The 144,179-nt window shown below is 44.6% G+C and overlaps 1 protein-coding gene across 2 annotated transcripts; it reads left to right on the top strand.

Moving 5' to 3' along the window:
- The first annotated feature begins 50,872 nt into the window (after positions 1 to 50,872).
- Positions 50,873 to 128,560, top strand: KAZALD1 (Kazal type serine peptidase inhibitor domain 1). Of its 2 annotated transcripts, none has more exons than XM_088475200.1 (5): positions 50,873 to 50,959; positions 77,821 to 78,427; positions 93,947 to 94,107; positions 125,343 to 125,490; positions 128,265 to 128,560. In XM_088475200.1, exons 2-5 carry the CDS (start codon positions 77,923 to 77,925, stop codon positions 128,354 to 128,356), a joined length of 906 nt encoding a protein of 301 aa, XP_088331326.1. In that variant the 5' UTR covers positions 50,873 to 50,959; positions 77,821 to 77,922; the 3' UTR covers positions 128,357 to 128,560. The 2 variants fall into 2 exon arrangements, with proteins under 2 accessions (XP_088331326.1, XP_088331327.1); XM_088475201.1 differs by lacking the exon at positions 50,873 to 50,959 and adding an exon at positions 56,120 to 56,190.
- The last annotated feature ends 15,619 nt before the right edge of the window (positions 128,561 to 144,179 follow it).

Genomic DNA, 144,179 nt, shown 5'->3' with positions numbered 1-144,179 from the left:
CTTTGAAGAGCCTGAGGCATTGGAGTCTCTGATAAAGTGTGAGAATAATGTGCTGCTAGCAAAGAATAACGTCTTAGAGCAAGACATTGTCGAATTGCATCAAAAGTGTGTAGTCCTTCAGCAGGAAGTGAAGGAATTAAAAGGACATATAAAAGGACACCAGAGTGATGCAGCATGCGCACCAAGCAAAATAGCAGCTTTAACTCTGGTGGTAAAAGAAAAAGTCTCCTTAATTGTGTCCACACAAGTAAAGCTGGAAGACTGAATTGGAGAAACATTTTCTTGCTGAAAAGTTTTGTGGAGTAAAAGAGAAATATCTGCAGATGCTGCAAGACCATGAGGAAAAAGCCATAGAGACTGTCCATCTTGAAACCAGCTGTAAAGAGCAAGTACAAACTCTCCAGTCCAATTTGGCTGCAGCTAGAGCAGTTTCAGTGGGTCTGATGGAAATAAATGTATTTCTGGAGGAAAGGTTGCATGACACCTTAGAGCACAGTGAAGATTTGGAGAGAGAGTTTAACCTTGCCAATGGCAGGGCTGTGAAATTGCACAAACAGAATGATAACCTTGAGAGATGTCTGTTGAATGCACAGCACCAGTTGCAAAATTTCCAAATAGAAATGAATGCCAAAGAACTAGAGCTGCCGTCTAAATTAAATGTGGCAGAGTATGTAATAGCTACACAAAAGTTGAGACTTGCTGAATTTGAAGATATGAAGAGCAAACTTTTACAGTTTGAGCACAAATTGGTAAGCGCCGTGAGGAAAATTACCCAGCTGGAAGAGTAACTGTCTGTGGCTCAGAAAAAGTTCCACATGGTAGTGGGAAAAGCAGAAAAGCAGGGGAAGCAGAATAATATTCTGAATTTGGATTCTGGACCCAAAATGGTGTCTGATGTATTCCTTGAACCCAGTGTGACAGAAGTCCACATAAAGAGTTAGAGGTCCAGATAACTAAACTGTGCCTACATTTGATGCCAAAGAACTGACAAACACAGATGGTGACCGTAAGACATGTGAGGCAAAGGTACAGAATGTACAGAAGTCTACAGAGATAGTGATGGCTTCAAAGGATGAGACTCTGTTGTTGTCATGTGTTCAGAGTGATATGAATGTGACTCAATCACACAGTTTTGCAGTGCAAACAGAACCTTAAATAAGGTTAATATTGACAGTCTTGTGAAGAGTAGTACTCCTGTAAGTGAAACAGCCTTCATGCAACCAAGATGGAACTTGCAATGCAACGGAATTTACCTGTGAGGAAGTGATGTTGTCTCACAGTACAAAGCTTAGAGCAAGTAAACCTGCTAAATAGTATTTGAAAATAAAGACCTCTGTGGAGAGTGAACTTCAACCGGTGCTGGTGGAACATGTGGAAGTTCACTATATTTTCAAGGCTCAGAAAGCGGATGCTCAAGAAAATGCAAGTGATAAATATATGCCTAATACTCCTTTGAGATATACAACCCGGGAAATTTCTTGCTCAGACCCGGGAATTTCTCCTGTGGAAAATCCCGGGTATTTGGTCGAGACCCACCTTTCACACTACAACATCTACCCGGGAAATTCCCTGGTAGATCCCTTTCAGACAAGAGCATTGTTTTTCAAAGTTTTACACAGAAAATCAGTTTTGTCATTTTAAGTGGACGTTATGCTGGCACACATTAATGAGGTCATGCAAAGGTGGGAGCTTGGTATAAGGGGACTGGAAGGGGCACCCATAAGGCACTGCTGTATTTTCAAGCATCTGTGTAGCATGGAGACCTTGTTTTTTCTGGTGGATTTGGTTTGCTACACAGCAACTAAGGCAAGGCTGAAGCTGCTCACACTGTTCTTAATCGTACAGTGTGAGATCCTGAGGAGAAGGGAGCATTTTGTGGTGGAGAGGGCGTCCAAGTGCCGACATTACCTATGCCGGAGGAGAGCCTTGGTAATGTCCAGCGTCTTGTCCATATTGAGAGTGCCCAGAGGGTCATCTCGCACAATATGGTCTCGAAATCAACAACATGGAGAGGCTTTCTGGGCTACGGTACAGGGGTTTACAGAGAACCAATGGATTGCAAATTTTAGGATGTCACAAGGCACCTTTAATTACATCCTGGAACTCCTGACCCCGTCACTTACCAGGCACATTACTCGATGGAGGCAGCCCATTGCTCCGAGCAGGAGACTTGCGATCGTCTTGTGGTGGTATGCTACCCCTGGTGAGTACCGCACAATATCCTGCTTGTTTGGTGTAGGCATCTCCATGGTTTGTGTTTTTGTGCGTGAAGTGACCCAGGCCATCCTGGATACCTTGTACCACCGGTTTATTGCCCTACTCCATGGGCAGCGACTGGATGAGACAGTGTCCGGGTTTCTGCGCCGTGGTTACCCACAGTGTGCTGGGGTAATTGATGGCATCCACATCCCCATAATTGCTCCCACAGACAGCCCAGCTGACTACTATAACAGAAAGGGATGGCATTCCATCATTCTGCAAGCCGTCGTTGACCATCGGTATTGATAAGCTACATTTATTACTTTTAATTAAATATATATTTTGACCTGCATGCAAAGTAAAGGATCTAAAATGTTGTGTATTTAAAAAGTTTATATGTATAGTTGTAACCGGATCTTATATATGCTTTCTATCAGAAATAAATTAATGAATATATTGTAGTGTATTTAAAAGTTAGGGGTATATTTAATAAAGTGAGGGTTATTTGAAGTGGAGATGTTGGGCCTAGCAACCAATCGGATTCTACTTGGTCTATATGTATAGTTTTAACTGGATATTATCTTGCTCTCACAGCTTCACTGATGTTTTCATTGGCTGGCCTGGTCGTGCTCATGACGCTCGTGTTCTGGCCAATTCTGATCTGTACAAGATTGTGGAGGAGAAGCAGAATGGTTGGCTGTTTCCTCATGAGATAACTATACACACATTTATGTCATTCTTTTTATTGCAAAACCGATATGTATTATCTTCCATACTGAACCACAACATGATTTTTGGGATGTCACCTGCAATTTGCTCTGATATACCATATCTGCATACAATACTGTTACCTGTAAAGCCTTTAATAATAACTGTAATATTTGTTTCCATTTGCAGAAGTCCAAGCTTGTGGATGGAGTGGAGATACCAGTCCACATCATTGGGGATGCTGCGTATCCATTACAGAGGTGGTTGATGAAAAGGTACAGCCAACAGGTTGTGATTTCGAACAAGCAGATTGCCTACACCCGTACCCTCAGTTCAGCTAGAATGGTTGTGGAAAATGCATTCGGTAGACTGAAGGAACGTTGGCACTTGAAGGAACGTTGGCACTGCTTGTTAAAAAGAAATTATGTGGACATTGAGCTGATTACTGATGTTGTAGCGGCATGCTGTATCTTGCATAACATCTGTGAGATACAGCGAGAAAAATACCTGCCACAGTGGGACATCGTGGAGGAGCCTGTTGGGAGTGATCCTTCTACCCTTTCATCAACCTCACTTGCTTATCGAACCAATGACATAGAATTGATTAGAACCACCATTTCAAAAAACATTAATTCTATGGTGTTATTGTAATAAATACAAAAACTTAATTTTTGAATTGTTCAAAAAATCTTTTATTTTAATAAAGGCCTTTTGTTTAAGTTGCATACGAAGTTTGAAAGCATTTCCATATTTCTTACATAGGAAATAATGTTGCACAAAATACAACACAATTCAAAACCAAACAATAGTATAAAAATAAATAAAAGTGCACATTTACTTCAGAACACAAAGTACTCTATATGTATGCCTTGATTGATATTGTCGAAGTGTAGACAATGAGAACAATGTTAAGTGCGCATATAGCTGTGAGGCATTAAACAAGCCTTTAAAATGAAACAAATACCAGATTTTTTGGTAGATCCTTGTTTACACCAACTCAATATCCTTAAAAAAATAAAATGACAAGCAGTAACCATAACATTTTCAACATCTTGATATGGATATGTCTAGTTAACATCACTAGATATATTTGATTACCACATTTAAATATTTTGGTAAACTGTAAACTCTGGGTTGTTGTCAGGAGTAAGTTCCTGTGACAGAGTATTAGCTGGCAAAGTATCTTTAAATTGACCTTCGAAAACATTATCTAATGTATTATCTGTAAATGTTGAGGAGCAGGGGCAGGACTATGGGAGACAATGGAGGCGCTTGCCACCGGGCTCCAGCTCAAAAGGGGCACCTACAGAATTCTCCACAACATATTCACCAACCACCCAATACATGGCACCCCTTCCCGGCACCTGAGAAACCACCATACACTAGTGGAGAGCTCCATGTCAGACCATCAGCTGCCACTTTCTTCTATCTATATCCTGTCTGCATGCAAATTGCTACATTACAGTGTCAGCGGCTGTGACAGGGGGGGCAACAAATTATCACTTGCCTCCGGGCATCTGGGATGAACTTACGCCACTGCTGAGGTGTTTGCGGATGTTTGGATATATGGGATGTAGTTTGCCCAAATGCTGTGGGTGACTTTACTTGTTGCGCATACTGGTATGTTTGGCCAAATTCTGGGGGGGGACTTTACTTGTTGCGCATACTGGGATGTCTGCCCAAATGCTGAGGGGGGGGGGCTTTGCTTGTTGTTGAGCATACTTGTATGTAATTTGCCCAAATGCTGTGGGGAAATTAGCGTGCTGGCCATACTGTGATGTATGCTCAAATGAGGTGGGAGACTGAGGTTGTTGCACATATTGGGATGGTTCCCCAAATGAGTTTGGATAAGTAGCTTGGTGCCCAAAATGGGTGGGTGGTGGAACATGTGTTGTTTTGTAGTGGATTGTGCTCAAGATTCGAGTAAAAAATTTGCGGTTATCGCGACTAAGCCTTTCCTGCATAGCCATCATTTCCTTTAGCAAATTACTCTGCATTTCTCTCTCATTGGCCATGAACCGCTGCAGTCTGGCATCCTCTTGTGTCTGCCATTCCGAATCTAGGTCGCATACTTGTTCACAAAGAATATTTGTCATGGCTTTGGTAGCAACATCAATTTTGCGCTTCTTCTTTTTACGTGTTGGCACTGTGAAAACTGAAAGTAAAAGAGAGAAAACATTGAGCAACAGATGTAAAAAATATTTGAAACACAAAACAATAAATGGTCCAAATTCAAAAAGCAGCACGTCTCTTTGCATGCGCTGCCGATCCTCCATTACAAGATAAACGCAGAAACAATACGGTTTCTACTATATACTACAAATTTAACTACAACATTACATAGATTAATGCAGCAGAACATAAGTTATTTGATTTAAACTTACTGTTACCGCGTAGGGTGGGCTTGTCTCCCTTGGTCTGTGGCTCAGGCTCAGAATCTTGCCTTTGCGTTGGAGAGATCACATCTGTGCCAGTGCTTGGTTCAATGATGATGGTTTTAGATGAGTCCTCATCTGCGTCATCAAATAGGACCTGCGATAATGCCGGGCTCTGCTGGCTGCACTCAGGAGTTGTTGAAGGCGCGCATGTCGTTGTTGCAGACAGTGTGCCAGCATCACTTGAAGAAGATAGAGCAATGGGGTTGCATAGTGCTGTATGCCCAAAAGCCGAAGTGCATAAATCATATAAGGGCCACTCCATCCTTCCCACACCACTGCGATTATCATTGTGGTCATGGACCTTTGTGTATTGCTTCTTTAGGTTCTTTAGCTTATTAAGGACTTGCTGCTGTGTCTGCTGTGTCTTCACAATACCCCGGCTGGCCAGGATTTTGGCAATGTTGCAATAGATCATGGCATCCTTACCAGTGCCTATGATTTGAGCTTTTATTTCCTCCTCTCCCCTCACATGTAAGAGCTCACGGACCTCCTCGTCCTTCCAATGTGACATGATCTGCAACCACCTGTACACACCTGGCACCACTCTCCAAACACCTGGTACTGCACTCTCTGCTCTGTCAGCACCAAGTTCAGTAGTGTTGCGGGCCTCTCTGCAGCTGTTGCAGCACCTAAATCCGCCTTGTTGCAATGCACTGCCTTTTTTGTGCTATGTGTGCGTCTGTGGCGTCTGCCCTCCACTGTCCGGCTGCTGCTGCTGCTGATCTCCTCAACAGGCAGCCGCGTCCAGGTCAATCAGGAGCTTTTTGGTGAAGCCTGGGAGTAAATTCCCGGGTAGCACCATTCACACACGAGCAGGGTAATTTCCCAGGACGCCAAATTCCCTGGATTCTCGAGAAGTCTGAAAGGGGTATTATTGAAGTGGCAGATAGTCATCAAAGCCGTGAGATAAAGTTTGTGAATCAATGGAGCAAAGATTCAAGTATGTTACGTGGACATGAGAGTCCAGAATCTGAGGGTGGCAGCGCCAGTACATGCTCTGGTGACATACAGCATGGAAACTGTGACGCTAGTAACTCTCAGATGAGGGTGGCACTTTGAAAGAAAATTATTAGCCAGTGAAGTATGCCAATAGCCAATATCGTGCTTCAGGAATGAAGATTAAAGGTGTGACAAACAGAAGTTGGCCAAAGGTGTGCCTTTTTAAGAGGTTTAAGCAAGAGAAACCTATATCTGGTGGAAAATAAACAATGATAAAGTTGTCCTGACTGCAATCTTGCAGACAGACTTTCTCTCAATACAGCCCATAGTTGTGGAAAAACCTAGTATCTCTACCCTGTGTGGGCGGATCTCTCCTGCCCCACACAGACTCTGCTGCTCACCAATGCCATCTCTGGTGATACTGCCACTAAATATATATATATATATATATATATATATATATACACACACACGCACATTATATATATATATATATATTAGTGATGGACACTGGGGAAGTAATTGATGGGAGGTAGATATGTCCAAAGTTCTTAACATCTGTGTTGTGATCACCGAGAAATGAGCAACCTTGATTGCCAGAACACCTGTGGGAGGCTAATAAAAGGTGTCAGTTTCTCTGGTCAGTCGCTCACAGCTTGGAGTCAACAGGATGTTGGCCTACTGAGAGACTACCTGAAGAAAGTGATGTTAGTTAGAACCAGGCTAAGATTTAATTATATGTTTTGTTTATTTTATGTGATGAAATAAAACTAGCTGTTGCTACTTGGACCAAGGCACTGGACTGGTGTACTATTAATTGGCTGCTGCTTGAGAAGTGGTGCCATTTACCCACAGGAGACGGCACTCCTTAACCTGGTCTTGTGATAATATAAATCAATCAATAAATGTATATATTCTTGTTGACAATATCTTTATAGATTGTGAGTTCTGATGTCACTGCTTATATAGGCGAGTTCTGGTGTCATTACTTCAGTGTTCTCTAGGATAACTTGTCTATAAAGGTTAATAACGCACTGTGACCTCACCAATGACCCGTATAAAAGCACTCAAACTGCAGCACCTTGTTTCTGTCTCAGCCTGGCATCCAATCATTCGTGCTAATTTCAGATAGAATCTTGGCTCCACAGCAGACAATCCGCATGATTTTATAGCCTTTGCCTGCACACTTCCAGACTGAGATTGTGAGTCGGCCGCAGATATGATAGTGGCTGCACCTTTTGCTGCATTTGTATCTATGCTAATGCAGTTACAAAGTCCTTCCCTATTGAAGATCTGTGTGTCCCAATGTACAGGGACTGAGACGCTCACTGTCAGCATCCGTATATGTAGAAATACGGCTTGGAGTGTCTTTAGACGCGCCATCGGTTGCACCATCGAAACTTGTACCAGCTCTATGGCAGGTGCAGTTTCTCTGTGTATGGCCTCCTATATGAGTGGTTCAGCATCTTTGTATGCAACCACTTTCCACGACATTCCTGCAACATGGCCCCAACACTCCCATTAGACACAATATCTCTGTGCGTCTGTCTAAACCCCCTCTCCCTGTTTACTCCCTGTCACTGTCCTGGAATGCCCCTCACATTTGTACTACCGTGCTCCTGAATCTGTACTGCCACTCTGTACGGTACATACAAAGTCAGGATGCATGCACAGTGTGAATCAGACGCGTGCGCAGATGAAAAACATCGCTCCACTGTGTCCAATATCGCTGGGTCCGACTCAGAATCAGCATCTTCATGTGCAACAACCTGGTCTGAGGTACACACATGTACTGTACTTACATGTTTTCTGCATATTTCATGAATTGGGGTCACTGCTGTGTAACATATTTTGAATTGAATACAACAATACTATACTGTAACAAATTATATACACGTATTAAATACAACGTGCTGCAAGTTGTGGTTCTATAAAAGCTGAAGAGATATTGGCTGTGAATGTTTTATTTATTTAATATGATAGTTTACCCTGATCATATACTGTACAAAGACATTTCTGTCTCTCATTTCTTGCCCATCTGTCTGAATAGAAAAACAAACGTAGGTAAATCCTTGAATGTTTCCCGCTGTTTGATTTATGGTCTGACCTATGACAAGGAAAATAGAACAGGTTTTGTAGGAAAACACTGGTAGGATATATTCTAGACTTATTACACCAGAATAAGTACATTTCCACACTAAACATCCACACTTCAACACTGCACATTCCAGAGGGTCTGTTTTATGTGCGTTTACCAATAGCCAGAACACATACTGCATTCATTCTTCTACTCAGACAAGCAGGATATGAATTAGATGGGGATATATACTTATATAGTCACCTGTAGCCAATCTGAGCATTTTAATGTTAATAGCAGCACATGTCACCTAGGCAACTAAAGGTCCCCATACATCTGTGATGTACATATTAGGCCAGTTCCCCGCTCCTCACATGCCAGGGACGGGGCAATATGTCGGATTTCACTGATCTTTAACATGATGAATTTCACAGATTCCCCGATGGATCATCAATCATAGTTAGCTGCCGATCAGCATTTCCGACCGGCAGATCAGCTGTTCCAGTCTGACAGCAGGTAGAGGGGTTGTCTGGTGGGATGCATCAAAGGCAAAAATGAGGTCAAACCTCCAAAAATGCAGTTTTGGTCGCATTTCACATGTGCACCAAACTCCAGAAAGCAAAACTTTTCGGAGCTTGGTCCTGGTAGGCAACTCCAACTACCAATGGTATTGCCCAATAGAAGCCTATGGGATTCTTTTCTGAATTTTCCTAGAGAGGTATCCAATGCGCAGAAGGACACCAGAGGGACTTCTGGGTAATAAACTCAGAATACCCAAACCGCAAAGGACAGCTCTTAGCAGAAGAGCTGTCCTTTGCTTAAATGTTCATGCATATGGCGTTACTAAATGCCGATATGCATGCAATCATTGGCGGAATGCATCTCATCCAAAATGCAATGCTTGATGCATTTCACCCAGGGTGTTGAAACCATTTTTATAAATGTTCCTTGAGTCCAGTATGTTGGTGCTATGCAAATAAAGGATATTAATAACCAGGGTAACAATCAAAAGAAATTTGGGCATGTTACATTTTTATTCTAACAGTATAGTGTTATAAGAATCACTAAATGGATTAATTAGAACCTGCGCAACACCTGCAACTTTATTATCAACAGATCGTGCATGACTTTTATTCTTTCTCCAGGTTTGGAGCAAGTGGATAATATTTGACTAATTTTTCCCTTACACATAGGGGACAGTACCCACACCCAGGCCTGTCTCACAACACCGCCAATCAGGAAACTGAAATGCTAATATCCTCCGATTCATCTCCCCCAACCTACCCCTGCACCCCACATTTGTTTGTTGTTTTTTACCCATTTGCAGTTTCTAATGGGATAAGGAATACATGTGACTGTCTTGAGAACCTAATCTTTCTGCTGCAAACATAAAATTTGCTACATTAAACTAGGGGTGAGCGGGTTCGGATTTCTGAAATCCGAACCCCCCCGAGCCCCCCCGATCCGAGTCCGATCCGAGTCAGGCTCGACTTTTCCCGCCTGACTCGGATCTGAAATCGAGGCAAAACGTCATCATCCCGCCTTCCGAGTCTCGCGGGTTTTGGATCCTATATAAGGTACCCGCGTCGGCGCCATTTTCTCACTCGGCTGTGGACAGTGAAGAGGGAGGGTGGGAGTTAGGGCTGTGTAGTGTAGTGTAGTGTAGTGCTGCTGTTGTCCACTACTTCAAAGTCCATAGGGGCTGGCTGTGTTGTGCTGTGCTGCTGTTGTTAATAGGGGCTGTGTCCACTACTTCAAAGTCCATAGGGGCTGGCTGGACTGTGTTGTGCAGTCAGTTCTCCATAGGGGCTGTGTCCACTCCAAAGTCCTGTGCAGTGTCCCAGTCCTAAAGGGGTGCTGTAGTGTTGTCCAGGGGGTGCACTGTCCATCAGGGGTGCTCCCCCCAAGTGCTAAAAAAATAATATATTTTCTGTGTTTGTGAATTGTGTGCGCAGTAGCCGCACGTGCATCAACAAAGTAGTGCCAAGCGTGCGCCTGTGTCATAAGTAAAGGGCCGGCTGGCTTGACCATTAAAGGGTGCTGTAACCCCCAAAGTACACTCCAGTCCAAACCAAAAAAAAAATTATTTTCTGTGTTTGTGAATTGTGTGCGCAGTAGCCGCACGTGCATCAACAAAGTAGTGCCAAGCGTGCGCCTGTGTCATAAGTAAAGGGCCGGCTGGCTTGACCGTTAAGGGTGCTGTAACCCCCGAAAGTACACTCCAGTCCAAACCAAAAAAAAAAATATTTTCTGTGTTTGTGAATTGTGTGCGCAGTAGCCGCACGTGCATCAACAAAGTAGTGCCAAGCGTGCGCCTGTGTCATAAGTAAAGGGCCGGCTGGCTTGACCGTTAAGGGTGCTGTAACCCCCGAAAGTACACTCCAGTCCAAACCAAAAAAAAAAATTATTTTCTGTGTTTGTGAATTGTGTGCGCAGTAGCCGCACGTGCATCAACAAAGTAGTGCCAAGCGTGCGCCTGTGTCATAAGTAAAGGGCCGGCTGGCTTGACCGTTAAAGGGTGCTGTAACCCCCAAAGTACACTCCAGTCCAAACCCCAAAAAAAATTATTTTCTGTGTTTGTGAATTGTGTGCGCAGTAGCCGCACGTGCATCAACAAAGTAGTGCCAAGCGTGCGCCTGTGTCATAAGTAAAGGGCTGGCTGGCTTGACCGTTAAAGGGTGCTGTAACCCCCAAAGTACACTCCAGTCCAAACCAAAAAAAAAATTATTTTCTGTGTTTGTGAATTGTGTGCGCAGTAGCCGCACGTGCATCAACAAAGTAGTGCCAAGCGTGCGCCTGTGTCATAAGTAAAGGGCCGGCTGGCTTGACCGTTAAGGGTGCTGTAACCCCCGAAAGTACACTCCAGTCCAAACCAAAAAAAAAATTATTTTCTGTGTTTGTGAATTGTGTGCGCAGTAGCCGCACGTGCATCAACAAAGTAGTGCCAAGCGTGCGCCTGTGTCATAAGTAAAGGGCCGGCTGGCTTGACCGTTAAGGGTGCTGTAACCCCCGAAAGTACACTCCAGTCCAAACAAAAAAAAAATTATTTTCTGTGTTTGTGAATTGTGTGCGCAGTAGCCGCACGTGCATCAACAAAGTAGTGCCAAGCGTGCGCCTGTGTCATAAGTAAAGGGCCGGCTGGCTTGACCGTTAAAGGGTGCTGTAACCCCCAAAGTACACTCCAGTCCAAACCAAAAAAAAAATTATTTTCTGTGTTTGTGAATTGTGTGCGCAGTAGCCGCATGTGCATCAACAAAGTAGTGCCAAGCGTGCGCCTGTGTCATAAGTAAAGGGCCGGCTGGCTTGACCGTTAAAGGGTGCTGTAACCCCCGAAAGTACACTCCAGTCCAAACCAAAAAAAAAATTATTTTCTGTGTTTGTGAATTGTGTGCGCTGTAGCCGCACGTGCATCAACAAAGTAGTGCCAAGCGTGCGCCTGTGTCATAAGTAAAGGGCCGGCTGGCTTGACCGTTAAAGGGTGCTGTAACCCCCAAAGTACACTCCAGTCCAAACCAAAAAAAAAAATATTTTCTGTGTTTGTGAATTGTGTGCGCAGTAGCCGCACGTGCATCAACAAAGTAGTGCCAAGCGTGCGCCTGTGTCATAAGTAAAGGGCCGGCTGGCTTGACCGTTAAGGGTGCTGTAACCCCCGAAAGTACACTCCAGTCCAAACCAAAAAAAAAAATATTTTCTGTGTTTGTGAATTGTGTGCGCAGTAGCCGCACGTGCATCAACAAAGTAGTGCCAAGCGTGCGCCTGTGTCATAAGTAAAGGGCCGGCTGGCTTGACCGTTAAGGGTGCTGTAACCCCCGAAAGTACACTCCAGTCCAAACCAAAAAAAAAAATTATTTTCTGTGTTTGTGAATTGTGTGCGCAGTAGCCGCACGTGCATCAACAAAGTAGTGCCAAGCGTGCGCCTGTGTCATAAGTAAAGGGCCGGCTGGCTTGACCGTTAAAGGGTGCTGTAACCCCCAAAGTACACTCCAGTCCAAACCCCAAAAAAAATTATTTTCTGTGTTTGTGAATTGTGTGCGCAGTAGCCGCACGTGCATCAACAAAGTAGTGCCAAGCGTGCGCCTGTGTCATAAGTAAAGGGCTGGCTGGCTTGACCGTTAAAGGGTGCTGTAACCCCCAAAGTACACTCCAGTCCAAACCAAAAAAAAAATTATTTTCTGTGTTTGTGAATTGTGTGCGCAGTAGCCGCACGTGCATCAACAAAGTAGTGCCAAGCGTGCGCCTGTGTCATAAGTAAAGGGCCGGCTGGCTTGACCGTTAAGGGTGCTGTAACCCCCGAAAGTACACTCCAGTCCAAACCAAAAAAAAAATTATTTTCTGTGTTTGTGAATTGTGTGCGCAGTAGCCGCACGTGCATCAACAAAGTAGTGCCAAGCGTGCGCCTGTGTCATAAGTAAAGGGCCGGCTGGCTTGACCGTTAAGGGTGCTGTAACCCCCGAAAGTACACTCCAGTCCAAACAAAAAAAAAATTATTTTCTGTGTTTGTGAATTGTGTGCGCAGTAGCCGCACGTGCATCAACAAAGTAGTGCCAAGCGTGCGCCTGTGTCATAAGTAAAGGGCCGGCTGGCTTGACCGTTAAAGGGTGCTGTAACCCCCAAAGTACACTCCAGTCCAAACCAAAAAAAAAATTATTTTCTGTGTTTGTGAATTGTGTGCGCAGTAGCCGCATGTGCATCAACAAAGTAGTGCCAAGCGTGCGCCTGTGTCATAAGTAAAGGGCCGGCTGGCTTGACCGTTAAAGGGTGCTGTAACCCCCGAAAGTACACTCCAGTCCAAACCAAAAAAAAAATTATTTTCTGTGTTTGTGAATTGTGTGCGCTGTAGCCGCACGTGCATCAACAAAGTAGTGCCAAGCGTGCGCCTGTGTCATAAGTAAAGGGCCGGCTGGCTTGACCGTTAAAGGGTGCTGTAACCCCCAAAGTACACTCCAGTCCAAACCAAAAAAAAAAATATTTTCTGTGTTTGTGAATTGTGTGCGCAGTAGCCGCACGTGCATCAACAAAGTAGTGCCAAGCGTGCGCCTGTGTCATAAGTAAAGGGCCGGCTGGCTTGACCGTTAAAGGGTGCTGTAACCCCCGAAAGTACACTCCAGTCCAAACCAAAAAAAAAATTATTTTCTGTGTTTGTGAATTGTGTGCGCAGTAGCCGCACGTGCATCAACAAAGTAGTGCCAAGCGTGCGCCTGTGTCATAAGTAAAGGGCCGGCTGGCTTGACCGTTAAGGGTGCTGTAACCCCCGAAAGTACACTCCTGTCCAAACCAAAAAAAAAATTATTTTCTGTGTTTAGCCGCACGTATATATCAAATTGATATAACATAAATGGAGGACCAAACTTTCTCCGATAAAAATAAAATAGAGAAAGATCAAGAACCACTTCCTCCTAGTGCTGAAGCTGCTGCCACTAGTCATGACATAGACAATAACATGCCATCAACGTCGTCTGCCAAGGCCGATGCCCAATGTCATAGTAGAGGGCACATACAATCCCAAATGGCAAAGTTCAGGAAAATGACCTTGAAAAAGACATTTAAATCAGCTGAAGAGAAACGTAAACTTGCCAATATGCCATTTACGACACGGAGTGGCAAGGAACGGCTAAGGTCAATCCCTAGTATGTTCATGACTAGTGGTTCAGCTTCACATGACGATGGAAGCCCTCCTCCCACTAAAAAAATCAAAAGAGTTAAGCTGGCAAAAGCACAGCGAAGAACTGTGCTTTCTAAGAAGATATCACAAATCCCCAAGGAGAGTCCAAGTGTGGTGGTGGTTGCGATGCCTGACCTTCCCAGCACTGGACGGGAAGAGGTGGCTCTTTCCACCATTTGCACGCCCCCTGCAAGTGCTGAAAGGAGCACCCACAGTCCACTTGCTGATATGCAAATTGAAGATGTCACTGTTGAAGTACAACAGGATGAGGATACTGGTGTAGCTGGCGCTGAGGAGGAAGTTGGCGAGGAGGATTCTGATGGTGATGTGGTTTGTTTAAATCAGGCTCCGGGGGAGACAGTTGTTGTCCGTGGGATGAAAAAGCCCATCACGGTCATGCCTGGGCAGAAGACCAAACATTCCACCTCTTTGGTCTGGCAATATTTCTATCCAAATCCGGACAACAACTGTCTTGCCATATGTACCATATGTAAAGGTGAAATAAGTAGGGGTAGGGACGTCAACCACCTAGGAACATCCTCCCTTATACGGCACCTGCAGCGCGTTCATAAAAAGTTACTGTCAAGTTCAGAAACTTTGGCTAAGACCGTAAGCAGTCCAGGGACACCTAAATCCCGTTGTCCTGTTGTATCCAAGCGCCTGCAAACCACACCGTCAACTCCCTCCTCGTCAATTTCCTCCTTAGTCTGGATCGGAAGTAGTCCTGCAGGCCATGTCACTGGCATGACTGACTCTCCTATCCCGGATTCCTCCGGAGGATCCTGCATTGCTACGCCTACTGCTGCCGCTGCTGCTGTTGCTGCTGCTGGGAGTCGTTCATCATCCCAGAGAGGAAGTAGGAACACCACTACTTTTACTAAACAATTGACCCTCCAACAGTCCTTAGCGAGGAGGATGAAGTACGACAGCAGTCATCCTGAAGCAAAACATATAACTGAGGCCTTGACTGCTATGTTGGTGTTAGACGTGCGTCCGGTATCCGCCATTAGTGCAGTGGGATTTAGACAATTGATGGAGGTAGTGTGTCCCTGGTTCCAAATCCCGTCTAGATTCCACTTCACTAGGCAGGCGATACCGAGACTGTACAGAAACGTCAGAAAAAGTGTCCTCAGTGTCCTGAAAAATGCCGTTGTACACAATGTCCACTTAACCACGGACATGTGGACAAGTGGAACAGGGCAGACTAAGGACTATATGACTGTGACAGCCCACAGGGTAGATGTATCACCTTACGCAGCAACAGCAGCAGCGTCACCAGTAGCAGCATCTCAGAAATGCCAGCTCGTTACAAGGCAGGCTACGCTGTGTATCACCGGTTTCAGTAAGAGGCACACCACCGACAACCTCTTAGAGAAACTGAGGGAAATCATCGCCCAGTGGCTTACCCCACTTAGACTCTCCTGGGGATTTGTGATATCTGACAACGCCACCAATATTGTGCGGGCATTACATCTGGGCAAATTCCAGCACGTCCCATGTTTTGCTCACACAATAAACTTGGTGGTGCAGAATTTTCTGAAAAGCGACAGGGGCGTGCAGGAGACGCTTTGGGTGGCCCGAAAAATTTCTGGCCACTTTCGCCATTCAGCGACTGCGTGCCGAAGACTGGAGCGCCAGCAAACACTCTTGAACCTGCCCCGCCATCACCTGAAGCAAGAGGTTGTGACGCGGTGGAACTCAACCCTCTATATGCTTCAGAGGATGGAGGAGCAGCAAAAGGCCATACAAGCCTTTACATCCACCTATGACATAGGCAAAGGAGGGGGTATGCACCTGACTCAAGCGCAGTGGAGAATGATTTCCGTGTTGTGCAAGGTTCTCCAGCCCTTCGAACTTGCCACACGTGAAGTCAGTTCAGACACTGCCAGCTTGAGTCAGGTCATTCCCCTCATCAGGCTTTTGCAGAAGCAGCTGGAGAAAGTGAAGGAGGAGCTAAGACGTAGCGATTCCGCTCGGCATGTGGGACTTGTGGATGAAGCCCTTCATTCGCTTTGCCAGGATTCCAGGGTGGTCAATCTGTTGAAATCAGACCACTACATTTTGGCCACCGTGCTCGATCCTAGGTTTAAAGCCTATGTGGTGTCTCTCTTTCCGGCTGACACAAGCCTGCAGAGGTGCAAAGACCTGCTGGTGAACACACTGTCAGCTGAAGCGGAACGTGACACGTCAATGGCTCCTTCTTCATTTTCTCCCGCAACTGGGGCTGCCAGGAAAAAACTTAGGTATCCTAAGCAACCCGCTGGCGGTGATGCAGGGCAGGCAGGACCAAGTTTGGACATCTGGTCCGGACTGAAGGACCTGGCAACAATTTCTGACATGTCTACTGTCACTGCATATGATACTGTCACCATTGACAGAATGGTGGAGGATTACATCAGTGACAGCATCCAAGTAGGCATGTCAGACAGTCCATACCTGTACTGGCAGGAAAAAGAGGCAATTTGGAGGCCCTTGTACAAACTGGCTCTATTTTACCTGAGTTGCCCCCCCTCCAGTGTGTACTCCGAAAGAGTGTTTAGTGCAGCCGGGAACCTTGTCAGCAAAAGGCGTAGGAGGTTGCTTCCACAGAATGTGGAGAAGATGATGTTCATCAAAATGAATTATCAGCTCTTCCAGGGAGACCAGCCTCCAGAAGGTACAGAGGGACCTGTGGTGGTGGATTCAAGTGGGGACGAGTTAATACTTTGTGAGGATGAGGATGTACACACTGAAGAGGGTGAGGAATCGGTGGATGAGGAGGATGAGGATGACATCTTGCCTCCGTAGAGCCAGTTTGTGCAGGGACACATTAATTGCCAGCTTGTTTTGTGGGGGCCCAAACGAACCAATCATTTCAGCCACAGTTGTGTGGCAGACCCTGGCGCTGAAATGATTGATTTGTTAAAGTGTGCATGTCCTGTTTATACAACATAAGGGTGGGTGGGAGGGCCCAAGGACAATTCCATCTTGCACCTCTTTTTTTTCTTTGCATTATGTACAGTTTGGGGCCTAGTTTTTCTAACTGCCATCCTGTCTGCCACTGCAGTGTCACTCCTAGATGGGTCACGTGTTTGTGCCGCCCACTCGTGTCGCTTAGCATAGTAATCCAGCTACCTCGGTGCAACCTTTTGGCCATAAAAACACTATTGTGAGGTGTGAGGTGTTCAGAATAGACTGGACATGAGTGGAAATTAAGGTTATTGAGGTTAATAATAGCATAGGAGCAGAAAAACCTACAAATTCTGTGATTTTAGCTGTTTTTATGCTTTTTTTCAAAAAAATACAGATCCAAAACACAAAACCCAGAACCCAAAACACGGAAGGGTGGTTTTGGCAAAACCAATCCAGATCCAAAACACGAAGAAAGATCCAGATCCAAAACCAAAACACAAAACACGAAAAGTGGCCGGTGCACACCCCTACATTAAACATATATTTTTTGGAACAATTACTACTAGCTTTATTCTCATAGGAATTAGGGGTATATATACTTATTAATCACCATGCACGAACAGGTCAAGCACAGGTACTCATTAATCAAATTCACTCCTTATAAGAATCACTGTTTGTTCATTGATCCATAACTTGCATTGTTGAGATCTACAAAAATTTATACATTATAGCTGATTGTAGGATTTTTTTATGGTTCTGCTTCTATGCATATACATGTTTGTTAATGTATGGCTAGTTTACAAGGATAAGTAAAAAGTAATGTACAGTCTGTGCCCATATTTTTTAGGGTTAGGTTTTAATCCATATTTTTTGTGGTTCTGTGGGATAATACTGATTGGTGTAAATAATATGTGGTCATGTGACTACTTTTTACCAGAAAGTTATAGATGAGGTATTATGTTGACTTTTAACTAGGGGTGTGCACCGGCCACTTTTCGTGTTTTGTGTTTTGGTTTTGGATCTGGATCTTTCTTCGTGTTTTGGATCTGGATTGGTTTTGCCAAAACCACCCTTCCGTGTTTTGGGTTCTGGGTTTTGTGTTTTGGATCTGTATTTTTTTTAAAAAAAGCATAAAAACAGCTAAAATCACAGAATTTGTGGGTTTTTCTGCTCCTATGCTATTATTAACCTCAATAACCTTCATTTCCACTAATTTCCAGTCTATTCTGAACACCTCACACCTCACAATATTGTTTTTATGGCCAAAAGGTTGCACCGAGGTAGCTGGATGACTATGCTAAGCGACACGAGTGGGCGGCACAAACACGTGACCCATCTAGGAGTGGCACTGCAGTGGCAGACAGGATGGCAGTTTGAAAAACTAGGCCCCAAACAGTACATAATGCAAAGAAAAAAAAGAGGTGCAAGATGGAATTGTCCTTGGGCCCTCCCACCCACCCTTATGTTGTATAAATAGGACATGCACACTTAACAAACCAATCATTTCAGCGCCAGGGTCTGCCACATGACTGTGGCTGAAATGATTGGTTCGTTTGGGCCCCCACAAAACAAGCTGGCAATTAATGTGTCCCTGCACAAACTGGTTCTGCGGAGGTAAGATGTCGTCCTCATCCTCCTCATCCACCGATTCCTTGGATAAAACAGGAAAAAGGGATTTAGGTGTCCCTGGACTGCTTACGGTCTTAGCCAAAGTTTCTGAACTTGACAATAAATTTTTATGAACGTGCTGCAGGTGCCGTATAAGGGAGGATGTTCCTAGGTGGTTAATGTACCTACCCCTACTTATATCACCTTTACATATGGTACATATGGCAAGACAGCTGTTGTCCGGATTTGGATAGAAATATTGCCAGACCAAAGAGGTGGAATGTTTGGTCTTCTGCCCAGGCATGACCGTGATGGGCTTTCTCATCCCACGGACAACAACTGTCTCCCCCGGAGCCTGATTTAAACAAACCACATCACCATCAGAATCCTCCTCGCCAACTTCCTCCTCAGCGTCAGCTACACCAGTATCCTCATCATGTTGTACTTCAACAGTGACATCTTCAATTTGCATATCAGAAAGTGGACTGTGGGTGCTCCTTTAAGCACTTGCAAGGGGCGTGCAAATGGTGGAAAGAGCCACCTCTTCCCGTCCAGTGCTGGGAAGGTCAGGCATCGTTACCGCCACCACACTTGGACTCTCCTTGGGGATTTGTGATATCTTCTTAGAACGCACAGTTCTTTGCTGTGCTTTTGCCAGCTTAACTCGTTTGATTTTTTTAGAGGGAGGAGGGCTTCCATCGTCATGTGAAGCTGAACCACTAGTCATGAACATAGGGAAAGACCTTAGACGTTCCTTGCCACTCCGTGTCGTAAATGGCATATTGGCAAGTTTACGTTTCTCTTCAGATGATTTAAATGTTTTTTTCAAGGTAATTTTCCTGAACTTTGTCATTTGGCATTGTATGTGCCCTCTACTATGACATTGGGCATCGGCCTTGGCAGACGACGTTGATGGCATGTTATCGTCTATGTCATGACTAGTGGCAGCAGCTTCAGCACTAGGAGGAAGTGGTTCTTGATCTTTCCCTATTTTATTTTTATCGGAGAAAGTTTGGTCCTCCATTTATGTTATATTGATATATACGTGCGGCTAAGGCGCACACAAACACAAAAAATAATTTTTTATTTTTGTTGGAGACTAGTGCACTTTGTGGGTTACACCACCCTTTAAGAAATGAGCCAGCCGGCCCTTTACTTATGGGACACAGGCGCACGCTTGGCGCTGCTTCTTTGTTGATGCACGTGCAGCTACAGCCCACACAATTCACAAATACAGAAAATATTTTTTTATTTTGTTTGGAGTGCCCTTTGGGGGTTACAGCACCCTTTAACGGACAAGCCAGCCGGCCTTTTACTGATGAGACACAGGCGCACGCTTGGCGCTGCTCCTTTGTTGATGCATGTGCAGCCACAGTGCACACAATTCACAAACACAGAAAAAAATGTTTTATTTTGTTTGGAGTGCCCTTTGGGGGTTACAGCACCCTTTAGCGGTCAATCCAGCCGGTCCTTTATTTATGGGACACAGGAGCACGCTTGGCACTACTTTGTTGATGCACGTGCGGCTACTGCGCACACAATTCACAAACACAAAAAATATATTTTTTTATTTTGTTTGGAGTGCCCTTTGGGGGTTACAGCACCCTTTAGCAGGCAATCCAGCCGGCCCTTTATTTATGGGACACAGGCGCACGCTTGGCACTACTTTGTTGATGCACGTGCGGCTACTGCGCACACAATTCACAAACACAAAAAAAAAAAATTTTTTATTTTGTTTGGAGTGCCCTTTGGGGGTTACAGCACCCTTTAGCGGTCAATCCAGCCGGCCCTTTATTTATGGGACACAGGCGCACACTTGGCACTACTTTGTTGATGCACGTGCGGCTACTGCGCACACAATTCACAAACACAAAAAAAAATATTTTTTTATTTTGTTTGGAGTGCCCTTTGGGGGTTACAGCACCCTTTAATGGACAAGCCAGCTGGCCTTTTACTTATGGGACACAGGTGCACGCTTGGCGCTGCTCCTTTGTTGATGCACGTGCAGCCACAGTGCACACAATTCACAAACACAGAATTTTTTTTTTATTTTGTTTGGAGTGCCCTTTGGGGGTTACAGCACCCTTTAGCGGTCAATCCAGCCGGCCCTTTATTTATGGGACACAGGCACACGCTTGGCACTACTTTGTTAATGCACGTGCGGCTACTGCGCACACAATTCACAAACACAAAAAAATATATTTTTTTATTTTGTTTGGAGTGCCCTTTGCGGGTTACAGCACCCTTTAACGGACAAGCCAGCCGGCCTTTTACTTATGGGACACAGGCGCACGCTTGGCGCTGCTCCTTTGTTGATGCACGTGCAGCCACATTGCACACAATTCACAAACACAGAAAAAATATATATTTTTTTGCACTTGGGGGGAGCACCCCTGATGTACAGAGCACCCCCTGGACAACACTACAGCACCCCTTTAGGACTGGGACACTGCACAGGACTTTGGAGTGGACACAGCCCCTATGGACAACTGACTGCACAACACAGTCCAGCCAGCCCCTATGGACTTTGAAGTAGTGGACACAGACCCTATGGACAACAGCAGCACAGCGCAGCACAGCGCAGCACAGCGCAGCACAGCACAGCACTACACTGCACTACACTACACAGCCCAGCCAGCCCTAACTCCCACCCTCCCTCTTCACTGTCCACAGCCGAGTGAGAAAATGGCGCCGACGCGGGTACCTTATATAGGATACAAAACCCGCGAGACCCGGAAGGCGGGATGATGACGTTTTGCCTCGATTTCAGATCCGAGTCAGGCGGGAAAAGTCGAGCCTGACTCGGATCGGCCTCGGATCGGGGGAGCTCGGGGGGATTCGGATTTTAGAAATCCAAACCCACTCACCTCTACTTTTAACAAATTTTCTCTATGGCCTTGTACTTCCATTTTGATTTCAGCATATATTCTATATACTGTCTATAATAGTGTCAATGTTAAATTTTACTTTTGGAACCCTGCTTGTACTTGTTTGTTGTAAATATTCAGTATAATGCCTTGTTCATGTGCAGTCAGACATTATAGAAGGACTTTTACACATTCACTTACAACCAAAATCTATCTACTGTACATCAGAGATGTCAGTATTTTTACATATTCTGTATCATCCCCCTTCCTAATAGTCTATAGGTTCTCAGAAGGCAGACACTATTTTCCCTCTTTCAACATACCTATAGTCTCTCTTCTACCTCACATAACGCCATGTTGAGCTGTATGCTTGTACTGTCTACTGACCACCGGGTAGTGTTGGCAACGTTGGTGTAAAGTATAATATGCTGTAGGGACTGGTTTATATAAAGGGCTCATATACAGTATATATAGTAGGGATTAGTGTGTCCCCCTCAAACATAGAGTAACATAAAATGGGCAAAATGCATTATATTAGTAATCCCCTAACTTGATCTTGCCAAGTCTGATCTGTATTACTAGCACCAATTTTTTGATGAACGTGCTGTTTACCTTTCACAAATCCGTATACAGTAATACTGCAGGTCTTGCCCCTAAGCTCCGCCCTATGAAATGCAGAGTCGCAGGAGGTGTGAGAAATACTGATTACCTTTATTGCAAATGATTTAATTTGCAAAGTAATTTAAAACAACACAGAGAAGTACTTGGGAACAGAAGGTGAGAGTTTCCTTCTCTCCAAATACATGTTTAACAATTCATACAAATGATAACATCCAAACCTGCAAGTGGGGCACATATAAAATGTGCAGAGAGATGCATGCAAAAACAAATAATATATCTGCACCCCTTGCAGTATAACATGGTTTGATCCTAGTCCATACATCAGCAATCACAAAAAAACAATTAACCGATTCTGTTATTTTTTTCCCCCAATTTAAAGATTCTCCAATTCACCAATCTGCACCCATACATTGCAGATATTGTTGATTTGCAGATCATTGTCAGGAAAGACAGGTCTGCCAATGTAGAAAGGCTAATTTTACTAGTAATGGTCTGAGAATCGGCTGATTGTTACCATACACTAGCAATCTACAGCCCAGATTGGTCTGTACAATCCAACATGTTGGACAACCTGATCACCAATTCAATCACCTTTTTGCCAGAATCTGCATACAATGCATCAATGCATCATCTGCAAAATACAGAATTCCCCAAATTGATTGCTGATGTATGGGGGCCTTTACTTTCTTTTTTTGCTTTGCTCCCAACTCAGAATCAGTTCCAATGTGTGTGGATAGGGGTTGGGTACGGGATTCACGAGATCCCGACTGTCGGGATGCCTGCAGTCAGAATACCAACAGCGGCATCATGACCGTCAGAATCCCGACGCATGCTGGTAATAATTACCCTTACTAACCTTTCCCGCAGCCTAACCTTAACTACCCCCCCGCGCAGCCTAACCCTCCCCCTAGTGCCAAACCCTAACCCTCCCCCTAGTGCCAAACCCTAGCCCACCCCCTAGTGCCTAGCCCTAACCCCTATCCTAACTCTAATACCATTGCAATGTCAGCGGTCTGGATCCTGGAGCTAGGATTCTGATTGCTATTGGGATACCGGCGACGGGATTCTGACCGCCACCATCCCGACTGCCGATTACATCCCGTGGATAGAGCACATTAATTATTGGGTCTTACCAAAATAGTTGTTTCATTTTATTTCATCAATTGTAACACTATATTATTAGTGAAGATGTCACAGTTGCTGTTGACACTTACAGAGAAGTTCCACTTGATGTCCAAACCCTCATGCATAGCTATAATATTATGCTGGCTAGGGAGATGTTTTGAATTTCATCAATCTTACATATCAGTTGTAAATAATCAGAAATGCATTCCGACATTACTGCTTTAACAAGCAGGGAAAGTTCAACACCAGGACTTTTAGTTTTATTATATAACTGGTATGTCCCCTTTAAAGCCCACATAGCTTTAATTCTGAGTTTATTTTGTCAGGTTTTATGTGAGCTGCTTCTTTACCGTACAACCGATTTATGGTGCACAGCTCCGGCACATCTGTGTTTGATATACCAAGAGTATTACAGCAAATAGTGCGGATTTATGAGCTACTCAGTAGTGAGACTTTATAGAGCAGAAAGTAAGATGTCAGCACTGTGTGAGGGGGCAGCGCTACGCAACCGTTGTTGTGTATTATCAAATATAATTTATACGTTTATTTTCTTATTAACTACACATAACTTTTTAACATTATTTTGTGCATATAAGTTTATAGACTAATAGGGGTCAACTGAATTAGTAGCGAGTTTGCGAAAGCGAGTTTGTTTCATAACACTCACAGACATCACGTGAATGTGTGCCCCCCAAAAATGCGAGATTCGATTACAAATTACAATTTACGGTACTCGCGTTGAGTAACCTTTCCTTCAAAAAGCGACCTGGGAAAAGTGTGTGAAAAAAGGTTTAGGTTTAGGCTAGGGGGAGGGAGGGTTAGAGTTAGGCACCCACAGAAGGGACTTAGGGTTAGGCACCCCCCTGGGGGACTTAGGCAGCGGGGAAGGGGACGGTTAGGGTTAGGCACTTAGAGAGGGGATTAGGGTAAGGCACTTGGGGGGGAGGTTAGGGTTAGGCACCCCTAAGGAGGGTTAGGGTTAGTCAATACTTACCTATCCACGATCGGTATTTCCAGCGCTTTCGGGCTTCCGCTGCCGGGAACTCTGCTGTTGTCGGCCAAGTGCTGCTGGGAATCGAATCGCTGGCCATGCGGCTGTCGGTATTTAATACCGATTCCATATATATATATATATATATATATATATATATATGCACACACGTACACATACATGTCACACATACCTTACACATACACACCTTGCAGCAGCCTGACAGACTGGCACCATGTCATTAGGCCCCTCCCCCAGCATCAAAATGCCGTGATTCGCGGGTAAATCGCGAGGTGGTGGAGCCAAATGATGCAATTCTAATTGAATCACGTCATATTGGCTCCATCTCATCCCGATTGACCTGCGAATTACGTAAATTTGCTGCAGGGGGGGGGGGCAGAGCTTAAGAAGATGGTGCCTGCTCTCCAGTCTGTCAGGGGGGTTTCTGGGCACTCAGAAGCCCCCCTACATGCGCTACCCCCCCTACATGCGCTAGTGAATTGGGAGGGCCTGATTTAGAGAATCATGTAAATTTATAGTTTATGTAAATCTCCAATGTTTTTAGATTTACGCATACGCAGGAGCCACATTGTGCATGTTCAGATCTGTTTCTGCTATGTCACTTATATTGCCCTGAAAGCTGGCGACAGGCAGCATTCCAAAAAATGAGGGGTTGTCAGACACTTTTTCTGGGCATGCCAAAGAGATTGGTTGCGGCCTTGGACGCAGCTTCACTGGCCTGGGCAGTGTGATTTACCCGGACATCCTGAGTAGCCTGTGAGTTACTCAGATGTCCAATTTTCATGCAGTTCATCAGATTCTGCGTCTTCCGACGCAGCAGCAGATCACAGAAGTCTGCAGTGGGCATCTTTTTACTAAAGACACCTCCTGCGACTTTTGCATAATTTTGCACAGCTGCTGTGTACAAAGACACAGCGGGTGTTCGTTTAGCATCCATCTCTGAATTAGCCCCTGGGATAGCAGGACCATATAGAAGTTTGTAAAAAGTTGGAATCAGCAAGTTCAAAAACCCCTCTCCACATACCTGTCCCACATCATTTACACCTCCACATACCCGTCCCACATCATTTACACCTTCACATACCTGTCCCACATCATTTACACCTCCACATACCTGTCCCACATCATTTACACCACCACATACCTGTCCCTCATCAGTTACACCTCCACATACCTGTCCCACACCATTTACACCTCCACATACCTGTCCCTTATCATTTACACCTTCACATACCTGTCCCACATCATTTACACCTCCACATACCTGTCCCTCATCAGTTACACCTCCACATACCTGTCCCACACCATTTACACCTCCACATACCTGTCCCACATCATTTACGCCTCCACATACCTGTCCCACATCATTTACACCTCCACATACCTGTCCCACATCATTTACACCTCCACATACCTGTCCCACATCATTTACATCTCCACATACCTGTCCCACATCATTTACATCTCCACATACCTGTCCCACATCATTTACATCTCCACATACCTCTCCCACATAATTTACACCTCCACGTACCTGTCCTACATCATTTAACCAATTATTTATCTTTTTAGAGAAACTCACCTGAAAACTGACTATGAATACCTTATAATCTTTATACCCAAATGTCGCTATTTAATGTTGCAAGTCGCACAAGAAATAATGCTTTCCAGACTTTGAGTGTGGTTCCAAAGCACAAAAAGATATTATTCACATAAAAGCATATAGTTACACGCCTTGATCTATAATACAATTAGCGCAAAAGGTTATACTATCACAAGGTACAGTCGATACATACGCAGGCGCTCTGGATCCAGATTTACCGGCATCAAAGGTGAAGCCTCCGTCAAAAGAAAGAATAAGATGACTGACTACTGGAAACAGAGCGTCTGAATATATACCCTTACAGAGAGTAGGCAATACAATAGGAACGAGTTGGCATAATCCCATTGGTTCTTCCTCTTGGTTCTTCTGTTATGATGTAGTTCATAGGTCAGTTTGTACAGTGGTAGTTCAGCCCTCCAATGGCTAATGAAATTGTGGACACTCTCAAATGCGCACGTACTGCAGCCTAAATCACACTCTCAGCAAGCACCAACTAAAAGCTTGAAAAATACAAGATAAAACACAAAATAGACATTGGATTATGGCGCTACGAAATAAAGATACTTAAATTTCCATGTATCTCTGTATTCAGAAGTTTTCTTTTCCTTCTGTTTCTTCTTTCAATATTTCTCCGTGTATATAAAAAATAAACATAGAAAAATAATGATAGTGTAGTATGTTTAGAATGATGCTTGATATACACTTTCAAAATATGGACGCAGTAATGTGGATAATGTTCTCCACCCCTCACATGCAGAAGGACATACTTCACACAATAGCAAGTAGTTGCTCGTCCATATAGTGTTTACCACCGACACATAGGCATGCACTGTAGAAATATATCGTACCCAACTCACACTAAAGGCACAGGGTGTCCATATATAAAGGTATCTTTTATATATAAATAAGCATACATGCTATCTTCATCAGGTAAATGTAGGTAAAGCGTGCCCTTACTCACAAGGGATGAAGTGTAGACAATCTCATAAAGGTTTCTTTGTGGGACAGCTTGTCACTATTCCCTAAGGATGCTCCCACAGCAGATAGATGTGGACACGGAAAATATCCAGTATAAAACAAATTTATTCAAACACAAGACATGAATAGACAGATAAGATCCCAGGAAGCGTCTATGAGAAAAAACAATCACAGCCTGGTGCCAGAATAGAATATCCGGACAATGGCACTTACAGGTAAGTGAGTCTGTTCAAAGTCCCAACAGCGTTCCTGTATTAACAACCAGCCTCCACTCCACCAACGCGTTTCGATCCCGGCCCGGGATCATTTTCAAGGTGTGCTGTGGTTATGCCGGTATTACGTATAAATACCGCGCTGGGCCAATCACCATCTGGGGGTGTCTAGGAGCGTCCTCATCTACATCACTTCCTGTTTACTCCAGTCGTCATGGAAATTCAGGCTAGATGTCACTCTACACCTTCCTGTTTGGTAACCTAACCAGGAAGTTGATTCTGTTTCTATAGTAGTTGCCATAGCAATGTAAACAACGACTCCCAACCGGAAGAGTCTTTTTAAATACGATAACAATATCTCAAAAACTAGGAATAAATAACAATAAATGCTCCAGTTAAAAAAGACATGCTTAAGAACATATATAAAATACAGAAAACTATTACATAAACCACTTTAATTCAAAATCGCTGTTCAATCCCTTTGGTAACAGCGTTTGACATGAATGTATAAATTTCATCTCAGTCTTAGCTAACTGACATGCCGTATCCCTCGATCTTATATTGTTTTTAACTTGTTTAAGGCCAAAAAATTTTATTATATGATCTGTAGAACAATTATGTATTTTCTTAAAATGTGAGGAGAGCGCATGCGTCTCCAAGCCATTTCTTATGTTCCGTAAATGCTCTGTAATACTGACTTTTAACATTCTAGAAGTGCGGCCAATATAATATTTATTACATGAGCATTGTATCGCATACACAACGTTTTTTGATCCACATGTAATAAAATCTTAAATCTTATGTTTAAAATCATTGATTGACACTTCTTCAATTTTACCATTTTTAAAACCGCTACTCGGAATCGCCTTGCAACCAGAACACATCCCACATTGATAAAAACCAACTGAGGTAATGTTAGAAATCTTTTTTGGGGGTTCAATATATGCACTTCTAACCAGGTGGTTCAGTAAGTTTTGTGCCCTTCTGTATATATTCACTGGTTTAGCAGGTAACAGATGGCCTATAATAGGGTCTTTCTGAAGGATAGACCAATGTTTACGGAAAATATGTTCAATTTGTTTATGTTCCTGATTGAAATCGGTAATGAATGCCCACTGAAAGTTATCATTCTCATTATCCTTTTTCTTTCTAACTTCTAAAAGTTCAGTTTGCTCTTTCTTTAGGGCTTCTTGATACCCTTTCTCCACGTATCTATCATTATAACCACATCCCTTAAATCTCTCTTTCATCTCCAGGGCCTGTGTTTTATACACTTCTATATCTGTACAATTTCTGCGAAGCCTCTTAAATTGACCACAAGGAATGCTATTTAGCCAGTTGGCATGATGACAACTGGTAGCATTAATATATGAAAGAGAATCTGTGGGTTTTGTAAACATTTTTGTTAAAAGTTTCTCATCCTCGACATAAATAGATACATCTAAAAAGTTTATCTGCTGATCTTCAATATTAAAAGTCAAACATAAATTTCTATCATTATTATTTAAAAACTGACAAAATTCATCTAAAATGGCATGGCTCCCTTTCCAGATAAACAGAATATCATCTAGATATCTGGTCCAGGTCACCAGGTTCGCCCCAAATAGATTATTTTTCCATATTGTCTCGTCTTCCCAGTCGCCCTTAAAAATATTAGCATAACTGGGGGCGAACCTGGTGCCCATTGCCGTGCCAATTTTCTGTAAATAAAATCCATCCTTAAAAATAAAATAATTAATCATCAGAATAAAAGAGATCCCCTTGATAATAAATTCCTGAAGTGATGGATTCAAGTCAGATTGGCAGAGTCTCTTTTTATCAGCATTAATACCATAATCATGTTTGATAACAGTATATAATGAACTGACATCTGCACGTACTAACAGAAAGCCTGTCTTCCATTTTATATCCTTAATATGTCTGATAAAATCTCCCATATCTTTTAAATGTGACCGGTTTTTAATAACCATAGGTTGAAGAAAATAGTCGATAAAAGCAGATAGATTGGCAGTAACCGAATCCACCCCAGAGAATATCGGCCTTCCTGGGGGATTTAAGGCATCCTTATGTACTTTCGGGAGTATATATAAAACTGGAACTACAGGATCTTCATTTATAATAAATTTTGATTCTGTAGTTTTCAAAGTACCATTTTTAACATATATATCTAATAACGATTTCAGCTCTAGTAAGATTTTAGAAGTAGGGTCATTTCTCAATTTCCTATAAGTAAATCTATCATCAAGTTGCCTGAATACCTTTGTTTCATACTTAATTTTGTCCATTAGGACAACCCCACCGCCTTTATCGGCTGGTTTGATGATGAGGTCTTCATTGGACTTTAGATCTTTTAATGCTAATCTTTCTTTGTATGTTAGGTTATTATGCCTTTTATTAGTTGGTAATTTCTTAAGATCTCCAAGGACCTGCGCATTAAATGCCTCCAAATAATTCCCCTTCATATGTGTAGGAAAGAAAATTATTTAGGTCTAAATGGAGTGGTAGACACCTCTTCCATATTATCCCCAAAATCTTCTTTAGTAAGGAAGAATTTCTTTATAGATAATTTTCTAATAAACTTTTGTAGATCAATAAAAGTATTGAACTCATCATGATTAGCACTTGGGGCAAATTTAAGTCCCTTATGTAACAAGGATATCTCATTTTCATTCAGTATATGTGAACTTAGATTAAAAATCTTAATCTTATTTTGCTCTTTAGGCTTATCCAATTCCTTCATTTTTTTTGGTACTTTCTTTCTAGATCTATATTTTGTTTGTTTCCCCCCTCTCTTACCCCTATATTTATGGGGTCTTTATATGGGAGATTTTAATATCAACTTAGATGCCTCCAACGGCTGTTTGTGTATCTTTTCCCGCCGAAGAACAAGTCTAAACTGGCTAATAAACATTACATTACAGAGTTCATTTCAATACCTAACTCTCTATAATTCATAACTTGCAGACGCATGTTGCAATCTCCTTGCTGATGGAACCGGAGATCTGCACATAAACATTGGTTTAGAATAGCACCAAACACGGTCTGCTTATCATGTACTATACCCTAGATATCAAATACCTGTATTTCACAACATAACTGATAACAAGTAAAACCTCTAATATTTACATTAATGCTAAGGAACCTTTCAGTGTAAGTGAGCACTGTGTAAGTGTAGGGATATAGAGTAAAGACGCTAGTATGTGTTGTGCGTCTACGTGTTTGTGGAGTACATTATGGTTCGTGCTTTGCGGAGTTGTTCATATTATATGTATTAATAAATGTATGTATTTGTATAATGAGGACTTTTAACCTGGGGCAGTGGCAGACGCATGACGCTAATAATCATAATATAGCGCCGTACACAGAGGTATTGCGTAGGCGCCGCAAAATGGCATCAAGCGGACAACGCAAAATGGCATTGTGAAGATATTATTGTTACAATTTAGGTCTCAGCCAACCATCCGGCTTCGACAGTCATATCTGTAATGGCCAAATTATGCTATTTAAAACCCTCCAAGTGCATTTTTTGGGAGGGGTGTACCAGAGGTTTTGCACTGTGTTCTGCCATTTTTGCTGTCAAATAAAGATTTCCCTATCTCTTCACCTGCTCAGGGGGGTGCACACAAAAAATGCTAATTTACCAGTTTGCAATTGTGTTGCGAATGTAATTCACAGTGCAAGTTTGCTATTAGAACGGCTCCCAGGATCCAATTTGCACCTAATTGATTTAACTTCATAAAGTTGGTATCAGCCAAAACAATAATAATACCTGAGGAGTATAACAAAGTGCTAACCTAAACCTTTGGTAGGAGCAGAATAAATTCCATTAGTTTTAAAACTTTTTGTTCTTTAATGAAATAAAGAATTTGTTTTTTTTTAATAATTTTCATTTTAGTGACTCTAATTGTCTGCCATGCAAAGGTCATGAATAAGCCATACTTACCTAATCTCTCGGAATCTCTGGGAGACTTCTGAACTTTCGGGAGGTCCACCAAGCTCCCGGAAGAGTGGGTGGTCCTCCCTCATCCTGCCCACTTCTTAGTGAAGTAGTCAGGAATGGGAGAATAATGCCGGGAATTGAACATCTGTGGGGAGGGGTCAATATGACGTTTAATAATAATAATAATGTTGCAAATCCTGTCTCGCCCCAATTAGCTGCCACCTCCATCTCCTCTTAGGGCTTATTTCATACTTATCGACTTCTATAATCTCCTCTCTGGGAGTAGCCCAATTGTATTTCATGTAATAAAACAAAAGGATAAGTTCAGTGATTTTATAATAAGTATTATAATGGACTTAATTTGCCTTTCCCTGTAGCCATTGTGTCCGCACATGCAGGATCTAGAAGATTATGCCTCATTATTTACATGAAGATTTAGTCCTCTGTGGGGAAAGTGTAAAACTGTCCTTGATAGTCAGTACAAAGTCTATGCATGCCTGAGCAGTGTTGTATAACCACAGTGGGAATTCAATGTGCATAGCTCCACTGTATTGCTGGGCTTTTTCTGTATGTGACGTAGATATACATTAGAAACAGATTGAGAAGTGTCACTCTAGTACATCTGTAGCTTAGAAGATGAACAGCATGACACCAGTAATAATTACCAATAACCTGTAGTGAATGTTTTATCTCACAGGATTACCGTTACAATTACGGACAATTTAAAACCACATCAAGCCTTGGATAGTTGCTTAATAAATACTTCTGTTCTATAATATTGAAACAGTTTAAAGATGTTATCGACCATTAGCAACTATAGTAACTTTTGGACATTATTGCAGACAATAGTATAGTCACGGGTGCAACCATCAATTGCCAGGTCACATGTTCTCCATCCCATCAGTCCAGAGCTGTCCATTGCTCCTAATTCAATGTATCTACAGTAAATGGGTCTATGAGACAATAGTGCATAAGGAGAGGAGAAACTGGAGTTCGGGTTTGGCTGACCAGGACTTATCTGGGCCAGCCCTGTCACTGTAAATGTACTCCTGCTTACAGCTGGGATTAGCCCCTGTTTCTGACCAGCTCTACTACTAGATCAAGATCCTGAGGGGTCTATTTACTAAGCAGTGTTAGGAGACAGAGTGAAAAGTGATAAGAAAGTTATAAGGTGCCAGCCAATCAGCTCCCAACTTTCATTTTTCAAACACCTGTGAGATGGCAGTTGGGAGCTGATTGGCTGGCAGCTTATCACAGAATTATCACTTTTCACTCTGTCTCCTAACACTGCTTAGTAAATAGACCCCTAAGACTGAAAAGACAGGAGGGCATCTGATCAGAATGTCGCCATATTCTGAATGTTGGTATGTAAAATGTTGACATAATGAACATGAAAACATTTTGGTGTCGACATTCTGAGTGTTTATATTCAGAATGTCGACAAATCCTACTACATCTGAATGGAGGATAGTTAGTCAAGACAAGGGACTGGTCCACTCCTCCCAATTATCCGACTGGATACCCTGCTACACTTCCCACCACCCCTTTTCTCCCCTCCTGTTTTTTCAGTGTCACCTCTCCTGATGGCACCATCCCCACAACCCCTAACTTTCCCACCTCTCCCCTCTGCTGCTTTTCCCACCTCCCTCTCTGCTCCACCTCCTTTTTTCCTCTCCTGCTTCTCTCCCTACCCTTCCTGTGGCCCAGCACCCCTCCAGTTTTCAGCCTTTTAGTACATGTGAGGAGGGCAGACTAGTCTTCCTGAGCAATTATCTGCGTTCATGTAAGAGTGGTGGGATCAGATACGTAACTAGACTTTTTGGTGCCCTGTGCCAGAAAGAGCATTGGCGCCCCCCTAATTTTTCAAAGAGACATAATGCACCCAAAAAAGGGCCATGGCTTCATGGGGAAGGGCCAGGGAAGAGATAGGGGAGGCCAGGAGATGCTGAGGATAAAAGAAGAGGAAGCTACAAGCAAGAATGATAATAAACAGAAATTTGACAGGTTCAAACAGCGCCCCCTGACCTGTGGTGCCCTGTGCCATGGCACCGGCCGCACTACCCTAGCTACTGCCCTGGGTGGGGTATTTAGGTAATCTGTGTGTTTGATTAGATTTTATGTAATGCATGTATTGGGGGATGGAATTAATGTAATGCATGTGTTGGGGGATGGAATTAATGTAATGCGTGTGTTGGGGGATGGAATTAATGTAATGCGTGTGTTGGGGGATGGAATTAATGTAATACGTGTGTTGGGGGATGGAATTAATGTAATGCGTGTGTTGGGGGATGGAATTAATGTAATGCGTGTGTTGGGGGATGGAATTAATGTAATGCATGTGTTGGGGGATGGAATGAATAATGTGCATGTTGGAGGATGGAATTAATGTAATGTGTGTGTTGGGGGATGGAATTAATGTAATGCGTGTGTTGGGGGATGAAATGAATGTAATGTGTGTGTTGGGGGATGGAATGAATGTAATGCGCGTGTTGGGGGATGGAATTAATGTAATGCGTGTGTTGGGGGATGGAATGAATGTAATGTGTGTGTTGGGGGATGGAATTAATGTAATGCATGTGTTGGGGGATGGAATTAATGTAATGCGTCTGTTGGGGGATGGAATGAATGTAATGCGCGTGTTGGGGGATGGAATTAATGTAATGCGTGTGTTGGGGGATGAAATGAATGTAATGCATGTGTTGGGGGATGGAATGAATGTAATGTGTGTGTTGGGGGATGGAATGAATAATGTGCGTGTTGGGGGATGGAATTAATGTAATGCATGTGTTGGGGGATGGAATGAATGTAATGCATGTGTTGGAGGATGGAAATAATGTAATGCGTGTGTTGGGGGATGGAATTAATGTAATGCGTGTGTTGGGGGATGGAATGAATAATGTGCGTGTTGGGGGATGGAATGAATGTAATGCATGTGTTGGGGGATGGAATGAATGTAATGCATGTGTTGGGGTATGGAATTAATGTAATGCATGTGTTGGGGGATGGAATTAATGTAATGCGTGTGTTGGGGGATGGAATTAATGTAATGCGTGTGTTGGGGGATGGAATTAATGTAATGCGTGTGTTGGGGGATGGAATGAATAATGTGCATGTTGGAGGATGGAATTAATGTAATGCGTGTGTTGGGGGATGGAATGAATAATGTGCGTGTTGGAGGATGGAATTAATGTAATGCATGTGTTGGGGGATGGAATTAATGTAATGCGTGTGTTGGGGGTTGAAATGAATGTAATGTGTGTGTTGGGGGATGGAATTAATGTAATGCATGTGTTGGTGGATGGAATGAATGTAATGCGTGTGTTGGGGGATGGAATGAATGTAATGCGCGTGTTGGGGGATGGAATTAATGTAATGCGTGTGTTGGGGGATGAAATGAATGTAATGCATGTGTTGGGGGATGGAATGAATGTAATGTGTGTGTTGGGGGATGGAATGAATAATGTGCGTGTTGGGGGATGGAATTAATGTAATGCATGTGTTGGGGGATGGAATGAATGTAATGCATGTGTTGGAGGATGGAATTAATGTAATGCGTGTGTTGGGGGTTGAAATGAATGTAATGTGTGTGTTGGGGGATGGAATCAATGTAATGCATGTGTTGGTGGATGGAATGAATGTAATGCGTGTGTTGGGGGATGGAATGAATGTAATGCGCGTGTTGGGGGATGGAATTAATGTAATGCATGTGTTGGGGGATGGAATGAATGTAATGCATGTGTTGGGGGATGGAATTAATGTAATGCATGTGTTGGGGGATGGAATTAATGTAATGCGTGTGTTGGGGGATGGAATTAATGTAATGCGTGTGTTGGGGGATGGAATTAATGTAATGCGTGTGTTGGGGGATGGAATGAATAATGTGCATGTTGGAGGATGGAATTAATGTAATGCGTGTGTTGGGGGATGGAATGAATAATGTGCGTGTTGGAGGATGGAATTAATGTAATGCGTGTGTTGGGGGATGGAATTAATGTAATGCATGTGTTGGGGGATGGAATTAATGTAATGCGTGTGTTGGGGGTTGAAATGAATGTAATGTGTGTGTTGGGGGATGGAATTAATGTAATGCATGTGTTGGTGGATGGAATGAATGTAATGCGTGTGTTGGGGGATGGAATGAATGTAATGCGCATGTTGGGGGATGGAATTAATGTAATGCGTGTGTTGGGGGATGAAATGAATGTAATGCATGTGTTGGGGGATGGAATGAATGTAATGTGTGTGTTGGGGGATGGAATGAATAATGTGCGTGTTGGGGGATGGAATTAATGTAATGCATGTGTTGGGGGATGGAATGAATGTAATGCATGTGTTGGAGGATGGAATTAATGTAATGCGTGTGTTGGGGGTTGAAATGCATGTAATGTGTGTGTTGGGGGATGGAATTAATGTAATGCATGTGTTGGGGGATGGAATGAATAATGTGCGTGTTGGGGGATGGAATTAATGTAATGCATGTGTTGGGGGATGGAATTAATGTAATGCATGTGTTGGGGGATGGAATTAATGTAATGCGTGTGTTGGGGGTTGAAATGAATGTAATGTGTGTGTTGGGGGATGGAATTAATGTAATGCATGTGTTGGTGGATGGAATGAATGTAATGCGTGTGTTGGGGGATGGAATGAATGTAATGCGCGTGTTGGGGGATGGAATTAATGTAATGCGTGTGTTGGGGGATGAAATGAATGTAATGCATGTGTTGGGGGATGGAATGAATGTAATGTGTGTGTTGGGGGATGGAATGAATAATGTGCGTGTTGGGGGATGGAATTAATGTAATGCATGTGTTGGGGGATGGAATGAATGTAATGCATGTGTTGGAGGATGGAATTAATGTAATGCGTGTGTTGGGGGTTGAAATGCATGTAATGTGTGTGTTGGGGGATGGAATTAATGTAATGCATGTGTTGGGGGATGGAATGAATAATGTGCGTGTTGGGGGATGGAATTAATGTAATGCATGTGTTGGGGGATGGAATGAATGTAATGCATGTGTTGGAGGATGGAATTAATGTAATGCGTGTGTTGGGGGATGGAATTAATGTAATGCGTGTGTTGGGGGTTGAAATGAATGTAATGTGTGTGTTGGGGGATGGAATTAATGTAATGCGCGTGTTGGGGGATGGAATTAATGTAATGCATGTGTTGGGGGATGGAATGAATGTAATGTGTGTGTTGGGGGATGGAATAATGTAATATGTGTGTTGGGGGATAGAATGAATATTATGTGTGTGTTGGAGGATGGTATTAATGTAATGTGTGTGTTGGGGATGGAATTAATGTAGTGTGTGTGTTGGGGGATGGAATTAATGTAATGTGTGTGTTGGAGGATGGTATTAATGTAATGTGTGTGTTGGAGGATGGTATTAATGTAATGTGTGTGTTGGGGGATGGTATTAATGTAATATGTGTGTTGGGGGATGGAATGAATGTAATGTGTGTGTTGGGGATTGGAATGAATGTAATGTGTGTGTTGCTGATGGAATGAATGTAATGTGTGTGTTGGGGGATGGAATAATGTAATGTGTGAGTTGGGGGATGGAATTAATGTAATGTGTGTGTTGGGGGATGGAATTAATGTAATGTGTGTGTTGGAGGATGGTATTAATGTAATGTGTGTGTTGGGGGATGGTATTAATGTAATATGTGTGTTGGGGGATGGAATTAATGTAATGTGTGTGTTGGGAATTGGAATGAATGTAATGTGTGTGTTGGGGGATGGAATAAATGTAATGTGTGTGTTGGGGATGGTATTAATGTAATGTGTGTGTTGGGGGATGGAATAATGTAATATGTGTGTTGGGGGATGGAATGAATGTAATGTGTGTGTTGGGAGGTGGAATCATGTAATGTGTGTGTTGGGGGATGGAATGAATGTAATGTGTGTGTTGGGGGATGGAATCATATAATGTGTGTGTTGGGGGATGGAATAATGTAATGTGTGTGTTGGGGGATGGAATAATGTAATGTGTGTGTGTTGGGGGATGGTATTAATGTAATGTGTGTTTGGAGGATGATATTAATGTAATGTGTGTGTTTGGTGATGGAATAATGTAATGTGTGTGTTGGGGATGGAATTAATGTAATGTGTGAGTTAGTGTAACATTTAATGTAATATAGTAGGGGGGCACCAATGTCATGTTGCAGCCGGTGGAGCTATACATTTACCATTGAATCTCTTGTTATTAAATATAAGACTATAACAGTAATGTGGGTTTAATGGGGGCTATTAGAATATTGTAGAGGATAATAATGCAATGTGAGTCTCTGTTGAATGTGGGGCTAATAATTTAATGATGGGCTAGTTAGAGGAAACAAAGCCTATTTATTTAATGTGGTGTTATTATTGAATGGCTGGTTTGGGGAAGGGAGGACTAGAGTGTTTCCCATCCCCTAACCAAACAGAGCCCCAATGTCAGAGCCGTAACTAGACTTTTTGGTGCCCTGTGCCAGAAAGAGCATTGGTGCCCCCCTCATTTTTCAAAGGGACATAATGCACCCAAAAAAGGGACATGGCTTCATGGGGAAGGGCCAGGGAAGAGATAGGAGAGGCCAGGAGATGCTGGGGATGAAATAAGAGGACACTACAAGCAAGAATGATAATAAACAGAAATTTGACATGCCCAAACAGCGCCCCCTGACCTGTGGTGCCTTGTGCGATGGCACCAGCCACACTACCCTAGCTACGGCCCTGCCCAATGTTACGGTAATCCAGCACACCAACAACAGAGTTTAAGATAACAGTGGCAGCAGGTAGTGAAAACTATAGGAGCGAGTAGGTGACCGCAGCTTAATTTGCCACCTGACCTGATTCTGGTAAAGCAGTCCCACATTTTTTATATGGTTCACATGTGACAAGGGGAGACAGGGGGAGGAGCATCTCGGTTAAAGGGAAAGTGGGAGGCATATGTCACATATGCCCTCCCCACTTACCTCTTGTCACACATGTTCCTTCTCCTGGTGTGAGAGGGGGGCACTCTTGCACACAGGCCCACTCAATTCCTAAAACACATTGATGGCAACTATGCAAAAGACACACTGGGAATTTGCCCTTAGGGACTTTGGAGAAGAACTAAGTAAAGCCACAATTACTCTGTTGGAACTTGGAAGACAAAGCTGCTGCTTTATTGGATGTTTCTGTGTCTGTATTCCTTCTTATAATCACATTATTAATTATAAACATGTGCTGTACCAGAAGTCACTTACTTGTGCAAAAGGCCAAAAGTTGGCAGCTGTCTCCATCTCTTAATATAAGTCACACCAAGGGCCTAGTTAAAGGACCCCGACCCTGATATAGTCCCCCTCTGAACACTAGCACAGTGCGTTTAGTACATACAGGACTCTTTCTAGTTCTATATACTCTCAGAAGAGCAGCGATTGTTCTCGATTTGGAAAACCTCATATAAGGCCATGGTGGTGCTTTCAGGGCCACAAAAGAGAGAGCACAATAAAACGAGCTGCCTTGAAACCTCATCATACACTGGGGTCATAGCTGGCCTCCCAGTCTCAGAGTCTCCAGTGTGGTTTCTACAGCTGCCACCCTACTGAAATTTATTACATACACTAGTGCCAAGATGTTTATAAAAGCACTTGGGGTCATTGTGTAACCTTCTTGATTGAATTAGTAGCTTTGGACTTTATGGGCTTCTAACAAATGAAACGTTTAGAATATCCCTCTTGAGATTAGTTGGGTGAATTTGTACTTCATCGGCTCTGTATCACTAGCAGAATCACTTTGTGTTATTTATGTCTAAAAACATTAAAGGAGCAGTAATCCTGTAAAATCTTTTATAGTTGTCATAGTTTTTAAGGCATGTTTAACAAGGTCTGACCACTTTTCTGTTGTCATTCTCCACCTCCTCTTTGTCTGTGTAGAACTCTTTTGATGTGAAAGGAGAAAATAAAAGCTTGTGGCCAATCATATCATTGCAATGTTCACAGCAGCACAAAGTATTTCAAGAGATAAGTGTGCTGATCATGTGAGACAGTGACTTGACCACTTGTGTGACTATATAAGTGAGGACAGGCCTGCATATGACAGCGGCAGTGTCATGATGTCAAGAGAGGGATGGAGGGCATTGGAAGGTGATCGACTGGGAGCCAGATAGTTAAAGCAACAGGGTTCTTCAACCATACAGAGTAGTGATGTGAGGCTCCTGCCAAACTTATGCCAAAAGGTGAATCACTACAGGAGAGAAGAGAGGGGGGATGAGTGCAAAGTATCCGGGATCTCTATGGGCCCCGGGAGTGTAAAGGCCGGTACACGCCAGACGATGTTTAGTGTGCCCGACCTCGTCAGCGATGGGACCCTGCGGGGGTGCCGGCATTGGCACGTGCATACGCACTTGCCATTGCTGCCAGCAACGGCATGACAGCGGGGGCCATGTTGCATTGGCATGCAGGGCTGACGGAGGATGTCGCTGATGACACGCGGGAGCGCGCATAGTCACCGACTTAACGGGTACACGCTAGACGATGTGCCGATATTTCGTTTCGATCTGCCGGATCGGATGACATATTGTCTAGTCACTGGTGTACACGGCATAAGGGAGTTACCATAAACCCCTCCCCCTCCTCTGCACACCTGTCATGGACTATTAACCAGTGAAAAGACTGGAGAAGTGGATAAGTTGCCGTTAGCAACCAATCAGCTACTACATATAATTTTATAGGATCCTACCTCAAAACGGATTAGTTGCTATGGGAAACTTATCCACTGGTCCACTTCTCCACTCTTTAAACTGCTTGATACATCAACCCCATAGTCTGAGATGGGGACTAGCTGTGCCACCTCTGGTGCCCATGCACACCCAGCATCAGGACCCGCCCGATGTCTCAGTGGCCCTTCACCTCTATGTGAAAGGAATTGGATGGATTCTGTATGTTTAGCTTAGCATTTTGTATGCTTGATGTTCAGCATCTGCGAAGAAGCCAAATAATATGTTTCTAAATGGCTTTCTTTTATACAGTTATGGAATAAAAACTGTATTTTACTGCTAAAATTATTTACAATTTTTCTGTACCTCAGTTGCCTACACAGGCATAAGCTTTAATACTGATATAAGATACATGAGATGATGCTCTTTCCTTCTAGCAATTCATTCTTTATTAAACACAGTAATACAAATAGACATGAACAAATATTATTTATTTATGAAATGCTCCAGTTTATTTTTCTGTTTTACTAAGAAGCTCCACTGCGTTACTGAGTGATATCATGAATACCTCCCAGAGTGAAGTAATGTACAGTATAGTGATATGCTTTTAAGATGTCTAAGCAGGACCATAAATACAGTACATACACTGCCTCCTAAAGTGAGCTATTGCTTAAAGATACTATTTTTCTGTGGAAAACTGTAGGGGTCCTATCAACATACAGTATACCATAGACTTATTCATAAGGTAACATACATTTGTAATGCACCCAAGAGGGTTGTGGCATGTATGGAGAACTTCGACTGCCCCCTGAATTACTGGGGCAGCACAGACGGTGTAATGGTTAGCATTACTGGCTCACATCACTGAGGTCATGGGTTCGATTCCCTCTACGGCCCTAACTGTAGAGTTTGTATATTCTCCCTGTGCTTGCATGGCTTTCCTCCTGGTACTTCTGTTTCCTCCCACACTCCAAAAATATACTGGTAGGTTCATTGGCTCCCAACAAAAATTAACCCTAGTGTGTGTAAGTATGTGCGTGTACATGTGGTAGGGAATATAGGGCCTGATTCAGCTTCAGATGTAACTGCAACGCTGCACCCTAGCAACTTTGCAATTCAGTCTGAAGCAATTATGATCATGCAGGCATCACACCTCCTGCTGCACTACTTATCCGAGCTGTGGGCCTGATTCAGAGCCAGACGCTCTGACAGAGCGCTCGCTCTGAATCAGGGCGTCTTTTTTTTTTTTATGGAGCGACCTCCTGGCCGCTCGCATTGCTGTGGGTTACCACCCACAGCTAATGCGAGCAGCCAGGATGATGGTCTTGACCATCGCGACCATCGGGCTTGCGACGAGACCCTTGTGGTAGGGTCTCGTGGCCGCAAGCCCCAGAGAGCTTTCGGCTCAAACAGAGCCGAAAGCTCTCCCACTGACATCACTTGTGATGTCAGTGGGGCCGCCCCCAAACGGTAGGCGTTCTCATGGGAACACCTCCGTCTGGGCAGCCACCCCCCGGCCCGCCCACCAAAGGGGTGTGCTGACACTCAACATTGACAGCTTGCCCCCTTTGGTGCGAGACCCGGAGTGACGGATTGCCCGTCGCTATCCAGGTCTCACGCATGCGCACGACAGAGCCGGCTCCATTGTGGGCATGCGCTCTGGGCCACCATCGACCCGTTTGCAAGCGCTCAGTGCTTGCGACCGGGTCTGAATCAGGCCCTGTGTCCAATCTGTGGAAACATCGGCTGGCTAAGTGGCACACAGGGTCAGGTAAGCCGGTTACTGCAGATGAGAGAAAGAGGCCAGGAAATCTCCGTCAGCTGCCAGTCTGTGTGCGGGAGCGCAGACCCGTTCTGCACATGTGTGCATGCGCCAGTCCCGGCTCCTACCAGATGCATTGTGCAAACACTGGAACCCGGCTGGACTGACCATCAACAGTGGCATGGTTGAACCGTCCGCACCTTGCAGCCTAACCCTAACCGGGTCATATGGTTGTGACATCGTCAGAGGTTCTTTAGTCTACTTGGGCCTAGCATCTACCGCAGCGGCAGCCACCCACATGCAAGATGGTAGGAACTGCTACTGGTGGTAAGAGGATCTCCAAAGGTAGGTGATAGGGCATGCACCCGTAATACCATACAAGAGGTAGCTACACACCTATAATGACAATACCTACCTAATTATATAGTAGTTCTGTAAACACTGTTACACTGCTAATATATATAATAAAATTGACAGCTGATGAAACCAATGTCATCACGTTGGAATGTAATGACAGTTTGTATGACCTCTGCCCCTCACAGGAGGTTTATAGACAGAGACTGTGGGAGAGGGAGGAGAGATGGTGGTAAAGCGTTGGGGTGAGAAGTAGGGAGAGAGTGGTGGGTAGGAGAGAGATGAAAAGAAAGTGAGAGGGAGGGGCGTTGGTGAAGAGAATACATAAATAAATAAAAGCCAGGCAACGCTGGGCATTATAACTAGTTGGTTTAGGGTGGCGCTCACTACCAGCAAACAGGAACCACCTCTAGGGACTTGTACTGAGCCCGCGCCTCTGTTCTCTTCAGTGACTGCCCTCCGGTATTCTCATCATTGAGGACAGTGCTGCAGCCTCCCCAGATGACAGGAGCTCCACCAATCACAGCATTTAACAGGTCCCTGAACAGCAGGTACACCATCTTCCTTCCTCCCCGCCTACCCCATCTGTGTCACTCCTGTTTGTCTGCCCCTTCATGTAAGCTCTTTAGAGCAGGGCCCTCTACCCTCTTGTGCTTCTCCCTACTGTATTTTCATTTATCTCTTACTCCCCACTAGGGCAACTAACACTTGGATGCTTATGGGGGTGTAATGGTCGCTAATATAGCAATGTTTATTATCGTTGTCCGTGTATTGTATTGTAAGTCACTCGTTACTTATTTGTTTATGTACTTTATAAGGCGCTGCGGAACACTTGTGGCGCCATATAAATAAATGCTAATAATAATAATAACACCGGAGCCATTTTTACTGTGTATGGGATCACAGTCTCAGAAACGGTCACAACACTCCTGTTTGAGTTTGAGTCGCCACCCCAACCCCTGTTGCCATCCACAAATGGTCCCTGACTGCCAATAACTTTGCGAATATATCCTTATGGCCAGCGACAACGGCAGTGAAACTTAATGCATGTATAATGTGACACAGAAGCATGCACAGATCACGATAATCGCACAACTCTGTAAACATCGGTATTCTGTTCATCTCTGAATAAGGCCCTTAGCAAGAGTTTTTGCATCATCTGCAGTAATGCTAATAAACTACATATCTGCTCTCCCAATAAGGACCTGTATTATACTAAGCTACCACCCTTGCCCAATTGCAGAGGGAAACAGGACGACTGAAAACTTAAGACGACTGAATAAAGGAAGTTCATATAACAATCAAAGTTCTGTTAGTGGATGAGCAAATCTCCTAACATTCACTTTGCTGAATACTGTATGTGACTTACCCAACTAAATATAACACTTGGAATTCATTCAAGTGTTTGGCTGTTTCAATGTCTTTTGGTCCATGTTATCGCGTTTGAAATCACACTTTTCAGAATCAAAGTAGCGGGATTGTTATATTTGTTCAGCTTGCCGAATGAGAGAGAGAGAGCAGAGAGAGAGACGGCTTTTTATAAGCGGATTATTTTAGAATATAATTTATTTAGTACAAACTTGAACAATCAGACAAAAAGATTTAAGCACCCAAGAAAAGCAAAAAAACATAATGTAATTTTGTTAGAAATGAGCTATCCAAGGATTGTTTGCAGGGAATTATTATACTGTTATTTTTTATTTAAATAAAACATTCTGAAATACACCATTTTAAGCAACTGTTAGGTACATCAGTAAGTTATAAATGCCATTTTTACTCCCCCATTAATATATGTGTTTAAGTGAGTGGGACTGGGATAAAATACACCTGTAGGGGTAAATTTACTAAAGTGAGAGTTTTTAGAAGTGAGTTTTAGAAGTGATGTTGCCCATAGCAACCAGATTCTACTTAACATTGAACTAGCACCTTCTAGAAGATAATAGCTAGAATCTGATTGGTTGCTATGGGCAACATCACTTTTAAAACTCTCTTATAAAAACTCTCACTTTAGTAAATTTACCCCGTAGAGTTAGTGTGCTTGAAATTTCATGTCATGAACTTATCTTGTGCCCCTGATATTTAGCAATTTATGATGTCAGTGTGTTTATGAATGTGTGTGGTTCATGCTTGCTACAGAAGGTCCCTTCTTGAGTTCAGGACTGCATATATTTCATATTACTAGGTGTTTTTGTGCTTTGTAGTAGTGTCATTTAGCTGCATCATTTGAGTGTACTGTGTTGGCCATTTGCTTATTTTTGACAGTTGCTGTTTGATGCCTGTCCTGACCTTTTGTCTGATTGTGATCACCTAATAGTTTCAGAATTTGGTACTTCACTACGGGTCTGGTATAGTGATGTTTACATTCCTTGTTTATCGCTAGTATATTTCCCCTGCTGTTTTCAACCCAGGATGATGACAGAATCACTTTGTACTGTACCTTGGAATAAGAAATAATGTGGAGCTCTAATTTGATTAGTGATGAGACTCTTTAATATCCATGTTGTTGCCTAGTGTTGGACGTTCATTATTATCTGGACATTTACAAGAGATGGACCTATTAGAGTCACTCTGACGTTATCCCTATTACATTGGAGCATTACCATCCATTATACATCCATATGAGTATTTCATTATGAAAATGATTGTATATATTTTTCACAGGTATGTGGTATTTAGCTGACCACATATGGTCATATTTTATGTGTTTTATATTTCTTTGTTTGTGTTTTATTGCAATAACATTACAATTGCATTTACTATAGAGTCTCGTCACTAGTCAAATAAGCGCTCCACATTTTTTCTTATTCTTTGACAGTTGACATAGTACGGAGCAGAAGCTACTGTTAGAGCTGCCAATTTGAATTAGCCATTTACGTCGGTGATAGAGAAGTGTATCTTTACTACCCTTTTTACTGTAAATGGAAGCCTGGAAGTGGGTGGCTGCATAAGGCAGGAGATAGCTCTCCAGGGACTATATATTCATTATAATTCAGAAGACTTGCCCAACCTTTATCACCGCATTAAAATGTTTACAATACAAAGATAAGGAAGGAAAATATGTGAAACACCCATCCAAATGACTAGTGCCGATGTACTGCTACATTATCAAATTGTTCTTAAATCTGGTATAAAAAACAAAAAAACAATTACTCAATTACACGGACATTGCTTGCCACCCATACAATAGGGTACACGATCATTGAGAGCTGTTGCGCCTTCCTTCTGCAACTCACTACTTGATGCTCCTACAAGTTACAGCTGTCACACGCCGGCCTGGAGACCCCAGAATCAGACCCCGTCGCTTACCTGTGCGGGCGCGGACCCGCGCTGTCTTCCGGCTCCCGCGCTGTACGCTGTTGTCCTCTGGAAGGTCCCGCTGCTGTGCTGCTCCCACGCCGGCTCCTGCTCACCGCTGGTCCCCGCTGACTACCTCCAGGAAGCGCTGTCCTCCGGTACATGGGCGCGGCCATCTTGGATTGCCCATGTGACCCCACTTCCACCAATGAGGAGCCTTCTCCTTCTCTCTCAGCCTGTCAGCTCCCAGTGTCCACTATAAAAGGATCCCCAATGCTCACACAAGTTGCCAGTGCAACTAGTTTCTTAGTTTAGCTAAGTAGCCTTCCCACTGTGCTCCAGCCGCTCCACGTAGCCGCTCAGCTACCAACGTCTACACACGGCTATCCAGCCGCTCCACGTAGCCACTCAGCTACCAACATCTACCCACGGCTATCCAGCCGCTCCACGTAGCCTCTCAGCTACCAACGTCTACACACGGCTATCCAGCCGCTCCACGTAGCCACTCAGCTACCAACGTCTACCCACGGCTATCCAGCCGCTCCACGTAGCCTCTCAGCTACCAACGTCTACCCACGGCTATCCAGCCGCTCCACGTAGCCACTCAGCTACCAACGTCTACCCACGGCTATCCAGCCGCTCCACGTAGCCACTCAGCTACCAACGTCTACCCTAGGCTATCCAGCCGCTCCACGTAGCTTCCTAGCTATCTCGTTACTGCCGCATTCCTCAAACTCCTGTCAGTTCGCTGCACCCTCTCATGCGGAGAAACTTCATTAAGCCAAGCCTCCTCCAGCGAGCGTCTGCGCCAAATAATACAGATCCAAGGCCCAGTCCGGGAATACAGCTCCCAAATTCCACGTTTGTGACAACAGCGAGTTTCCCTTCCTTTTCCCATGTAACTGTTACTACCTGTCCAAGTATTTAAGGTAATATTTGTATTTAGGTGTGTAATCATGTGCTGGGTCACTGCTGTGCATTGTATTTGTGCTGTTTTTACTATTTGTTTTTATGGCTAAAAAATAATAATATTGTAACCCCTAATGCCTGGCGTGTATTCCCCCCCCCCTGCCCCTAGCGTAGGGATGTGAGTACAGAGTGTATAGAAAGATAAGGTTGTCAGTTGGAGCCAATACTGCGGTGAGGATGTCTGTATCGGATGATCAGTGCCAGAGAGGAGTTGTTAGCAATAAGCTAAGAGAGAGCCAGCGATGCCAACTGCAGTGATTTGCCACCAGTTCACATCCAAGGTAGGTCAGGGAGCTAATAGCACTGCTGGTATCATAGGCAAACGCAGGGGGGGTTTCCGTCTGCCTGGAAACCCCCCTCCCCAGCACACACCATGACCACAATAGAAATAGTAATATAATAGAATGTTACTAGCGCTGCATGTTCTTCTCAGTATCACAAATTAAATGATTAGCACCACCTGTGGATCTTTTAAAATGTGTCAGCTAGTAATAAATATACCTGTGCACCAACTAGGACATGTGGAAAACATGCACTATTAGGGGTGCACTGCTATAGACCATCAATAGGGTTAATTATTAATACTGTATAATAATACACTATCCAGTACATAAGGAGACCAATATGTACATATATATGTCCAGGGCAGTGCTAGGTTCTACTGGCGCTCCCCCAGACTTGCTCCAATGCTCAGGAATGATGCCCACATCTGAAGAAAAACATTCAGCTCAGACAGGATGGACCTACTGCTGCATCTAATGGCTTACTGTGATCGCTGGTCCTGTATATGCTGGAATTATGCAACACAATACACTTTCTATGTAACATATTAAAGCTGGATAAGTACTAATTCTGCTCTCTTCATGGACTGTACACACTCACTCTGAAATCAATCATTTGTTAACCCCTCTCTAGATATCCTGCATTTGCCACTGGGTATCCTTCAGAGGAGCAGGACGATAACAGATCTGACACTGTGAATCCCCAATATTGTCGAGAAATAAAGTAATTGTGCTCTACATACACCCTATCAGCAAGTTGTCCATAACCACAGAGGTGACACTGCCATATACAGTAGTTTTAAAGACATCAGAGATAAATGGCAAATATTGCAGCGTTGGAAGCCCGCAGACATTAGCAGTAGTAAATACATTGTAGTAAAGATGCATTAAGGAAAGTGAAACATTGGATCCACTATTCAGGTATAGTAGTGAGATATTCTGTGGTAGCCCAGAGACATTATCAGTAGTAGTGTACTTTACATAAATAACCTGAAAGTAAAGAGACTGTATTAAGGAAAAGTAAGAGGAATAGAGAGACTTCTGGTTCAGAGGAAATACTTATTGGCCCAAACAATATTTTAACATTTTTTGTAATGGACCCATTTGTTGTAAGGTTACATCTGCTGCTTACTTTTCACTCCTGATCTGGGTCTGCAGTACCAATCCCAGAGTTTGCTGGAACATACAGTATACCATTTTCAGATGGCATTGGTTCCCATGCTCCTTCCCATGAGGTGGAGGATTGGATTGGGTCCTCCTCCCCATGCATGAATCCCTCCACCCATGCTGCCTTGCACTGTGCACATGCAGTCAAATCATGCAGCAGCACTAAAGGTGGGTACACACCTGACAGATATATCTGCAGATCGAGTGATCTACAGATGATGGTCATTCATACACACTGAACGGCCATCATCCGCTTATGCCCTCTGGTCCCGGTGGGTGGGACCAGGGCCGGTGGGTGGGTTGAGGGCGTGTTCCGCGCCCCTCCTCGCGGCTGCCACTGCAGACCGCACGTACACACAGCCCTGATTCAGAGTGAACGCTCTGTCAGAGGGTCCGGCTCTGAATCAGGGCCTGATGTCTCAGCTCGTGACCAGTCAGATACCAAAGTAACTAGGTTTTTAGGGGCATATTGATGATGTATGTCTCATAGTGAATCAACTACAGGACAGCTTTCATAATTCAAGTTTTAAAGACCTAAGTCCAACAGATTCTGAAAGTGCACCAACGAAAAAGTGGTTACATTTATTCTTTGGAAGAGTTAATGATATACAATTGCCAGAGGTATAGTTATTAAACAGTTAACTGTTATCATTAGCATATGAGTGATTGAGTGAAGTGATGGTGTGGGGTAGGAAGTAACAGAAATAAATTTGCATCACATCTAAATTTTGTCACGCATGCAGTATTCACATGTCATGTGCATTCACATGCAAGCACAGCACAAAAAGGCGTGCAACCAGTTCAGAACCTCTCTTTGACGTGTATCATATTATGGGCTACATACAGTATATCCCACACAAGATGGGTGCAGTTTCATGTAGATGGTGATTGCATATTCACTCCAAATGCATCTACAGTATACACTTGATTTAATGTTGCCCATATCTTTCAGACATATTAATGTTTATGTGCAGATACATTTTCGGCAAATATGCAAATGAGAAACTTTTACCTTCAACTCTAATTTGTCCCTTAGATGGCTTATTTTCATTAATTAATTTTTATTTTTATATTTACTACCACTTGTTTTCAATACCTGCTATCACATTGTGCTAATGATTTATCTTTTTATACCATTCGTGAGTTCTAGATTAAATAAAGTAATGAAACATGTTACAAATATAATATACATGGATATAATAAATATTATAAGATATCTGGCACTGCAGAATCTGTGGCACCCCATAAATAAGTAAATTATGATGATAATTATACTACAGTATGTAAAACTCTTTCAAATGTACTTCTTATGCTGGGCATACACTATACAATTATCTGTCAGATATCTGTCCAATCTGGCTGGTTGGAATGAAAATCTGGTAATGTTGGGAGCAAATGACAGTCGTCCATTTGCTCACTAACACTGGAAAACAGACAAAAATGGTTGTTCAGACAAATTGGTTAAAACACACAAATTTAACCAATTTGAACAATTGTTTTTTGTCCATTTTCCAGTGTTTAAAACCATATGATCAACTGTCATTTTCTCCCATACATTACCAGGTTTTCATTCCAACCAGCCAAATTGGACAGATATCCGGCAGATAATTGTATAGTGGATGCCCAAAATCAATCAGGACTCTTAGAATACCTCTGATGATTGTTAGTAATACTGTTGATTATCTGAAAGGTGCCACAAGGGTTCTGTAGCACCGTACAAGGGAAAAACAAAGAACAAGATATATAAGTACAGATAAATACAGCACAGTATATCAATTCCCATAATTACAATGGGCAGTTAGCATAATTATGTATAGAAGATTAAGGTGAGAGGGTGATTTGAGGACCTATGGATTTGAATACTATCAGTGCCAATAACAGCAAAGACCTGTAACAATGCCCTGTATTTGGACTGTGCAGGGCAGAGCCGGCCCTAGCCAAATTAGTGCCATAGGCAAGATTTTGGGTGGTGCCCCCCTCCCTGTGGGATCCTGAAAAGGGGCATGGCCAGCACAGCATGGTATCAGCACCCACCCTTACCCACCACCACTATTCCAGCAGAGCATCCCTCTCCCAGCAGTGAGCACCACAGCACCCCAGCCCTCTCCGAGTTCCAAACTTTACTTGAGCGCAGCCTGCAGAGCTGTCCGACTCAAGGAACAGCAAGCCGCGGGCAGCGGACCTGCTTTTCCGATCTCTGGCTGGCAGCCGCAGCTGTGTGTGATGATTGCTGGAGGCGGAATCCAGAACCTTGAGGTGTGACTCTCTACTCCGAGCTCCGCAAAAGCCCATGGTGCAGCAGCCCTCCCTCGACCATTTACTAATAGTCCTGAATGAGACTCTGCCCATGCGCAGAAGCTCATTCTGATTATGGGCCTGATTCAGAGCCGAACGCTCTGACCAGAGTGCTCGCTCTGAATCAGGGCCCTCCTCCATGAAAATGGAGCGGCCTCCTGGCCGCTCGCATAGCTGTGGGTGACCACCCACAGCATATGCAAGCGTCCATGATGATGGTCACGATGGTCTTGACCATCGCGACCATTGGGCTAGCGACGGAGACCCTGCGGTAGGGTCTTGCTGCCGCAAGCCCTGGAGTGATTTTGGCTCTATCAGAGCCAAAATCACTCCCACTGACATCACTAGTGATGTCAGTGGGGCCGGCTTCAGACGGTAGGCGTTCCCATGGGTACGCCTCCGTCTGGCAGGCACGCCCCCCAAAGGGGGCGTGCTGTCAATCAACATTGACAGCACGCCCCCTTTGGTGCGAGACCCGGAGCGATGGAGAGCCCGTCGCTCGCCGGGTCTTGCGCATGCGCACGACGGAGCTCCCTCCGTCGTGCGCATGCGCAGTGAGGGAACATCGACCCACTTGCGAGCGTCCTGCGCTTACGATCGGGTCTGAATGACCCCCTATGTGTGATGCCTCAGAGCTGGCCCGAAGCTAACTACTAGCCGCTGTCCAGGTGCCCAGTCCCCGCAAACTGCTGATGGCTGTTCCGCTTCTGCCCGCTCACTGCTTGCTGCTGCCAGGCGCAATCGGATCTGTCAGCCGAGCTCCGATCGTGGACGCTACACAGCTGCAGTAGCAGCTGCCAGAGTCTCTACCCAGCCGGCAGCAGGTGCCCGGCCGTGCCTGCACCAAACCACCACTGGCCCTAGGCAGGCTTGGATGCCCCTAGGCATTTGCTTAGTTTGTCTATGCCTAGGGCCAGCTCTGGTGCAGGGACATATAGATGCACGATTTCTCCTCCATTCCTTTGTACTAGAAGCAGAGGAGAGAAACACTTGCAGAGAGAGATCAGAACAGTGGTTTGTGGATAGGGGGATGGGTCTTCGAGGAATCACATTTCAGTTTGACATCACTACTTCTCATTCAAACAGGGGACAGTATAAAGGGTATTGCGAAGGCAGCCTCAGACTGCAGAGGTTGTAACCCTTCAGCACATCAGTAGTAGAGAAAGCTACTGGCTGTTTCATGCACACAGCTTCCAACAGGCTACTCAGTTCTAGTAGTGGACATAAACTGACAGAAGACTGCCAGCTGTGCCATCCTGGGAGAGACAGCGCAGCAGGTAAGGACAATATCTGCCAAAGAAACAAGCTGCTTCCTTGGGTTACATATAATATTATCACTGACCTTCTATATGAGCCTTCCAATAAAGAAGGCATTTCTTATGAATTAAATTGTATCCCTATAATTCATTTGTCTTCAATCTTTTGTGGCGTGAAATACTGAATGTACCAGGTTTAGCAGCAAGACTGGTAAATTACTAAAACAATTAATCCCTTTAGTAGTATTGGTTATTATCCAGTACTTACGATTCTTTGCAGCAATATTTATTTGTATCTGAAACCTAAACATAATTAAAACTTTATTTTGCTTTTTGTCCACTTAATCATTAATAACATTGATAAAGAAATATTTTCACTTAGTTATGCAAATCTGTCAATGTCCAATGTTTTATGTTACAGAAAAAAGTTACATTGTAAGAATGAATTTGTTATTAGATGTCCTTTGCGAATTACAGCACAAGCTGTGACTTTTTTATATATTTAGTTTTGTTTTATACTTTATACAATTTTTGTTTGTGTTGTATTTGATAATACATTTCTATTGTTTGTATTATTAAGATATTTTATTTTTATGGTTCCACAAGGTGTCCGCAGAGCTCTACAGAGATTAAACAATACATGTTTTGGGGATCAGAAGAAACTATTATTGATATCTTTAGTAAAAGAATGACTATAGTGTAATAGTCTGTGAACTCTGTCATCTACAAGAAAGCAAAAGAATTTAAACCAACTTCCCAGACTACATGATAAAATGTTATTGGAAAATCTAGAAGAAAACACAATAATTTAAACCAACTCTCTAAGGGGTATATTTACTAAAGTGTGGGTTTTTAGAAGTGGAGATGTTGTCCATAGCAACCAATCAGATTCTAGCTATTATTTTCTAGAAGGTGCTATATAAATGGTAAATAGAATCTGATTGGTTGCTATGGGCAACATCTCAATTTCTCAAAGCTAGCACTTTAGGAAATATACCCCTAGACCACATGATAAAATGTTATTAGAGAAACTTCGCTGTAGACATACAACTGCATTGTACATTGAGATCCCATATGATATGATCCTAAAGCAAAGATAACCAAAGCCCTATACAGCATATATATATATATATATATATATATATATATATATATCGTAGATAAAGGGCAATGTAACACGAGTGCACTACTTTCCAAGCAGTTTGACATGTTCCTCTATGTCATATACAGTACCTGCAGATTTCAATGAAAGCCAGACTTGCAGAGTTTCCTGAGCAGACGGCCAATCGTGTCACATTTTGAAAGTTTTATGTTGTGAATAAATCATGTGTACATTTCATTTTTGGTCTTGGAATAGTAGTTTTCCATCCCAAAGGTTAAGAAAAAAATTTCTAATATTAATAATTTAAACTCCAAATTTGTATTTTTTTCATCACTGAATTTTTACTTCTTTTATTTTGCTGAGTGAAAGACTTGCAATATGCTACATGTTACAGCTCCCACGTTGTATAGGCAGAAGTGTAAGGGCTGGAAACAGAGGCTACCGTCAATAGTCTTATACTCCAGTTCCCTCATTAATTCCTGCCAAATTCAGCACACTACCTGGCATAGTTAACTGAAAATTGGGTCTATAGGATGCCAATGAATACTTGAGCGAGCCAGCCAGCCAGTCAGCCATCCAGCTGATCTTTACTCAGCTTGTGAATACTGTTGTAGCTTCTTTTTGTGCTGTGTGGTTGAGCATAAAAAAGTTTTGTGACTCTTTTGTGAAGAGATTTTGCCTCCAGCTGCAATGGTTCCTCGTTTTGTACCACAGTGCTTGGCTTTGTTTAGCAAGATAGTGGTTTTATGGCGTCAAACATTTCATATGCAAATTTACCTTTTATGCAAGGAAATTAGATTGCTTTACTTTCTGGGTGTACCTTATGAACATATCAGGATGAATATCTGTAGAATGTAATTTCTCACGGACAGGACCCTCTTTTAGCACTTTCCACGCTACCTATGTTCCCTGTCAAGTTTCCTTCCTGTGACTTACCACCGCTTGCCGTACAATATAAAGAGATGTACTAAGGTTTGGAGAGAGATAGAGTGAAGAGAGAAAGTACCAACCAATTAGCTACTAACTGTCACTTTACAGGCTGTATTTGAAAAATGACAGTTAGGAGCTGATTGGTTGGCACTTTATCTATCTCCAAGTCTTAGAGTATAATCTATCCCACTGTGAGTTGCCCTACTATTGTCCCAAGTTCTCATCCTACTTATTTATCATTGAGTTTTATCATTCACGAGTGACAAAACTATGATAAATGGTGCTCAAGCCAATCCGCTCCTAACTGTAATTTTTTCAAACAGACGACAGTTAGGAGCTGATTGGCTGAAGCACCATTATCATATGCAACAAGTTTTATCACTCATTGTGAATGATAAAACTTGTTTATAAATGAGGCCCTTTGTTGTTTTATCGCTGCCTGTGAGTTGTTCCTAACGGTGCGTACACACTACACGATGTGCTAACGATGCGATATCGTGAGCTATTTCCCTTGAACTCTCCCCGGCACTCCAGGACATGATATGGTGTCCAATCTGACTTAAGATCTATTGTGCAACAAAATCTATCTATTGCACAAAATCGTGTATGAGACTGGCAAATCTTACCTGCAGTAGGCAAGATATGAAGATGCGATGTACGACCAGCGGGTATGCGCATCGACAACGTGATCGTGAGTGGACACGCACGATTTGGACATACTCGTAATTTACACGATTTGTCATTCCAATGCTTCAAAATTGGGCGAATCGTCGACTTGTCAATTTACATTGTATTGTACTTATAATATGTCAAGTAACACTGTTACTATGTATATTCCTTGTGTGGCGCTGCAGACACTATGTGGTGCCTCAAAAATAAAATATAATAATATTGGTTACTGTGGTGTGAGGCATGATCTATGGATTTTTGTTTGCAATAATTGCAGTTTGTTTTGTGCTCTCCCTGTTGAATAAAAACACACAGGGCCAAATGTAATAGGGTGAGAGTTTAGAAAATGTGAGAGTTTAGCAGTAACCTCTCACATTGGTTGAGTTTTATCTTCAAAATGGGAAAACATCTGAATGAGATTTTAAATCGTGAGAGTTTTTTAAGTATAAAAAAACATGCACGTTCGCTCTGTTACTTTGTATTTGTACTCTATTACATTGGCAAAGTTTAAAAAGTGTCAGAAACTCTCACTTTTCTAAACTCTCACCCTATTACATTTGGCCCACAGTTCCTGTAGCTTATGCCCTGCTTAGTCTAATTTGGTAAGAGAGTCTGTATTGGGGTTAAAAATGGCTTCCTCCACAGTACCGCATAGGAGGGTATAGCCCGGGTTTACATCACACATAAATTTATGAAGAAGTCAGAGGCCATTTATTTCCAGATGTAGAATCTTCTTGTGTCCCTCTTTTCAGACCAAGATTCCCATTGACAATAGTTTTAACTAGATCTAGCTAAAGAACTGTCACGGCTGCCGACACTTGAGACTCCTGGGAGGAGTCAGGCCTACTAGGCACAATAAACTGGGGTGGCTTTAGGAATGACCTTTTCTTGTAATCTCGATAGCACGAAATAAAAGTAAATAGAATTTATTCACAGGAGAAATATAATAGCAGCGTCTCACATAAGCAATAACGAGTGTAGGAGAAACCCCCCATATAGTCTTTAACACAGAAAAGTTAATATGGTAGGGAACCTCAAGTCCAGTATGAGGCTTACACCTCAGTATAGTATAGAGGAGCTTCACCTGGGTGGAACCCTGTAGTGATGGTGATCCGGAGCAGAGTGAGCCCTGTGATGCTGTGAGGTTGAAGCAGGGTTGAGCCCTGTGATGCGGTGAGGTCGGTGCAGGGTTGAGGCCTGTGATGCGATGAGGTCGGAGCAGGGTTGAGCCCTGTGATGTGGTGAGGTCGGAGCAGGGTTGAGCCCTGTGATGCGATGAGGTCGGAGCAGGGTTGAGCCCTGTGATGTAACTAGAATCTGGAGCGAGGTTGAGCCCCGCAATGCAATGAAGGTTGAAGCAGGTTGAGCCCTGTGAAGTGGTGTAGTTTCGGAACAGGGTTGAGCCCTGCGGTGTGACTAGAATCCGAAACGGGGTTGAGCCCCACAATGCGGTGATGATAACTGTAACAGTGCAGTTGACAACTGTAACAAAGATGGGTTCGATGTCCACAGGAGTGAGAGGCAACAGGCAAAGAACATAGTGCAGCAAAAGGAGAAACCACAGCAGTGGAGCAGAAAGCAATACTTAGGCAATGGCTATGCTGAGCTCTGTAGTGCGGCTGGTAACTGGCATCAGAAGTTAAGCTGAAACATGAGCGGAGATATAGCAAAGTCCACAGCAACCCACAGGCACAACAGGGATCTGTCTGGCAGGAGTCCAAGAAAGACCTGAAAGTAACGTTGCACAGACACTGAGACACAGTTAGTAACAGGCTTTATACTAGAGGTCCGTGATCCATAGGAAGTTCAGAACATGTGACCCAAATGGAATCAGGTTTGAAATAATGAGTAGTCTAGGAATCCCACAACCTGACAACACCTTGGAAACAGATGATCACTTTAACTCTCTATTTCCTGTATGTGAAGAACGCCAGCAAGCAGGATTGCTCCTCCAACGACCACAAAGGAACTTTGGAAAAAGTAAGCTATCTTTATGTACTGAAATAGTCGCAGTCCTGACAAGAACAGGCTGCTCTAACTAGGACAGATTGCTCCATTTTCTACTAGAAGTTAGATAAAACTGTTATATACTGCTGCAACGGAGTAATGCATTAAGGACTTTTATTATATACCTCCACTGCTGCTCGGAGCTATGGCCAGGACCGTAACTAGGGTAGTGCAGGGCAAGGGGTGCTGTTTGGGCCTATCAATCTTCCTGTTTATTATCATTCTCACTTGTAACTTCCTCTTCTTTTATCCCCAGCATCTCCTGACCTGCCCTATCTCTTCCCTGGCCCTTCCCCATGAAGCCATGGCCCTATTACAGGTGCGCTCTTATGTCCCTATTTAAGAAATGAGGGGGGGGGCACCAATGCTCGCTCTGGCACAAGGCACCAAAAAGTCTAGTTACGGCTCCAGCTACGGCATTTTGGCTGGGATACTTGTGACCGGTTTTTATCTACTATGAATTTCAGCGTGAGCCACATTCTCCCTCACCTCATTGACAAAGACACCTGCTTCTCCCACGGTCGCCGCATCAAGCCTGTATCAGGTAGACGATCCTTGCATTTTGGTGGTGAGTTTGCTGAGCACCTGTTTCTCCCACTGTCGCCACTCTGGGATTGCATTCTGTGGGCGACTTCTGCTAAAGTGGTGATCTGTCTATATGGTGGTGAGGTCGAGTGGTGATCTGTCTATATGGTGGTGAGGTCGAGTGGTGATCTGTCTATATGGTGGTGAGGTCGAATACAACACATGCTGCTAGCTCTTAATGCTGTCTAATTACAAATTGTCTATTGGAACATATGTCATTCTTTAAATAAATGTGGATTCCTACTAAAGCTATACATTACCAGACCTCCTAATCTAAAGTGGACACTTTTTTGTTCTCAGGACTATTGTTATATTGGTCATTATTAGGTGGTTTATATCATTACGTTTATATTACATTGTTTATTTGTGAACAAGTATTTTATTAAAATGATATAATGTATCTTTAATTGCGCTCCCTATGTGCTTTTGTTTCCTATTTAACCTTAGTATTCCAGAATACTTATTGGGAGCCGCAGGGTAAGAACGATCAGCATCTGTGTTTTCTACACAGTTTTTATATTTATTATTGCGTCTGATTTTTGATTTTGTATTCATTTATTAGTGTTTTTCTACTAGAAGTTGCTATTTGGCCTGATGATGTATTCTCACATTTACTAAGTGACGTATTGAGCTTTGGGCCGATTCAGACCCGCTCGCTAGGATGCTTTCGCACCCAGCCTGCCGATGTTTGTATTCTGCGCATGCGTACGCATCGCAGTGCGCGTGCGTGAACCAGTCCATGCGATCACCAATCGATCACTTCTTGTGTATAGAAGCCTCGCTAGCTTGAGTGACAGGACGAGCCGTTTGTGGGTGGGTACCGGGGTTGGTCGTTGGAAACAGGGGAATGGTGGTGTGAATGCAGGCGTGCCTGAGCGTCTTAACGCCGTTTCAGAGGCATGCATAATTGAGACACAGCATCATAGTACACGTCAATTGGCTAAATTTTACACTGAAGCGCTCGCAGTGCTTGCCGTAGGGTATGGTCTACCACAAGTGCTGCGTATGCATCCGATGGTTCTCAATGTTACCGATGGTTGCATACACTTCCTGGAGATGTCGTGTATTGCGAAGGGAAAGTGGGCGTCTTAAGACAAGCTGGTGGGCGGCTGCATACACATGGCGATCGCACGCCAAGACATAGTGAGCATGCTATTGCCTTGCTGGGCGATCGCAGGATTTGCATACCTTGGCAGCGTGCGAACGCATTTAACAAGCGGATCTGAATTGTGCCCTTTAAGCAATCTTTGGTCTGTCTGAATAGTAAGCTGTATAATATGATCATTTGTGTCATATAGGTGTCTATTCTGAGTCATACACATAATGGCTGCGTTTGCAAGAAGCCTGATTTACTACCCAATGTTAAGAATTGGGGGGGGGGGCTGCTCATGAGAAAGATTGCTGAGTAATGATATCTCTGTATATCATACTTGCCAACTTCTAAGTTTTCCTCCCTAGGAGAAACAGGTGAACGATGTTGGGGGCGGGGCCTGATGGGTCACATCATTAAGCCCCACCCCTGCAGAAATTGCCACAAATGCTGCATATTTAAATAGGGGGCGGGGCCAAATGACATGATTCTCATAGAAACGCTTCATTAGGTCCCGCCCCCAACTGATGGACTCGCCAATCCCTGGGAATATTCTCCCCATTCTGCCCACTTCACTAGAAAGTGGGTGGGATGTGGGAAAAGTGTCTACTCTTCCGGGGGTGCAGGGGGTTACCCCAACAATCGGGAGCCTCCTGCAGGCCCTGGGAGGGTTGGCATGTACAGTATGTTGTATATATGAAAAATGAAATAAACACAGCCATTACATACTTACAGAAAGCTAGGTTGCAGTGGAGGGGGGTGGGGGCTCGATCTGTGAGTGTGAGTGTGCTCCCGCTATACAAAGCCGCAATATGCATACATAGTGTAAATTAGGGGTGAGCGGGTTCGGATTTCTGAAATCCAAACCTCCCCGAGGCCGATCCGAGTCAGGCTCGACTTTTCCCGCCTGACTCGGATCTGAAATCGAGGCAAAACGTCATCATCCCACCTTCCAGGTCTCGCGGGTTTTGGATACTATATAAGGTACCCACGTCGGCGCCATTTTCTCACTCGGCTGTGGACAGTGAAGAGGGAGGGTGGGAGTTAGGGCTGGCTGGGCTGTGTAGTGTAGTGTAGTGCAGTGTAGTGTTGTGCTGTGCTGCTGTTGTCCATAGGGGCTGTGTCCACTCCTCCAAAGACCATAGGGGCTGGCTGTGTTGTGCTGTGCTGCTGTTGTCCATAGGGGCTGTGTCCACTCCTCCAAAGTCCATAGGGGCTGGCTGGACTGTGTTGTGCAGTCAGTGGGCCATAGGGGCTGTGTCCACTCCAAAGTCCCAGTCCTAAAGGGGTGCTGTAGAGTTGTCCAGGGGGTGCTCTGTCCATCAGGGGTGCTCCCCCCAAGTGCAAAAAAAATTAATATTTTTTCTGTGTTTGTGAATTGTGTGCGCAGTAGCCGCACGTGCATCAACAAAGTAGCGCCAAGCGTGCGCCTGTGTCATAAGTAAAGGACCGGCTGGCTCGTCCGTTAAAGGGTGCTGTAACCTCCAAAGTGCACTCCAAATAATATTTTTTTTTTTCTGTGTTTGGGAATTGTGCACTGTGGCCGCATGGTTATCAACAAAGAAGCGCCAGGCGTGCGCCTGTGTCATAAGTAAAGGGCCGGCTGGCTTGACCGTTAAAGGGTGCTGTAACCCCCAAAGTGCACTCCAAACAAAATAAAAAATTATTTTCTGTGTTTGTGAATTGTGTACACTGTGGCCACACGGTTATCAACAAAGTAGCGCCAAGCGTGCGCCTGTGTCATACGTAAAGGGCCGGCTGGCTTGACCATTAAAGGGTGCTGTAATCCCCAAAGTGCACTCCAAACAAAATAAAAAATAATTTTCTGTTTGTGAATTGTGTGCACTGTGGCTGCACGTGCATCAACAAAGGAGCAGCGCCAAACGTGCGCCTGTGTCCAATAAGTAAAGGGCCGGCTGGCTTGTCCGTTAAAGGGTGCTGTAACCCCCAAAGTGCACTCCAAAAAAAATAAAAAATTCTTCTTTTTTTTTCTGTCTTTGTGAATTGTGTGGGCTGTAGCCGCACCTGCATCCTCAAAGCAGCAGCGACAAGCATGCGTCTGTCTGTTAAAGGGTGGTGTAACCCCCAAAGTGCGCTCCACAAAAATAAAATAATCTTCTTTTTTTCTGTGTTTGTGTGTGAAATGTATGCACAGTAGCCGCACCGGCATCCTCAAAGCAGCAGTGAAAAGCATGCGTCTGTCTGTTAAAGGGTGGTGTAACCCCCAAAGTGCGCTCCACAAAAATAAAATAATCTTCTTTTTTTCTGTGTTTGTGTGTGAAATGTATACGCAGTAGCTGCAAAGCCTCAAAGCAGCAGCGACAAGCGTGCGTCTGTCTGTTAAAGGGTGGTGTAACCCCCAAAGTGCACTCCATCAAAAATAAAACATTTTCTTCTGTGTTTGTGAATTTTGTACACTGTACGTGCATCAACAAAGGAGCAGCGCCAAGCATGCGCCTGTGTCCCATAAGTCTGTTAAAGGGTGGTGTAACATCCCAAAGTGCACTCCACAAAAAATAAACAATTCTTTTTTTTCTGTGTTTGTGTGCGAAATGTATGCACAGTAGCCGCACGTGCATCAACACTGCAGCAGCACCAAGCGTGCGCCTGTCTCATAAGTCAAGGGCCGGTTTGGACATCTGGTCCGGACTGAAGAACGTGCCAACAATTTCTGACAAGTCTACTGTCACTGCATATGATACTGTCACCATTGACAGAATGGTGGAGGATTACATCGGTGACAGCATCCAAGTAGGCATGTCAGACAGTCCGTACCTGTACTGGCCGGAAAAAGAGGCAATTTGGAGGCCACTGTACAAACTGGCTCTATTTTACCTGAGTTGCCCCCCCCTCCAAAGAGTGTTTAGTGCAGCCGGGAACCTTTTCAGCGAAAGGCGTAGGAGGTTGCTTCCACAAAATGTGGAGAAGATGATGTTCATAAAAATGAACTATCAACTCTTCCAGGGAGACCAGCCTCCAGAACGTACAGAGGGACCTGTGGTGGTGGATTCCAGCGGGGACGAATTAATACTCTGTGAGGATGAGGATGTACACAACACTGAAAAGGGTGAGGAATCGGTGGATGAGGAGGATTAGGACGACATCTTGCCTCCGTAGAGTCAGTTTGTGCAGGGACAGATTAATTGCCAGCTTGTTTTGTGGGGGCCCAAACGAACCAATCATTTCAGCCACAGTCATGTGGCAGACCCTGGCGCTGAAATGATTGGTTTGTTAAAGTGTGCATGTCCTATTTATACAATATAAGGGTGGGTGGGAGGGCCCAAGGACAATTCCATCTTGCACCTCTTTTTTTTCTTTGCATTATGTACTGTTTGGGGCCTAGTTTTTCAAACTGCCATCCTGGCTGCCACTGCAGTGCCACTCCTAGATGGGCCATGTGTTTGTGCCGCCCACTCGTGTCGCTTAGGATAGTCATCCAGCTACCTCGGTGCAACCTTTTGGACATAAAAACACTATTGTGAGGTGTGAGGTGTTCAGAATATACTGGAAATTAGTGGAAATGAAGGTTATTGAGGTTAATAATAGCATAGGAGCAGAAAAACCCACAAATTCTGTGATTTTAGCTATTTTTATGCTTTTTAAAAAAAAAATACAGATCGAAAACACAAAACCCAGAATCCAAAACACGGAAGGGTGGTTTTGGCAAAACCAATCCAGATCCAAAACACGAAGAAAGATCCAGATCCAAAACCAAAACATAAAACACAAAAAGTGGCCGGTGCACACCCCTAGTGTAAATCAAATATAACTGTGAAGTGCTAATTGGCTATGAACAGTCATAAAATGAACTCCACTGTTTTATAAAAACAGCACAGCCTTGCCTACAATAAAATCTTTCATAAGGGTGACTCTCAATCATAGTAGTATCATAGTTTACCGTTTAATGTACACCATACTAAATAATATTTTGCTTACATTAAGCTGTTAGTAACGAGCGGTAACTGATAGGGTACATAGAATTGGGGCAGCGGGCATATGGTGAGACTGGTGCATTACACCTCTTCCTGCCATCAGTGTGCACTAAGAGGAATTAGCAACATAGGGAAGTGAGGGTGTAGGTCAGTATGGCCAGAGCCATAGCTAAGCACTTATGCGCCATGATCTAGTCCATCCCTCCATTAGGGATGGACATCGGAAGCACACCATCAAATGATGGTTGGGCTTCCACCATCAAAACTTTCAATGCTATGGTAAATAACCATCACATCAAAAGAATTTAAGGAAAATAAGTATTCATTTGATATGCGTATGCACAAAAAAACGTGCTTGTGCATGCGCAATAGCCCTATAGCTCGGCTGGCAGGGGGTGAGATGGGGTGGAACTGGGGGTTCGAGACGTCTTGGGATCAGGGGCGGGGCCTGGAGTAGTTCCTGTGACAAGATGCCCAATGCTGAGAGCTGTAGTCAGGGACAGCCCCGCTCTCAGGATTAAATAAAAAGTTAAAGTTAACCATCACAACACCATCGAATCAATACCATTCAATGGCGGCAAACATTGTAATGCCACCATCGAATGGTAAAAACACTACCACAAGAAAAACATTGCTGGTCAGCAAACATCAACCATCGATGTCCATCCCTATCCTCCACAACCACTGCAAATGTGACATCATGACATCACAGAAGAGAGGGCAGGGACCAGGAAGCTGAGTGCCCAGTGGCTCTGAGGAAGTTCTCTGGGCTGCAGGTTACTGTGCAAGCAAAATACAGGGGCCACATAGGCCGCGACTGTATCGCCCCCTCCATCTTGCTACCTGAATGGTGGCACCACTCGCACACTGTTACAGCCCTGCATATGGTTGCAAGCACCACCTTGGGGAAGAAGAAGATTGAGGCACACTCCAGCGTTTTTGTCCCATATGAACTAGGAATAATTGCACAGATCTGTATTGCATGTCTCTACAACTACTGTAGACAAGAAATTTCAAATGACTGCTAAAATGCACACTAGGCTTCTTTTAGTGCCGATATTTAATAGCTTCAATGCGGAAATATGTCTAGATATGCCAAAAGCAATATATGGATATTTATACAACAGCAAGCTAATTTGTTTCTAGTGCTGATCTGTTTGTCTAACTCACAGCCCCCACAGATGTTACTTCAATGTTTATATGCATTCCTGTACTCTCAGACTGTGGTTATAGTTATAGAAGACAATGTAATAGTATAGGAGGCTGTGTATGTAAGACCTTCAAGTATGAAGTAGTATGGACTATGGAGTGGCTGAATTCCTTTGAAGGTCATCAAGGTTATGTCTTAAAGTGGCACCAATTGTAGGAGGTCATATGAGGGCTTTTCTTCTGTGCTCCTTCCTCTGTCTATGCGTATCGCTCTATATAGCAAACGCAGTGTCACAGAACCCAAGATTTTAGTTTTTGTTCTCTATGCAAAATAACATGAAAGTATAACAAGCTCATTGAATAGATTTCAGAGTAGACATTTTTGATCATAGCTTATTTGATCATAGCTTATCCACAAACCCTGCTTCAGTTTATGACATAATATGGTACCAATAAGGGGTTAATCGAATGGTTCCCAAACTTTTTGAAACATGGTGCTCTAGAGTATCAGCATTTTTTTCACGGTACCCCTAAGCCAAGACTTTCGTATTGAGAAATTCTGCAAAAATTGTTACATTAAGTAAATTATGCTATATGTGATACTTAGGGGCCTATTCATTATTACTTATTTTTTTCAAAAGATGGTGAAAATGCACATTTTCATCTGCAATTGTAAAAATTAAGTGTCCGGGCCATTCATCAAGAAGGTAATGCAGGAGATATCAAAGATATCTTCTACTAACCCTCCTTTTGCGGAATGGCCCGCTGTCCCCATACACTGGTATGGGGACAGAATTCATCAAGCTCCAAAAACATAACATTTTTGGAGCTTGACTGCGGGAGCATTTGCCATCTTCAGATGGCGAATGCTCCTGCTCCGGGCTCGCAACCCATTATTTCCCTATGTCCGGGTTGCGAAGAGGAATCCTTTCAGATCCCTCTGTCCCTGTGCGGTTCCTTCCGCCGGACGTCGGGGCTCTTGTGCAGATATCTTATGATTGGCAACCCCCAGCACTGGGTTTGCCTATCACATCGTACATAAATAATTTGATTTGGTCCTAGACCATCAACCTATTGCACCCTTAATAGTGTTTATCAAGATCCAAACATTTACAATTACTCAGACTTCTGGGATAAGTCAGTGGGGAATTCTGTTACCATAATTGGCTACTGCCACCATTCATTGTACAATGATCAGAATGAGAGGACAGCCATGGAAACAGAAAACAGCCTGGCTTTTGTGGCTTACACGCTTCCTCTTCCAAACAAAATAGCATGTCAAGCTTGTTTGGGTAGGGAAAATGATGAGTGGGCATCCTGGAAAGGAAAACGGTTTTAACTTTATTTGTTCCTATTACCATGAACTTGTTAGTCAGCTGGTCTATTCCTTACTCCTGCAAAATAGGATCTTTTGCATTTGACTGCCTCCTCCTGATGCCGGCCTAATACGTGTTATGCCTCCTCCTGATGCCTGCCTAATACGTGTTATGCCTCCTCCTGATGCCAGCCTAATACGTGCTATGCCTCCTCCTGATGCCGGCCTAATACGTGTTATGCCTCCTCCTGATGCCTGCCTAATACGTGTTATGCCTCCTCCTGATGCCAGCCTAATACGTGCTACGCCTCCTCCTGATACCGGCCTAATACGTGCTATGCCTCCTCCTGAAGCCGGCCTAATACGTGCTATGCCTCCTCCTGATGCCGGCCTAATACATGCTATGCCTCCTCCTGATGCCGGCCTAATACGTGCTATGCCTCCTCCTGATGCCTGCCTAATACGTGCCATGTCTCCTCCTGATGCCTGCGTAATACGTGCTATGCCTCCTCCTGATGCCTGCCTAATACGTGCTATGCCTCCTCCTGATGCCGGCCTAATACGTGCTATTCCTCCTCCTGATGCCGGCCTAATACGTGCTATGCCTCCTCCTGATGCCTGCGTAATATGTGCTATTCCTCCTCCTGATGCCTGCGTAATATGTGCTATTCCTCCTCCTGATGCCTGCCTAATACGTGCTATGCCTCCTCCTGATGCCTGCCTAATACGTGCTATGCCTCCTCCTGATGCCTGCCTAATACGTGTTATGCCTCCTCCTGATGCCAGCCTAATACGTGCTATGCCTCCTCCTGATGCCGGCCTAATACGTGCTATGCCTCCTCCTGATGCCGGCCTAATACGTGCTATGCCTCCTCCTGATGCCGGCCTAATACGTGCTATGCCTCCTCCTGATGCCGGCCTAATACGTGCTATGCCTCCTCCTGATGCCTGCCTAATACGTGCAATGTCTCCTCCTGATGCCTGCGTAATACGTGCTATGCCTCCTCCTGATGCCTGCCTAATACGTGCTATGCCTCCTCCTGATGCCGGCCTAATACGTGCTATTCCTCCTCCTGATGCCGGCCTAATACGTGCTATGCCTCCTCCTGATGCCTGCGTAATATGTGCTATTCCTCCTCCTGATGCCTGCCTAATACATGCTATGCCTCCTCCTGATGCCAGCCTAATACGTGCTATGCCTCCTCCTGATGCCTGCCTAATACGTGCTATGCCTCCTCCTGATGCCAGTCTAATACCTGCTATGCCTCCTCCTGATGCCAGTCTAATACCTGCTATGCCTCCTCCTGATGCCAGCCTAATACGTGCTATGCCTCCTCCTGATTCCTGCCTAATACGTGTTATGCCTCCTCCTGATGCCAGTCTAATACCTGCTATGCCTCCTCCTGATGCCTGCCTAGTTATAAATTATCTAGGTTTATTATAAATTGCCTTAGAAAGCTGAACATTGGGATCCAGATCATTTCATTTTGTTTGCAGCAAGTTATTTCTCACTCGGCCTTCATTATACTCTGGTATTGGTATTCGTACCAAAACATCCACCAGCTGTGGTCCTAGTCTCTCGCTGTACGTATTAAGACACACCAGCGGTCGCACCATCAGAGATTGCACCAATCCTATGGAGGAGAAGCTGAATCTCCATCTAACCATGGTCAACTGCGTCTGGCTAGCCACCTGTTACCTCTCAGTAATGCCCGCTAAATCCCCAGCTCCTGCCTCCAAATTTGTTTTGCGGCTTAGAGCATACTTGCCTACCCTCCCGATTTGGTCGGGAGCCTCCCGAAAATCGGGTGCTGCCCCCGACCTCCCGGGAAGGCAGGCAATTCTCCCGGCTGCCGCCCAACCCTCCTATCTCCCCCGCAATGACCCCTGCAACCCCCGCAGCGGGGGGGGCGGTGATGCGATTCGCGTCATTTTGACCCCGCCCCCTGCTACACAATGCCTATTTTATCGGCATTGCATAGCAAGGGCGGGGCCAAACTGACGCGATCGCGTGACCCCGCCCCCATCACGCCTTCAAGTGATGTCACCCACCCGGCAACTCCCCCTTGTACCGGCCACGCCCCCCCCTGTCCTGCCGATCTGGCAGCTCCCTCCCGGAAGGAGCAGCCAGAAAGTCGGCAGGTATGGCTTAGAGTGGTAACCAGCGGGACTCATGCGCAGTGTGACTCGGATGCTTGCGCAGACTGAGAACACTGCATTGACCTCTGAATAAGGCCATCTTTGTTCTGTTTAGGAGGCGCTTATGGTATACTTGAAAATTTCTAAAGGAGGCCATGGATGGAGAAATTGTACCTGCCGCAGGGCTCGTGCTATTTTCGATGGTGCGACCGATTGTGGCATATAATGGATGCACCAATCAGCCCTTGCACATTTTGCCGCACGAATGTACACGAGGGAAGGAGTTTGTATTGGCATTTGCATAAGGCCACAGATGGGCGATTGCCAATAAATGCTGCTGTGTGTGCGTCTGTGTGTGACCTAGTATCAGCCTATCAGGCCCAATATATTGAATCATAGAGGTGATCCAATACTGTATATGTAAATGAACTAGGGGTGAGCGGGTTCGGATTTCTGAAATCCGAACCCCCCCGAGCCCCCCCGATCCGAGTCCGATCCGAATCAGGCTCGACTTTTCCCGCCTGACTCGGATCTGAAATCGAGGCAAAACGTCATCATCCCGCCTTCCGAGTCTCGCGGGTTTTGGATCCTATATAAGGTACCCGCGTCGGCGCCATTTTCTCACTCGGCTGTGGACAGTGAAGAGGGAGGGTGGGAGTTAGGGCTGTGTAGTGTAGTGTAGTGTAGTGCTGCTGTTGTCCACTACTTCAAAGTCCATAGGGGCTGGCTGTGTTGTGCTGTGCTGCTGTTGTTAATAGGGGCTGTGTCCACTACTTCAAAGTCCATAGGGGCTGGCTGGACTGTGTTGTGCAGTCAGTTCTCCATAGGGGCTGTGTCCACTCCAAAGTCCTGTGCAGTGTCCCAGTCCTAAAGGGGTGCTGTAGTGTTGTCTAGGGGGTGCTCTGTCCATCAGGGGTGCTCCCCCCAAGTGCTAAAAAAATAATATATTTTCTGTGTTTGTGAATTGTGTGCGCAGTAGCCGCACGTGCATCAACAAAGTAGTGCCAAGCGTGCGCCTGTGTCATAAGTAAAGGGCCGGCTGGCTTGACCGTTAAAGGGTGCTGTAACCCCCGAAAGTACACTCCAGTCCAAACCAAAAAAAAAATTATTTTCTGTGTTTCTGAATTGTGTGCGCAGTAGCCGCACGTGCATCAACAAAGTAGTGCCAAGCGTGCGCCTGTGTCATAAGTAAAGGGCCGGCTGGCTTGACCGTTAAGGGTGCTGTAACCCCCGAAAGTACACTCCAGTCCAAACCCCAAAAAAAATTATTTTCTGTGTTTGTGAATTGTGTGCGCAGTAGCCGCACGTGCATCAACAAAGTAGTGCCAAGCGTGCGCCTGTGTCATAAGTAAAAGGCCGGCTGGCTTGACCGTTAAGGGTGCTGTAACCCCCGAAAGTACACTCCAGTCCAAACCAAAAAAAAAATTATTTTCTGTGTTTGTGAATTGTGTGCGCAGTAGCCGCACGTGCATCAACAAAGGAGCAGCGCCAAGCGTGCGCCTGTGTCATAAGTAAAGGGCCGGCTGGCTTGACCGTTAAAGGGTGCTGTAACCCCCAAAGTACAGTCCAGTCCAAACCAAAAAAAAAATTATTTTCTGTGTTTGTGAATTGTGTGCGCAGTAGCCGCACGTGCATCAACAAAGTAGTGCCAAGCGTGTGCCTGTGTCATCATAAGTAAAGGGCCGGCTGGCTTGACCGTTAAAGGGTGCTGTAACCCCCGAAAGTACAATCCAGTCCAAACCAAAAAAAAAATTATTTTCTGTGTTTGTGAATTGTGTGCGCAGTAGCCGCACGTGCATCAACAAAGTAGTGCCAAGCGTGCGCCTGTGTCATAAGTAAAGGGCCGGCTGGCTTGACCGTTAAAGGGTGCTGTAACCCCCGAAAGTACAGTCCAGTCCAAACCAAAAAAAAAATTATTTTCTGTGTTTGTGAATTGTGTGCGCAGTAGCCGCACGTGCATCAACAAAGTAGTGCCAAGCGTGTGCCTGTGTCATAAGTAAAGGGCCGGCTGGCTTGACCGTTAAAGGGTGCTGTAACCCCCAAAGTACACTCCAGTCCAAACCAAAAAAAAAATTATTTTGTGTGTTTGTGAATTGTGTGCGCAGTAGCCGCACGTGCATCAACAAAGTAGTGCCAAGCGTGCGCCTGTGTCATAAGTAAAGGGCCGGCTGGCTTGACCGTTAAAGGGTGCTGTAACCCCCGAAAGTACAGTCCAGTCCAAACCAAAAAAAAAATTATTTTCTGTGTTTGTGAATTGTGTGCGCAGTAGCCGCACGTGCATCAACAAAGTAGTGCCAAGCGTGCGCCTGTGTCATAAGTAAAGGGCCGGCTGGCTTGACCGTTAAAGGGTGCTGTAACCCCCGAAAGTACAGTCCAGTCCAAACCAAAAAAAAAATTATTTTCTGTGTTTGTGAATTGTGTGCGCAGTAGCTGCACGTGCATCAACAAAGTAGTGCCAAGCGTGCGCCTGTGTCATAAGTAAAGGGCCGGCTGGCTTGACCGTTAAAGGGTGCTGCAACCCCCGAAAGTACACTCCAGTCCAAACCAAAAATAAATTTATTTTCTGTGTTTGTGAATTGTGTGCGCAGTAGCCGCACGTGCATCAACAAAGTAGTGCCAAGCGTGCGCCTGTGTCATAAGTAAAGGGCCGGCTGGCTTGACCGTTAAAAGGGTTCTGTAACCCCCAAAGTACACTCCAAACCAAAAAAATATATATTTTCTGTGTTTGTGACTTGTGTGCACTGTGGCTGCACGTGCATCAACAAAGGAGCAGCGCCAAGCGTGCGCCTGTGTCCCATAAGTAAAGAGCCGGCTGGCTCATTTCTTAAAGGGTGGTGTAACCCACAAAGTGCACTACTCTCCAGCAAAAATAAAAAAATATTTTTTGTGTTTGTGTGCGCTTTAGCCGCACGTATATTATATATCAATATAACATAAATGGAGGACCAAACTTTCTCCGATAAAAATAAAATAGGGAAAGATCAAGAACCACTTCCTCCTAGTGCTGTTGCTGCTGCTGGGAGTTGTTCATCATCCCAGAGAGGAAGTAGGAACATCACTACTTTTACTAAACAATTGACCCTCCAACAGTCCCTAGCGATGAGGATGAAGTACGACAGCAGTCATCCTGAAGCAAAACGTATAACTGAGGCCTTGACTGCTATGTTGGTGTTAGACATGCGTCCGGTATCCGACATTAGTGCAGTGGGATTTAGACAATTGATGGAGGTAGTGTGTCCTCGGTTCCAAATCCCGTCTAGATTCCACCTGCATCCTCAAAGCAGCAGCGACAAGCGTGCGTCTGTCTGTTAAAGGGTGTTGTAATTCTCAAAGTGCTCCAAAAAATCAAAAATTTTTTTTTAATGTGTTTGTGACTTGTGTGCGATGTAGCCACACTTGCATCCTCAAAGCAGCAGCGACAAGCGTGCGTCTGTCTGTTAAAGGGTGGTGACACCATCAAAGTGTGCTACACAAACAATTAAAATATTGTTCTTTTTTTTTCTGTCTTTGTGAATTGTGTGGGCTGTAGCCGCACTTGCATCCTCAAAGCAGCAGCGACAAGCATGCGTCTGTCTGTTAAAGGGTGTTGTAACTCTCAAAGTGCTCCAAAAAATCAAAAAATTTTTTTTTAATGTGTTTGTGACTTGTGTGCGATGTAGCCACACTTGCATCCTCAAAGCAGCAGTGACAAGCGTGCGTCTGTCTGTTAAAGGGTGGTGACACCCTCAAAGTGTGCTACACAAACAATAAAAATATTCTTCTTCTTTTTTCTGTCTTTGTGAATTGTGTGGGCTGTAGCCGCACCTGCATCCTTAAAGCAGCAGCGACAAGCGTGCGTCTGTCTGTTAAAGGGTGGTGACACCCTCAAAGTGTTCTACACAAACAATTAAAATATTGTTCTTTTTTTTTCGGTCTTTGTGAAATGTGTGGGCTGTAGCCGCACCTGCATCCTTAAAGCAGCAGCGACAAGCGTGCGTCTGTCTGTTAAAGGGTGGTGTAACTCTCAAAGTGCTCCAAAAAATAAAAAACTATTTTTTTTATGTGTTTGTGACTTGTGTGCGATGTAGCCACACTTGCATCCTCAAAGCAGCAGCGACAAGCGTGCGTCTGTCTGTTAAAGGGTGGTGACACCCTCAAAGTGTGCTACACAAACAATAAAAATATTCTTCTTTTTTCTGTCTTTGTGAATTGTGTGGGCTGTAGCCGCACCTGCATCCTTAAAGCAGCAGCGACAAGCGTGCGTCTGTCTGTTAAAGGGTGGTGACACCCTCAAAGTGTTCTACACAAACAATTAAAATATTGTTCTTTTTTTTTCTGTCTTTGTGAATTGTGTGGGCTGTAGCCGCACTTGCATCCTCAAAGCAGCAGCGACAAGCATGCGTCTGTCTGTTAAAGGGTGGTGTAACTCTCAATGTGCTCCAAAAAATAAAAAACTATTTTTTTAATGTGTTTGTGACTTGTGTGCGATGTAGCCGCACTTGCATCCTCAAAGCAGCAGCGACAAGCGTGCGTCTGTCTGTTAAAGGGTGGTGACACCCTCAAAGTGTGCTACACAAACAATAAAAATATTCTTCTTTTTTCTGTCTTTGTGAATTGTGTGGGCTGTAGCCGCACCTGCATCCTTAAAGCAGCAGCGACAAGCGTGCGTCTGTCTGTTAAAGGGTGGTGACACCCTCAAAGTGTGCTACACAAACAATTAAAATATTGTTCTTTTTTTTTCGGTCTTTGTGAAATGTGTGGGCTGTAGCCGCACCTGCATCCTTAAAGCAGCAGCGACAAGCGTGCGTCTGTCTGTTAAAGGGTGGTGTAACTCTCAAAGTGCTCCAAAAAATAAAAAACTATTTTTTTAATGTGTTTGTGACTTGTGTGCGATGTAGCCGCACTTGCATCCTCAAAGCAGCAGCGACAAGCGTGCGTCTGTCTGTTAAAGGGTGGTGACACCCTCAAAGTGTGCTACACAAACAATAAAAATATTCTTCTTTTTTCTGTCTTTGTGAATTGTGTGGGCTGTAGCCGCACCTGCATCCTTAAAGCAGCAGCGACAAGCGTGCGTCTGTCTGTTAAAGGGTGGTGACACCCTCAAAGTGTGCTACACAAACAATTAAAATATTGTTCTTTTTTTTTCGGTCTTTGTGAAATGTGTGGGCTGTAGCCGCACCTGCATCCTTAAAGCAGCAGCGACAAGCGTGCGTCTGTCTGTTAAAGGGTGGTGACACCCTCAAAGTGTGCTACACAAACAATAAAAATATTCTTCTTCTTTTTTCTGTCTTTGTGAATTGTGTGGGCTGTAGCCACACTTGCATCCTCAAAGCAGCAGTGACAAGCGTGCGTCTGTCTGTTAAAGGATTACATCGGTGACAGCATCCAAGTAGGCATGTCAGACAGTCCGTACCTGTACTGGCAGGAAAAAGAAGCAATTTGGAGGTCCCTGTACAAACTGGCTCTATTTTACCTGAGTTGCCCCCCCTCCAGTGTGTACTCCGAAAGAGTGTTTAGTGCAGCCGGGAACCTTGTCAGCGAAAGGCGTAGGAGGTTGCTTCCACAAAATGTGGAGAAGATGATGTTCATAAAATGAATTATCAACTCTTCCAGGGAGACCAGCCTCCAGAACGTACAGAGGGACCTGTGGTTCCAGCAGGGACGAATTAATACTCTGTGAGGATGAGGATGTACACACTGAAGAGGGTGAGGAATCGGTGGATGAGGAGGATGAGGATGACATCTTGCCTCCGTAGAGCCAGTTTGTGCAGGGACAGATTAATTGCCAGCTTGTTTTGTGGGGGCCCAAACGAACCAATCATTTCAGCCACAGTTGTGTGGCAGACCCTGGCGCTGAAATGATTGGTTTGTTAAAGTGTGCATGTCCTGTTTATACAACATAAGGGTGGGTGGGAGGGCCCAAGGACAATTCCATCTTGCAACTCTTTTTTTTCTTTGCATTATGTACAGTTTGGGGCCTAGTTTTTCAATGCCATCCTGTCTGCCACTGCAGTTTCACGCCTAGATGGGTCACGTGTTTGTGCCGCCCACTCGTGTCGCTTAGGATAGTCATCCAGCTACCTCGGTGCAACCTTTTGGACATAAAAACACTATTGTGAGGTGTGAGGTATTCAGAATAGACTGGAAATGAGTGGAAATTAAGGTTATTGAGGTTAATAATAGCATAGGAGCAGAAAAACCTACAAATTCTGTGATTTTAGCTGTTTTTATGCTTTTTTTCAAAAAAATACAGATCCAAAACACAAAACCCAGAACCCAAAACACGGAAGGGTGGTTTTGGCAAAACCAATCCAGATCCAAAACACGAAGAAAGATCCAGATCCAAAACCAAAACACAAAACACGAAAAGTGGCCGGTGCACACCCCTAAAATGAACTGAGGTTTTTGCTACTCTGTGGATCCTATATACAGCAGAGACTACTCACGAGGATCTTTAGTGTAACCTCCAAAGCCACTGGCAAAAAATAATTGAAAAAGACAGATGTCACATGGTAACTGTATTCCTGTACTTGGATTCCTTCATTTCTTAATGGAGAACAAATGTCAGTTAAAGCAACAGGAAGGAATTCAGATCTGAGACTCGGCATGTTCAGTAAGAAGCACAGATTATACAGCTATGATATATCTGACTGTGGCATCGGTCAAACACTAAATATAGAAGAGGCATCTCTCTGTTATGTCACATTTTGTATAGACTGGGGGCCTGATTCAGTCATTCAGCACAGGACGGATTTGCAAAGCCGCACGCAAGCCGCTTTCCAGTTCCATCCTTGCAATTCTGGTAATGCAGAAGGAGGTGTCATGCTTTCTGCATGCATTACTTATACAAGCTGCGTCCAAGGATGCAGCATCGCATAATCTGCGATAACATCGGCCGGCTGAGTGACATATGGGGTCACACAAATCGGCTGCCACAGGTACAACAAAGAGGCCAGGAAATCTCTGTCAGCCAATGAACATATAAACTCCACACAGAAAGGGCCTTGACCGAGAATTTAACTCATGACCTCAGTAATGTGAGTCAGCAACACTAGCCACTATGCCACCATGGTGCTCAGGTATTTGCTTGATATTAAATAAGATGTATCTCACATTTACGCAACACAGAGCTGGTCTACTCAATATGATGACATATTTCACTCTGTGAAGTCTGGTGCATCTATATGCAGCCCTGCCATATACATTATAAGGATTACTTACTTTACCGACTTTTTTTATCTCCTCTCCGGGAGAAGCCAGGAGAGGAGATGCCCCTTGCTAACGGGGCAGGGCTTTGATGTCATTCTGTAAAATGCTGCGATTCGTATGTCCGTGGATTGGGATGGGCTAAATGACGTGTTTGCGTGTTATTTTAGCTCTGCCCCTTCCATATGGACTGGTGATTGCTGTTATTTTGTCCCCTATTCTGCCCACTTCGATAGGAAGTGGGCAGGATGCGGTCCATCTGGCCACTGTTCCGTAAGTGCGGGGGGGGGGTTCCTGAAAAATCGGGAGCCTCCCACAACTCCTGGGAGAGTAGATAAGTATGGATTACTTACTCGGGGGTGTTGTATTCGACATTCATCATGTCAACACTGATGATGGCAAAATGGCCCTGGCGGTTTAGTGGTGACTTACTTGGACTGGCGGCTCCAGCGATGTCTTCCGGGTTCATCGATTATGTCAGGATCAGGCGTGGCTTCCGGCGGTAAGTATGACCTTCCTAACCTCTAATCCTCTTCCTAGTGCCTAACCCTAACCCTTCACTGCCGGTCCATGCAGAATGTCAACATTTCAACATCACAACTGTTGCAGGCTTGCCTACCCTCCCGATTTGGCCGGGAGCCTCCCGATTTTCGGGTGCCGCTCCCGGCCCCCCGGGAAGGCAGGCAAGCCTCCCGCAAGCCGCCATCCCTCTCTACCCCCCTGCAGAGTTACTAGGGAAACCCCCGCAGCGGGGAGGCCCGGTGATGCGATTCGCGCTGAATCGCGTCATCGTGGCCCCGCCCCCCGCTTTACAATGCCGTTTACTCCGGCATTGTGATGAGGGGGCGGAGCCGCGATGATGCGATCTCGTGGCCACACCCCCGGCCCGCACTGGCCACGCCCCGCAACGGCGTTATAGTGCGGCCACGCCCCCCGCTGTAAGCTGACATTCAGCCCCCTCCCGGAAGGAGGGAGCTGAATGTCGGCAAGTATGAACTGTTGACAGTTAAAAAGCACTGCCCAACTGCGTGCGGCATCTCCACTGCGTCCATCTCTGAATCAGGCCCTCTGTATCTCCTGAGGTAGGCAACCTAACATTACTGACAACAGCCTCCATTACACATAATGGCCTAACGGCTACAATTGTGCTGGAGATGGATTTCCGGATTATTACCCGCAGCCTAGATTGTGTGCATGCACAGTCTTATGGCCGCGAAAATACAGCAGATAAGCCTGGTCAGAGCCCAGAAGGAAAGTGATAAGTGCAATTTATCACTTTATACACTTCACGGTAGGGGGCCTTATCAGAGTTGCTGCCCCAGCAAGTGAATTTTGATATATGGCTCCAAAAAATTATTTCTTATCGCTGTAATATACATGGTGACAAGAAATTATTTTTTTTTGTGCCTGCACTGCTATCAGTGATTAATAGGGCCTTTTATTAGCAGCAATGCTCTGTAACCCATAGCAACTGTTGTTATGTGCCTAAGCTGCTCCAATTCTTGTACGTTACTATGAGTTACAGCAACTGCACACAATGGACCATGACATTAAATTAGCCCCTTAGTTCCACACTTGCAGAACATTTCCTGTACCCTTTGCTGTGATAATTTACAGGTTGTAGAACCTATTTATCAAACGATAAATGGCCATGCTGAAACACTAGTTTACGCATATTTAAGTTACCGTGCCATGCATCATGAGGGGTCCGATAGGACCCCCCCGGTATTCAGCAAACTCCGAAAACTGAAAGTTTTCGGAATTTGCTGCCAAGAACAAGCGTCATCTTCAGACAGCGCTTGTTCTTGGATCTCAGTTCCGGGGATGCGAAGAGGGATCCGAGCGGATCCCTCCGCCATCTCCTCACTACCTCCCCGGCGGCTTTGCACATGCGTGACCCGAGGTCACGGATGCGTAGCCGGGATGACGGGGAGAGCTACAGAAGTAGCTGCCATACCTAGCACAGGGACAACTGCTTTTCGGAGCAGTTGTCCCCTCATCGGAGCAATGATGAATTGCTCCGGTGTCACTTTTCCCCCGCTGCGAGTTGGATACTTAAGTATTTCTTGCAGCACATTCAAAACTTCATCATTGGAGGCCATATGGCCTTCAATGATGAATAGGCCCTTGTGAGACCAATCTCTTTGGAAGTTAAACATATTATAATATTTCCGTTGAAAACTTAGATATCACCTCACATTTCAAGTCAGATTGAAAATATTGCAGTCTGGGCATTCCCATTTCCCTCGCTTTCTAGTTCCTTTTCCTTACCATAGAACTTAGCAGACAGCCCATACTACTGTTATCACAGACTTTTAAGCCGCTTAGATATGAGGGATACCCATGTGCCTACTTCCTGGTAGCATCTTTTATGCACTCTATATGACCATCTCTGAAAACCCATTGAATAAAGACACAACACACTATAGCTGGTGGAAGAAGATCCAATTTATTTAACACTTTCATAAAGTTGGTGGCCCAGGAAAAGCAACTGCAAACATACTATTCAATTTGGTAATTGAGGTGGGTACTCCTTCCCACCCCATCCGCAGGTGGGCCCATCTGAGCCCACCAAATTCAAATGGACTGGGTTCTCCAGTCACTTCTCCCTCACTAGTGGGGTGACGGTCCGAGTTTGTGCCTAGTGCCCCCGCGATGGTCAGCTAGGGAGGAGCCTTCAGGTTCCATCATCTAAAGAAGGGGGCCGTGACACTACTAGCAGCACTGTTGCCCACATCGGCACAGGAAAAAACTCCATAGAAAGAGAAAGCATCTTTCTACGCGTTGCCTTTTGTTAATTCCGATTCCTCCCTCTTCTACTCCTCCTGGACTTGACCTCCCCTCTCTTGTGAGTCACTTTAAGCCTGTATGGTCTGGGCCATGCCCCAGCCCCCTCTGCTTCTGCAGCAACACACATTTTACCTGCAACAAAGGCTATTCATCCAACTAGCCCCAATTTATATCCCCAATACCCCATCGCTTATCTACATTGTGTCCAGAATGCGGACGCTGCTTCCATATTCTTTGTTGAACCAATATTGTTGTACTCTTCAGATAGCACTAGGGTGATTTATGTTGCTAATATATTTCTCGGATGAATGCATTTTAGTAGGATCTTAATTTCACCAAATACTTACAATAATAATACACACGTTGCATTACAAACATTACTTCCGGAACAGTGGCCAGATCAACCGCATTCAGTGACAGACGTAATGCCGATATTTACGCAAAATGAGAACATTTTTGCTAAAGTGCATGCACAAACTCCGCACAGCACATGCAGCGATTGTTTTGTGGTTACGTTCGTACAGAGAAACCATTTGCAAAGTGAGTGCTTGGTAGTCAGCATTTAAGGGTGGAAACGGGGGTATTAGAAAGCAGTAATGTCTGACCGTTTAAGCGCTGTTTCATGGGCGTGCATAAATTAGTCATTGCCATCTCCTTCACAGCATGAGAGCCCTCATTGTGTCAGGAAAGCTGCAGTGTTAGCAGCTGGTCAGACCTGCCACGTATGCAGCAAGGCTGTCCGATGTGTGTCGATGTTATCATACTTATGTTGTAGCATGTCGTCGTATGGATCTGAGAAGGCAGCAGTGTGGGCGTCCCTATGCTTGGTTATGCTTTGGAAGTCATTAGCATATTTTAGAGACTGTGATCCGTGAGAAAATGCAGTTGCAATTGCATTACCGTCCATCTCTGAATCAGGCCCAGAATGTGATATGAGTATGCCACCGATTAAATATCATAAAGCTGGGCTTGGGAGAGGACCAGAGAATGGGAAAGCACAAGAGTAGGGATGGACATCCGAAGCCCAGCATCCACTGGTTGATGGGCTTCCGACATCAAATCCTGCAATGTGACGGGTACTAGCAGGGGGGAGAGCGGGGATGGACAGGTGAGAGAATGGGGGAGTTGAATAGCTGGGAGGAGAAGGGGGAGATGGATAATAGGGAGAAGAAGTAGTAGGCAGCACTAGCAAAACAGAATAGGACAAGCATCTAACTAAAATATTCATTACTGTTTCGAACATATGTTATTTTTTAAAATGTGTTTTTTTTACCCTTTACTCACAATTTGGGGATTAATCCCAGGATCCCGTTATTGGATAACTGTAATCCAGAAATACCAGGATTTCAAAATGATTCCGGGATTGGAATTCCTAGTTGCTATGGATTCATTTAGATTGGCAACTTTCATCAATGTTAGGACTTTACCATCAAAGAATCTCCTTCATCTCTGCTGTATGACTCCCCATACATTAAGGAGTTACAATAAGTAAAACAGTTATCAGTTATATAACAGTGTATGTCATTATCTTTTTTGCTGTAGCTATCGCTGACTTCTGTCTAACCAAAGATGTCTCTTATGCTGGGTACACATGTAAACATTTTCTGTCCAACCATCCAACTAGTTGATTGGTTGGAATGAAAATCTGGTAACGTATGGGAGTAAATGATGATCAGCAATTTGCTACTAAATACCAGAAAACAGATGAAAATGGTCGTCAGACAAGTTTGGTAAATGTTTGATCTAAACAATTTGTTCAAACAACAGTTTTTGTCCATTTTCCGGCGTTTGGGAGCAAATTGCTGATTGTCATTTGCTTTCATACCTTACCAGATTTTCATTCCAACCAATCAACTAGTTGGATGGTTGGACAGAAAATCTTTACATGTGTGGCCAGCTTTATTTTCCGCAGAGCTGAATTTACATGAAATGCTATATAGAGAATGTTCTTGTAAAAGGAAATAAAAGAAACCTTTCTCTTCTTTCCAGATTCCGTTTGCCCGAAGTAGTAATTGCTGATTGCAGAAATGCAGAAATTCAAGCAATGAACCTGCAAGTGATGGAGATTGGCTGTACAGTCCAGGACAGCTCATGAAAATGTTTAAATGTGCCACAAGGATCTGTTCTGAACTATTCCTCTTGCTATATCTCACTTACCTCCAACTAATACCGAGTTTAGCATTACCGAGTGCCCCTGACTACCTACAGCGTGGCTGGCAGAGATTGTTGGAGGAAGGAGAGAGCTGTATAGACTGTAGGCCAGAAGAATGTCCTCCGCCACGTGGGTGCCTTGCTGGGCTCGTACGGGACACCTGTGATTGCTGCTTGGAATGTGCCAATTTGGAAGGACAAATATGTGATTTGGACAATACCAACCATTTCTATGGGAAATGTGGAAATAACCTGGAATGTCAGTTGGACATGGGGGACCTAAGACACGGGGAGGTGCCGGAACCTCAATGTGCCTGCTTATCTAAGACAGCTGTGTGCGGATCTGATGGCAAGACCTATCCCCAGCTGTGCAAATTTCAGGAGGTGTCTAATGCACAGCCCGAGAGAAATCTTACAGTTATCCATGAGGGGCCGTGTGAATCAGGTACAGTAAACATTATCATTATCCCGTCCAGCTTGTTGTGGGTTTCAGTGTTTCAACGAATCAACAAATTGTTTACTAAGGTAACAGTTAAGGTAAACTTAATTTCCTGTTCTACTGCAAGTATCATGGGTCTGGTGTTCCTATATTGAATACAAAAAACAGCATGAAATAATTAACTCAATCTACAGCATATACCCAGAAAAGCAAACCCTATTATTTATTGTTTTAATCATTAGTGACTGGTAGTATTTTGTGCTTTGTTGTAATTGTTTGATCATAGTAAGAATAGCTGTTTTGTGTATGCATGTATATAGATATGGGCTGCTTGCTTATGTTTGCCTCTAGGCCAAAAGCTGTCAGTCCTCCACAGGGCAAAGAATTCATTATCTACAGTAGCCTGTGTGTATATGTCTTTCGATTGTACAGTAGGTAGTAAGTGCTCTATTTCTATTAGGGCTCATACAGGGATGCGGTCAATATCCCGACCATGGGGTTTGCGCCGGAATCCTGAAACCTGTCAGAATCCCGGCGCCGGCATTCCAACTGAGAAGGGGGAGGTTAGATTTAGGCACTGGGGGAGAGGTTAGGTTTAAAAAAGTTTAGGGAAAAGGTAGGGAGAGTGGGAGGGTTAGAAAAGACAGATGTCGGCAGTGGCGTAACTAGGGCAGGGTGAGCGGGGTTCGTGCCCTGGGCGCCGTTGGACCGGCGGCGGGGGGGGGGGGGGCGCCGCCGGCCACGGTACCGGCCCGCCCGCCCGCCCTAGATAGCCAGTGTAGCAAGGAGTGCGGTCAGCGCTACACATTTGCACAGGACCGGCGCTAGGCTTCCAGCGCCGGTCCTGTGCTACACGCCTGAGCCCGTTCCCTCCCCCTGAGCGCTTGCCCAATAGCGCCAGGAGGCGGGCTCAGGCTGTGCATAACACACGCATCGCCGCCAGCGCTGGCTCCTGCAGTGGGTAATGGGACTGACGTCAGTCCCATAATGCTGAGCGCGCCAGCCCGGGCGGACTGGAGGGCGGGAGCGGCATCGGCATCGGCAGGAGCAGCGTGGAATCAGGTAAGTATATTTTTATATATATTTATTTTTAAACCTTACCTATCTGCACAACGGGGGAGGGGTTGGCTACTACTGGGGGGGACATCTACTGGGGGGGGACATCTACTGTGGGTGCCATTGGGAGGACCTACTGGGGGGGGGCTACTCTACTGGGGACTACTACTTGGGGGGGGGACTACCACTGGGGGCATTCTAAAAGGGGCCTAGTATTACTAGAGGCACTGCACTTGGGGGACCACTAATGGGGGCAATAATAGGAAGGGCCACTACAGGGACCACTGGATAGGGTCCCTGTAGTAGGGGTCACTACTGGGAGCCTGCATCAGGGGGACCACTACTGGGGGCACTGCATGGGAGGGGGGACACTACTGCTGGGGGCACTATATAAGGGGCTTACTGCTAGGGGCACTGCGGGGACCACTACAGGGGGCACTAGATAGGGGGGATCACTACAGGGTGCCTGCATAAGGGGACCACTACTGGGAAAACTGCATGGGGGGGACTACTGCTGGGGGCACTATATAAAAGGGCACTGCATAAGGGGATACCGCTACTGGGCGCACTGCATTGTGGGGACTGCTACTGGGGGCACTGCATAAGGGAGTACACTACGTGGGGCACTGCATTTGGTGGGGCCACTACTGGGGGTACTGAGTAAGGGGAACTAATTGGGGGCTGTATAAGAGGGACCACTACTGGGGATACTGTATAAGGGGCACTACTATGGGCCTGCATGAGAGGGACCACAACTGCATACTGGGGGTACTACTGGGGTTAAGGTGCATATGGATAGGAATGTTCAGTTTGAAAATAAAGGGGTGTGTCATGTTGACACGCCCCATTTTTAAGTGACCACGCCCATTTTTTTGACGCGCACGCCTTTGGCGCGCGCACATGGGGGGGGGGCTCCCTTTTCAAATTTGCCCTGGGCTCCAAATACCCTAGTTACGCCACTGGATGTCGGTATCTTAACCCTGTCGGGATGACAGCGTCGAGATTATGACTGCCGGGATCCAGTGGGCCGGCATCCCGTACCTATCACCTCATACGTACAGTTTAGGGTTAGGATTAGATTGTGGTTTAGGTTAGACATACATGCCTACTCTCCCGGGAGTCGCGGGAGGCATACGATTTTTCGGGTAACCCCCTGCACCCCAACTTCCTAGTGAAATGGGCAGGATGGGGAGATTTTAGGACAAATTTGCAGGTCCTTATGCAGGGGTGCAGCTAACTGACACGAATCGTGTCATTTAGCCCAACCCCCTCCTCGCGGACCCGCGAATTGCGGGTTTTCCAGCAAAGGGAGTGGGGCCTAATGACAGCTGTAGCCTGGCCCCGCCCCCCGAAGCCAAGATGACCGGGCTGCTCTCGGAAAAGGTTCATCAAAAGGCGACAAGTATGGGGTTAGATAGTATGGTCGACATTCTCCCTGTCAATGTGCATAATGTGAGTGAATGTCGACTTTTAGACCCTGTTGATATTCACAATGTTGACATTCATACCATGTCGACATTCTTGCATTCTTATATTATTTATGATTATAAGACTCGTATACCACACCCCTGTGTACACTGTCCACATGGACAGCAACGATACAGGCAGCCTTAGAAGATGTTGCAGACACCATTGTATTACATTACTTTGTAGTTCCCTTGGCAGCTGTATTTATTCAGCAAGCATTCCACGGAGGTCAGTGATGCACAACCACATACCACTTGGGGCTGCATGACCCCTACTCAGGCAATATTACATTTGCAGTTGTTAGCAACTAGTTAATAAAGGGCAATGCTCTCAATATGGATTTTCTTCATGAGCCAAAGATTGTTTTTATGAACCATTTATTCACAGTTGAGTAAAAGAAAACATCTCTATGAATTTATTGCAGGCGGCTTTTAGTACCGACCAGTGTTCATGCTAACACATAATTAGTAACAGATCGCACCTCACATAACAGCACTTTGTTCATTCCTTACCATGGGATTAAAGGTATAACTTGGTTTGTGAAATAATAAGAAAAGGCAGTAGCTAGTGGCTGTCAATCAATTCCACCAAACACTTCGTATTTTTATAGCGAGCGTATAATAGAAGCAATCCATACAGCACATATTTCATTTAATAAGGGAATGGAATTATTTGCTTGAATCGTAGAATACCTGGTGTCTGCAATGCATTTTTTCCATCTTTCTAATGACTCTCAGATGTAGAATTGCAAATTCCTGCCACTACCAGCAGGCTGGCTTTTCACTTTCACTAAAATCAGCTGGTGTCAGGAGTCAGCTATAACATACAGCTACAGTAACCTGCCTTACCCAATATAAGTCACAGGGGGGGCACTGATACAATGCTGCCCAAAAGGTTCATTATTTATAACAAATTACACTTTTTATTCAGATTGTCTTTCAGTTCTGTTTGGGTTTTGTGTGAGTGTGCTTAGTGTGATGTAGGTTATTTTGGGGCATATTTATTATAACTTTTTGGCCTGCCCCCGATACTAAGGATTCCTTATCGCTGCAATTTGCGGCAATAAAGGATCCTAAAGATGTATCTTTTCTGAGTTGCCTGCACAGGTGAGAAGTAATGGGATCGCAATGCCCACGCAGTACCGCTACCGTGCATGCATTGATGTCTGTCAGCCAGAGGCGTCAGAACGATTTTATGTTGGTGGGGCAACCTTTTGAGTGTAAAGTCTTTAAAAGTCTTCGAAGGTGACCCCCATCCCTCTTGTGTACCTGGGCTGTAATGGTTCCATATCTACTGAGTGGTTTAGGTCCCTGCAAACATCATGTTCCCAGGATATCAATTGGGAGCATCATAACCCCACTTTGACCACCAACAAAATTGTCCTAGCATAACTGAGTGCATTGAGACATTGAAGGTTTATGGCCTGTATCAACATGATTATAATTTCAGGGCCGATAATGAGATCTGGTAAGGCCTACTACACATCATATTATCTTTTAGGGGGCCTGATTGTCTCAGGGAACCGAGCAGCTCAGGGTATGGGGTTCACTGAGATGGGATCTTCTCAGTTCATGTACATTTCTCCAACCAAAAGGTGACATTTTTCTTCAAAAGGAGTTCGACATTCGACATAAACACATTCACCTCCATCCAACATATTGATAATATTAATATTATATTTTATTTACATGGCACCATTAAGTGTCCGTAGAGCCATACAGGGAAATACAAATATATGCACAATCAATAAAATATAGAAAGATTCAAGGAGAAAAATAAAATAGTGAGATAAAGGGCAGGATGTATCAAAGAAGAAAAGTGCAGTAACACATGGATCCCCATATGTGACTAAAAAAAAAAGTCTATGCTATGGGGCTACATTGTTGCCGCATGCATCAAGCGCCTGCTAGCCAATGACATAAATAGATGATGTTAGCTAAAGAAGCCCATGAACTTATTTTCACAGAGAGGGATCCGATGGATCCATTTACGTCACAGGTCCCTTGCGCATTTCCAGGCTGATTGCCACACATGTGCATTTTAACCCCAGGTCAGAAACCCATAAGTCATGTCATTGCCAGGACAACTATGCAGTGTTCTCCCCTGAATTTTTTTTCTGTTGGAGGGATGAGGAGGAAAGCATCTGCACCAGGGGCTAGGAATGCCACAATTGGAACCCTAACACAGCATATAAGCAGCAGCCCATCGTGCACCCTCCCCCCTCAAATCCGGCATCCCACTTACTGTTTGGCGGACATTGGGTAGGAGGACGGAAGGCTTTGAGGCTACAATGGTTGCCTCCTGTGCAGGGTGGGCCGGTATTGAGGTGGAGAGGGTGGCCAGCATCCTCCTTCTGGTGAGGGTGGCTCTGACAGGGTGGGCTGGGATCAAGGTGGAAGGGTGGCTGGCATCCTCTTGCCGGCGGGGGTGCCTTCGAGCAGTGAGCTGCACTGTGACATGGCCTGATGTTTCTAAATGAAATGTCATGCCACATTACAGTGCCGGACGGCAGGGAAATTTTCAGGGTAGACTGCCCAAGAAATATAACGTGGGGAGAGCACTGGCTATGTATCGTGGAGCTGTCCCAGCAAAAAGAGGATAATACATCCTGACAGACAATCCTAGAGGTAAGTACTGTATGCAGATGTTTTTTAATGAATGCATAATAAATGCAATGGGATGTAGTTACGATCCCGGTGACAGAATCCTGACCGCCAGCATCCCAATGTTAAGTATTAGGGTTAGGTTTAGGCTTAGGGATTGGGTTTGGCACTAGACTAGGAGGGTTAGGGTTAGGCGGTGGGGGGGGTGAGGGTTGGAATGGGTATGAAATACCGGCGGCTCAAATCCCTATGCCAGAACCCCGCACAGTCAAAATCCCGACAGGGGTGGTAAGTATGCTATCCCTAACCCTCTCCCCCTAATCCTAACCCTCTCTTAGTGGTGCCTAACCTAAACCTTCCCCTTTAGTCCCTAACCTCCCCTTCCTGCACCCTAAACTTAACTCTCCTGGGGGGTGGCTAACCCTAACCTCTACCCAGTGGTGCCTAACCCTACCCCCCTTCCCGCAGCCTAACCCTAATGCTGATGCCGGAATCCTGATGTCATTCCAGATAGAGGCGTTGACATATTGCTGGCGGTCGGCATATCGATGGCCGGTATTCCGTCCACAAGCATTTTAACTACATCCCGGGAGGGTTAGGGTTAGGCTGTAGGGGGTGTGGTAGGTTAGGGTTAGGCTGCAGGGGGGAGTGTTGGGTGAGATGGGTTAGGACATACCTGCCTGCTATTGAATCTTCTTCCCCGGGAGAAAGCCAGGGAGGTGAAGCAGGTACGCATAATTAACATAGGGGCACAGAGCCAAATGACGCGATTCTCTCAGAATCGCGTCATTAGGCCCGCCCCCAATGCTCAGAACCGCGCTGATGCCCGCTAATATTCTCCCCATTCTGCCCACTTCACTAGGAAGTTGGCAGAATGCGGGAGAAGTGCCTACCCTTCCGGGGTGCGGGAGCTTACCCGAAAAATCGGGAGCCTCCCGCGAAAACCGGGAGGGTAGTCATGTATGGGTTAGGGTTAGCAGTTAGGGCTAGGTTACTTACCTGCAGGTGTTGGGATTCTGACTGTCGGGATGCTGCTGTTGGTATTCTGACAGCCAGCATCCTGACCGCCGGGATCCCGTACCAAACCCAATTAATGCATCTCACCCATAAGGCAACTAAGATAGTGACAGTTATTTACAGTAGCCATCAATTACACAATGCCCTGGGAAGGTCGGGCAGAAAGGATCAGAGTCGCTGACTGTGAGTGGGAGCGCACTGGAGACAAGGATGCGAACCAAGAGGGTGGAGAGCCCTGCCCTTGAAAGCTTACAGTCTAGGAGATTGGGGGTATAACTGAGAGGTGAAGTATAAGAAATGAGGACTAAGAGTATGAGGAGAGCTGGTAGGCTTGAATGAACAGGTAATATATTATTGGTTACAACTCTGCATGGATGAACTTGTCCAGTAGTGTATACCTGGTTACCATGTATAAACAAACATGGGACCATGGGCCTGATTCAGACCCGCTCGCAAGCGCTTTGCGCTCGCGAGCGAGTCGATGTTTGGCCACTGCGCATGCGCACTCCGACGTGCGCATGCACGAGACCCGGCTGGCGACGGGCGCGTCATCGCTACGGGTCTCGCACCAAAGCAGGGCAGCTGTCGATTTTGATTGACAGCTTGCCCCGTTTTGGAGGCGGGCAGGGGGGGTGGCTGGCCAAACGGAGGTGTTCCCGAAGGAACGCCTGCCATTTGGGGGCAGCCCCACTGACATCACGAGTGATGTCAGTGGGTGAGCTTCCGGCTCTAATAGAGTCGAAAGCTCACTGGGGCTTGCGGGAACGAGACCCTACCACAAGGGTCTCGTCGCAAGCCCCGATGGTCGCGATGGTTGAGACCATAGCGACCATCACCTGGCCGCTCGCAATAGCTGTGGGTGGTTACCCACAGCTAAGCAAGCGGCCAGGAGGTCGCACAAAGAAAAAAAAAAAGCCCTGATTCAGAGCGAGCGCTCTGAATCAGGCCCCATGTCTCACATTCTCCCGGTAATCAGTGAAATTCATAAAGTAAACTCATCAGTTTTTTTCTGTTACAACTAACAAGACCTCTTATGTTAAGAGCTGAAGTGCACATTAGCTCACAGCTTTAGACAGCCATGTGTGCTCTAAAAAAATAAATTTTGAGTTGAGGATTTATAGCGTAAAAAAACGATTCTTATTCTCTTTAAAAAGAATGGTGTGATGAGGGCTGGTGGTAGGGTATTCGGGCCCCCCTGCAAACTATAAATTTGTGTCCTACCTCCCATTTTTTATAAAGGGACAGTGCGCCATAGTTGCACATAGTACCCCTGATTCACATTACACCACATTGTAGTGTCCCTTATTCATGTTACAACAAACAGTAGTGTCCCTTATTCACTTTACACCACACAGTAGTGCCCCTTATACACATAATGCCACAGTAGTAGTGCCCATTATCCATTATACACATAATGCCACTGTGGTAGTTCCCCTTATACACATAATGCCACCGTGGTAGTTCCCCTTATACACATAATGCCACAGTGGTAGTGCCGCTTATACACATAATGCCCATAGTAGTGACCCTTATACACAATGCTCACAGTAGTGCCACTTATACACATAATGCCACACAGTAGTAATGCCCCTTATACACATAATGCCACACAATAGTATAACGGATAATAGGCACTACTACTGTGGCATTATGTGTATAAGGGGCCCTACTACTGTGTGACATTATGTGTATAAGGGGATATACCATGGTGGCATTATGTGTATAATGATTATACACATAATGCCACCGTGGTAGTTCGCCTTATACACATAATGTCACTGTGGTAATTTCCCTTATACACATAATGCCACAGTGGTAGTGCCCCTTATACACATAATGCCCATAGTAGTGCCCCTTATACACAATGCTCACAGTAGTGCCCCTTACACACATAATGCCCACAGTAGTCGTGCCTCTTACACATAATGCCACAGTGGTAGATCCCCTTATACACATGCCCATAGTAGTTCCCCTTATACACATAATGCCACAGTGGTAGTGCCCCTTATACACATAATGCCCATAGTAGTGCCCCTTATACACAATGCTCACAGTAGTGCCCCTTATACACATAATGCCCACAGTAGTTGCGCCTCTTACACATAATGCCACAGTAGTAGGGCCCCTTATACACATAATGCCACAGTAGTTGCGCCTCTTACACATAATGCCACAGTAGTAGTGCCCATTATTCATTATACACATAATGCCACAGTGGTAGTTCCCCTTATACACATACTGCCACAGTGGTAGTGCCCCTTATACACATAATGCCCTTAATTGTGCCCCTTATACACAATGCTCACAGTAGTAGGGCCCCTTATACACATAATGCCCACAGTAGTAGTGCCCCTTATAAACATAATGCCCATGGTAGTCGTGCCTCTTATACATAATGCCCACAGTAGTAGTGCCCCTTATACACATAATGCCCACAGCAGTAGTGCCTCTTTTACACATAATGCCTACAGTATTAGTGCCCCTTACACATAATGCTCACAATAGTATTGCCCCTTACACATAATGCCACAGTAGTAGTGCCTCTTATACACATAATGCCCACAGTAGTAATGCCCTTTGCACATAATGCCCACAGTATTATTGCCCCTTATACACATAATGCTCACAGTAGTATTGCCCCTTACACATAAAGCCCACAGTAGTAGTGCCGATGGAACTAAGACACCGGAGCCATATTGACTGAGTACGGGATCACAGTCACAAGCTGTTATATGCCCCCAAAATAGTCGCAACACATCTGCATTTGAGCCACCTCTCCCCTCATTGCTGCCTCAAATGTTCCTGACTGTCAATCACTTTGCAAACAAATTCTCTATGCAAACAACACCATCAGGGTGTATATGGACTCCGATGCATGCGCAGTACAAAAAACATTGTCCATTTGTGAAAACATCGCAATAGTGTCCACCCCTGAATCAGGCACCATGGGTCTGATTCAGAAATGTACATATACCTGATGCTTTCCATACACTTATAATGGTGGAGCACTTGCACAGGACCCATTCTACGCATGTGTAGAATGAGTCCTGCATGACATGCTGCAGCCATTTGGGGGCGGGGAAGCGGTGGCGCTAGCCTGAGTTCCTGGAAGCGGGGGACGTAACCCCTATTTCCTTGGAGTGTCAAGGCCAAGGTCTCCCGTCGGACAATGCAGAATTCCTGGACTCGCAAGTGGGCAGGAGGCGTCTACTCTGATGGTCACGATGTTGAGCCAATGCTGGGTCTTCAGACACAGCACTCAGACCTGCGATGCCAGCAGGAGGCGTCTTTTTCCCTCAGACTCCTCCTGCAGGCATTAGCATATTAGTTGTATGCATCCTTGCTTACTCTCTTAGAATCTGTGGGAGGCTCCTGTTGTTTTTGGGTAGTGCTCCAGCATCCTGGAAGAGTATACACTTCTCCCACATCCCGCTAACTTCCTATTGAAGTGGATAGGATAGGGAGAATCTTGCTTGTATGGGGGAAGCGGGGGTTAATGACATGATACTATGATAATCGAGTCATTTGGCCCCGCCCCTATTAAAATATGCATAATTTGCGTTAATTTGTAACAAGAGGTTGCATCACCGGCCACCTGCATCTCCTCTCCGGGCTTCTCCTGGAGAGGACATATATAAAGTAGGCCAGTACAGTATGGTTGTTAGGTATTGCACTTCCCTGCCCCTGTGCAATACGTACAGATCAGAATCATTCCCTGTGTTAGAGAAAGGGACCAACTTCTGAAAGCTCAGCCAGTTTAGCTAAGGCAGTAGATATCTCGGATACTGTACCTCTTCATTTGGTGTTTGAGAAATTGCACTGATACTAAACTCATGGAAGCTCTTGCTCAGAAACAGGAAGGCCAAGAGGAACATTTTGTCCTAGTGCAGCTGCTTCTGGGCAAAAGTCACTGGCATGCAGAAGGCATTAGTGGTGCATGGTATCTGAACTGCTGATGTGTTGATAGAGGGGGCATGGCCACAACAACTTGTGGGAATGGTTATACCTCTCTGGCAGCCCCCCCCCTCACGCCTGCTGTATGAAGTTTAGGTTTAGGTTGTGCTGTACTTGTTTTTAAACTGTGTCCCAGGACCTGATTCAGAGATTTACTGTGAATTGATATTGTCCACACTACAGATATGCAGATCTGTGCATGCGCAGGAGCCCTACTGCAGATATGCAGATCTGTGCATGCACAGGAGCCACACTGCGGTTATGCAGATCTGTGCATGCATAGGAGCCACACACATAGATATGCAGATCTGTGCATGCACAGGAGCCACACTGCAGATATGCAGATCTGTGAATGCCCAGGAGCCACACTGCAGATATGCAGATCTGTGCATGCACAGGAGCCACACTGCAGATATGCAGATCTGTGCATGCGCAGGAGCCACACTGTTGATATGCAGATCTGTGCATGCGTAGTAGCCACACTGCAGATATGCAGATCTGTGCATGCCCAGGAGCCACACTGCAGATATGCAGATCTCTGCATGCGCAGGAGCTACACAGCAGAAATGCAGATCTGTGCATGTGTAAGATCCACACTGCAGATATGCAGATCTGTGCATGTGTAGGAGCCACACTGCAGATATGCAGATCTGTGCAGGTGTGGGAGCCACACTGCAGATATGCAGATCAGTGCATGCCCAGGAGCCACACTGCAGATATGCAGATCTGTGCAGGTGTGGGAGCCACACTGCAGATATGCAGATCAGTGCATGCCCAGGAGCCACACTGCAGATATGCAGATCTGTGTATGTGTAGGAGCCACACTGCAGATATGCAGATCTCTGCATGCGCAGGAGCTACACAGCAGATATGCAGATCTGTGCATGTGTAAGATCCACACTGCAGATATGCAGATCTGTGCATGTGTAGGAGCCACACTGCAGATATGCAGATCTGTGCAGGTGTGGGAGCCACACTGCAGATATGCAGATCAGTGCATGCCCAGGAGCCACACTGCAGATATGCAGATCTGTGTATGTGTAGGAGCCACACTGCAGATATGCAGATCTCTGCATGCCCAGGAGCCACACTGCAGATATGCAGATCTGTGCATGCTCAGGAGCCACACTGCAGATATGCAGATCTGGGGATGTGATGTCACTCAGAGTGCACGGGCAGCGTTACAGAAAAATGGGGGCATTTTGGCCCCATTGCTGGGTATGTTGAAGCCAGTGGCTGTGCCTTGGACACAACATCACCGGCCCCGGCAGCGTGATTTCACCGGACATCCTGAGTTACCTGAGGGTTACCCAGATGTCCGATGGCCACGCAGTTGATCCGATGCTGCATTTTCGGATGCAGCAGCGGATCACAGAAGCCGACAGTGGGCGTTCTTCTACACTAGACGTCTCCTGCGGCTTTTGCATATTTTAAGCACAGCCACTGCGTACAAAGACGCAGCGGCTGTTCCTTTAGCGTCCACCTCTGAATCAGCCCCCCTCCCCCTTCCCCAGTTAAGCAATAAACAGAATGCAAAAAAAATAACTTTAATTTTTCGGGATTTAAAAGATATTGGGGCTGGTTCTGAGTTGGGAGCAAAGCAAAAAAAAACAAGTAATTTTGCACCTGGATAAACTATAGTGCAAATACATTTATTTTCTATGCATGCAGGGTAAATACTGGCTGCTTTGCATGAAGCCCACAAATGCCGGACAGCTTTATTTTTACACTTCAATGTAGATTTTAGTTTGGACACAACACTCCCAAGTCCAAATCTCTCTCTGCACATTTTACAGATGCGCCCTCATACACTATTGCTGCAGTCGCACAAAACAGCCCTTCTCTGCGCACCACTTCACGTGTGATTTGGCTTGTGCCGAGTGACTTTAGCGCTGGAAAATGTGTATTAGTTGCAATGCAATGTGGCAAAACCGCGTAACGAGACTGCACTGATTAATTTGACATGCGACACTTGTACATCAGTGATCGAATGGGTCTGACTCCCAGTGCCAGATTAATGTCCACATGGGCCTGGAGCTGAAATTTATGAAGGGCCTATTGTGTGATGCTGAAGGGGGTGTGACAATCGCTGTGGCTGTGTCACTAGTGATGCGGAGGTGTGACCTGTGTTTTTGTGGGTGTGGTCTACACAGGTAGTGTGGCATGTGCAGTAGGTGTGGCTAAGTCCATGGAGGGCATGTTTAGTGCCTACCTTCAAGTTGTAACAAGAAAAAGTTTAAGGGTTTTTTCTGTAGCGAATATTTTTTTGTATGTGTATACATACATGCAGGGGTGAAGCTAGGCTTCCTTTCACCCCAGGCAAAGACTCAGCCCAGCATCTACCCACCTTGTAGATAATACACACCTAGATAACAGAGTTGTCAGCACTGTCAAAACTAAAATGTAAAATCACATTTTTAGTACCGTTATTTTAGGTTGCCAGCGCCTGCTGTATTTATTCTGGGGTATCTACCCAATTCAAATGGAGCATGGAGGCTCAGCTATTGCAAAACACAATGGCTAAGTATTGCTGTCTATACATCACAGAGCATTACAGTGACTGCCATATAATGAAGAGAACATCGCAGTGACTGCCACTTACTAGAGAGTCAGTGACCGCCACATAATGCAGAGAGCACCACAGTGACCACAATATTATACCGAGAACATTATAGTTACTGCCATATACTGCAGAGAGTATTTTACAATGACTGGCATATAACACAGAGAGCATCGCAGTGACCACCATATAATACATAGAGTATCGCAGTGACTGTCATATTATACAGAGAACATCACCTTGACCACCAGATAATGTAGAGAGCATCGCTGTGATCACCACATAATACAGAGAGCATTGCAGTAACCATTATACATTGCAGTCACCACCATGTAACGCAGTCACCATAGTATAATACAGAAAGCATCTCGGTAAACATCATTCAATACAGAGAGCATTGCAGTGGCTGCCATATAATATAATATAAAGGAAATCGCAGTGACCACAATAAAATAGAGTGCATTACAGTGACTGCCATATAAAACAGTATCGCAGTGACTGCTGTATAATATAGAGAACATCAGGTCACACCATATAATGTACCAAGCATCCAAGTGACTACTATACCCAGCTACACATCATGGCACCAGCAGTGGGATAAATCGAACAACAAGCTGCGGGCAGATCTATCATTACAGGGACAAACGCAGGATTTCTAGAGGGGAGTTTCCACGTCAAGCCACTACAGTGGGCATGACCATGAATAAAAGGGTGTGTGGCTATCATTTTAGCTAATCCTAGGCCACATATACATCAAATAAGATACATTAAGATGAGTACTGTACATACTTAAGCAGCCCAGCGGCCTACCGGTAGTCCCGCTGACCAAGTGGCCGATTTTATAAGTGATACGCACTTATCAATGAGCAAATCGATGTCTGGAAAGATGTCACAACTGGACGGGCATTTAAATTTGCCCATCTAATTGTGATGCCAGTGTTGGCAGTTCCTGAGGCCAGTGTATGGGTGGTTGGTGGGTTAGCTGTACACAAAAGTAGATGTACCTTTGGCTGTGCTGCAGGTCTGACCTGATATGTCTGTGAACAATGTAATTCACAGACATATCGTTTGTACACACGCACATATGCAATATGAAATATGTCGTTCGCTGAATGACATATCGCATAGTGGGCCCGGTTCAGTCCCGCTCGCAAGATGCGTTCGCACTAGCCATCAGCAGCTAAAGTATGCAAAACCTGCCCACTATGCCCACTATGTCTTTGCATGCGATCGCTGACTGTATGTAAGACACCCACGTTCCCTTCGTTACACACGTCATCTCCAGGAAGTGTATGCATTTATCAGTAACATCAAGTACCATCGGACCCGCACGCAGAACTTGTGGTTGCCCCTATCCTACCTCAAGCACTGCAATCGCTGCAGTGTGAAACAGCCAGGTGATGTGTACTATGACACTGCATCTTAATTATTCACGTCCTTGAAATGCCCTTAGAATGCACTGGCACGCCTTTGTTCGCACATCCACACCAGCGTTTCATTGACCTACCCTGTCACCACCCAAAAACTGCAAAAATTGTCCAGCTGCATGCGAACGCAGCCTAGCGAGCAGGTACGAATCAGGCCCAGAGTAGCCTTTAGGCAGGAATCAGGCTGTAATGGAGAGTATTTTAATTAAAAATTACATAGATAAAAAGCACTCACTGGATTCTGCCCCAGTAAGTACCACTTCTGCCTGCAACCCAGGACTGAACAAAAACCAGCCAGCAGGCACAGTTTCTGCTCACCTTCTCCCACTCCTCCTTGCACACACTCTCATTTTATGGGTCCCTTGAGCTGTTCTTATATTCCGGCACATCTGTTCCGCTCACTCCTGTAATCCTCCCAGCTCCTCTTTGGCTTAGTGCGGACTCTTCCTTCCTCAGACTCAGAGAGCATGTCAGGGACTCCACTCACAAATATGTCACTGCCGGGACAAGTCTGTCCCAATTAGCGATAGCAGAGATAGCACTTTGCCCTGTAGCCTCCTACCTTCACTGCTGGTCCCACTGCCAGACAGGAGGTGCAATTTAGAACAAATCTGGGAACGGAGCTTCGATGACGTTTTGGGGGCGGAGCTTCAGCCGATTTGGGGGCGGAGCTTCGATTGGCTCATGGGGCTTCATACGGGGGGGGCTGGCATTAGGGAGGGGACGTTTGTGTATGAATGCCTAATGCTTCTGCCCAGGTGGCCGGGAGATTAATGTTTGAGACGGTAACAGGAAAAAAAATTAAATCTTCACAACAGTGTCTGCACTGCAGGGGTTGTTGTGGGCCTATTTTAATGGGTGGGCTTGGAGCTGCAGCTCCACCCGCCCCATTGGTAATCCGGCCCTGCTGACTCCGTATACAAAGTGCTACAATGCAGCGGCCATGTTCTTTTATTTTTCACGCCAAGTTCAGTTGTGCTTCACCTGTGACTTTGTACATATTAAAAACTGTCATTGAGGAGGAGCCTCATTAGGTCGGAGGTTGTGCTGTGACATTAACGCCCCTCCGTCACTATGGGGACCCTGCAGTAACAGTGAGGAGACAGCACAGAGCGCTCTGCTCAACAATCTGTACGTTTAGTCAAAGGAGCTGAATCTTGTCCAGTTTAGCTGTTTGTATGTAGTAATGAATCCCGATGCCCAGTGCCTGCACCAAACCACGTGATTGGCGCCCAGGTGTAGCCGTTTAAATATTTGGAATATGTGTACAAGTGTTTTTTTTTTAAAAGGAAATACTGTTAGTTACTGTAAATTGCTACATGTTCCATGCTAAGTTACCTAACATTATTGGGAATAAATGTAGAGAAAATCTAATTTACAACTATTGAGCGGAAAAATGTCTCAGTGCAAACCCTAACGTTAATTTGTGCATTCCCTGCAGCACCTCAGATCCTCACTGCGCCCTATGACATCTGGAATGTTACGGGAAAGGATGCTATATTTGGCTGTGAAGTTTTCGCTTATCCCATGGCATCTATTGAATGGCGGAAGGAAGGGTCAGAGATGCTGCTGCCAGGCGATGACCCACACATTTCGGTTCAGGTACTTAGACATGTCATTTGCCTGTTCTTGCCGTAAATATATCTGCAGATTTCCCATAAAAGGTAAAATCATTTTAAATCAATGTAACATACATATAGAAGAGCATGGTATAAGGAAACATAATTAGCACAAGGCGTTTTACGTAAGAAACAAGGCTGTTATAAGATGAGACCGTCTATCCGGTATCGCTATTGATTTAAATATAATTTTTTCCTGAAGTTTAAAAAGATTATGGGTCTATTTACTAAGCAGTGTTAGGAGACAGAGTGAAAAGTGATAAGGTGCCAGCCAATCAGCTCCCAACTGTCATTTTTCAAACACAGCCTGTGACATTGCAGTTAGGAGCTGATTTGGCTGGTACCTTATCACTTTTCACTCTATCGCCTAACACTGCTTTGTAAAGAGACCCCTAAATTCTGTCTTCTCCGGGAGCCGATAAGTTCCGTGTTATGTGCAGCTTGATCCCCCCCATATCATCAAAAAGTGACAGGAACTAAAGTGAACTTTTGCATCATGTTTATAAATAAAAAAGAAGTAATTTTATTGTGTCACGGTTCATACTTCTAAGTGTCTCAGTTATTCCTTTATACTTTGTACATTAGTGTTCAGAGCAATTTCAACATTCTTATTTTATTCATGTGAAGCTACACAGGGCTAAAACCTCTTTGATGGAGGTGTGTTGGATCACCATGATTTCTGAAAGAGCACATAGAATCGCGAAATCAGATGGCAGCATTTGCATATGGCCGAATTGCGTGGAGTAAGAATATTTCTTTCAAAGTACAGAGAAGTTGTGGGAGCAGGGCATAAATTACATTTAAGTTTGTGCAGTGAGACGTAAATTTAGGTAGAGGGGTATAGATGGTGTAAGTTTAGGGCATCCCTTAAAGTGGAGAAGAATGGACCGACATTTCGCTGTACAAAAGGACTTGATATTTGCACCACTTAGGATTGGTACTCATTGTATACTTTCAAGGAGAATTATTTTGTGTGGGGACTGGAGGATGTGTGGATCAGAAATGGGTGAGAGCAAAGTGGGGGCCCTAGAGCGCCTTACCTAACCATCCCTCAAATTTCATGACTGAACCTGGCGAAGCATAGCTCCACACCTGTGTTGAGGTGACTTCATTTATAGAATAATATTCAGCCCCCAAACACAATGGATGAATTCTAAAAAAGAATTACTAACTTGTAGTTGCTGATAAATGGGTGGGAATGAGTGCTACTTACCCAGGCCCTGGCCGGCTGGAGGGACAGGATCAGTGGCCCAGCACATACTGTTGCTGGGCTACGGATTGTCCAAACAAGCTGCTCACCGCTAAGCAGCAGTAGCCTCCTCTCTCTCCCCCCACTCCTAGGTCTTCCCCCTGGTGAAGGGGGACAAACCCGCCTCATTCCCAGCTGGCGGCGTAGCGCACATTGTATGTTTCACGGCATCCCGATTTTACCACATCCCCTCTTTGTACCTGGACATGTCACTGCTCTTGACAGCTGTGCTACCAGTGGCGTATGTTCATCCCAGACGCACGGAGGCAAGTTATAATTTGGTGCCCCCCCCCATCACAGCCGTTGACACTATATTTAGCAATTCACATTCAGACAGGCCATAGATAGAAGGCGGTGGCAGCTGATGGTCTGACATGGAGCTCTCCACTAGTGTATGGTGGCTTCTCAGGTGCTGGGAAGGGGTACCATGTATTGACGGTACGCTCCGGCTGGGTACCTAGTTACAGCCCTAAGTGGGCTGAATATATTGTGGGAAATGGAGGAGGTGCCCCTTCAGAGCTGAAGCTTGGCGGCTGGCACCTCCATTGTCTCCCAATGTTCTGCCCCTGCCTGCTACTGTATTAGGGTTAGGGAGCTATGATCTCTATCTTTAAACCATAATTTCCTACTCTACCAGAATGTCCAAGAGACTCACAGATATCAGAGTTCTCTCAGACTCCTGGGAAAGCAGCGCACCCTTCTGGACTTCCATATTCAAGTGTGCAGTAGAAGGGCTATATGATGCGATTCATGGCTGCTTAACAAGAAAACAAGACATTGCACAATGGGGGAAGGGGGGAGTAGTGATGTTAAGTAGGCATATATGCTTTAAGTCTTCTCTTGCAGTTTGTGCTATGTAGGGACATCACCCATGTATACAACCCTGGTGGTATCATTTGTTAGTGAGCAGTGTGCTCTGGCAATGTCACCTCTCCCTAGTATACATGGTGGGTACTAGGACCCAGAGTCAGAGGGAGGCACGACTTCCAACCTGGTGCCATTACTACTGTGTAGAGTGTCACAGTACTGTGTGGATGCACAGTTCTTAGCTCCTCAGGTGAGACAGCTAAATGTCGCAATATGGCTATTCTGCTGACCACTGACACCACTGTGTTACCGCTGTTACTTGTTACCCTGACGATATCAGTAAACTGGCATCCTGGTTAAGGAGTCTCTGTGTGGCCTAAAGCTGGGTACACACTGAGACGATGTTGGCATGAATCAGAACGACATATCGGCCACATCGCTCAGTGTGTACGGCCAATATGTGCGCTTCCGTGATGGGTACACATCGCTCAGTGTGTACCCATCTTAACAATCACTTTCACATAACGCCTGTCACCTATTGTGACCACCAACCCAACAGGATATATCGATATCAATATGCTAAAAAAAATACCACCAGAAATTGTTTTTTTTAAACATCATATATGTTAACCCACCCCAGGGCCATGTTTATTAATTTGCAGAATTAACACAGATTTTCTTTAGCCGCTTATGGCAGCAATAGAAAGCCAGATATTACTGTAATATCGCTGAAGCCATCTCTCTGGTGATACAGCCTGACAGTGGTAAGGGTACTCTTACAATTTTGCCAGCCCGTCTTGTTGGATCTATGCATGCGTGACCTGGGTTTCTGGATCACACATGCGCAGTGGAACTTAGATCCCAGATTTCAGAAATATAGTACCGGTGGCATATTTATGAATTGCTGGCACAGGTGCCCAGCATGATGATGTAAATACATTGGGTGTAGGGTGTGCCTATGTGCACTGTACAACCTGTTACCATTATGGATACACCTATTATTGTTGTGCTTATCATAAATAGAGTATGATTTTAAGCAAATACTGTATATAGTTGGGCAGATTGGACAAAGGCCCTCATTCAGAGCCGCACGTTAACAACAGTACGCTCGTTGCGTTCCGATGTTGACTAACCGCGCATGCGTCGGTGTTACACTGCGCATGTGCGTACGGCAGATTGCGAGCTTTTTTTCTCTCGTTCCTAAAATAGCGTACAGGAAGTGACATGTCAAATATGATTGACAGAACAGGGCGTTTTTGGGTGTTGACGGGGGTGGAGATGAAAAAACGCAGGCGTGGCGAGGCGTTTTTGGGGCGTACATACATTAGCAGATGCGAACGTCAAATGTGTTCGGACCGTCTCATACGTCACTGAAACATCCGCTTTCCCTTCAAAATGCTCGCACAGCTTAGGGTCAGGATTACTCGACCACATTGGCGATGGCCTTCTCCTCCGTCCCGGGACTCCACGATGGTGCAGCGATTAATCGCGGCTGGTCAGTAAAGTAATTAGTGTTGGATTGAAATCCGGCTTGGTATGGGTTTGGAAAGCAGTTTATTGGGATAGCACAAAAGCGTACGCAGGTGGAAATCAGAGCTGCTAATGTCATGATTACACAATCAATTAGCGTACATTTTTGGGGTTTTATTTTGGCCACAATTTGTTGGTTATGGCCTATTGTAACAATAATGTCATCATCTTTTAATTAGCTCCCCTTTTTTTTGGTTTACTGTGGAATTTGCATCGCTATGTGATTTTTGAAACGTTCCTTAAAGAGGCCTGTTTTTTTTTTTAAGAGGGTCAGTTTTTGCCTTTAGGGCCAGGATTAAATGTAACCCATTTGTACAATAATGTCACAATACAATGTCAGTTTTTTGTTTTTAATTTATTGTTTAAACACAAACAAATTGGCCTAATATTTTGTTGCCTTTTTTTGTGGCCAAGATATTTGATCCAAAAAAAAAAAACCCATAACTGCTAACATAAGCGTAAATACAAAATTTAAAAACATTTCACAAGAAAGGAGAGGGAAGTTTTGACCAGAAAGGAATATGAGCCAAGCACAGAAGGAGTGTGGGAAAAGTCGCCATTGCTGTCACCGTTTTCTCGCCCGTTTGGCTGGGTGAGGGTGGGCGCCAGACCGGGTCCGGGATGCCATCGGGCTGGCCTGTCCAGAGGCAGATGTTGTGGCCTCTGGACTAGGCACAGGGCTAGGCACATTTGGAGGATTGCCTGATGTTGTGCCAGAGGTGGAGGATCCGGATGTTCCGGCAGGAAGGGAGGTCGGCTCCACCATGTGCTGGCGAACGAGCTGCTCCAGGGCATCGGCGATGCGGATGTTGGCCCTGGTATTTTCCGCCAGGGCCTGAGCAATGGTCACGTTGGCCGCAGCATTTTGCTCCAGGGCCTCAGCCACCCGTATCAGACTGGCGTCCATCCTCTGCAGAATCTCCGTATGGCAATCCGATTTAAAATTGAGTTCTGTGAGGAGGCCCACTGCCTGCGAGGGGGCACGCCCTGGACTGGCTTCTGCAGGGTCCTCAGCCGGATGTACTGGTTCCTCCCCTGCAGAGCCAGCAGAAATTCTGCGGCCAAGGCTCCCCTCTGGAGCAGACTCATCCGCCTCTGTCTCTGTTAGGAAATTGGAGAAAAGACTCACATTAGAATCTACATATTGGCACAATAGCATTTCAGAGTTGGTGACATCACAAGACTTACCTTGGCCAACATGAGGAGCCGCAAAGTCTGGCATGTCCGTATCCATGTTGGACACGCCAAACACCTCCACAGCCTGCACACACCCCTGTGCCATCTCTTCTAAGTCTGTCAACTCCAATGACACAGGGGTGGGACCCCCACCTGTCCCCCTTGCATGCCTAGCCCTGTCGGCAAGTTTTTGTTTGAGACGATATTTGAAGTCTGCCCATCTGTGGAATGAATTTGGAACCATTATCCTTTTTTTTACAATGGGGTTTGTTTATAGGATGGGAAAGTGTTTACTTACCGCCGTTTGACATCCCGGGCTAGACGGACATAATCACCCACCCTATTGACAGCAACGGCGACCTCCTCCCACATTCTCCACTTCTGGCTTTGGCTCATATTCCTGGCTGCCTGGGGCAGGATGTCAACGCACTTCTGGATCAAAACCTCCATCTCCTTGCTTGTGAAATGTGGCTGCCTTTTTTTTTTGGCAGCTTTGGCGGGTTGACTGGGGCCAGCAGTCTCATCCATGTCATCCTCCTCACCTATTTGGGTAAATATTCCGATTTAGCCACTTCACAACTTGACCAATATATTTGTTTGAAAATAATCATGGAGACAAAATGCATGAAGGCCTTACCGCCGGATTTTTGGCCATTGTTTCCCTGGTCTGAAGCCATGTTTCTGCTTCCAGAATGAAATCAACCAGAAATTCAATGTGATTTCGTGACGTATTTATACATGCGTCCTTTGTTTGCGGCCGCATCATTGATTGTGCGTCCCTATGATTCATCCTTAATTTGTGCGGGAAAATAAACACTATTTATGGCTTGGTGTGTGTGGATTCGAGGTGGGGTTGTTGGAGTGTTGTCGGTTAAGTTGTTTGGATTTGGTTGTTTGCGGTTGGAGGATTTGGCAGAGTTGGTTTTTTGTTTGTTTTTGCTACATTTCTTTTGTTTTTCCGTTCGCATTTTTTTCATTTTTTCCACATCCTTTCCTGATTTGGTAAGTTTTGTGCAATCAAATTTGTGGCCAATTGGTGTCTTCTTCTGTTTTGTGGTTAGTTAATTTTTTTAACACTCATTTCATCTTTTTTAGTTTTTTTTGGTTTTCGGACCCAAAGAAGTTTTTTTGGGAAATCTTATATATTCGAGTTGGGTAAGTCCATTTTTTGTCTTGCATTTGCGAATTAATTACCGCATTTTTGACTGTTGGTGTAGTGACTTGCATTTGCGAATTAATTACCGCATTTTTGACTGTTGGTGTAGTGACTTGCATTTGCGAATTAATTACCGCATTTTTGACTGTTGGTGTAGTGACTTGCATTTGCGAATTAATTACCGCATTTTTGACTGTTGGTGTAGTGACTTGCATTTGCGAAATAATTAACGCATTTTTGGCGGCTTATTCATCATGTAATCCAGTTTTGCTTTTCCCTTTTCCATTTTTTGGGTCCATTTGAACCCTATTTGACGTACGGTGTGCAATGTCGTTTTCATCGATGGCCAAATGTGTGTTTCCGCTATTTTCTGTGTTGGCTTGCAACAATTTGAATAAAAAAAAAAAACCCTCTAAATTTTTGAAGTCTCATTGTTGGCTTTTTTACAGTTTATACGTATCATGACAATACCCCGGCATGTAAGCAGCTATGGATGGTATCAGAAAGCTAAGTTGTTTTTTGTTACTTTTGGGGTGGGTCAAAAGCCTTACATTGTAAACTTTGAATTTCAGGTAGATCTGGGGCGAATTGTTCTGGCCCTGCTCCCGGAAGACGACCAACCTCAAACTCGTCCCAGGCGTAGGCATCGTAGGCATGCAAGGCCCCAGATATTTCGAACACGTGTCACCCTTTTTGGAATGCCCGATGATGAGGTTTTAAGACGCTACCGTCTACCTCCCAAAATCATCATAGACACTCTCTCATTAATAGAAAGTGATCTTGAGCAGCAAATTGACAGTCCAACAGCAATACCACCACTGACGCAATTTATGGCGGTGTTACATTTCTGTGCCTCAGGATCGTTTCAAACAACGGTGGGAATAGTGGCGGGCATCTCCCAATCCTCCTTTTCCAGGATCCTGAGGGCAGTGATGGAGGCACTTTTCAAGCACCTCCATCATTTTATTAAAATGCCTTTGGATATGGGTGCCCTTAGTGTGGCCAAGGCCAATTTTTACCAAATAGCTGGCTTCCCACACATCATAGGGGTTGTGGATGGTACTCACATACCACTTCAGCCTCCAGCACGGCTGGAGGCAATATTTAGAAACAGGAAACACTATCACTCCCTGAATGTAATGGTGGTATGTGATGCCTCCCTCCAGATCCTGTCCCTGAATGCTAAATTACCCGGAAGTGCTCATGACTCCTTCGTCATCCGGCAATCAGGGATATGGCAGAAATTAACCAACCTACAAGCTGGTGATGCGTGGCTTCTGGGTAAGTGGAGACCTTTAGTACATAACAATGTTAAGCTTGATACACAGTGTTCCTGATGTGGTCTATTTTTGTTCACAGGAGACAGTGGATACCCTTGCATGTCCTGGCTGCTCACTCCTTATTTGGCTCCCACACCAGGGCCACAAAGTGCGTATAATTCCGCACTTACAGCCACCAGGCAAGTGGTGGAGCGCTGTATCGGCCTTTTAAAAGGCCGATTCAGATGCCTCCACCGCTCTGGTGGCGAGCTCATGTATGTGCCGGATATGGTGTCGAAAATTGTGGTCCTGTGTGGGATATTTCACAACATTGCCATAAGGAGTGGTGTCCCAATGCAGCCAGAGGATGCCTTACCTGAGGATGGCCCCCCCGAGGTTGGTCGAAGGTCAGTATGTGGGGGGGCCATACGCGATGATGTGGTGGCCAGATTTTTTAGGTAAGTTTGAACAAAACTCCAGTGTTTATACCTAATGTGTTTGTGTTTTTTGGCGAACATCTAATTTATTTTTATTTTTCTCACCATCTTCTGTTTGTTCACATAATCTTTGGCACTCCAACGCTCACTACTTCCTGCTACCCTTACCAAACCTGGATCTGGTCCTTTTGGGCATATATTCTGGAACCCATATCGCAACGCCATGTTTGTGGAATCATGTTGGCATGGTCCTTCGTCAACCAGTTCTTGATTTTGTGTTTTTATTTAATTATTTCTTGGTATGTGTTGTATTTGAATTTATCACTGTGTATTTTTTTTGGGAGTGACCACTTTGTTTTCTCTGTTATGTTGTGAATAAATGTTTGAAGAGTGAAATGGTCTTCCTTTTTTGGAACGTTAACAGCAAGTGTAACCAGGTTAACACAAGTTACATTTGACTAAGGGGTAAACCAGTACTGACGCCAGTTGAGCTAAACTGAAATATGTTTTCAGCTTCCCAATCCACACCAAAAGGAAGCCTGGCCCAACCTTGGGATTTGTAAGATTGGCCTAAGCAGCTTGCGCACCAAGTAGGAACCTGGAAAATGTAGAAATATGTAATTGACACTACACCCAAAAAGGGAAATGACATTGTTACTGTTATGTGTTTCTTGTGTCTGTTTGACATACAATGACAAAACACAATCTAACTTTTAAAAAAGGGAAATCCTTGCAGGAACAGTCTACTTATGTCAGGCTAAACTATCTTGGTTTTGGTTTTTAAAAATGAGCCACAACGTATATTTGTCTTAATAAATTTAATTGGAAAATAGAACAAAATTAAAAAAACTAATGCCGAAGGAGGCCAGACAGCCGGTCGAGGGCCACCAGAATGCAGATGACATGTTGGCGCATCTGCCCCACAACATCCGCCACCTCTTGCCGACGCCTCTGTTCCTCTGTGGGTGAGAAAAGTGTGTGGGTTAATACAACAATAGGGAATCCACAGAAAAATTAAAAAAAACAACCAAATCACTCCTAAACCCAAAAACAAAAATAAAAAGGGTGGGCTGGCAAAAATACAAGGCCTAGGTACAAATTCCCACAGGTATGATATGTGTATGTTTAAATCACCAGGAAGAGGTAAAGGCAAACCTTCACAATCAACAAAAGTCAAGCCACAAAAACACGAAGAAAGGCACGACACATGATTACATACAAACAGTTTGTGCTTTAAAAAAAAATTAAAAAAAACATACCGGGAGACAAAACGGGAGCTCCGGGCAAACCTCCATGATCCTCCTCGGAGGATCCGTCATTCCCCAAAGAATGGGGCGGAGTTATGCTGGACTCCGGGGAGGGGGTAATTGGAAGAGGGGTGGGTGGAGGAGAGGGGGAAGTGGGACGGAGGGGAAGGAGGCCCGACATTTCCGGGAGAGGGTCTGGGAAGGATGGGGAGGAGTGGGGAATAGGGGAAAGATTTGGGGTGGAGTGTTGGCTGGGGGTTGGGGATAGTGGGCGGGAACGCCGTCTGGACGGACGGTGACGGCGGAGTCTTGGCTGTCCCCCTAAAATATGTCAAAGAAATTGCGTTTAGTTTATGGACAAATCCGGGCAACCAAACTAAAAAAAAAAAAAAAAAAAAAAAAATAGCAGTAGAATTAAAAAATCAGAAATAGAGGGGAAACATGCAGACGCAGATATGAGTACAAATAATAAATAGAACAGACAGGAAAACATGCAGACGCAGATATGAGTACAAATAATAAATAGAACAGACAGGAAAACATGCAGACGCAGATATGAGTACAAATAATAAATAGAACAGACAGGAAAACATGCACACGCAGATATGAGTACAAATAATAAATAGAACAGACAGGAAAACATGCACACGCAGATATGAGTACAAATAATAAATAGAACAGACAGGAAAACATGCACACGCAGATATGAGTACAAATAATAAATAGAACAGACAGGAAAACATGCACACGCAGATATGAGGACAAATAATAAATAGAACAGACAGGAAAACATGCAGACGCAGATATGAGGACAAATAATAAATAGAACAGACAGGAAAACATGCAGACGCAGATATGAGTACAAATAATAAATAGAACAGACAGGAAAACATGCACACGCAGATATGAGGACAAATAATAAACAGAACAGACAGGAAAACATGCAGACGCAGATATGAGGACAAATAATAAATAGAACAGACAGGAAAACATGCACACGCAGATATGAGTACAAATAATAAATAGAACAGACAGGAAAACATGCAGACGCAGATATGAGTACAAATAATAAATAGAAGAGACAGGAAAACATGCACACGCAGTTTGCCCCACAAACACAAACATTAAAACCACAATACATAACACTTACTTGCCAGGATCTGCATGCGAAAGCATGCCAGCAAGCGGGGCGTTCGCCATTGCAGGTCGGACCACCTGCGCTCCAGCTGCCCGATGTTGCGGCGTGAGCCGAAGGACCGCAGGCGGGACCGTACCTCCGCATACGCGGAGCGCTTCTGCCGGTTGGTCATGGGTTGAGGCTGGCTGGTGATCCGGCGATCCATGACCTCCGTAAGCACCAGCAGCTCGCGCCTGGTGAATGCGGAGGCTCTCATGATGGCAATGGTGTTTTTCTTAAAAATCATTTTTGATAAAGTGTGTAAAAATTTTCTGATTGGCTAATGTATTTTGGAAATTAACAGGAGCAATTTTATTGGTTAGTGTATGAGTCATGTGTTCGACAGGGCCAGAAATCTCTGGAGAGTTAGGATAGGCTTGATGCAGTGACATGCGTAAGCAAATTTAAATAAAGAAATGAACCCAGGGAAATATGCGGGGATCCACAGCAATAGTACAATTGTTTAATTGTGGTTCACATGTTTTTTGAACAATAAAAGCGAATGTTTCATCCGTACGTATTCTGCGGGTAAACACAAACACGGACAAGAGTAAAGTTTCTTGCATTGTGTTGAAAAAAACAAACAATTAAGCTAATTGATACATTGATTGGCATGATACGATTGATGGAGGTAGGCAGAATAAAGGAGCAGGTAATCGACATCTGACAAGGCCACTTCCTGTTTATACTTGTGCGTGCGTTCCTTTCAAGCCATTTCGGGGATGTACGCTCGCTATTTTGTCCGCTCGTTAGTTAGAGGAGGGGTCGTCAGAGTTTTGGGAGGAATTTTAGATGCGAACGAAAATACGAGCGAGCCATTGAATTTAAATATTTTTGTACGTACGCCTAACGTACGTGCGCCCGCTTGCGAGTGGGTCTGAATGAGGGCCAAAGTTTGTACAGATTGGAAAGGGGATTATTTTGAAGCATATTTATATTAAAATAGTGTTATACGCACTTGATAACTTTTCCCTGCTTTGTATTTGCTTAGAGTGCTACAGGCAATTGAGTGTTGTGGATTTCCATGATATGAGATATAAAAAGAAGTATACATGCGGTAACAGTAATCAATCCTGGAGCCAATAGCTAACAAGATAATTAAGTTGCTTTCCGATGCAACATTGAGTTTACAATAGTAGATTTATGGAGACAGTTTCAAATTCAAAAGATCCTTAAAACAAAATACTGTCCCTGATTAAAGGCTTTGTCATTGTAACCCTTCGTAAGTAATGTTCTTCAGTTACATTGTTAGTGTTGCGTTTGTGGACTCTGGAAGATTTGGTGTAAGACTAGTCCCACAGAGACATTTCTGACTGGGTCAAAGCTAAAAATGATGTGTCCCATTTGCCATGCACCTTCACACCCAAACACTGCCTGCACAGCTATACAAATGTGCTGTATGGATGTAGCCTAGGCAAGTGTATGTGAGGGAGCACATATAGAGCTAAAAACAACGTTCCCTTTGGTGCATACAGTATGTGTGTATAGTTACCAGAAAATGGTGATAATAGGGATCAATGATCCCTAATGCAGATGCTGTTCATGCTGCTTTCATTGAAAGTAGGCACACTGAGAGAATCTGGCTCATGGGCACACTGAGAGAATCTGGCTCATGGGCACACTGAGAGAATCTGGCTCATGGGCACACTGAGAGAATCTGGCTCATGGGCACACTGAGAGAATCTGGCTCATGGGCACACTGAGAGAATCTGGCTCATGGGCACACTGAGAGAGAATGTGGCTCATGGGCACACTGAGAGAATCTGGCTCATGGGCACACTGAGAGAATCTGGCTCATGGGCACACTGAGAGAATCTGGCTCATGGGCACACTGAGAGAGAATCTGGCTCATGGGCACACTGAGAGAGAATCTGGCTCATGGGCACACTGAGAGAGAATCTGGCTCATGGGCACACTGAGATAGTCTGGCTCATGGGCACACTGAGAGAATCTGGCTCATGGGCACACTGAGAGAGAATCTGGCTCATGGGCACACTGAGAGAATCTGGCTCATGGGCACACTAAGAGAATCTGGCTCATGGGCACACTGAGAGAGAATCTGGCTCATGGGCACACTGAGAGAATCTGGCTCATGGGCACACTGAGAGAGAATCTGGCTCATGGGCACACTGAGAGAATCTGGCTCATGGGCACACTGAGAGAATCTGGCTCATGGGCACACTGAGAGAATCTGGCTCATGGGCACACTGAGAGAATCTGGCTCATGGGCACACTGAGAGAATCTGTTTTAATGAGAATTCTTCCCAGCTAGTGTATCTGGTCCCAGCTAGTGAATCTGGGTACAGCTAGTGTATCTGGTCCCACACAGCCAGTGTATCTGGTCACAGCCAGTATATTTGGGTACAGCCAGTGTATCTAGTCCCAGCCAGTGTATCTGGGTACAGCCAGTGTATCTGGGTACAGCCAGTGTATCTGGTCCCAGACAGTATATTTGGGTACAGCCAGTGTATCTGGGTACAGCCAGTGTATCTGGTCACAGCCAGTGTATCTGGGTACAGCCAGTGTTTCTGGTCCCAGCCAGTATATTTGGGTACAGCCAGTGTATCTGGTCCCAGACAGTATATTTGGGTACAGCCAGTGTATCTGGGTACAGCCAGTGTATCTGGTCCCAGACAGTATATTTGGGTACAGCCAGTGTATCTGGTCCCAGACAGTATATTTGGGTACAGCCAGTGTATCTGGGTACAGCCAGTGTATCTGGTCCCAGACAGTATATTTGGGTACAGCCAGTGTATCTGGGTACAGCCAGTGTATCTGGTCCCAGCCAGTATATTTGGGTACAGCCAGTGTATCTGGTCCCAGACAGTATATTTAGGTACAGCCAGTGTTTCTGGGTACAGCCAGTGTATCTGGTCCCAGACAGTATATTTGGGTACAGCTAGTGTATCTGGGTACAGCCAGTGTATCTGGTCCCAGCCAGTATATTTGGGTACAGCCAGTGTATCTGGTCCCAGACAGTATATTTGGGTACAGCCAGTGTATCTGGGTACAGCCAGTGTTTCTGGTCCCAGCCTGTATATTTGAGTACAGCTAGTGTATCTAGTCCCAGCCAGTGTATCTGGGCATGGCCGTAGGGAGGACAGTGTGGCCGGTGCCTCTGCACAGGGCGGAATCCTCCAAGGTCAGCGGCCGCAAACTGCGGTAATGTTATGAGCTCATGGGCGTGGAGGGAGAGGGCGAGGGGTGGCAGTGCAGCACAGGGCACACTGCTTTTCAGATATGGCGCTGTATCTGGGTTAAGCCAGTGAATCTGGATACAGCTAGTGAATATGGGTACAGCCAGTGAATCTGGGTACAGCCAGTGAATCTGGGTAAAGGCAGTGTTTCTGGGTATAGTCAGTGTGTCTGGGTATAGTCAGTGTATCTGGTCCCAGCCAGTGAATCTGGGTAAAGCCAGTGTATCTGGGTATAGTCAGTGTATCTGGTCCCAGCCAGTGAATCTGGATACAGCTAGTGAATCTGGGTAAAGCCAGTGAATCTGGGTAAAGCCAGTGTATCTGGTCCCAGCCAGTGAATCTGGGTATAGTCAGTGTATCTGGGTATAGTCAGTGTATCTGGTCCCAGCCAGTGAATCTGGGTATAGTCAGTGTATCTGGTCCCAGCCAGTGAATCTAGGTATAGTCACTGTATCTGGGTATAGTCAGTGTATCTGGTCCCAGCCAGTGAATCTGGGTATAGTCAGTGTATCTGGTCCCAGACAGTGAATCTGGGTAAAGCCAGTGAATCTGGGTACAGTCAGTGTATCTGGTCCCAGCCAGTGAATCTGGGTATAGTCAGTGTATCTGGGTATAGTCAGTGTATCTGGTCCCAGCCAGTGAATCTGGGTATAGTCAGTGTATCTGGTCCCAGCCAGTGAATCTGGGTATAGTCAGTGTATCTGGTCCCAGCCACTGAATCTGGGTATAGTCAGTGTATCTGGTCCCAGCCAGTGAATCTGGGTATAGTCAGTGTATCTGGTCCCAGCCAGTGAATCTGGGTACAGTCAGTGTATCTGGTCCCAGCCAGTGAATCTGGGTATAGTCAGTGTATCTGGTCCCAGCCAGTGAATCTGGGTATAGTCAGTGTATCTGGTCCCAGCCAGTGAATCTGGGTATAGTCAGTGTATCTGGGTATAGTCAGTGTATCTGGTCCCAGCCAGTGAATCTGGTTGTTGGATTAAGTAAATGTGCTGAGTGCAGCATTGGCCACATCTGAACATGTAATGTCTGTTTATGTAGAAAAAATTACAACTTTGAAAACTAAGCCTAAAACAAGTTACGTAATGATGTAGAAAGTCACAGAGGCAAATGTAGACTTGTACTTATGTTTGCGGCTTCTGCTCACATGGAAAATGCAGAGGCTATGATACTATATCATTTTCCAGCACAATGGAGACTTTATATAATGGGCTCCACTGCTCTTACTGAGGGATTTCCTGTCTGTCTAGAAATAGACTTATACATTTCTCTACATTTAAATGGATGATTTCTGCATTCTGTGCAGCAGCAAAGATGATTTCATGATTCTGTGCCCTGTCTGACTGGGCTGTGAGGGTCCCATTGGGAAATCTATAGTACTGTAGTAATAATAATAACATCCAACTGTATGAATGTAACATACATAACACAAACTTCTATGATTTTTTTTTGACTGCTGCCCAAAGTACATTCCCATATAATCCAGCATACCCCAGTGCAACTGATACTCATTTCCCTGCTGCTGGTCTTTCTAATCAGCTTCTTGTGGATTCTCAATAAAATGATGCTAAAATTACATATTTGAAGAGGAATTGTTAGTAACAGGAGTCTTTTACTCACATAATATAAAGTGTAAGTATATTTCAGTGTGGAATAAGGCTGCTCTTGGTCTCTCCAATGCCACTTCCTAACCATTATGGGCCTGATTCAGGGTGAAACGCAAAGCAGCAGCATGTTTGGCCACATTGCGTGTCAGAATATAGCTTCGGATTCAGAGTCGCTGGATTATGTGGCTGCACTGCCCATATACATTCACGTGGACAACAGCCATCATCGCTATCAGCACTCATTGGCACCAGCTCTATCCTGAGTGCAAGAGATCCACCAGAAATTGTCAGCTATTTGCATACACCTACATCTGAATAGGCCGCAATACCATCCATATGCCCACAGCAAACTTATGCAAAGTGCGAATGCCCCGGTACCACTCGGTTACACCCATTTCGCCACAAGTGGAGATCTGGCTCTGAACAGCCACGCAGGTCTGCAGAGGATTCAGCTTTGTGAGCATAAACGGAGTGAAAAATCTGCCATGTTGGGACATATCCAAGTAGGTGCTTTGTTTACCGTGTGGCATTTAATTATTTGGCATTTTCTCAGAGTGTTAAACCCTCGTGCAACGCGCTGGGGACCCATAAATTACACGTAAAATGCAGAACCTATAGGTTTTCCTGTGTGTTAAATCCAAGAGGGTACACTTTAACGTGGAGCCTCAGGAAGCTTAACGTGCCAGGGATACAGGCCCAATTGAATAGGTCCAAGGTGACAATTAGACGTGGGGTAAAAACAGCGGCTAACAGGATATGCCCTTTTGTGTATTCCTCACAATGGTGCTCCAACCAATCAAGTCCTGACTGTCATTTTGTAAGCACATGACAGTTAAGAGCTGATTGGTTGGAGCATCATTTAAGATTAGTAATGAGTGATAATAAGAATATCACTCATTGATAAATCTGGGCTATAGAGGGGCACGGTGTTGTTCCACTTCACACTGCAAAAGGCGCACAGTGGAGCACTCAGCGTCTGGATTCACAGTTAAACCACCAACTTTGGGGTGAGAACATTCCTTTTATGTTTTGTAATACACATTTTATTAACCACATATGGGAATCCAGTTTCCTTGGAACATGTTTTTAAATTTAACTTTGCTTTTACCGGCATTATTATTGCATGTCTTTCCTGACTTTATACTGGGATTCGTCACATTTTAAATCAAATATTTTCTTTTAGGATATTTGTTAGTTACATTGATATTTTGCAATTTGCTTGATACATTGTTGCAACTATATTTTCTTCTATGTAACACACTGCTCAAATTGTGCTCAAACATCTCTTTTAATAAACTGTTATCTTATATGTTGTTGCCATTATTATATAAACAGAATAATCATAGCACTACCAATTTCTCTTATTCGTCGTTATATTTGCCTATAGAGAGTCCAAATCTCCCTAAATAGGTGGCTGCTATAGAGCATTCATTCCAAAACATTAGTATCTAATCACACACTTTTACTAAACTGCTTTTCTCATCACCTATACCTTTCATTGAGCGCCTAGATTTGTGTGTGATGCACATGTTTTTCCTGCACATCAAATCACCTGGGTTAAAAACTGCAAGATGTGAAATCACATTTGTGGTTTGGAAACCCTGGTGCGACTCAGGGCGTCACATTTATCGAGTGTCGCTTTGCCAAGCCACATGGCTGCTGCTGGGTATCTAAGAATAAAATCAAATTGAGGCTGCTACATGGCCGCATGCTGCTTGAGCGGTCTCTCCTGTCACACAGGGTTAAAATAGAAAGAAAGAAAAAGCCACCCTTACATTTCCTGACAGCCATTCCAACTTCGCATCGGACTCCAGGCCTGATTTATTAGAGATGTACGCTAAAGCCATCGCAGCTGGGATTTCACACAGTTAATAATTGCAAGAATATACTAATGTTTCCTCAGTTTACCTGAGCATAGGGCAGTGATCGCAGTGAGTGACAAAATATGTGAGTCCCAGGGACCCTCCACTTGTAAAAAACTGGGGTCCTTCCTGATCATTTCTGCGTCCCATCATAATTTATGCTTTAGAGCTCCCCATATGCCTCTCAGACCTCCCCTAACCCCTTACAAAATGATGCCACACAGCCATGCCCGGCCTTTACACATTATGCCGCACATTAATGCCCTTTAGTCCCTCTATGCATTGCCCCCAGCAGTAGTCTCCCTATGGATTGCCCCCAGAAGTAGTCCCCCTATGCAGGGCAGTTTCTAGGGCCTGAGGCTCCCAGTGCGAGCAGTCAAAATGCGCCCCCCCCTTCCCTCAAGAAGCAGTAATATTGTGGGCGTGGCCTAATCATGGGGGTGTGGTACCACAGTAAGGGAGCGTTGTCTTGAAAGACAACAGAATGTCAGCTGCTGTGACTACTGAGCCCAGGGGTGGCTAACCTGTCAGAGGCAAAGCGCTGAAAAATATATGTAGTTAAAAGAAAGACAGACATCATGCGCGCGCTCAAAAATTGGGGTGTGGCCTAGCTGTCACAAACCCACGCCGCACTTGTGTGTGCATGCCTTTGGTGTGACATTTGCAGAAATATGACCTTGTATCACACCCGTTTTTAGTAAGGTTGGGGGTCGAGCCCAGCACATTGAAGATACAAGCCAGATCCACATAAAATATACTGTAATAAGCCAGGTCCACATAAAATACACTGAAAAGGCCACTTAGGGATTACACTGCAACAAACCACTTCCACATAAAATATATTGGAAAAGCCAGAACCACAAACTATGTTTTAAAACCACACGTGCCCCCTGTATTTATGCCCCTTATGCAGTGCCCACATTGGTAGTGCAGTGCCCCCCGGAGTGGTGCCCCCTATGCCATGACCCCATTAGTAGTGCCCCCTATAGTCTTGTGCCCCTTGTAGTCATGTCCATATTAGTAATGTCCCCAACAGTGATGTCCCCAGTAGTAGTGCCCAGGTGCCCCCAGTGGTAGTGGTGCCCCCAGCAGAAGTGCCCCAGAGTAATGTCCCCAGTAGTAGTGCCCAGGTGCCCCCAGTGGTAGTGTTTCCCCCAGCAGAAGTGCCCCCAGAGTAATGTGCCCAGTAGTAGTGCCCGGGTGCCCCCAGTAGTAGTGCCTCCCCCAGCAGACATGCCCCCCCCTCCAAGTATTGTCCCTAGTAAAAGCCGCGTGCACACACAAAAAAAAAAAACACTAATACTTACCATAAGCCCTGCTCCGGCGTCCGCTCCGCTTGGCTGCTCCTCTGCACTATGGGAAAGACGTCATGAGTCATGACGTCTTTCCCATAGTGCACACTGAGGGAGCCGGAAGCCGGAGCTTCCGTCTCCGGCTGCTGCTCTGCTCTGCCCTGCCGGGCGCCCGCTGGTGACTGAATCTCAGCAGGCGCCCGGCAGTTCACAGGCTTTCTACAGCAGGGGTCGGAGGAGGCGCGCCCCGTGCAATTGCACGGGTCGCCCGGCCCTAGAAACGGCCTTGCCCCTATGGATTGCCCCCAGTAGTAGTCCCCCTATGCATTGCCCCCCGTAGTAGTCCCCCTATACATTGCCCACAGTACTTGACCCCCTATGCATTGCCCCCAGTAGTTGACCCCCTATGCATTACCCCCAGTAGTTGACCCCCTATGCATTGCCCCCAGTAGTTGACCCCCTATGCATTGCCCCTAGTAGTAATCCCCCTATACTTTATCCCTAGTAGTAATCCCCCTATGCATTACCCCTAGTAGTAATCCCCCTACGCATTACCTCTAGTAGTCCCCCTATGCATTACCCCCAGTAGTAATCCCCCCTATGCATTACCTCTAGTAGTAATCCCCCTATGCATTGCCCCCAGTAGTTGACCCCTTATGCATTGCCCCCAGTAGTTGACCCCCTATGCATTGCCCCTAGTAGTAACCCCCCTATGCTTCATCCCTAGTAGTAATCCCCCTATGCATTACCCCTAGTAGTAATCCCCCTACGCATTACCCCTAGTAGTAATCCCCCTACGCATTACCCCTAGTAGTCCCCCTATGCATTACCCCCAGTAGGAATCCCCCCTATGCATTACCTCTAGTAGTCCCCCTATGCATTGCCCCCAGTAGGAATCCCCCTATGCATTGCCCCCAGTAGTAAGCCCCCCATGCAGTGCTCCCAGTAGTTTACTCTCGATGTAGTGTCCCCAGTAGTTTACCCCTATGCATGGCCCACTGCTGCCTTCTCATACCCATCCGACATCCTGCACCAGCGTAAACATCAGTAACATCAGCGCAGATCGGGCAGCCATGCAGCCTATATGGCAAGTCTGACCTATCTCAAACACAGCGTCTCTCCTGACAGGCATAGAGATCTCATTCTGCTAAGAACATCGCAATGGCTAATTTATGCATGCCCACGAAGCGGCATTTAAATAGTCAGACAGGCCTCCATTTACCTAGCCCCCCCCCGTTACCTCCCCTAAACAATAACTATCTGTCACTCACGTTGTGATTGAACCCTCTGTGTGAATGTAGTTGCTAAACAATCGCTGCACATGCTCAGTGCGGCTTACATGCATGTGCAATGGCAAACAATCGCTCGATCTTCTCAAATATCGGCATTGTGTACATCTCTGAATCAGGCCCACAGTCCTCTAGGGAGGGGTAGAGAGTAGCACTTGGCCTCTCCTGGTTCCTCTGGCTGTTAAAATATCAAAGTATAGAGTAACTGCTTGTGGCACTGCAAGTACCAGCATGCACTCCAGGGGTGTAATTGAATGCTGCAACAATGCAACTTGTAGAAGTACAAATGCCAGCATGCACGTGGACAGAAGTGCATATAGGCATATATAGCGCCATGAATGTACAAATAGAGGGGTGGGTTCGATCCTAAGTGATGTTACATCACATGACATCATATGAAGTACAGGGGCACACATGACCTGTACGTATGGTAGCCCATCATCACGTATTCTCCTGCGCACCCATATGGGCGGCGTACCAAAATGTGATATTGGAGTGATGGGATGCCGTCGTTATTGACATTCATACACGTTTCCGCTGGCAAATCATGGGCATCGCTCCAACATCACATACAATTAAATCCCCCCCCCCCCCAATAAAATGTTAACAGGGACGATAGTTCTTATTTATATCAGTTATCAATAAGGTAGTAATGCCCCCAATATTACTAGAGTAGTTATATTAAGAATAATATTGTCCCCATTACCAATAATGAATCAATGATGATTTTATCAATAGTGTCATAATAACCTCATTATTATTAATGAAATATTGGCTCCATAACTAACAATTAAATGTTAGCAAATGGTTACCTATAAAATTTCCCTTCTCTGTCACCATGATCCGATTTGATTATTTACATCCATAAGGAGACAAAAAAACAAAACAAAACACATATGGAACAGACAGACAGCTCTTGACCCTGTCACTAAAATGACATTGGTATTTTTTTTTTACTTTAGCGTATTTTACTGCAATTGCGAAATAATTGGACACCCAGTGAACTGAGGGCCTGATTCAGAGCTGAACGCTCTGATCAGAGCGCTCGCTCTGAATCAGGGCCCTCCTACCTTTTTTTGGAGCTTCCTCATGGACGCTCGCATAGCTGTGGGTTACCACCCACAGCTATAGCGAGCGTCCATGATGATGGTCGCGATGGTCTTGACCATCACGACCATTGGGCTTGCGATGGAGACCCTGCGGTAGGGTCTCGCTGCCGCAAGCCCTGGAGTGATTTTGGCTCTATCGGAGCCAAAATCACTCCCACTGACATCACTAGTGATGTCAGTGGGGCCGGCTTGAGACGGTAGGCGTTCCCATGGGAACGCCTCCGTCTGGCAGGCATGCCCCCGGCACGCCCACCAAAGGGGGCGTGCTGTCAATCAACATGGACAGCACGCCCCCTTTGGTGCGAGACCCGGAGCGATGGAGAGCCCGTCGCTCTCCGGGTCTCGCGCATGCGCACGACGGAGCTCCCTCCGTCGTGCACATGCGCAGTGGGGGACATCGACCCGCTTACGAGCATACTGCCGCTCACGAGCGGGTCTGAATGACCCCCTGAGTGTCAATAGAATATGTGCATTTCAGTGGCTTCCAGCTTTCTGTGCTCATGAGAGGTTGATATTAGTCTTCTATGTCTGAAAGGAGTTATGTTCTCTAATCTCAAGAACAAATGAAAGAGAGAAATATTTTTCCACGTCATGTTATTTCCACAATATCAGTGGAGCCCACTCAATCTTGGAACACTGGAGCCTGCGTGCCTGTCTGTGCACTCCAGACACTCTCTTCTGCGGAACATTTTTACTGAGGCTCAAGTCAGCATGTTTTCTGCAGCTGTGGTCTCCTCTAATAACCACTGATGATTGATGATCTGCTCATTTTATTATATTGTTTTGCTCTGCAAATGATGCTCACAAGCAGATTATCAGCAAAGTTGTGCTGTGCTTGTGTGCATGTAGTGTCAGGGGTTTTATGGGTTAGAGCAGTGCTTCCTAAACAAGGTTCTCAAGGCAACCTAACTGTCCAGATTTTAAGGATATCTATTTTTAAGCATAGATGACACAATTAATCAGTCAGTTTGATGATACCATCTGTGCTCAAGCATGGATACCCTTAAAGCCTGGATTGTTAGGGTGCTCAAGTACCGATTTTGGAAACCACTGGGTTAGAGTTGTGCAAAATTGTCAAAATTGTTAAAAATAAAATGTTCAGCACTTGTGAATTTCACTGCAAAGTTTTACCTTTGTAGCTAGCAGAGTTTAGCTTTAGAGTCTTAGGCAGGGCCGGATTTACCATTAGGGAACCTAGGCGGCCGCCTAGGGCCCGTCTGGTCCCGAGGGGCCCGTGGCCGGGCCCCCCTTCCACGATATGCGGCCCTGGGGAGAATTTTCTACACTGTGGGCCTGATTCAGAGCCGCTCGTAAGCGGCCGCTCGTTCGCTCCAAGCGATGTTTGCCCAACTGCGCATGCGTACGGATCGTTATATGCATGCGTGAACCAGTCAGTGCGGCCGAAATTCATGTGCTCGCAAAATAGCGAATGCCTGCTAATTTGAGTGACAGAAAGAGGCGTATGTGGGTGGTAACAGGGGAAGGTGCTTGAAAACGGGGAGTGGAGATCCGATCGCAGGCGTGCTTAAAGGTCAAAACGGGCGTTTTATGGGTGTGCATAATTAAAACAGCAGCGTCATTGAGCACGTCACTGGGTTATTTTATAGCCAGAACTGCTCGCAAAATTGTGGTAGCAAAAACCAACCACAAGAATAGCGAGCAGCTCATACCCTGGTTGATGTACTCGATTAATCTAATAAATAGCGGACATGACGTAGGATGCGAGCGGCCAGGGGGCGTAGTTTCCCAAAAAACGACCGCAAGTTTTGTTCGCTCGTTCAGACCTAGAGGCGTGAACAGACTGCAAAGAGCGAACGGTTCATTTGAATAGCCACCCCTTGTTTTTGAACGAACGACCGCAAATAGCGACCGGCTCTGTATCAGGCCCTGTGTTTGAACAACTGCGACTTGACATATAGGCAGTACAGCAGCAGCACGGCTCCATTTCCTGCCTGCTCCTCGTCTCAATCAGCTCCACCCCCATCATGTGATGTGTCACTACATTAACAGCGAGTGCAGCGCAGCCAGTCTCCTCTCCCATGTCCCATCCTCTCTGCAGTGTAGCCAGCGTCCAGGTCCTCTCCCCGCAGTTTAGCCAGCGGCCAGCCCCCCTCCCGCAGCGTGCGCTGATCTAGCCCAGCTCGTCCAACCAACTCAAGCTCCTCCATAGCCTGTGCTGCTGTAGCCAGCCAGCACGGCGCTCCCTCCACCCGCAGTCACAATGACTGCACTGCAGCCAGCCTCATCCTCGATTGCAGCCCTCTCCCTTGGAGTATTCCCAGCCCCCCGCAGCCTACCCTGCGCTCGTCCCCCCCCCCCCGCAGGCTAGCCTGCTCTCAGCCCCCACGTAGTCATGGTGAGTGTCCCGGTGTACATTGCATCCTGAGCCAGCCTCCAATGCAGGATACTTCCACTCCCCCAACTGATTTCACCTTTTGCCTATGAAGACATGACCCAGCACAGACAGAAAGAGGCTTTCTGTGTAAGTTTACTGTACCTGTGTCATATTTACTGTATGTGTGTATATGTACAGACTTTATTATATATATTATATATATATATATATATATTTTTTTTTTTTTGGTAGTCACTAGCTATTGTGTAGGCATTTCTTTACTTTTCCCCACCTTCTCTTGTATCACTCTGTTCTTCCCGTTTTCCTTCTTCCCCTTTTCATCACGTCTCCCTCTGTTTGTCCCCCTTTCCGCCTCCGTTTCCCTCTGTACACCCCCCTTTCCTCCCAGCTCACTCTGTCTTTCCCCTTTCCTCTGATCTCCTTCTGTCCGTCCCCCTTTCCTCTCATCTCGCCCTATTATTCCCCTTTACTCCTGTCTCCCTCTGTTTGTTCCTGTCCCATGTATATATAAAGATATACATTACATAATGTGGTCTAGTAACACCTTCTGTAATAATTGTGCATATACTACAGTAGGTGTCACTGGAGCAATATATACGCATCATAGTACTGTTATATATATATATATATATATATATTTATTTATTATGATGTGTGTGTATCCTGCTCCAGAAAGGTCTACAAGCCCCAAACAGGTATCTTGCCTAGGGCCCCATGAGGTATAAATCCTGCTCTGGTCTTAGGGGTATATTTACTAAAGTGCGGGTTTGCAGAAGTGGAGATTTTACCCATAGCAACCAATCAGATTCTAGCTTTCATCTTGTAGAAGGTGCTAGATAAATGTTACGTAGAATCTGATTGTTTGTTTTTTATGGGCAACATCTACACTTCTACAAACCCGTACTTTAGTAAATATACCCCTTAGTCCTGCCCCAACCACATCACGCAACAGAATTAATTGTCCGTTGTCATCCTAGCTCTAGTCATAGACTAAAAAAACAAAGACACAGCATACACAATGGTAAAAAATCTAACATTTGTCTATTGTATGCATCCAGTACACAGCTGGTGAATGTACTCTCTGTCTCAGACATTTTTGGGGTTTTCTTTTTTTTCAAAGTCTAAGCATAAGTGAGAATGAATATTTAGGACCTGATTTAGGGTTTAATTCTGAATTGGAAGCAAAGCAAAGAAAGTTAGTAATACTGCTTTTCCACCTAAATTCCGGGTCTGACCCGGAGTTGGAACAGGGTTCCTATCTGGATCAGACCCGGAATTCTGCCGGCGCCGACTCGGGATATTCCTGAGTCGGCGCCGCTCACACCGGAGTCGGGTCTGCACAGACCCGGCTTTTCCGGAGTGAAAGTGGTCGCTTGGAGATGACGTCATTTCCAAGCGCCACTGAAGCCGGACCAATCGGCCGGCTAGCAGTGCACTCCAGGTCATCGTGACCCGTAGTGCACTGTTCTCACAGCAGGGTTTCACGGGCTATGCCCGTGTTAAACCCTGCTAGTTATCTGGGTTGGATTGCCGGGTCACTCGACCCGGCGATCCAACTCTCTCCCCTTTTACACCAGGGAGATGCCCGGGTTAACCCTGCAAAAACCCAGGTTTTAGCTCCGGTGTAAAAGGTTGTATTACTTTGCACCTTGGTAAACTATACTTACCTTTCTGCTAACACTGCAGAAATCACTGGGAAAATGGAGACTGCCACAGACCCACACCTCTTTTAGGGCATATTTATTAACTATGGGGTCCTAGATATGCGAAGTATAATTTCTTATTGCCGCTATTTTTGCGGAAAGTACTCCATAGGCTACAAGGGCTAACATCATCTGGAGATGCCGTTAGCTACCGGGCCCAAGACCTGGAAAGCGGTAAAAAGGCAGCATCCATAGAAACCTTTGGGGGCTTTTTTTTGCAAGCTAAAACTGGGGACTTCAGCAGATACCTCCTGATCCCATCTTCCAACAGGTAAATTAATGTATTTGCCATAGGAAAAAGCTTTCAATTGCATATATGCGCATAACTGTTTAGATGCGGCAACTGGTCAGATGTGACCCCTCTCACAAGTTGTCCTATTTCCAAAATCAGAATGCTGGATATATGCTATAAAGGTGGGGGGATTATATTACATATTAATACTTACAGTTTTGCCTTGCTATAAACATTCTAAATGTATTTTACTACCTCTTTTATAATGGGCCTTCTGTACTTCCAGCTTAAATTCTCACTCTGAATATTTATTTGCAGAGAAGTTAATCACCGACCACACAGTTTGGAGTTAAATTCAGCATTACTGCAATCTTTCTGGAAAACTTGTCACTAAGCCAAAATGTAGTGGAAACAGCAAGTCTGATGCTCATGAAGCCTAATTAACTTTTCAATGAAAACTTATTTGTAGGTTAAAATCACAAAGACTTTTATTCACTAAAATAAACCAGATGCCAAGCTAGAAATTAGCATGAGAAGAGCAAAGGAAGAAAGAAAACTGGGTCTCTATACATTCATCTTTAAACAAATATTACTATGTTTGTTTGTGTTTTGATATCTAAGAATACAGTATTTCCTCATTATAACTCCATTTCTTATAGATCATAAAGCCGCCCTCACATACTATAAGGTACATGCTCTACGCAAAAATAAGTAAATACGTCTTCATTCCAGTATATACTGTAGTTTCCAGCATACGACTATATGTAGACTCTCCTGGAATGTCCTCGAGGCCCCTGGACTGCCAAATATCCTCAGAAATGTCACTTTAAAGACTGTAATTTCTCCCAGATGGTGGGAGAAGTGTTACTCATTAGATGCACTTTTCATTTGTTTTGTTTTTTTATTCTCCCTCAACTCAGTGAGGCTGATGCAGGTTGCGTAGGGTATCTTGCATGAATTTGCAGTGATTGTGATCATACACAGATGCTCTTTTGAAGACCAACAAATATTTTGTTCGTATCAAACCTAACGACCGGAGAGGTGGAACGGGAAGGGGCATTCTCAACTAGGCAAAATTCATACAGTAGGGAGTGTGGCATAATCACGCAGGTGTGGCCCCCTACAAAAAAGTGTGCCCCTCAGCCAGGTGCCGATCCAGGAGGGTGAAATCAGTGCAGTCACTCTCCCCCTCTCCCTGCACATCAGGTGCAGACAGAGGAGACTGCGGCTGAGCTCAGATGCAGCAGCAGCCTCCCTAGACACACCACAGCCCAGAACACAGCAGTGTCTGCTGGGCTGGTGAGAGAGGCTGCTGTGGGTAAGAGGGGTATAGGGCAGCAGACCCAAGCCCTCACCGGGCCCCTCCAAAATGCCCAAGCTGGGGTACCCGCTCCCCCCTCTCGGCACCCCTGCACATTCACCTGTTTGCAGGCGTGTATTTTGAACATGCCATAGGTTGAAGTTACACTATAACGATGATGACTTGTGGATGTATCTTGAGATGTGTACAGATGGGCATATGGATGTTCTCTGGTTTTACTAACGTCTTTTATTTTTTAGTAATTTACGCCCATTTTTCTACCAAAAGGATTAATTTCCATTTAAGAGATTATTTCTAAGGATTTCCACTGGAATGGCTCCAGACCACTAGAATTACAGTAGATTGAAAATTGACTGTTTTGTCGAAAGAACAAGTAGTTCCCCACTAATATCTATGGTTATGGGAATGTGTCAGTTTAACATGTCCATAAACAATACATTTACACTGAACATAGATTACCGGGTAGGTTATTTAGGAGCACAAAACATATATTTCTGCCAAGGAGCTTGTGCTTATGGAGCAGGAAAGTGGGGAGGAGTTGCTTGATGTGTGATGGGGCATAAGGGGGGGATTGAGTAAACAGACTTCAAAACCTACTAAACCTGCTATTGCACTATTACGCTGTAGTATATACAGTGTCGGACTGGAGCATGAAGGGCCCACCGGGGGAATGCAATGGTAGGGGCCCATGCTTTGGCTTGTGGTCAGTTGCCACAGGGGATGAGGCCAGCCCCCACAGAGGTTTGGACAGACATTAGAGACCATGTAACTGACCCTCTAATAGAGTATCAATGTTTAATTCAAGTGCACAGTCTGGAACCTGACATTAGAGCAAGTGGTAGGGCCCTTATGCAGTGGGGCCCACCGGGGATTACCCCTGTACCCCTGTGGGCCAGTCCAACCCTGAGTATATACATATAACTTACATTTAATTTGTTAGTCAAGGTAATGTCTACTGGCTAAACTGGGCATCATTCAGAATTCTCACCTACAAAGCTCTAAACCTCACTGTTCCTCCCGATCAGTGGTCCCCGTCTTTGTGCAGGAGTCAGTCCCGTCCCATAGCTGCAGTAGGAGCCATTGGGGGTGGTGTGGGGGGGCACAACTTCCACTGCTCATGTCGAAGATGCGACAGACCTTGGACTATTATTATGTAGATAATTATGCTAGCTGCATACTGTGATGATATTTTTTTGGTGAAATTGTTCATTTGTTTGGGTTAATATCTACTTATGCAACTTATTATCAGTTTTGTTTCCCTTGTACGACTCTACTGAAACCTTGCGACAATTTATAAATAAAATATAATGATAAACTGCAGTAACTATTCTATAACCTTGTGTCATATAAAAGGATAGCTTTCGTTTTCTGTAGCGTGGAACTGGCTTTATGCCATATACCTCATTAAATTTAGTGCTATTATTACGCATTGTTATTAAATGGTATAGCTCCCAGTAAAGGTAAGTACCAGGATATGTATAAGCAAACTGTAGGAGTCCCAGAGAATGAACCAACAATGATCCCCCTGGAACACAACACCATGTGTTGGTATGGGGCTTAATCTCCCAATGATAGAAAAACACTTTGAGGGGCATAATCATCAATTATCGAGACTTGATCCCAATACTTATAATTTCTTATGACCACTTATCACGGCAGTAAGAAGCATAGCTGGGATGCATTATTATATAGAAAGTAAGCAGTAGTAAAGCACCTCTAGCACTAGATAAATAATAGCAAAAAGAGTAATAGTGTACTTGTATGACAGGCAATGGTTATTCCGGTGGCAGCAGAAACATGTAATACAAATGAGAGAAGGGGCACACAATAGTGCAAATATGCTTGATAAAATAAAGCTTATTTATTATGTAAAAAACATGAAGTATATATAAAATAATGATACAGGTATGCAGGAAGCAATATAGGTATGCAAAAATAAATATCCTTCGATAAATAGCTCAGAAGCCATATATAAGGAAATAGTAACAAACAATAATAAGCTCTATAAAGAGCACAACATTAGAAATAAGTAACAATAGAAGTGTCCGTGAATGATGGACCCGTACCATGAAACGGTGGTTAGAGAACGTTGTGTTACAAACAGGGGGTTCCGGAAATACCCCCGTGTGTCTCACTATTCGCATGTCCTCTGGATCGGGTCTTTTCCAACAGAATGCAGCTGCTGATGCGTTTCGAACTTAATGCTCTTTTTCAAGATCACCTCTGAAAAAGAGCATTAAGCTCAAAACGCGTATGATTCAACAGTGACTGTTTTCTTGTGTTCCACCTATAAAAATACATTTGAATTCAACAACACAGTCGCCATAATCTACTCCGTAGACCATTGTGTTCACTGTGTCACAGCTGTGATGTCAAGAATTTGATTCCCGACCATGGCACTAACAGTGTGGAGTTTGTATGTTCTCTATATGCTTGCAAAGGATTGCCCCACTCTAAGAACTTACTGGTTGGTAAATTGGGTGTGACCTGAATATACAGTAGTATATATGTGCTAGTTAGGATTAGACTGCAAGCTCCACTGGGGCGTGGACTATAATATGGATGTGCTATGTTTAGGACAATAATAATATCTTGGTAGAAGGAATAACTTTGTGCTGCCATTGCATTTATTTCTGTTTTATTTCAGAACTTGTTACAATTCTTGGGCAGAACGAGGGGGGGGGGGGTGGATCTGCTTCAAAAAGTTTCAAGATGTCCTCATAAATTTGAAGTCTCTCTTCTGTCCTTGGCAGATTACATATCTAGTGCCCCTCATATTACTAACTGTGTGCATAGAGGAGATATGTATGTTACTATAAGATACTGTACTTTATGTTTTCAATTTTGTTAAATATATTTTCTTTTTCATACTATATTAGTTTAAATCTACACATTTTTGTATCCATGGACTGTACATTTTATGTTTTTTTACTGATTCAAAAATGTATTTTAAAACAAATTTCCTTTTATATCAGCTGGCTAAGACTGCATGTAATTTGAGCAATCTCATCAGCTATAGACAATGTAACTATTATTTGGCTATTTTTTGGCACATTTGCAGGCATTTTTTAAACTCTTTGCTTATTATATCCGGCGGTTTGTGTTCAGAGCACTATAAAATTTGTGAGGTGAATTCAGCGATAGGTTCTGCATTGTTGATGATCATGTTGTTAACACTAATAGAAATGTATGGTAGGCAGCTAATGTTACTAAATAGTAAAAAGTAGAGATGTGCGGGTTTGGTTCCCAGAGAACCGTCAACAACTGAATTTAGGGGTTCTGAGTCGAACCGAGTCCAATTCCGGAATCAGTTTGGGGTACCGAAATTGAACCGAGTCCCGGTTAAAATCTTCACATGGCTCGAAATTTGGATTTTAAAACCAAACTCGGGTTTTGGATTTCATGTAAACATGTCCAAAAATGTCCAAATTATGATTTTAGCTGTTTTTTTTTTTTTTTTTTAAATACAGATCCAAAACCAAAACACGTGAGGGTGGTTTTGCAAAACCAAAAACATGAAGATGAAACCAGATCCACAACCAAAACCAAAACATGGGGGTGGGCACACATCTCTAGTAAAAAGTTATTTAAAAATTTTTTTTGGAAAAGGTTGAGTTTTAGGTGGTGAGCAGACATCCGAGATGAAGTAACAGAAAGAATTCAGTAAGATGGGCCACCACTGATGGTGAGAGATCAGTATAGGTAAATCTGCATATTATACACTTACAGGTGATACTGAAAACCAAAGGTGCTTGTAAGTTTACATAGGAATTGGCATAGACAGAAGATTAGATGGCAGGTAATAACGTGGGAGGTTAAGAAGAGGCTAGACCCTACATCTTCATTTGGAAGATAAAATGAAAAGAGGGTGCCAGGTGGTGTGGGAAAAGTCCTGGTTGTGATGTGTTATTCTAATTCACAAGGATAATTTTTGGAAGTGGTGCATTTCTTTAGTGTGCCATGACTAATATCATAGGTATAATTAGCATGTGGTACTGCCCGACCAAGACTGGTGAATATAGTACTTTGGGGAGAGAATTTGTTGCCAAGAGTTGTGATTTTGTGGTTATGCATGGGCTTGGTAAAGTACGGGTCACAGAGATCAAAGTGATGGAGGAAGGATTATAGAGAGAAGTGTTACAAAATTCAGGGGGCTATTCTAAGCAGTGTTAAGAGACAGAGTGAAAAGTGATAAGAAAGTGATAAGCTCCCAACTGTCATCTCACAGGCTGTGTTTGAAAAATGACAGTTGGGAGCTGATTGGCTGGCACCTTGTCACTTTCTTATCACTTTTCACTCCTAACACTGCTTAGTAAATAGACCCCTCAGAAACTGAAAAGTCTGGAAAAAACACAATCAAGGCAGCGTCTGTTCTTGTATTCTGTCCTGTAATCCATTTTCACTTATTAGTTAATTTGTTCCCTTGTTAATTTACGTACTCTTGATGGTAAGATGTTTGTGCCAGGGTCTAGCGCATGCACAGGTCTCCGGGAACATGGTGCCCGCACTATGTTACCAGAGACTTCTCTATTGCGCATTCACAAATCTCTGGGAAAATGACAGCCGTGCCATTTTTCTGGTGATTTCTGTCTGCAGCGCTGGGTAATGTGGGACACCAGAAAGGTAAGTATAATGTAATAAGGGTGCAGGCTGTGCGGTGTGGGCCCATCTGGAACCAGGGGCCCGTGTGCACTGCACAACCTGCACCCATTTTAGATACACCAATGCTTGTGCATCATGTAATAAGAAAATTAAACACGTTTCATGTGGGTTAGAACATTTTTATCCAATGCGCTATTCAACGCTGGGGAAAACCACACAAAACACTGTAGACATGATACGGAGTTAGGATAAAATAAAAAATGGAGCAAACAAGGAACAATTTGCTCCTGGAACAAACCATGTTGCAATGGAAGGGGTGCAAATGTATTTATTTTTCTCACATGCAGGGAAAATTAGTGACTGGTTTAAATGTAGCAACAAATCCTGGGCAGCTTTATATTACACCAAATTTTCGAATTACGCTTGGACACACCCCTTCCCAAATTTAAACTTCTCTGTACATTTTAAATCTGCCCCACCTGCAGTGTAACATGGTTTTGCCCAGGTGCAAACTGCTCCTTTTTTTGATTTGCTCCAACAGTAGTTAGGCCCTATGTAGAAAAATTATGCCAAAGTAGGTCAACTTTTTTATGGTCCTTTATGTTTCTAGTTTAGGGGAGGTCCACAGAAGTACGAAGTGACTGGATGGCTCCAGATACAATTAGTCCGTGTTACAGATGAAGGAACTTACCGCTGCTATGCCAAGAACAAAATTGGCGAAGTGATGGCAGGTGCTACGCTCACCGTACTTACACCAGGTAAATGTACATTTAGTTCATTTGGATATATTTTTTATTGAATATTAAGAACTAATATTAATTTAGTAACCTGATTTTGTTTATGGAAGACACTGGTGTGGTAACCTTAAAAAATATTACATATTTGTTTATATATGATTATATTATAACAATATTAGCACAGGTTGAGTCTCCCATATTCAAAATGCTTGGGACCAGGGGGGTATTTTGGATAATGGAATCTTCAGTATTTTGGAATATTTGCATATCATAATGAAATATCTTGGGAATAGGACCCAAATATACACACAGAATGCATTTATGTGTTATATACATCTTATACACACACAGTGGTGCAACTAGGGTATTTGGAGCCCAGGGCAAATTTGAAAAGGGAGCCCCCCCCGATGTGCGCGCGGCGCAGGCGCAGGCGGCAAAAAAAAATGGGCGTGGTCACTATAAAATTTGGCGTGTCTGCATGACACAACCCTTTATTTTCACGCTGAACATTCCTATCCATATGCACCTTAACCCCGGTAGTACCCCTAGTATGCAGTTGTGGTCCCTCTTATGCAGGCCCATAATAGTGCCCCTTATACAGTATCCCCAGTAGTGGTCCCTCTTATACAGCCCCCAATTAGTTCCCCTTACTCGGTACCCCCAGTAGTGGCCCCCCCAAATGCAGTTCCCCATGTAGTGTTCCCCCTTTTGCAGTGCCCCCAGTAGCAGTCCCCACAATGCAGTGCGCCCAGTAGCGGTATCCCCTTATGCAGTGCCCTTTATATAGTGCCCCCAGCACTATGCAGTGCTCTTTATATAGTGCCCCCAGCAGTGGTCTCCCCCATGCAGTTTTCCCAGTAGTGGTCCCCCTTATGCAGGCACCCAGTAGTGATCCCCCCTAACCAGTGCCCCCTGTAGTGGCCCTTCCTATTATTGCCCCCAGTAGTGGTCCCCCCAGTGCAGTGCCTCTGGTAGTAGGCCCCTTTTATAATGCCCCCACTGGTAGTTCCCCCCCAAGTAGTAGTCCCCAGTAGAGGTTCCCCCTCCCGATTAAGTGCCCCCAGTAGTAGCCCCCCCAGTAGAGGTCCTCTCAATAATGGTGCCCCCAGTAGTAGCCACCCCTCCCCCGTTGTGCCCCCACCCCCAGTAGAGGTCCCCCCAGTAGTAGCCACCCCCCTCCCCGTTGTGCCCCCAGTAGTGCAGACAGGTTTTAAAAAATATATATAAAAATATACTTACCTGAATCCACGCTGCTGCTCCGGACCGCGACACCGCTCCCGCCGCCGCCGCCGCCCACCAGTCCACCCGGGCTGGCGCGCTCACCATTATGGGAGAGATGTCATGATGTCATGACATCTGTCCCATTACCCACTGCAGGAGCCGGACGGAAGCCCGGCTCTTGCAGTGGGTGCTGCAGCAGTCAATGAGAGTCTATCTGACTCTCATTGGCTGCTGCTTAACACACGCATCGCCGCCAGCGCTGGCAGCGATGCGTGTGTTATGCACAGCCTGAGCCCGCCTCCTAGCGCTATTGGGCAAGCGTTCAGGTAGAGGGAACGGGCTCAGGTGTGCAGCACAGGACCGGTGCTGGAAGCCTAGCGCCGGTCCTGTGTAAATGTGTAGCGCTGACCGCACTCACTGCGGTCGGCGCTACACTGGTGGCTAACTAAGGCGGGCCGGACCGTGGCCGGTGGCGCCCCCCGCCACGGTGCCCCCCGCCACGGTGCCTCCCGCCACGGTGCCCAGGGCACGCACCCTGCTCGCCCTGCCTTAGTTACGCCACTGTACACACAGCCTGCAGGTAATTTTGTAATATTTTCAATAATTTTGTGGCTCAAGCAAAGTTTATGAACAGAAAGGAAATTAATTTGTGTTTCATATAGACCTTATACACACAGCCTGAAGGTAATTTTATACAATATTTTTAATAATTTGTGCCTTAGGCAAAGTTTGTGTACATTGAACCATCAAAAATCAAATGTTTCATTATCTCAGTCATGCCAAAATAATTCCGTATTTCAGAATATTCCGTATTTCCAAATATTTGGATATGGGAGACTCAACCTGTAGTATAGGAGCCTCCTGACATCATGTGTTTTTATGTGATCATCGGTCAAGGTGACTTTAAGCATCTTTATAATCTTTAGTTTAGGAAATGTAATCCTAATGATATGCCCCCAAAAAGAAGTGAGTGAAATATTAAAACTCTTCAGTGAAATATTCACCCTGTTCTCATTCTGTTAGTGGTGTGGTTAGGGCAGGACTGGGAACACCTAAGGCCAAATTCCACCGGTAGAACGTTAGAGTCTTTGTAGCCATTCAAGATGCTATTGAGAATTTACATTTTGGTAAGTGTCATACAATTACCATGGTAACCACAGACACATGAAATATGAGGTAGTGAGCAGAGAGGCTTTGGCATGTTCAAAGCACATCCTCATTCATTATCCATTACGTGACCACCACAGAGCTTCATGACTTACTGGCTCCGACTGAAAGATCGGGTTACACTCTTCTTGGAACAAGCAGAAACCAAAAGTTTCCACATAAGAGGCACTTTGTGTTGCACTGGCAACCATCGCAAAATGAAAAAAATTCAAACTGCTTCAATTTAAAGGGGTACAAATCTTGCTGTTTAAAAAATGAAACCTAGGTTTGCATCTTTAAGCTCTGTCATTTTATTCACAATATGAGTGTATATCTTTTTCAAACCGTCTTCATATGTTTTAATTTTTAGGAACAAAAACTCTGTTTACTTTCATTAATCTGCATTGTCTGGTTTTTCTTTGCCTTAGATCAACTCAACATGACTGGACTGTCTCTGCCAAAACTCCGTAACCAGTTACAAGAAGACGATGCAGACAACGAGGATTCTGATTATTACTGAAATGTCGAGGAATGGTGGAGGCGTAATCTGCTCTGGATCCTTCTCGTAACTTCCATCTTACAGGAGCAGAAGAATTTAAAGAAAGTAAATGCTGCGACAAGGGACAAATTTAAAGCACTTTATGTTTTTGAACCCGCTCTTGTAAGCTTTGTAAAATACCCTTTGAAGGACTTGTGAAAAAATGAATTTTTGTGTTAGGTAAGAAGACGGAGATTAGAAAATAATATGCGCTATTGTACATAAAGTTTGTAAAAATTATAATGGTACCTTTTATTGCAATGTCTTCATTATACAAATTGTGTAAATGATTGGTTACAAACTGCATACGCCAAGCCAAAATGTTTTGCTCAGTTTGTGCTTTTGGCAATAGGTTTGGAAATAGATCTGGCATGAAGTGTGATTGTTTGTGCAATCCCAACATTTTTTGGAAAAAAAAAAAAAATACAGCTGTTAGAGAGCAAGTAAGGCTACTATTTAACATTGATATATGCTGAGTTGATTAATATACATGAAATAACTCACGCATATGTCCACAATGCTCTCTTTCACCAATCCTTCCTTAGCACAACAAATAGTGACAGGTTGGCAAGGATGTATTGTGTGGGCTTGCTGATTAATGATGTCACATTAATTCAGATGACTACATTCCCAGCTTTCTCTACTGTATCAGATGCAGTGCAGTAGCAGGGCATCCGTACACCCTGGGCAGACACCCCTGGCTCCCTGCCCTAACCCACCCTGGCTCACATGACGTCACACAGCAAGTGCTACTCCACTTCTCCAGGGTGCCGACGGGGTGGAGACCGTGCCACCCCCTTAGCCTTGAGCATCCCTTGTTACGGCCCTCACCAGATCCAATTAGCACACTGTCCTAAAGGTGCGGGAGGAGCATCAGGTGTGTAATGGTGTGTGGAGGTAATACAGTACATTTGTAGGATGTCATCTTAACACTGAACAATGTTTTTTTTTACCATTATGGTTCGTTTTGCAGATGATTGTGCAAATACATTTGCAATGTTTGGTGTTCATCGATTGCTGATTCTGACCAAAAAGTGATCGGAATTGGTAAATCAGGTTGTCCAACATGTTGGATTTCACCAACCAATTGAGACTGTAGATTGCTAGTGAATGGTAATGATTAGACAATTTTCCGGCTGTTACTAGTAAAATGATAAGCCGTTCACGAAGGGGAAAATCTGTTGTTTGCTGAAAATTATCTGCAGATCACTGAAAACTATCTATAATGTACAGTGTTGGTGAATTGAAGAATCGTGAAATCAGGGAAAAAAGTGCAGAATTGTTGAATCCTCTTTTTTCTGATTGCTGATGTATGAGCCCCATAAGGTTCATACAGTATAGCATTGTCTGACATTGTAAAACCATATTATTTTGAGCCAATGATTGTCCTGATTTATCTGTCATTTTATGTTCACGAGAACCAATGCATAGTCCCTTAATGGATACTTATGAGCATAGAAATAACCTCCGTCATTGTCAAAGCTGTTTTTCATTTTTGATACAGAGCAGCTTGCATTTTATTATAGGACAACTGAAAACAAGAATGAAGTTTTTAAGCTTTCCATACCAGAATCATGAAGGTAACAGTTTAGAAGAAGTATGGGGTTGTGCAATTGTCTCTCCAGCTACTACAGAATGCTGACACCTTAACTTAGCCACACTTACTTATTCTTCATTCTGGAATTAAATAAAGGATTATGGGTCATATACTAGTTAAAAAAATGATGTAATACAATGCGGTCTGTGGCGAGAATGAATGGGACCATAAAATAAACCCTAAAGTTGTGCTGAACATATTTAAGCATGAATACAACAGTAAATTCAGGCATATCATTTTAGCACAGAGGTGTTAATATAGTGTCAATCAGTGGTTTAACTTGCTTTTTAAGGGAGAGATCATCAGGAGATCATTTCTTTCATCTAAATTATATAGAGAGATCTTATATTACATACTCTATGTTTGGGCCAACCCTAATCTTGCACATATTATACTGTACACTATCCAGGCACCCGGCGCCTTCCATTAAACGGGTCATGCCAAAACTTGTGCGGATGTTAATGTAAGTGATCAGCTAGTTAAAAAGTAAGCTTAGTTTTTATATTAAAAGTTCCCTAATATTTAGGACATATAAAGCTGAAATATTTAATAACTGTAATAAAAATCGTTATTAAAAAATCTAAAATATGTTAAGAAGACATCAAAGACGCTAGATAAGTTTATAATGAAAACTGAAACTACCAGATGTGTATATAATTTTATAGCAACTGTTAAAAACCTGTCTTGAATTTTAAATGTGCAGAATTATAGGATATTTCCAAAACATAAAGAGAAGGGATGTAGTCAGGATCCCGGCGGTGAGAATCCCTGACGGTTAAACTATCCCGGCCCCGGAATCCCGATGGCCATCAAAGAGAGAATAGTATCTACAAAGTGATGCATGTCTCACATTTTGTTATTGCTGCATTAGACTTAGGGAAAAATGGCAAGCAAGTGCTTACCTTAACAAAGTATTGGGGCAATATCAATTGTTTTCTTAGTAGAAGCTGTTGCACGACCTTTGTCCAAACTGGAAGTGAGCAAAACAGATCATTTCTTCACAAAGCCATTTGTTAAATGTATTCAGAGCATGTTGCAAAAATAATACAATGCTATTACCTATTTCGCATGGGAGAGGATCGATAGAAAGCACAAAATAGGATCCCGAGCTCCTGTCTGTTCCTTCCCTGCCATACCGTGACTCTACACCATAGCGTGGTTTTTAGAAGTGGAGAAGTTGCCAATAGCAAACAATCAGATTCTACTTAGCATTTATCTAGCACCTTCTAAAAGATAATAGCAAGAATCTGATAGGTTGCTATGGGCAACATCTCCACTTCGCACCTTAGTAAATCTACCCCTTAAGGCTCATACACACTTAATGATATGCTACATGAGCGATATCGTTAAATGTTTCCCCTGCACTGCCGAGCTCAATGTCGTTAACAACATTGAGCATACACACTGAACGATATCGTTCAGTGACAGCACCCTCCCTCATCCTCGAACTTGCACAACCTGACGATATCGTCAGGTTGGCCTGCAAGTACGGGTGATGAAAAACATTGTTAACGATCCGCTGGAGTGTGCATCGTTAATGATATCTTGCATACACACTGGACGATATTGAACGTGATTAACGATAACAAAATCGTTATTGCTCAATTTATCGTCTAGTGTGTACGCAGCTTTAGAGTTGGGAAGGGGCTTGTCCTAGTTCAACTTTAAGTTGCAGTATAAAAATAAAGTTAACCAGCATATGTGGGCTACCTGCAAAAGCAGCCAGTAGGTAGCCTGCATGCAAAACATACTTACTGACATCTGTTTTCCCCTCTCCGGGAGTGACCTGGAAAAGACTTTCAAGTGGGTGGAGATGGGGGCGGGGGCGGAGTATATGTATCATTAGGCCGTGTCCCCTCATAGGGAAATCCCGCGAATTGTGCATATTTAAATAGGGGGCAAGGCCAAATGAAGCGATTGTCATAGAATCATAGGCCCCGCCCCCTATGCCCGGACCTCGGATTGCAGGTAAGATTCTAGGAAGTGGGCAGGATGCAGGAGAAGTGCCTACTCTTCCGTTAGCTCGGGGGCTACCCGAACAATCGGGTGCCTCCTGCAGGTTCTGGGACAGTAGGCAAGTATTGGAGCGTACACACGGTCAGATTTGTCAGACTTGTCAGATTTGTCAGATGAACGACTGAACGATTAAACGATTTGAAAGATTTGAACGATTTTACCAAAGTTTTGAATGATTTGAACGATTTGAACGATTGAACGATTTTTGACTGCATTAAAATGAATGGAATCGTCCAAGTCTGACTGCAAACCCATCAGATGTCAGATATCGTTATCTGACAAACGGGAACGCGCATCGTTGATCGTCCGTCATTCAGGCATGTCAGATATGAACGATTTTCCTTCAGATATGAACGACTGAACGATTTTTAAATCGTTATCGTTCATATCTGAAGGAAAAATCTGATCGTGTGTATGCACCATAAGATGCAAAATAAATAAATGTATTTACACTTATTGCATTATAGCATGATTTATCAGCCCCTTAATGCTAAAACAGATCGTAGCAAGAGGACCCCTTTAAAATGCATAGATTAGTGGCAGAATGCAGATGGATAAATGATAAATTACAGAATATTTCTGTCAGCTTTGGGAAGGTAATACAGAAATCCACACTATCTGGAAAGGTAAAGAAATGGTTTTCTATGTAAACCAAGTCTGTAACATACAATGTTTTCTAGCTCACTAATAATTTTAAGGTGATATTGGTGCTGAATAAAACTTTCATTTTGTTTATTATACTATATATGGGGGATATTTATCAAATCTAGGAGAGAGATAAAGTGGAGAATGATAAAGTACCAACCAATCAGGTTCTAACAGTCATTTTACAGGCTGTGCTAGAAAAATGACAGTTAGAAGCTCATAGGTTGGTACTTTGGGCTTGATTCAGAGCTGCTCGCTGTTTGCGAGCGCTCACTCTGAATCAGGGTGGGGAATTTTTTCTTTTCGGCCTCCAGGCCGTTCGCTAAGCTGTGGGTGACCACCCACAGCTTTTGCGAGCGACCTGGCGATGGTTGTGATTATCGCGACCATCGGGCTTGCGAGGAGACCCTGTGGTAGGGTCTCAGCTCTCGCAAGCCCGAGTGGACTTCCTGCTCTAATAGAGCAGGAAGTCCACTACTGACATCACTCGTGATATCAGTAGAGCCGCCAACAAATGCCAGGCGTTCCTAAGGGAACGCCTGCGTTTGTGCAGCCGCCCCCCCTCCCCGCCTACAAAACGGGGAGAGCTGTCAATCAACATCGACAGCCGCCCCGTCTTGTAGTGAGACCCATTACGATGGAGCTGCCATCGCAGTACGAGTCTCGCGCATGCGCACGCTGGAGGTGGCGCATGCGCAGTCGGGGACCATCAATCCGCTTGTGAGCGCTGTGCGCTCGCGAGCGGGTCTGAATTAGGCCATTTATCTCTCTCCAAGTTTTGATAAATCTCCCCAATATTTTTTACATTCAAGTTGGATGATATTTTCCCTTTCCAAACCACGTCTATAAGATGTATGACTTTTTCCAAAAATAATGCCAGAGCGGCATGCCCCTTTGTTCTGGAATTGCACAATATATCCTCTTAAAATAAAACATCTTTGTTCACAGGGAAGTGTCTACGAGTGCCTCCAAAAAGATGTAATTCCCTCCAGATTTCTATTTCATTATTCAGTACAATTATTCATGTTTCAACAAGATTTCCAGGAAAGCTGAGACAGGACAACATATTAGATTTAACAACCTTTTGACTTAATAGTTATATGTTGTATCTATGCTTCCAGAAATCTGTGCACTATTGATTATTTTTGCTGGCCTGGCCAACATTTGGCTCTCCATCCCTGTTGTTGTGGAACTCCCAGCATGCTCTGCAACTTATTGCCTCATCATGACAGAAATTGTATTTTTGACCTGTGTATTTTTATCCTATAGCAATGTTTCAGTTCTTTTATGTATAACATTAAGAAATATATGCTGCCAATTAGCAAAATGGAACATTTTGAGGTATTTTGATGAACATGTGCACACTATTGAGGACATTTATGAAAACTTTTCCACAGGTCACTATGAATAAAAGGTGATAGCGTCAACTATATGAACCAATCAGATTGTAACTGGCTTTTGCAAAATTTAACAACTAAATAAAATTAAATGAAAACTATTGTCCGGTTGGTTGTTATATCACCTCCGAACATGTTTTATAAATATCTCCCACTTAATTTAATTTTGGTTTCCAAATTCTTTTCCAGCATGAAACTCACTGTGGTAAAATATGTTCAAAAGATGTATTGCTGTTTACAAAATTGGACATTTTCAGCATGTGCCTTTGTACTTTAATTATATAATATGTCTTTGTCACATTATTTTTTTTTATGTTGAGACGTTTGTACAAACATTCACATAATAGGTTAGAATTTGAACCAGACTTGTATTTATATTATTGTTTGTGCTTTTATTTGAAGCTCTTTGAATAAATTTTATCTCTTTTGGCCATAATAAGACATTGCCGTGAATTGATATTTGTTTAAAGGAGACTGGTTATTTGATGAAATGAGTGGTTTATGACAGTACAAAATCTATAGGAAATTGGGTATTTATCATACTTACCAACTTTTATTATCCTTTCTTCGTGAGACTTACCTTAGGGGAGGGAAGATGGAAATGTCCACTGTGGAGAGGGGCAGTGTGGGCAAACCGCATAATTTGTCTCCACTCCCTGCAATACAATGCCACAAAACACGCAACATGCACAGGGGGTTATTAAGACACGATTCGCCAAGAATCACATCATCACGCCCCACAGTTTTCTGATTTCAGTAGGAAGCGATCAGGATGCGGCAGTATCCCCCACTCATCCAAGAGGCCACAGGATTCCAAACTAATTGGGAGTCTCCCGGACGTTAGGAAAGAATGGGCAAGTAGGGCTTCTACACAAAACTTAGTGCATTTGGTTCAGCCAGATTATAATGGGAAAAAGTGCTGCAGCTATCTCAGTCACACAGTAATGATGGTTTGCATCAGCTGGTTGTTTGAGTATAAATGGATCCAATAGGTGGCACTCATCCACATGTCAGGAGAGGGCTGCCTTCGACCACACACTACATAGAGTTGTCTGCTGGCTGAGAGGCAGACAGAGGGTACTGCCTATCCACTCTAATTGGGTTTTAAACATTTCAGTGCATCCCAAGCCAGCTCCTCGCAGAAGAACACAAAGTGCAGGAGGGGGCTGGGCTATGCTAAATCACCTCCCTTATCCACCACTAGGAAGGCAATATAGTTTACCACAAGCTCGCAAGTGGTCCCTGTGCAATGTGTGCTTGTCAATAGGGAGTTATGTTATCTGCACACATAAATTAGACATAAAATGATCCTTTGTACAATAGAATGCATGTTAAGAATTTACATTTATCGGTGTGCCTGAGTCTACCTACAATTCCTAGGGGAAGAATTACGCATTGCATAGTCCGGCTCTTCCGGTGATATTACTAGCATTATAAATACGTTTTCAGCAACATCCAACAATATTAAAGGAAACTCTTACTCTAGAGTCAGTAACCTGATTTGAGGCTACCTTACAGCAGCTGGGCTATGCTTGGGATTTTCCTGTGAAGAGCTCAACTGCATAAACTTGCACATTTTATAAAGTCAAACTGAAAAATTTATAGTACATAACAGCTAAGTCATATCCTATGCTCACTTTACAGCATAATAGATCACACAGACTAATAAGATCACCTGCAGCGCAAGACTGCTTAGCTGCATTCAAGTCGGGAGGGGTATTGCCATGGTGAAGGAACATTCAGTTGACTAAAGGCCCCCGTACATGTGTGATGTATTGGGCAAATTCCACGTTCCCGGGGTTGGGGCATCTGTGAAATCCAACATGATGGATTTAACTGATTGATCGATCATGATCAAAATATGAACGTGATCACAAAATTTAAATTTTTTACATGAAGAATTTCACTGATTCCCCTACGGATCGACGATCATCGATGGCTGCAGATCGGCCTTCCCAATTGGTGGATCAGCTGTTCAGGTCGGATCGGGAATTAGTGAAATGGCCAGCAGATGTATGGGGCCCTTAAGGTGCGATGAGCAGTTAGTACCTTGCCAGCCCACTAGATGATGTAAAGTACATTATCTAGTCATACCCACCTCCTTTCATATCACCCTGCATCATCTCTGCAAAGGTGGTAGGAAAAAGTACTAAAAGATATGGAAAATAGAAAGTAAATAGCGCTGATTGACAATAAAATGAAACACTTTATTGACTAAAAAATTGCTTAAAACACAGATATGAATAACCAATAAAAATCAGCAATGATATTAGACCCTGGAGCACTATTGAATATAGTCCTGAAACACTATTGACAAAAGGCAGTAAGTCCTGAAGCACTGTTTGAGAAAGGGCAGTCCAAGTTGGCAGCACACCAGTGCTGTATAGTTACCCACTAGATGATAGGGTCCACAATGTCCTGAATTAGCGATGGTCCCACACTGAGGTTTGTCCAACGCAGATGACTGGACCAGATTGTTTGAAGTGGGTGATGTTGATGGTATAGTCCCAAATCCAAGGTTGCAGCCACAGAATAGATGGTGCCAATGCTGCCAATATTCCAAATGGTATTAAATACCAAAATCCAAGTGTCCAGGGTCAGCTGATAATTACCTATGCGTTTCACTGCTCTAGGCAGCTTTTTCACACCTTGACAAAGCTGCCTAGAGCAGGGAAACGCGTAGGTGATTATCAGCTGACCCTGGACACTTGGATTTTGGTATTTAATACCATTTGGAATATTGGCAGCATTGGCACCATCTATTCTGTGGCTGCAACCTTGGATTTGGGACTATACCATCAACATCACCCACTTCAAACAATCTGGTCCTGTCATCTGCGTTGGACAAACCTCAGTGTGGGACCATCGCTAATTCAGGACATTGTGGACCCTATCATCTAGTGGGTAACTATACAGCACTGGTGTGCTGCCAAGTTGGACTACCCTTTATCAAACAGTGCTTCAGGACATACTACCTTTCATCAATAGCATTTCAAGACTATATTCAATAGTGCTCCAGGGTCTAATATCATTGCTGATTTTTATTGGTTATTCATATCTGTGTTTTAAGCTATTTTTTAGTCAATAAAGTGTTTAATTTTCTATTGTCAATCAGCGCTGTTTACTTTCTGTTTTGCCATATCTATTGGAGATTAACTGTCTCCGTGCTACAGCTGCTGGGAGAAACACCTCTTGTCAGCGCCCTCTATATTTATTTATAGACCCTTAAAAGTACTAAAAGAGTCTAGGACAATTACTTCTGTTTGCCCTCCAAACCCAAAGACTTGTGTCCACGCATGGCAACTCAAGCAAGCAAATGTATGCACTGGCGTCAAATACATGAATGTCAGTGAAGCAAGGGCCATGAAACGCTGGCTATATTCACTCCTACACAGCCTGGTTTTGTGGGCATTGGGTGCATTAAATTGGCGCTGCTCACAGGATAGGTTTGTGTTGGTATGTTTACGCAAGAAAGCAAGTTATGTCATTTCATGGCCAATATTAGTGAGCTACATGCAAAACCAGGCAGTTTATTACCTACTTGCAAGGGCAAAACTGTATTTCCACCCCTTCCTTCACTAAAAAGGGGCATCAGGGGACACCTGGACAGGCTGGGAGAGTAGGCATGTATGATCCAATGGGGTTCTATCAGAGAAAAGCTTGTTACAAATTGGGTATTGGGCACATGACCTTTCCTTGGCTGCAAGATTTCCCGGACACTCCATTAAATGGAACCAACGCTATGGGGAATATTCAATTGGGCGCGAGGTTTAGTGAGGCTAAATCCTCGCGCCACTCACGTCCAATTTCAGAATCCCGTGGGTATGCATGCTCCCGATACCTGCGGGATTCAATTAAAAAAACAGTGATGAAAACCCCGCGCCGCGTTAATTAAATAATACAAAACAAAAAAGTCACTTACCTGCCCGGGTCTCCACGGCTCCAGGTGGTATCCCATCTCTCTTCTCACTGGAGAGGGGGCTGCTGGGAGTCCCGGGGGCTCCTGGGAGGCTCCAAGGGATGGTGGGTAGGGCAAGGGCTGCTGGGAGATGTAGTTCTCCCAGCGCCCATTCCGGGGGGGGGGGGCCACAGTGACACTAGGGGGGCACACTGACACCGGGACACACACACACACTCATACACACTACACACACTGACATACTCAGCCCTGCTGCCGAAGAGCCAGCTCCTGATGTAGGATGAAGAAGACAGTGCTGCCGAGGGTAAGTAATTAAGGACTAATTAAGCTAATTGGATACTTCCAATTGCTTAATTAGTCCTCGGGGGGCGCCGAGGGGGTGCCACAGCAAGTCTCGGTGATTTTTCTAAAATCATCGATTTTAGGAAAAATCACGCTTGCTCAGGAGGTGCGTAAAAAAATACCTCTCGGCACGTGTTTTAAAACAAAACATACACCTAATAAAATAGCAAAAAACCCGCACCTGCAGGAAAAACCTCGCAGGTGCGGGTTTTTTGTTATTCTCACAGCCTATTGAATATGCCCCTAAGTGTATATCGGCAACACATATCAGTAACATCAGTTGCTGGTGCACTACACTGGTGCATCACCAATAAACAGAGCCGGTGCTACCATTAGGCAGCTTAAGGGTGCCGGCCACTGGAGGGTGCCCCTGAGTCCACAACAAAAAAATGAATGGCATACATGGCTGAGTGACATATAATGAATTTATGGCAGTGTTATGAGGTACATTATGATTTTGGCGCTCTGCTGTGTGCAATATTCTATATAGTATAGTAAGAATTTGGGACACTGCGGTGTGGCATATTATTTAACTGGGAAGACTGATGTGTGGCATGTTATGAATAGGAGGGAGCAGGGGTGGTTGGTGAAATGTTGCCTTGGGCACCTGGAAACCTTGCACCAGCCTTGCCAATAAAGGCTTCTTCTAACTAATGACAGCACTTATCATTGCCTGAAGTACTTTCACACCACCGTTTTGTAACTGTTCCACAATAGTGTGTTTTACATATAACAGATCTTGAATCTCTTACTCAAATTCCATTTTGTATATCCTATCTCCAGTAGAGATTATTATTATTATTATTATGCACTAGAATTGCCATCCAGATTAATTTACTAGGGCATCTGGATCACATACTCGAGAGCTACTGACCCAACTAGCATAGGGTGGGAGTCCCATGTCCCGTGTTTTGCCACTGGTGCAATTCATCTGCAACACGAGAGAGGGGAACTTGGAATTTCAGGGTTTTTGACCCATCAGTGCTATTTGATGACACTAATGATGACTTGATGACGAACAGTTGCAATGACTTGAGGACCTTGTTACAGTATGTGATTCTACCATCGATGCAGTGCATCATGAGTCCTGGCAAACTTCGTCCAGCTGTACCTGAGTCCTAAGACAGACAGTAGTAGGAGAGCAGGAGCACATTAACAAAAGTAACACGTTCATTTTATTTTCCTGCTGTCATGATGAACATGGGAAATCCTGCTAGATGTGTTTTATTTTACATACCTTTTAAACGGATTTATAACTTTCATAAGTAGACGGATAAAACAGTGGCTACACATAATCAATGAAGACAGCCAACATTGGTAGATGTTGCCTACAATCAGTGGAGCCACCTGACATCTTTACTTTGACATAAAGAGACACCTTGCTCCGTCACTGCTCTCACAATGAATCTATGTATTCATGGAGTTGTTTTACTAGGAGCTGAGTACAGATGATGATGAATGCATGTGCCTCTGTTAGACAGTTAGCCTCTATAGGTTTTATTATTATTTTTTTAATAGCAGCTGAACAAAAATAAAAACAATCTGAAAATAAAAGTCTGGCTGTAAATTGTAACTTGTAAAAAAAACTCACTGTGAAATACAGAACTAGGTCAATGCTAAGAAGAGTTTGGAGATTGAAGGAAAGAGAATTAGAGGTGAGCCAAGTTAATAGTCTGCCAGAATTCATTGTTCCTAATTTAAGTTGATCTTTCTGGGATATTTTAATTATTCTCTTAAAGGTGTCTTAATACAAATAAGACAAGTCAATTACGACATACTATGCTTCAAAGTATTTTAGTTCAGTATACAGTATATTTAGTGTCATTTTATGGTCACATAATGTTATTTTGACAGTATCTATCTTAAAGTAGACATTTAGTATAATACACTTGAAGCTGACCACATCCTTGCCCGAGGAACTTTATTCAGAATGCAAATGCCTTTTTCTCCTACTAAAATATATAATCAAGACATAAACCAGGTATATGTAATTAAGGGTCTCTACTTCTTTATGGCAATGAAATAAAATTCCTTTCATTTAAAATCAACCAACTGAACCACAAAACAAACCCTGTACTTTGGCCAATGTCAGCAAATAACTTCAAGCCAGCCTACCCGAGCATCGCCCCACTGCCAAGTCCTGTAACTTTTCATGTCTACTTGGCACACGTACTGTAGGTCCACGGAGATTGCGGAGAGCCAAGGTCTGACCAAGATATTCCATCCAGCAAGTAGTGGTAGAACAAAAGGAAATATTTTCTTTTCTTTTTTTGTTAACTAAAGTGCAAAACTTTTCTATATATTTGGGCCTTTATAACAGCACAACCTAAATGATTTTGTCCCTCAAAGTGCATATGCACTTTGCTGGAGGATGGTAGAATGGTCGGCTCGCTCTGTGGTCACTTCTCTCCTTCGGTGAAATGGGCATTTCTGGGTTGCAACTGGGCATTTATTGCTGTGTTTGACTAAAGTGTAATTATTCTACAAGCATGCAGCTAATGTAAAACAGCTCATGCACTTCCCATGATAAGGTTTTCATTGTCACGACCAGAGTTTCTCGGCATGGTGGTAGATGGGTATTACCTGTGAGGTCACTATGGCGGGGGGCGTCTGGCGGTGGCACTGGTGTTTGGCGAGGGGCGTTGGCTGTGCGTGGTTCTGTGCGGTCATGTTTTCACTTTGGGCTGGTGAGGCCTGGTGGTGCTTCCGTTCCGCTCTGGCATGGGCGCCGCCATCTTGCCTCCGTTCACGTGACCTAATCGCCCAATCTTGGTTTGTCACATGCTCTCTCTGGCCAGTCATGGCACAGCACTTGGTATTTAGAGAGGTTCAGAGCCTCACTTCATTGCCAGTGCAACGTGTTTCTCAGCTGAGAGAGCTGAGAGAGTTCCCTGTGCTCACCACCTGTTACCTGTGAAACGCTACCTGCCTGCCTGCTTGTCTGCTCCAACCCCGCTGGACTACCCTGTATCCTCCATTACCTTCCCCTTGCCTGAGTACCTGAGTCCTGCTTTTCACTCTGCACCTTGCCTCCACTGACACTCTGCTGGATATTTCTTCCTCAGTCAGCACTCTTCATTAATCAGTCACCACCTGGACAGTTCCCCTTGTCTGCCACTACCTGGACATTTTCTATTAACCAGTCAGTACCTGGACATTTTCCATTGCCTGTCACTAACTGGACTTTTTCCTATTTGCCTCACTACAGCTCCCAAGTGCACTTTAGTGCTATACCCGGACTTTCTGTTTTACCACATTCATGTCTGTAAAGCCACTCATTAAAAACTCCACATTTACTTTTAAACCTGCTTCAGTGTCTGCTCCTATTACCACCCCGGGTCCACAACAAAACCAGAATATCACAGTTTGCACTGGCCCCATGGATCCGGCTACGGAACAAGAATCTGGAGTAGATTTATTTCGGCGAATTGCTGGCCGTCTGGAGAACCTGGAAAGCATGCAGCTCCAAATGGCTCAGTTTCTGCAGGAAATGTCTAAACGAAAGGATAATCTGAAAACCTCCTTATCCAGCTCTGGGGTACCAGCAACTACACCCGCTTCTATGTCCGGGAATACAGGAATCAGGGCATCTCCTCGCTTACATCTCCCTATGCCCAGCAAGTTCGACGGCAACCCTAAGCTCTGTCGCGGATTCCCGAATCAGTGCGATTCACCCTACAGCCTGATAATTTTCCCACTGCAAGAACCAAAGTGGCTTACATCGTCTCCCTGTTGTCCGGCTCAGCCTCGGATTTGGCTTCCCCACTCTGGAGCTTTCAGATTATCTGCTGGATAGCTACACTGACTTTGTGACATCATTCAGGAGGATTTTTGATGAGCCTGGACGTACTGTATCAGCCTCATCTAGTATTATGACACTGAAACAAGGAACCCGTCCTGTCAGCCAATATGCAGTACAGTTTCAGGTTTTAGCATCAGAACTCAAGTAGAATGAGGAAGCCCTCATCTTTTTGGCATGGGCTTTCTGATCGACTAAAGGATGATTTAGTCACCCGTGACCTACCTGTTAACCTAAACGATATGATTTCCCTCTGTAATAAGATTGACCTATGCTTCAGAGAACGTCAGGCTGAAAAGCACAGAACTGCCTGGCAAAGGTCATCTACTCGTCTCTCTACTACCCGTTAAAACCCCTACTTCTACAGATGAAGAGCCAATGCAGGTGAATCATACCCATCTCTCCAAAGAGGAACGTCAGAGAAGAATATTAAAAAACCTCTGTCTATCCTGTGGAGAAGTGGGTCACCTGGTGGTCTCCTGTTCTCGAAAATCAGGAAACGCCAGCTCCTAACTGACCCTGGGGACATCAAGTTTGTAGTTATGAGCCCGTCCCCAAATTCTAAAGATTTCGTATTGATCTTAGCCATAGATCTCAAGTCAAAACCTGTCTTCGTTACTGCTCTACTAGATTCTGGAGCAGCTGGAAATTTTATAACCTCCAGCTTAGTGCACAAACTACAGATTTCTTGTTCAGCCCTCCATCATGCAATTTCCTTGACTGCCGTAGATGGGCGCCCTCTGGCTAATGGAGTCGTCACCAAAGAGACTCAACCAGTACTGGTCCGTATTGGAGCACTCCATTCTGAGTCTTTAAAGTTCTTAGTGATACCTGAGGCATCTCAAGATGTCATTTTAGGACTACCCTGGTTACACCTGCACAATCCTAGGATAGACTGGTGTTCTATGCAAATTCTTTCATGGGGAGCTGACTGTCAGAAATCCCGTCTTCCCAAGATACAACCTGTAAGGAAAACAACTTCAGTAATATCTCCATCAATTCCTAAGGAGTATCAAATGTTTACTGATGTATTCTCTGAACAACCAGCAAATATCTTACCTCCTCATAGAGAGTGGGATTGTCCAATTGATCTATTGCCAGACAAGATGCCGCCTCGTGGTCGCACCTATCCTCTGTCCTTACCGGAGACCAAAGCTATGTCTGAATACATTCAGGAGAATTTGGAGAAAGGATTTATTCGCCCCTCCACCTCTCCTGCCGGAGCTGGGTTCTTCTTCGTTGCCATAAAGGACGGTGGCTTAAGACCTTGTATAGACTACCAAGGCTTGAATGATATGACGGTCAAGAATCGATATCCGCTTCCACTAATCACAGAGTTATTTGACAGAGTCAAGAGGTCCATCATATTCTCCAAGTTAGATCTTAGAGGGGCCTACAATCTAATTCATATTCGCTCATGTGATGAGTGGAAGACCGCTTTTAATACTAGAGATGGACATTTTGAATACCTTGATGTCTTTCGGCTTGTGCAATGCCCCTGCTGTCTTTCAGGGCTTTTTCAATGAAATTTTCCGGGACTTATTGTACGTGTCTGTTGTTGTCTATCTGGACGATATATTGATTTTCTCGTCTTCTCCAGAGGAACATCATAAACATGTAAAGGAGGTACTGTCTCGTCTGAGGGAAAACCACCTCTACTGTAAGCTGGAGAAATGTGTCTTTAGTGTACCCAGTGTGCCATTACTCGGTTATGTCATCTCTGGCTCCAGCCTAGAAATGGATACCAAGAAAGTACAGGCAATTCAGGATTGGTCCCGACCTCAAACCTTGAAAGCCATCCAGAGACTACTCGGATTCACCAACTATTATAGACGTTTCATCAAAGGATTCTCATCACTGATGGCTCCCATTATGGCCCTGACCCGTAAAGGCGCCAATCCTGACCTATGGTCACCCGAAGCGGAAACAGCCTTCCAGCTTCTAAAACAAGCCTTTATTACAGCTCCTGTCCTAAGACAACCGGACCAGGATAGACCTTTCTTATTAGAGGTGGATGCTTCATCAGAAGCAGTGGGAGCAGTTTTATCTCAGCATTATGAAGACAACCAAGTTCATCCCTGTGGGTTTTT

This window comes from Taudactylus pleione, unplaced genomic scaffold (assembly GCF_031769625.1).
Source record: "Taudactylus pleione unplaced genomic scaffold, aTauple2 ptg000165l, whole genome shotgun sequence".
Classification (NCBI taxonomy): Eukaryota; Metazoa; Chordata; class Amphibia; order Anura; family Myobatrachidae; genus Taudactylus; species Taudactylus pleione.
The sequence above is the reverse complement of the archived record's forward strand: the minus strand, read 5'-3'. Positions and strand labels throughout refer to the sequence as shown.

Excerpts from the sequence above, each read along its gene's own strand:
- KAZALD1 (XM_088475200.1), top strand. The coding sequence starts at position 77,923 with ATGAAAATGTTTAAATGTGCCACAAGGATCTGTTCTGAACTATTCCTC. Across the intron at positions 78,428-93,946 it reads TGAGGGGCCGTGTGAATCAG|CACCTCAGATCCTCACTGCG; the intron begins GTACAGTAAACA and ends CATTCCCTGCAG. Across the intron at positions 94,108-125,342 it reads ACCCACACATTTCGGTTCAG|TTTAGGGGAGGTCCACAGAA; the intron begins GTACTTAGACAT and ends TTATGTTTCTAG.